Genomic DNA, 144,179 nt, shown 5'->3' with positions numbered 1-144,179 from the left:
GTCCCATTGCCTCTGCTGCTGGTCCTCCTGGCTACACTGCTGGAACATCAATTTAATCTGTTCCAGGAGGATTGCTGTTCTCCCCTCCATCTTGACTCAGGCACACCTTGCTCTCAATGCTTCTTCTAGGAAACTCAATCCCACTTCTAACACCAGTGTTGCATACCTCCCCCAATCTCCAAGCGGTGAGATTTCCGGGGTTCCTGTGCTCCTCCAGGGTTTGGTTTCCTTTGGGAAAGCAGGTCAGCGGAGACTGCGGTGTCTTTATGAAATATGGTTTGTTTATTTACACACATTCCAACCTGAGCTTCAGAATGGAAGGGTTCAAGGTATCAGCAGTGCAATATCCAATTTTTCCAGCTGGGTTGAGGAGGCACCCCAAAGGCCATGGCGCAGAGAGCCAGTCTCTCTGCCTGCCTTCCAGTTCCCAGCAATTCTCTAGACACAACTCAAAACTACAAGCCTCTGCTGGGCTCCAGGAATGGCAGGGATACTCTCCTGAAGAGTTTCAGTGATAAAAGGTTCTTCCTGGCCCATTCACCCTTGCTGGGCAACTGATTGGCCCATTATCTTATCTGGCCAATCTATTTGGTGAAAGGAGAGACTCATCTGACCAGCAGAGTGAGTTTCTGTTCCCAAGGCATAGGATTCCAATTCAGAGGTTGGAAGGGCACCCACAGGAATCATCCATCCCAACTCCCATGCTCATAACGCTACACCCTTCTCTTGAAAAGGTCTATCCCAGACCTTCAAACAAACAGAATAACAGCTTTTCCTACAAAGAAATAACAGGTACAGGTTAGTAAGGCATTGAAATATACATCATCAAAAGCATAGTCATAGTACAGTCTCATTTCCACACAAGTACAAAAAACAGTCAATTCCCTTACAGCACTTTTTCAATTAACTGCTCTCTCTTTAGCCTTCCTCCTCTTTCTTGGAGCTCCCAGTCACAGTTCTGCATCCAAACAGCTTACCCATCCTCATAACTTGGCAGTGGCCAAGATACTGAGTTCCTGACATGTTTAAGCATGCCCTCAACCACATGCACATTTTTCCTTGCTCCCCCAGACAGTTGTACACACACCCACAATCCAACAGTCACAGACTAGTAAATCTTAACATTAAAACCTTATTGCAAAAACCTATCAACATAATTCCTAAGAAATCATTAAGCAGCTCATATCCCCATACGCATGCAAAAAAGCACAAATCAACAGCATTTCAAAAGACAATACTAAAATCATCAGAAAAATTCCTACAACAAATCAGTACACAGTCCCATATGCATAACCCCCACCCCCAAGCCATGCGGTTGCCAACATGGCCCTTTGTCTTGGGGCTTCATGGAGTTCCCAGTCCAAGCTGATCCCTGCTGCTGCCTGCAGCGGGTTGGGACTCCTCTCCAGGAGCAGATTTGTTTCCTCATCAGCACATGGCAGGCTGTAGCCATTTTCTTCCCACTCTCTGCCCTGGGAAAAGTCTGTAAGCCAGTCCACTTCGTCTGCCTCAAACTCCAAATCAAAGGCCTGCCACAAGTCTTTATCTGGGGGCATCGTCTTCAGGATTAGCTGGCCTAGCCCATCCAGGTTGGCAGAAAGAAATCTTCTCTGTCCTCCCTCACAATCTCCAGTGTAAACAGAGACAGGTAACCCTCCCAGTGTCTCTTGCCCTCTAAACTCACAGGGCGCTGGGTGCCTCTCACTGCTGGAATTTGTCCAGGGACTGCACCCATTATAGGAGCTGCATCCCACCCTACAAGACCATTATGGGGCACCCAAGGAGCAAAGTCAATTGGGGATTTTATCTCACCCATCTCTCCAGGCACTGGCAGCAACTCTTGCACATACGCCTCCAACTTTTCCTCCTGCACTTTCTCTTCCACAGCTGGCACACACGGGGTGAAGAAATCTATCAACTGCTGCTCTTCTCCAGCCTCTAGTTCACCTTTCTCCAAGGCTTTTTCTTCCTCCTCCACTATTTCTTTAACAGCAGGCACACAGGAAGCAGAGAAATCTATCAGCAGCATCTCTTCTCCAGCCTCTATCTCACTTTCTTCCCAGGTATCTTCCTCTTCCTTTTCCAGCCTGTCCTCCTTCAACTCTTGAGGCTTCACTTCCAGTTTTCTGCTACCTTCTCCCCTGGCAGGCTCCTGGACAATCAAAGCTTCTTCCTTCTCTGCTACTGACTGCAACTACTCATAGTCCAATCCCTCCAGCTGCCCATCCACTTTCTGGATCTCTTTAGACACCCCCGTCTGGGTGCTCTGCAGCTGGACTCTTGGGTCACGCTCAAACCTTTGTAGAGGCTGATCAGGCAGGGCACTCACCTCCTCACGTGGGGTCTCCTTTTCCTCTTCAAAGGTACTTCCCAATATCTCCCTCATTTGTTGCCAGTGCTCCTCTTGCTCTCTTTGTCTTTGCTGCTGGTCCTCCTGGCGCTCTCGTTGCCTTTGTTGCCATTCCTCTTGGCGCTCACGTTGCCTTTGCTCCCGGTCCCATTGCCTCTGCTGCTGGTCCTCCTGGCTACACTGCTGGAACATCAATTTAATCTGTTCCAGGAGGATTGCTGTTCTCCCCTCCATCTTGACTCAGGCACACCTTGCTCTCAATGCTTCTTCTAGGAAACTCAATCCCACTTCTAACACCAGTGTTGCATACCTCCCCCAATCTCCAAGCGGTGAGATTTCCGGGGTTCCTGTGCTCCTCCAGGGTTTGGTTTCCTTTGGGAAAGCAGGTCAGCGGAGACTGCGGTGTCTTTATGAAATATGGTTTGTTTATTTACACACATTCTAACCTGAGCGTCAGAATGGAGGGGTTCAAGGCATCATCCATCCCAACCCCCATGCTCATAACAGTATTTAGTTACATGCAATCATGCTTAAGATAGGTAAAACTGACCATGGGGAGGAGGAAGGGGAGGGGGAGAAGGAGGAAGGGGAGGGGGAGAAGGAAGAAGGGGAAGAAGGGGGTTGGAAGTGGATGTGGAGGGTGGGGCAAAGGAAGGGGGAAGGAAGGGGCAAGAGGGAGGGGATAGGAGGGAGGAGGGTGGGTGGGTTTGATCTAGGGTTGCCAGGCTCAGGGCCTGAGAATGATTCTGTATCTTTAAGAGAAGAGAAAATTCACCCAAGTGCAGGCTTTCTTGCAACACTGTAATGGGAAAAACCCCAAGGTGAAATTATCCCTTCCCCCTGCACAACTTTTAAAGATATAGCTCTTGGAAGCTGGGCCAGGCAACCCTAGTTTGATCATTTGCATACTTTTTGAGTTCAATGGGATTTATTTCTGTGCAATCATGGTTGAAAATGGAAATGGATTGCCTTCAAGTTGATCAAACTTATGGCTACCCTTTGAATAGGGTTTTCATGGTAAATGGTATTCAGAGGTTATTTTACCATTGCCTTCCTCTGAGGCTGAGAGGCAGTGACTGGCCCATGGTCACCCAGTCAACTTCATGGCTGTGTGGGGATTCGAACCCTGGTCTCCCAGGTCCTAGTCCAACACTGACCCAGGGGAGGGGCAGGAGAGGAGATTGGGTGGTTGGGCACTGGGCAGAGGGGAAGCCCCTGTCCTCTCCAAAAGGAAAACATTGTGAACAGTATAATTGCTTTTCAGCATTTCCCTCACCTTTTTATTCTACAGCAGGCACATGTAGCCTCCCACCCAAATTTAAACCAAATCTGTCCCAGGCCACATCCATACCAGGCCTTTATTTCACTTTGGACAGTCATGGCTTCTCTCAAAGAATCCTGGAAAGTGTAGCTAGTGAAGGGTGCTGAGAGTTGCTAGGAGATGCCCTGTTCCCCTCACAGACATTCAGTCAGAGTGATTGACTGTTAAACCAGTCTAGCCACTGGAGCTCTGTCAGTGAAATAGGAGTCTCCTCTCAGCACCCTTCACAAACTACACTTCCCAGGATTCTCTGAGGGAAGCCATGACTGTCTCACGTGAAATCAAAGTCTGGTGTGGGTGGGGCCCCCTGATTAGCCAAGCCCAGCAGCTGTGAGGCTTTCAGAACACTGACAGTTGGTTCTTACTGAGCATGCCCGCCCTTATCATTGGCTTCCAGCCAAAATTTGTTAAATTAATTAAAAATCAGCCAAGCATTTTTTTTAACTTTTAAACTGCAGAAGATGAAGGTCAGAGTATGGGGCAAGGTCAGTATTAGGATTACAGGTACTCTGTGAACATGGCTGATTTTTAATGAATTTCAACAGATTATGAGAACTCTCAGAAAAAACGGTTCTGGGGTTTCTCTCTCTCTTTTTAGACTTTGAACTCTCTGTTCTCTCTGACTGTTTTGTGTATCACCATGAAAATTGAGAGGGTTGTTAAGCAAGTTCAGGACTATAAGTTTTGTAAGATTTTGTTTTGAAATGAGCTTATGGGAAGCATCAGAATGGCATGGGGGGCATTTTCAATGTAACATTGCGGAATGTGAAAAATCCACACTGGCTATAGTATACAGCCACTCTCGTGGCTATATAATACTGAACCAATAGCTCAGTGGAAGAGCATCTGCTTTGCATGCACAAGGTCTCAGGTTCAATCCCCGGCATCTCCAGGAAGAGCTGGGAGAGAACTCTGCCTGAAGCCCTAGAGAGCCACTGCCAGTGAAAGTAGACAAGGGATAGCCAATGTGGTGCCTTCCAAATGTTGTTTGTCTCCCCTTGGCGTGGCCAATGGTCAGGGAATGATGGGAGTTGAAATCCAGCAACATCTGGAGGGCACCATGTTGGCTACCCCTGGGTTAAGCAATACTGAGCTAGATAGACTGATGGTCAGACTCAGTATATGGCAGCTTCCTATGTTTAAACCAGTATCTTCTTCCTATTCCTGAGAAAGTACAATCTCCAAATGTGCAAATAGTACTAGTACATGTACAAGTACTGGAATTCTGCCTGAGCTAGGGATGGAGGGAAATTTCATATTTAAGTGAACTGACTTAATTCACAGCTCCAGGTCTAATCCACAGATTGGGACTTAATTATTCATGGATTTCATATTAGACAGGCACCATCTGTTATCTTTTCGGCGCCTACTGAAGACCTTCCTTTTTCAACAAGCCTTTTAGGTAGAGACCTTATCCCAGTCTGCATCTGTGTTGTAATGGCTTTTTAAGATGTTTTAAAAGCTTTTTTAAAAAGATGTTTTGTTTTAATATGTTTTTAAATATGTTTTTTTTAAATATATTTTAAAGTTTGTTTTCATGATGTCTTAGATGCTTTTAGTATTGTTGTTTGACACCCTGGGCTCCTACTGGGAAGAAAGGCGGAATATAAATGTATTTAATGAACAAATAAATAAATAACTGTTTCTCCAAATTTTGTGCAGCAGTTCTCGGCTCAAAAAAATGTACCAGAATGTGTTATTTTTAAATGTGCTAAAATATTTTAGGATACAATGTGTTTTAAAATGTATATATTGAGATAAAATAGTATTTAAATTTATACTTTTGATAGAATAGTAATTAAATGTGAATTTTCATACAGATATTTTTTCAAGCACTGCTTAATGTAGAAAAGGGATGGAAGTGATTCATGAATGAACATGAGTAAAATTGACTCAGGCAAGAAATTAAGTGATCTGACATCCCTAGCCTGAGCCACCCTGCAAGACTGACAGCAATGGTATTATTCAGATTATCACTGGGTCAAGCTGAGTTATTTGGAAGCCTTTGAAATTTAGAAAGGTCTGATGGAATACCTGAACTGCAGGTGTTAGAACAGTGCTGGTTTATTTTACTGTTGTTTCTTTAAGCAATAATGGGGTTGAAATGTGTGGATAGTGCCATTATAAGGTTTAGTCATTAGGTGGAAAGTTTGTTTGTTTTTAAAATACTCTCCTCTTTATCTTTCCTGACTGTACAACAGCCAAAAAAAATTCAGTAATCCCAGCAGAAGAATGTAAATAACTTAAGTGCAAAACTGAACTACAAACTCTGCCTTACAGCTATTCAAAACATTAAATTTAAAAATGCACTTGCTTCCCCAAAATATTATGCATTCAGTTGCAAAATGCACAGGCACTTTTCCTATTTTTGCAAGGAGCACAAGTCTCCCTCTCTGCTGAGACGTTTCCCCCCTCTGTTTTGAACTTCTTTATTTATTTATTTTTATTTATTATTTAATTTGTATCCCGCCCTTCCTCCCAGCAGGAGCCCAGGGTGGCAAACAAAGTGCTAAAAACACTTTAAAACATCATAAAAACAAATCTTAAAATACGTTAAAACAAAACAGCATTAAATACATTTAAAAAAAACTTTAAAAAGGGTTAAAAACATTATTAAAAACATATTAAGCACTTCTAACACAGATGCAGACTGGGATAGGTCTCAACCTAAAAGCCTTGTTGAAAGAGGAAAGTCTTCAAAAGGCACCGAAAAGATAGCAGAGATGGCGTCTAATATTCAAGGGGAGGGAATTCCACAGGGTAGGTGCCGCCACACTAAAGGTCCATTTCCTATATTGTGCAAAACGAACCTCCTGATAAGATGGTATCTACAGGAGGCCCTCACCTGCAGAGCACAGTGATCGACTGGTTATATAAGGGGTAAGACGATCTTTCAGGTATCCTGGTCCAGAGCTGTATAGGGCTTTGTACACCAAAACCAGAACCTTGAACTTGGCCCGGTAGCAAAAGGGCAGCCAGTGCAATTCTTTCAGCAGTGGGGTGACATGTTGGTGATACCCTGCCCCAGTGAGCAGTCTCGCTGCCACATTTTGCACCAGCTGCAGCTTCTGGACCAACCTCAAGGACAGCCCCACATAGAGCGCATTACAGTAATCCAACCTGGAGGTTACCAGTACATGGACAACAGTGCTCAGGCTATCCCAGTCCAGAAATGGCCGCAGCTGTCTCAAAAGCTGAAGCTGGTAAAAGGCACTGCTAGCCACTGAGGTCACCTGAGCTTCTAGCGACAAAGATGGATCCAGGGGCACCCCTAGACTACGGACCTGCTCTTTCAGAGGGAGTACAACCCCATCCAAAGAAGGCAACTGACCAATTAACCAAACTTGGGAACCACCAACCCACAGTGCCTCTGTCTTGCTAGGATTAAGACTCAGTTTATTGGCCTTCATTCAGCCCACCACCAAGTCCAGGCAGCGGTCAAGGGCTTGCACGGCCTCTCCCGATTCAGATGTTACAGAGAAATAGAGCTGGGTATCATCAGCGTACTGTTGACACCTCGCCCCAAAGCTCCGGATGACTGCTCCCAAGGGCTTCATATAGATGTTAAACCACATGGGGGACAAGATGGTACCCTGCGGCACCCCACAGCACAACTGCCAGGAGGCTGAAAGACAGTCATCCAATGCCATTCTCTGACAGCAACCTTAGAGATAGGATTGGAACCACTGTAAAACAGTGCCTCCAATACCCAACTCACCAGAAGGATACCATGGGCAATTTTATCAAAAGCCGCTGAGAGATCAAGTAAGAATAACAGGGTCACACTCCCCCTGTCCTTCTCCAGATAAAGGCCATCCATTAGGACAACCAAGGCCGATTCAGTCCCATAACCAGGCCTCAACCCAGACTGGGATGGGTCAGAATTATCTATTTCATCCAAGAGTACTTGCAGTTGCTGCGCCACAACCCTCTCAATCACCTTCCCTAAGAAGGGGTTATTTGCAACCAGTTGGTAGTTGTCACAAACCAATGGGTCCAGGGTGGGCTTTTTCAGGAGTGGTCAGATCACCGCCTCTTTCAAGTCAGCTGGAACCACTCCCTCCCACAATGATGCATTGACCACACCCTGGATCTACTTGGTCAGACCCCCTCGGCAAGCTTTAATAATCCAAGAAGGGCAAGGGTTGAGAGGACACATTGCTGGCCACATCATCGCAAGCACCTTGTCCACGTCATCAGGCCACATCAACTGAAACCATTCCCAAGAAGTTGCAGCAGACGTTGCACTGGACACCTCATTGGAGACTACAGTAGATGTGATGGGGCAACAAGACTACTACGGAGGCGAGCAACTTTACCCTCAAAGTGCCTTGCAAACAATTCACAGTGGGCCTCCAAAGGGCCTAAGACTCCATTTCCTGGAGTTGATGTCAACAGACCCCTGACAATATGGAAAAGCTCCACTGGACGGCTACTTGAGGATGCGATGGAGGCAGAGAAGTGGGCCTTCTTCGCCACCCTCACCGCCACACAGTAGGCACGGTTATGATGTTTTACTTGTGCCCGATCAGCCTCAAAGCACGTCTTTCACCATTTGCACTCTAGCCGTTTTCCAGCCTGTTTCATTGCCCTTAGCTCACTGGTGTACCAAGGTGCAAGCGAGGCTCCACAGCACTGGAGAGGGCGCTGAGGGGCAACGAGAGCCCGACGCGCCTCGCTGTTCCACAGTGTGACAAGGGCTTCAACAGGGTCACCTGCTCTATCTACTGGGAACTCCGCTAGGGCATTCAGAAATCCTGTGGATTCCATGAGGCTCCAGGGTTGGACCATCTTAATCTGTCCACCACCCCTGCAGGGAAGGATCCGAGCCATAAGTCTAAATTTCACCAGGAAGTGATCTGACCATGACAATGGGGTGACATCCACCCCCCTATCTCCGGAAGGTTGGGAGATATTGACTTGATGTTCGATGGGGTGAAACTGCCCCTAAAGGATCAGGTCTGCAGCCTTGGGGTTGTTCTGGATTCCAAGCTGTCCATGGAGGCTCAGATCTCGGCAGTGAGCCGGGCAGCTTGGTATCAATTACACCTCATACGTAGACTGCAACCCTACCTTCCTGTTCATCAGCTCCCATCGGTGGTACATGCCCTGGTCACCTCTCGTTTGGATTACTGTAATGTGCTCTACGTGGGGCTACCCTTGAAAACGGTCCGGAAACTACAACTTATACAAAATGCGGCGGCTCGACTACTTACAAATTGTCGTCGCCGGGAGCACATCACTCCAGTGTTGTTCGATCTGCACTGGCTTCCAGTTGTTTTCCGGGCCCAATTCAAGGTGTTGGTATTAACCTTTAAATCCCTACACAGTCTCGGCCCAGTTTATCTGATGGAGCGCCTCCAACGCCACCAATTATGCTGCCCGACAAGATCAGCCACACAGGGCCTTCTCTCAGTCCCGCCAACTAAAACAGCTAGGTTGGTGGGGACTAGAGAGAGGGCATTCTCAGTGGCGGCCCCCACTCTCTGGAACTCCCTCCAGTATGATCTCCGGCATGCCCCTTCCCTGAATGTATTCCACCAGGCCTTAAAGACCTGGCTTTTCAGACAGGCCTTCGGGACTTCCGGGGAGGGTTAATCCTTATGACTAATTGCCTATTACTCTGAACTGTCATTGTTTTATAATTTTATCGTTTGTATTGTATTATTATGATGTATTTTATTGTAACTGAGTTGTACGTCGCCTAAAGTGGCCACCGGCCAGATAGGCGACACATAAATTAAATTATTATTATTATTATTATTATTATTATTATTATTATTATTATTATTATTATTATTATTATTATTACTATTATTATTATTATTCCTCCATCTGGAGCAAAAACCAAATCGAGGGTGTGCCCTGCCCTATGTGTTGGGCCAATAACAACTTGAGACAGCCCCATGGTCATCATGGAGGCCATGAAGTCCCGAGCCAGAACACTGGAGGCAGCCTCAGCATGAATATTGAAATCACCCAGCACTACCATTCTGGGCTCCTCCAACACCACACCCGAGATGACCTCCACCAGCTCGGTCAGAGAAACTGCCGGGCAGCAGGGTGGACGGTACACCAGCAGCAACCCTAGTTTACTGTCTCCTCTGCCCAACACCAGATGCAGGCCCTCACAGCCAGTTCTAAGACAGAGTGGTTTCCTGGTGACAGAAATGGAAGTTCTGTAGACCACAGCAACTCCTCCCCCCTGTCCCTGCAGCCTGTGCTGGTGCTGCACCGATTATCCAGGTGGGCAAAGTTGGGTCAAATCAACTTCTCCAAGCTCACCCATCCAGGTCTCAGTAATGCACACCAAATTGGCACCTTCATCCACAATCAGGTCATGGATGAGAGTGGTCTTATGTATCGATCTGGCATTAAACAACACACAGGCCAGTGGGCACAGCAGATGAGCAACGAGGAACCCATCCATGAAAGGAGTGGCAGCAAGGAACAAGGCGCAGATAGCCTTGCCTTCACCTTCTATGGTAATTCACCACATCCCCATGGCTATACTTCCCTCTGCCCGTAATCACTGAAATTGGGGTGGCATCACCCATGTTCCTCTGTACTAAGACTCCTCCTAAACACCTAATATGGGCCCAACGCGAGCCCACCAACAAAGCCTGCTGGAGCAAATTATGCCAGTAGGCCTCTGCAAGGATTGGGAACAGTCACATCCATTCAAACCTTTTCACACAGTGCACATCTACTCCCCCCCATCTCACACCCAGCAAGGGCCACCTTCTGCCAGTTACAGACTCTCACTCTGAAGGCATCTGGTGACTTTCTCCTATCATTCAATTCACTGCACAGGCTCCCACCCTGTGCAGGAACTACACATGCACCACAAGCCCCCGCCCCCGCCCCCACCCCCACCTGGGCGTTATGCCTCCAACTTAGCTAGTTAGTTAGAACTAGGTATGCCTATCTACTATGTATTTCTATAAAGTAGCTTTTCTTATTTTGCTAAGTCTCCAGTCTCAGTGATGCTGATGCAGGGTAAAAGCCTGCTTTCTTAGGCAAATGCACGCACATGCTGGCACACTCGCATTTCAGCATTTGCTGTTACTCTCTGCTGCTGTGGTGCTGCTTTTAAATGAAATTAAGCAACACAACTACACACAGCGCGACACAGCTTGCCCACCCCCCCGGGACTCTCATGGGGGAAGTGGGGAGTGATGTAACTGCCTGTCCCCAATAAAGTATATGCAGCAAGGTTGCTCTGGGAGTTGTGATTCTTTTCCCACAGTAAGAGGGAACACTGGGCCTTTTGACGTTCCCCTATCCATGGATGCCCAATATGGAGGAAGTGGGGAAATGTCAGTTGTGATCTCTGCAAATCACCTGAGCTATCAAGATCTGCACCATAGGAAGGTTGTCACTGAAACCACAGCAACAGTAACTCAAAACTCCCTGCAATAGGAAGTATCTCTTTAATGAAGCATTTTGTCTTGCTATGGTTGCTACTATCTATGACACTGGGAAACACCTGCAGCTAATCATCAAGGCAAGAAGATAAATTAAGTATATAACAGACTCACACAATGGAAAGGAATCAGTGATGAACAAGAATCAGCTTCTCTTTGCATGGAAGAACTTCAGAACAAAAGCAATGACAACATCTCCAGAACAACAACCTTTCTCATTGTTTCCCCTATTGTAGCTTTCCTTAAGGACGCATGTCACTGCAATCAATTCCAAAAAAGCCTTGCATCTGGCTTCCTGAGAACTTTCAATCAAGTCAGCATTTGCATTATAAAGTGTTCTTTGTGCAAGCATTCCAGGGCACTGAACAAAGTCACAGTAAAAATAAATGGAATCAAATATTAATAAGCCAAGCAAAACAAATACGTTTTTCAATGGTGTGTGTTTTTAAAGGAACAGCATTCTGCATTTCTAATAACAATTGGGAATTGTGTCCCACAGCCATGGATCAGAGTAAATACAAATGTGCTCTCCTGATACATCCATAAAGTAAGTGGCAAGCTGAAAGAGCAACCTGGTAAACAGAGCAACAGAATATTGTTTGAATCTAAGGCTAGTCTAAAGACCCTCCGTGGCGCAGAGTGGTAAGTGGCAGTAACATAATATAATAATATATAATATATTTTATTTCTGTGTCGCCTATCTGTCCGAGTTAACGGACACTCTAGGCGACGTACAACAATATAAAACACAATATACATATTAAAACAACAATCAGAACAAACTAAAACCAACCTTCTGTTTAACATCATAAAACTAATCCACCCCAATCCCATAGGCCTGCCTGAATAGCCAGGTCTTTAAGGCTCGGCAGAACCCCATCAGGGAGGGGATGTGCCGAAGGTCAAAGGGGGTCAAAGGGCCAAAGCTCTGCTCACGTCCGGAGTTCGATTCCAATGGAAGGAGGAAGTCGAATCTCTGGTAAAAGGGGTCGAGGTCCACTCAGCCTTCCATCCATCCGTGGTCCGTAAAATGAGTACCCGGCATACACTGGGGGGTAAAGAAAGGCCAGGGAAGAAACTGGCAAACCCACCCCATATATATGGTCTGCCTAGTAAACGTCACAAGACGTCACCCTAAGAGTCAGAAATGACTCGCACTATAAGTGCGGGGACACCTTTACCTTTTTAAGGCTAGTCTGTTGTGAAGCTGTTAAAATAACATGGAATGCCTTGCCAATTTATTTGCCATTGCTAACAGCCAATAGCTTATAAAAAGCAAATTCAAGGTGTTTAAAAATAATTTCTAAATGTACATATGAAAATATTTAAAGGCCAATTCTATGGGCTAGCAGGCTACCCAATAAGCAATTTGGATGGATTTTATGGTCAGTGCACCAATATCATGTTATGGCCTATGGAGTTACACCAATATGGTAAGATGAGTAGCATGTTGTGATCTGTACCATAATTGCCATTGTAAAAAGCTGCAGGGTGCAATGCTATGGTGCAAAGGTGAGCAGAAATGGAGAATGGTTGAGGGCAAGATGGGAGATGACCCACCTACACTTTGTTCTAAAGGTGTACATCAAGGCAATAGAGGAGGCGTCTTACTGTGGGCGTCCCTGTGGAAATGCAGAGCTCGTTGGCTTCATTAAAGGAATTTCAGACACAACAGGATCATCATTTTATCCTGACATGGTCTAATACACCTTGATGCATGCCATCTTTTGATATGGGATAGCAACTGCCTGGAAGCATAGTTGGATAGCCTTTCCTCACACTGGATATACTTGTAAGTACATCGACATAAGCCATTCCCTAATAATTGCCCAGATCGTTAGGTCTTGGATGTCTATTAGATAAGGGTCAAGTGCTTTAGAGGATGACCCCAAAGGGATGACCCCTAAGGAGTTTGTTCATTTGGGCCATCCCTTGGGAGTCGAGCAGGTAACATTATTTTTGTTGTATTAGTTACTGATCCCCATCTCTTGGTGACAGCTAGAGAAGGGAAGGGAGAAGTGTTGGATGGGGTCTCCCCATGTGAGAGGCAGGTTGGTTTCATATATACACTCTTGAGTTTCTGTCATTATCTGATGGTTTTAATGGGAGTCTGGGGTGAAAGGCCAGAGTGAAGGAGGCGACTGGTGCCATCTATTGTCAAAAGAAGAGTGTTCCCCTACAAGGATTAATGAGAGGTAATTTTTGTACATTTCATAATATATGACCAAGCTGCTAGGAACTGTATGCACTTTTAATTTTTAACCTCTATGGTGAAAAATATTATACTCTTCCTTTGTTAGTACTGCCCTGTACTGGCTGCTAATTTTATCATTCTTACTATCTGATTGCACTGGAAGTGTATGTCATATCTGATTCTGGTTTACATATGTTATCTTACTGAAATCAATGTATATATTTTAATGGGGGATAGTTTCTTTTATAATGAATTTAAAATGATATAATATCCATACTATCAAAGTGAATTAATTTATTTGGATTGCCATATTATGTTTTGAAATGAATTAGCATTTTTACTTTTATTGTAATGATGGATTGATTTGTATTTTTGCTGCCATGTTGTGAAATGCTTTGGGCACATTTACATGGAAAAGTGGCATGCAAATTGAAATGATGATGATCATGATGATGTATGCAACTGGAAATGACCTAATAAAATGTATCCATTCCAATCCAACAGTTCCTATGGTTTCAGGAACTCTGATGCACCCGTAACCACTCTCCTATTGACCTCAGTGGAGAGTCTGTGCTCTGCACGTTCCTAGGGAATATACAGAGGGAGCTAACTCTCCACTGGCATGTTGACACAGAGTTCTGGATCTGCTGCACTGTCTTTGCTATTCCATTTTCTTATTCTGCGGAGACCAACAAAGAACTGATAAAAAAATTAGCCAGAAGGCACGTCAGAACTTTCAGTCCTCTGTACATTGATCTGTACAGGATTTGGGAAACATACAGATATACACTACACTCCCACTTGCATTGGAGATTGCTTCACTAGAGCAGAACTGGGTAGTGCCCCACCAACGTCAGTCTGTCCTCAGCTAGCTCCCACTTACCTGCCTTCTTACTTACAACCATTTCAGGGGGGGTGGCCTTAGCTGTCATCTTCCTCAGCCTTAGTCTCAGAGCTGCCCCATGTAGAAATGAGTGGGGAAGAGGATGGGGACAAAAGGAGAATTAGTTGGCTCTGTCTATCATTGGCTCTGGTCCCTCCTGCAGTTGGTCTCCTTGCCTTCCACCCTACCAGTCCTATGGGCACTAGCCACTACTGCCCACTTGATATTGCTGATCAAGCTACCCTGTGTCAGGGACAGATTTTTCCTCTTGCCACTGCAGAGCCACCAAGTGCAGCACTTTCATTTCACCCCAATGAATGGGAACATTGTTAAGGTAGGAGATAAACCTTCTCTCTGTCTCTAGCAGTCCAACTGATCATTCAGCCCCTTCCATCTGCATAGTCTCATCCCCAGTTTCATTCATTGGTCACACTCCCTATGTTACTACAAACAGCAAGATGTAATGCAATGCAACTTGGTTAACATCATTTGCCACCTGGATGCTATGCATTTCATTCATCATATCTTTACATAGTGCCCAGATTAGGTTTATTTAAACAGTTTAAACATTGTGGGTTGTACCCAATGAAGACATCCCATTATTCTGCCTGTGCAATGGAACTTTCCCTGTGCACCCTCCCAAACTGTTCTGGGGTTCCCCCCCAACCCTCCAGAACAGGTTTGATGGGTAAGGGCATTCGGAGAGAGGAAGTGCTGTCGCACAGGCAGAAGTCTTTGCGCTAACTGACTTCACTGAATACAACCCTGAATTTTGTACCCAAATGTATCCACTTGTCATTTCATGAAAAAAACCTGAGATTAAAAATGCAAGGCTTCAATACTGCGCAACCAAACACCTAACAAAATAAACAGCAATAGGCAGAAACATACATCTTTTACATAACTTTGACACCTGGCCAAAGTTGGCACCAGGTAGGCCTTCTGGGGAGAGCATTCCATAAATAGGGAGCTGCTACAGTGAAGGCCTGTTCTTGCATCGCTACCCTCTAGATCTCCTTCGGAGGTGGAAACTTGAGAAGAGCCTCAGATGATGATCTCAATATGTGGGCAGGTACTTAATTTGCATTGTGTACATATAATCCATCTCTAGATGCCTTCCCCTTCAGAAGTTTGTCAAACTGATACAAAGAGTGGACCTTCTCAGCGGAGATGCCCAAACCTGGACCTTACTGCCCAGACATGCTTGCCTGGCACCATCACTGCCATATGCCTTGGGCACCAGGTGAAGTCTGCCCTGTTCTCCCAAGCTTTTAATAGTAGTGAAGGCTTGCCTCACTGTTTCTTTTATCCACTATGATGCTATTTTCAAATGTTTTGATCTGCTCTTTTATTCTTGGCGGGGTTGTTTTGTGAGTTTCATGGCTGTTTTTACTATTAGATTGTCCTTTTATTCTGTTTCATGTGATTTTTAAATCTTTTTATGTGCAATCCTCTACCCTCTTACTTCTGGGTAGACATGTATAGTTTGTACTGTAGGGGTTTTTCAAATGTAACAAATTCAGAGCATAGGAAGCTCCTTTATACCAACTCATACCTTTGGTCCATATAGACCAGCATTAGCAACACTGTCTGGCAATAGCTTTCCGGGGTATCGGGCTAGGGGTCTCTCCCAGCCCTGGAGATGCCGAGGATTGAACCAGGGACCTTTTGCATGCAAAGCATGTACTCTGCCACTGAGCCATGGGCCTTCCCTGCTGAACTACAGCCATTTACCTGAAACTTAAACGATCAGGTGGCTTTTCAGCTTAAAAATGGGCACCGTCTTGCCAAAGTTAAACATTGTAAAATCCTGTCACTCTCAGCTGAGGAGTTATGACCACCCAGGTCCTGCTTGTGGGGTTTCCCACATGCATCTGGTTGGCCACTGTGAGAACAGGATGCCGGACTAGATGGGTTACTAGTCTGATCCAGCAGGTTCTTTGTATGTTCTTATGTGAACACACTCAAATCTCTCCCACTGAAATCAGTGAAACTTGAAAGTCGGAGATGCAGTTGCGTATGCGTGTTGGAAAGGTAAAATATAGCAAGATGCCATTATACCTAACCAGAGAGCATGAAGCAAAAGCATACAACTTTTAACACAAACTTTGGCACTCTAATGAGAAATTGGTGAACAGTTAACAGCTTCAGTGCTACCACCTGACTGAATGAATAGCCTCTGCACTCTGCAGAAACTTCAGAGGAGACCACTGCTGCCAAAGTAGCTTGGCACAAAGAGAAGGAATCCCCTAGTGTGGCGCTACAGAACTGTGAGAGAAATCCTGCCTTGCAACTTCCTGCCAGACAAAGAACTTTGCACAGCAGTTCTAATCTTACAGGGAAGGAAACTTTGTTTTCATTCAGGGTGCCCTCAGGGAACATTATAAAGACCAGGAACGACAACAACAAAAATGGTGCACACTGTTTTATTTGTTTTTGCTTATTCCCCGCTCCATCCTTTCCCCACTATCGCTGCCACCACCACATTTTCTTTTTCATGCTTAGGAACGTGCATTGACTTAAGCAAAGGCAAGCCATTCAACAATGTAGAAGACGCAATCTCCCTCTTCAGGGACACTGTCCAGTGAGAATAAATCAGGATAGGTCATTGTGTCTCTGCTGGGAACAAGAAAACAAGAATGGACAATATAGAGGGTTGCAAGCTTCCAAGCATTCTCCAGAGCCCCCATTTTAGTTAGACATGTTTTGAAAAGGGTTTTCAATGAAAAGGGTATATTGAAAAGGGGACATTTCCATTTCCCTTACTGTTTTGGACAATGCTGTAGTATTAGTGTGAACAGAGGACCAAAAGAGAACACAGATTGGCATAAAAAGTTCATATGTTAATTGATATGTAGTGATGCAAATTTAGAAAGTACTGCTGGAATTTAAATAGAAGCACAATACATCTCACCACAGTGGGGAAGACTGTGGCCAGGTGATCTGTGCACCTGCTTAGTCTGTTGTCCTGGTGCTAATTGTGGAGGAGCAACTTCAAGGCCCCCCTCCTTATGGATCTTTATCATTAAACCAGACTTAGACCAGGCAGCCTTTCAGATAGAGGTTGTCCTGAAGCTGACAGCTCTCCAGACAGATATCCTAGGTGTCATTCTTCTTCTAGACACATTGAACTTGGAAATAAATCTTATTGGGTGGGCCATGAGCTTCCTTGCCAAGGTTTTCCAGAGAAATCCCAATAGTACTTCATAGAAGTGACTTCCCCCCACTCAGTGTACAGCTGCAGGTGCAGGTACTGGTGGGACCTCCAGTATGCCCAGTTAATGGGAGGACTATACAGACTTCCCATTGGCTCAGCCAGGTTTTCTCCCCAACACTTAGTTAAGTAACACATGCTATGGAGAACAGTCTCCCTGCTCCCCTACCTGCCCTGGATCATGCTGCCTGCACATGCAACTATGAGCATGTACTGAGGTGGGAGGGCTGTATGAATCAGGCATGGTGAACCTGAAGCCCTCCAGACAATGAAGACTGGTGGCTATGCTGTCAGTGGGGCAGCGAATCTGCTCTGGGCTTTAGTCTGAACTTTCAAGGAACTGTCCAAGTTGCTGATCCTATTTTGGGAATAGGTTTCAGCTCCTTGAACAACTCCTTGAAAGTTGAGATTAAAACCTGGAGTAGACTCATTGCCCCACTGACATCACAGCCACCAGTCTCCACTGTCTTCAGTTATTGGGCTGCATCTCCCATCATCCCTGTCCATTGGCCATATCAGCTGGGACTGATGGGAGTTGGAGTCCAACAACATCTGGAGAGTCCTAAGTTCCCCATCCCCGCACTGAGTGGAACAATACAGGCATTAGGTCTGTGTCTTAGGATTCCTCTTTCAATTACTCCCATCTGTTGCAGGGTGGCTTATCTTGTACTGCTGCTTGCCAACATAGATCCAGCAGCAGCCACAACCCTAGGCTGTGCTAAACAGGAAGTCCTCCAAGTTATACAGAGACATGGAAAATATTTGGAACAGAGCAGAGCCAATGCATTAGATCAGAAACAATGCTCTTGGGTTGTTGTTTTTTCACACCTTTATGCAGGGCTGGCCCAAGACATTTTGCCATCTGAGGTAAAGCACAAGATGGCAACCTCCCTATTCTACATACACAGGCCAAGCGGACTGGCAGCTGAATCTTAGTTCAACATTAGTGATGGCCCAACTTCCTACACCATGCCTGAGGGCAGCAGGCTAGCTTAGGAGGTGCAGGCTAACTGAAGGAACTCAGAGGGAATGGTGGAAGGGCTTCTGCTGCCCCTCAGCACCTGCTGCCTGAGGCATCTGCCTCACTCTGCCTAATAGCAGGGCCAGCCCAATGTTTATACCATGAGAGAACCCTGAGTATTCAAAGAAGCTTTTCAACAATCATTAACAGTGATTGTTGTGCCCCAGGATCAGGGGAGTGCTTTAGAGGAGGGAGACACTGACGGAGGACTGGGGCAACGAGTTGAGGGAGGAGAGTGTACAGCGTGCTCAGCCCCCTGCCGCCCCCTTTGGACTCACAGTATGAGCTGTCAGAGATTGCTACCATGGACACACACCCTTCGCCTGCATCGGAGGAGCCGCCTTGTCAGGTTGCAGATCCCCAGTTGAGCACCCAGTGGTTTCCCATACCTGAACAGCCTGCTAGCCCCCACCACTCAGAGGAGGAAGCTGAGATCCAGCCCCCTTCACCCCATTCTCGAAGGCTTCTGAGGCACAAAGAGGAACAGTCGGGCTTGAGGAGAAGCCAGAGACTTCGCGCAAAAGGCAAGCCCTCTTAAGGAGTCGTGCGAAGGGGGGTTTCTTGCTGCATCAACATCTGTGGCTCGAAGACAAGCTTAGTCAGAGTTAGTTAGGGAATTTAGTTCTTAGAAAGCATAGTTAGCTGGGTGAGTCAAAAAGCTTTTGAAGTTGCTGTAACTTTAATAAAAAGAGAAAAATTCACAAAACTGAGTGCACCTGGATTTCTTGGCTTTGGGTGGGACAGTAATAACAGAAACACTTCCCAGAATGACCTGGATGCTGGTCCCTCACTACCAGTCATCTGCCACCGTGTGAAGCCCCAGGATAGCATTCAATGGGTTCGAGGTCACTTTGTCAGGTCAACTGAGGTAACGCTGAGAATGTGCATGGACCAAGCATTCAGTCTAAAACATTCCCTAGAACTTCTAAAAGGCATGAGGGTTTCATCAGCAGTCACATCAGTGCAGAGTTACCACAAAGATGGAAAGTGTGAAGAGCACTGCTTTACATGTACCGGTTATAAAAACAGGCCATGTTCAGACCAAAGTTAAGATACTGTGACGTTCCATATTTCTGTCTAAATAATTCTTGTGGATTGATTTCAATGTTTATGGTAAGTGAGGTTTGAATAGTTTGAGTGTGGTAAGTAGTGAGAGAGTTGGGAGAGGGGAATGAGAGTATGGAACGTTGGTGAATGCTGTGTCTGATTGGCAGGGTGAATGTGGAATGACTGATATATACTTGAAAGGTTTGACAGTTGACAGTTGGATAGGGATTGAAGTTGGAGAGGGATAGGATTTGACATTTGGAGGGAGAGGGCTAGAGGAAGTGGGTGGGGGTGATAGGGTTGTAGAGGGGTATATAGGCAGGTTAATATTAATTAACGATGCAGTAAAGACTGTTGGAACTGTATAAGTAAAGAAATGTTGAGAAATCACATGCTTGAATACTTGACATGTAAACAATCTTGCTCAAGAAACATCTGTTAAACAAATAAACTTATTTATTCTTTTAAAACTCGGCCAGCTTTTACAAGAATACAGCGGTGGAAAAAGATAAACAGAAAGGGAGAAACAGTATCAATTGTGGCAGCGAAGTACCTGAGAAAGTAACTGTAACAGATTACACAGGACCAGCCCAGGGACAGTATCTTTGAGAGTCATAAAGGTACACAAGGGGGTTGAGGCTTGACTGGAAACCTGGATGTTTGTAACATGGGCTGGGGGAAATAGGCAGAGTCCCTAATAGCAGCTTTGTCATAAAGGGTGGTGGAAGAAAAGGGAAACCACGTCTCTCTCTGCTAAAGATGGAGTGTTGGCAGGGTGGTGACGTGACAGAGACATTTATTTGAAAGCAGAGTTAAGCATTTGCTTACATTTCTCCCATTGAAATCAGGGGAGCAGGTAAGGTGCGGAACGTGTTTCAGCCCTAGGGCTGCATGACCTTCTGGGCAACCTTGCGGGGGGGCACATTCCAATAGCAGGCAGGGCCAGAGGCAGACTGTAGGTGGTAAATTTGTAGAGGGGGCTCTTTTCTACACATATCCACATACCCCCCTCAGTCCTCCATTCAGGGAAGCGAGAGGCATCGTCAGGGCTCAATACATTCCAGCCAGGAAGAAACATTAATGGAGAATGCAATGCAGGGCCAGTAGGGGACATGCCCTGAGGAGAGGACCAGAAAAAAAGGCTTGGAGGTCCATATTCAGCCCCCAGGCTTGAAGGCCTGTAACCCTGACATAAATCCATATTTTGGTTAGATAATATCCATAGATGCTCTCCCCCCGTTACTAGCTCCCTTCTAAGAAAATACTACAATTTATGTCAGCAATTGCAGGTTTTTCTGTTTCTGCATGTTCTGAGGTAAGGCAGTATCATTTGTCTTACACTTGTTTTCCTTATTCTGTTTTAACTCTATAGCATTCTAAGATCTGTTGGAATCTAGGGAAAAGCCTACCTGTCAATCCGACCAGCCTATAATGCTTCTTCCTGGTAGATTAAAAAAAAATGAGATGGTTTTTGTCAGAATTCCTTGCCACAAATAAACAAAAGCTGCTAAGGAAAAAAAAGCAACAGGAGTTTAGAAAGGCAATATTGTGGGATAGATGCAATGAGTCAAACTATCCCTTAAAGTATAAGGAACCTGCAGGGATCAGGACTCAAAATGCCTTCTGAGCTGAGTAATTACGTTCCATTGTGGAACATAATAGAGAAGCAATTTGCAGCCCCAAATGTACTAAATATTGACTTGAATTTTTTGTCCACACACACAGATCTTTATGGATGTTCCATGCGTTTGTGCATTGAATGTGCAATGTTGTCAAAGCTATCCGGTTAGCTCTCAACAAATTGAGATTGTCTACCAGTTAGGTCTCCTTCAGACTTATACTGCAGCCTGCAAGGACAATTTGTCCTTGTCTAATTGTCCCTGACACAGGTCAAATGTCTTCCAACACTAACATCAGGCTGCCCAATTGCTATGGAAGCGTTGCAAAATGTTCAGGATCTTGATGTATAAACTGATGTGCCTGTGGGCTGTGCATCAGAGATGGGGGAAAATTCAATTTTGTTTGGATTTTAATTAGAAACTATGCAACTCACATATTTTGAACCAATATGCAAACTGAAACATCTTTATCTTTCAAAAGTCACACATCTCCACATTTTGTAGTTCTTTTATCAACAATTGCATCCAAAAATGCATATATTAAGGCATGCATACATTAATGAAATTGACCCACAAAATGCATTATATTAGGTGAAATTGCTTGGGGAAAGTGTGTATATTAGGAGAAATTAGCACTTTTCATGAGGATTATTTTTTAAAAAAACACCACAAGTTGCTGCAGAAATGTGGAGAAAAGAATTTAAGATTGGAAAAATGAGAAAGTGAGAGAAACTGAAAATGACAGATTCATCCATTCTTACTGTTAGATAACATTGGTTATAGGCAGGAAGTAGGAAGTTTTCAGGAAATTAAAGGAACACAAAGAACATTTTCATCCATGACAAATCATTATAGCCCTACCCACAGTGGTTCTTCCCCTACCCCATTATACATTTACATTCAGCAGTTATAAACTGACATGTTCGTTTAATTTTGTTATTAAAAATTTATTGATTTTTTTTACAAGAAGTAAAATACTATGACGGAGGTAGCCAGTGTGGTGCCCAGCAGATGCTGTTGCTGGACTTCAGCTCACGTCATCTCTGATCATTGGCCATGGTGGCTGAGACTGATGGGAGTTGGGAGTCCAACAATATCTGGAGGACACCACATTAGCTACTCCTGTACTAAGAGGGCATGTACATGAAAAGCATGACTGGCATGTCCTCAAAACAAATGTGTCCCCTTGCATCCTCATTCCACCTCAACCCCCACTGATGGACACACAAAATGAGAGGCTGGATCACAGCCATTGATGCTCATGAAGATCACTCTATGGTAATTGGTCTGACTTGCAAGTCTGGGCTTCAATTCTGTACACAATTAAAACTGAGTCCCACTTGCTGCAAGATAGCAAAGCAGCACAGGGTCATTTCTTTGGCATATGAAATACATTCAATTTGGTCCAATTCTTCATATGTTTTGACGTGTCACAAGCAACACTATATTTAAAGTTAGAACAGCAAATTATCATTTATTATTTCTATGTAGTGACTGACAAGCCCACATACCAAACCTTCCTGGCTCACCTCTGCTGTATGAAGTGCCAGCTCTGAGCTCAGAGCAATTTCGTCTCTTTATCAAGCAGGCCCTTTTTACAACAGTGAACATAATAAAGGAAATAATCATCACCTCCCATATGTGATGCTCTGACAAAAGAAACCTGTTCCCTGTCAGTGTCTGCAATTGACTTAGCGAGCTTCGGGATTGTTGCCATGGCAGGGCTGAATCACATAGGTAATGCTGAAGTCAGTTCAGGGTTTCAGTGGTGCCATTGGAGAAGGACTTTGGAGCAGAAATCCAGGGACACCACACAGCAAAACGTGTAGGAGGGCAATCATATTTTTACCACATTTTGAAGTACATGCAGTAATACACTACACATTACTATTTTAAAAGTACCACCCCCTTCCCCCATGAGGCTATTAAGTCCAGAGTCTACAACCACCTAACAGCACCACTACAGGAGCCCTGTTCCAAGATATGGATTGGTTAGTCTGTGAACAATTTGCTTCAGATCTGTGGTTCAATTGGCTTTAGTTTAGAGAAAAGGCAAGCAAAGGGGGGGCATGAGAGAGGTGTATAAAATTATGTGTGGTGTGAAGAAAAGTCAGCAGGGAGATGCTTTTTTCACTCTCTCATAACACTAGAACACCAAGCCATCCAGTGAAGCTGAATATTGGAAGATTCAGGACAGACAAAAGAAAGTACTTCTTCACATAGCACACAGTTAAATACCGTGTATGGGTACTGATAGCCACCAACATGGATGGCTTTAAAAGAGGATTAGACAAATTCAAGGGCATCTCTGAATACCAGTTGCTGGGAATCACAAGTGGGAAGAACACTCTTGCACTCCGGTCTTATTTGCAGACTTCCCATAAGCATCTGTTGGCCACTGTGAGAACAGGATGATGGACTAGATGGGGTTTTGCCCTGATCCAATCGGTCTCTTGTTATGTTCTTTACCAAGCCCAATGTAAATATTTCAGAGTAGCAGATGATGGGAGCCTCTTCCACAGAGATCTGGTCCCACCTGGTCACTCTGCTAGGTCAGTAGAGAGAAACCACAGAGGTTGACTAAATTACATAGTTCTTTTCCATCCTACAAAAAGAGCGCTGAACCTCAGTAGGTGCTTTCATTAAAGATTCTTTTCAATAAGAGAAGCACTTCAGAAAATTTGCCATGCCTGATACCTACAGTGCACAGGCAATGATTTTTATTAATCTGTTAGATTCACTTCTGTCCTGCTCTTCCAATGACCACAGAAGCATTCAAGATGGCTAACAACATCCAAAGAGCAATAAAATAATAATCAACAATTAAACAGTTATGGAAAAAACAGCATGGCAGATAATGAAACCATCCGAGTCAGAGTCAAGGTTAAAAAGTTCACCTGAACAAAATTGTCCTCACCTGTTGGCAGAAGCAAAAATGGAGAGGTCTAATGAGCTATGGGAGAGGGTTCCATAGCTGGGATGGAGCCACAGAAGAGGACTTCTCACACCTAGCATCCCCCCATGTTAGGATGCACAGGTGGGCTTCTCCATCTGATCTTATGGTGCAAACCCAATATTATGAGACGCAGTCTCTTAGGTTTCCTGAACTCACATCATTTGTTATATTTTCTTGGATCGATTTACTTGGTGGAAGGGCTGTGGGTCAGTGGTAGAGCACACACTTTGCATGCAAAAGTCCCCAAGTTCAGTTTCTAGCATCTCTAGGTAGAGCTGAGAGAGATCACAACTGAAAGCCTGGGAAGCTCCTGCCCATCTGTGTAAGAACATAAGAAGAGCCTGCTGGATCAGGCCAATGGCCCATCTGCAATAGACCAGCATTCTGTTCTCACAGTGGCCAACCAGTTCCTCATGGGAAACGGCAAGCAGGACCTGAGTGCAAGAGCACTCTCCCTTCCTGGGGTTTCTAGCAACTGCTTTTCAGAGGCATCTTTGAATTTGTCTAATCCTCTTTTAAAGCTATCCAAGTTGGTGGCTATCACTGCATCTTGTGGGAGTGAATTTCATAGTAATTATGCACTGTGTGAAGAAGCACTTTCTTCCAACATTCAGTTTCACTGGATGTCTGTGAGTTCTAGTGTTATGAGAGAGGAGGAAAAACTTTTCTCTATCCATTTTCGCCATGCCATGCATAATTTTATAAACTTCCATCATGTCACCTCTTACTCTCCTTTTCTCTAAACTAAAAAGCCCCAAATGCTGCAACCTTTCCTCATAGAAGAGTCACTCCACCCCATTGTGGTTGCCCTTTTCTGAATCTTTTCATGCTCTACAATATTCTTTTTGAAGTGAGATGACCAGAACTGTACACAGTATTCCAAATGCAGCCACACCATAGATTTATGTAATGACATTATGATATCAGCATTTATTTTCAATATTTTTCCTAATGATCCCTAGCATGGAATTCATCGTTTTTACAGCTGATGCACACTGGGTCGACATCTTCATCAAGCTATCCACTATAACACCAAGGTCTCATTCCTGGTCAGTCACTGTCAGTTCTGAATCTTTGAGCACATATGTAAAATGAAGGGGTTTTTTTGCTCTAATATGCAAAACTTTAAACTTCTTTACATTGAATTGCATCTGTCATTTTACTGCCCATGCACACAGTTCAGAGGGGTCTTTTTGGAGACCTTCGCAATTCTTTTTTGTTTTAACAACCCTGAACAATTGTAGTATCACTTGGTCACCTCACTGCTCACTCGTAACTCTAAATCATTTATGAACAAGTTAAAAAACACAAGTCCCAATACTGATCCTTGGGGAACTCCACTTTCTACATCCCTCCATCGGGAGAACTGTCCATTTATTCCTCTTCTCTACTTTCTGTTTCCTAGCCAGTTTCTGATCAACAAGAGGACCTCTCCTCTGCATTGATTCCTGCATTCAGCAGGGAGTTGGACTCGATAGCCATATAGGCCCCTGTTACTATTCTATGATTCTTATTCCATGACTGCTAAGCTTACTCTTTGGTGAGGTACCCTGTCAAAAGTACACTATGACCGCTGGATTATCTCTGTCTATATTTACACTCTCAAAGAACTGCAATAGGTTAGTGAAACAAGACTTACCCTCTGTAAGCCATACTGAGCTGGATGGATCAATGGTCTGATTCAATATAAGGCAGCTTCCTGTGTAGTAAATGATGAGATGCCCCACAGCTACCACTCTCTGAACGTCGTAGAAAATATATATATTAAAACAAAACAAAATCACAACAACCAACAATATGAAAGCAGTATTAAACAATTGTAAAAGGAAGGGATCCCCAGCACATCAAAGAGCAAAATGCAACCTTAAAATACCGAAGAAGGGAAGACACATTCATAGAAATAGAATAGTAGAGTTGGAAGGGGCCTATAAGGCCATCAAGTCTAACCCCCTGCTCAATGCAAAAATCCAAACCAAAGCATTCCTGACCAATGGCTGTCCAGCTGCCTCTTGAATGCCTCCAGTGTCGGAGAGCCCACTACCTCTCTAGGTAATTGATTCCATTGTTGTATGGCTCTAACAGTTAGGAAGTTTTTCCTGATGTCCAGTTGAAATCTGGCTTCCTGCAACTTGAGCCCATTATTCTGTGTCCTGCACTCTGGGACGATCGAGAAGAGATCCAGGCCCTCCTCTATCTGACAACATTTCATGTACTTGAAGAGTGCTATCATATCTCCCCTCAGTCTGCTCTTCTCCAGGCTAAACATGCCCAGTTCTTTCAGTCTCTCCTCACAGGGCTTTGTTTCCAGTCCCCTGATCATCCTTGTTGCCCTCCTCTGAACCTGTTCCAGTTTGTCTGCATCCTTCTTGAAGTGCGGAGACCAGAACTGGATGCAGTACTCAAGATGAGGCCTAACCAGTTCTTGAACAGAGGGAAACTAATGCTTCACACGATCTGGAAACTATACTTCTGTTAATGCAGCCTAAAATAGCATTTGCCTTTTTTGCAGCCACATCACACTGTTGGCTCATATTCAGCTTGTGATCAATGACAATTCCAAGATCCTTCTCACATGTCATATTGCTGAGCGAAGTATCCCCCATCTTATAACTGTGCATTTGGTTTCTTTTTCCTAAGCGTAGAACTTAGCATTTATACCTGTTGAATTGCATTCTGTTGTTTTCAGCCCAATGCTCCAGCCTATCAAGGTCCCTTTGAATTTTGTTTCTGTCTTCCATGGTATTAGCTATGCCCCTCAATTTTGTATCATCTGTAAATTTGATAAGCATGTTCTGTACCTCCTCATTAAAAATTGGCAGGCAGAGAATTTAAAGGTAAGAAATTTAAATGTCTGGGAGAACAGAAATGTTTTTGCCCTGTGCTGAAAGGACACTGAAGTGGATGCTAGACTGTCCTCTCTGGGAAGGGTGTTCTATTGATGAGGAGCCATCACTGAGAAGACCATCCTTTCTCTTGTAGCGCCCACTGTATCTCAACTGGTGACAACATCATTCAGCTCGCCCATTTGATTTCTATCTACAGAAACTAGTACAGATACGGGACCAGACCATGAGAACATGACTCCCACAATGCTCTGGTGATGTATTGTATAAATCTGGCCAAAGAATGAGTGGGAGGTGGTACAACCTGGTGGGAAGGACACTTGTCTTGGGGTTTAACCAGGTGTTCATTTCAAAGCATGTTCCTTCATCCCACGTTATTATTATTATTATTATTATTATTATTATTATTATTATTATTATTATTATTATTATTATTATTAAAATTTATATCCCTCCCAGGGCAGCAAACAAGAACACTAAAACACTGTAAAACATCATAAAACCAGACATTAAAATATATTAAAACAAAACATCTTTAAAAACATCCTTTTAAAAAAGCTTTAAAAACATCTTAAAAAGCAATTCCAACACAGACACAGACTGGGATAAGGTTTGTTGAAACAGGAAGGTCTTCAGTAGGACCAAAAAGATCACAGAGATGGTGCCTGTCTAATATTTAAGGGGAGGGAATTCCAAAGGGTAGGTGCCACTCTGTGACGTCCTTCCCTGGTTGTTCCTGTCAGGTTCCCACCCGCTTGTGGCTACTGCCTTTCATTAGGCACCACCAGGGATACCACCAGTCAGGACCATCCTTTATATGGTTTCTCACTCTGCTATAGCACAGATCTCACTAGATCCCACTGCTAGGCAGCACTACCAGTCACTTTCTGTAACCCAAACTCCCAGAGACTTTGCCTAAGTCTCTCTATAGCTTGTTACTTTGTGACTGTGTGCCTATGCTGTTCCCAACCCCCTTGTATCTTTATTTTTAAAGCATACAACTCTGGGTTGCTCTGGATACGTGACTTGTTACAATCTCTCCCTTCACCGCTGCCACCATTAGATACAGTTTCTGTTCAGCCTTGGTAATTACCTTGCCCTCCCTTCTGGTCTGTATATTCCCCCAGCCAAGGATCAGGCCTTTGGTAAACCAAATAAGTATTTATTAAATATCAGAAATAACCAGATTACTTAAGGAATGTTTCACAAGCATATGGTTTCATCTATATTCTGTTAGGTACTTGACTTTTTACTAATTGCCTCAGAACTCCGACTCACTCTCAACACCACCACCTCCAAACCTCCAACCTCTCTCTCAACCTCTCAAAGACACCACCTCAACCACAACCTCCTAGATTCAACTGTCATTCTTCCATTTATACCCCCAGCCATTCAAATGCTCAGCCAATCATCCAGCATTCTACTGCTCATGTACTCCCCCCTCCTCTTTCACTCCACTTACCATATGTCTTCTATATAAACAGCACTTACCATATTTACAATATAAGCAGGAACATCACACACTCCACTAAAGGTCCGCTTCCTATGTTGTGCAGAATGGACCTTCTGATAAGATGGTATCTGCAGGAGACCCTCACCTGCAGAGCATAGTGACCCTTGTAACCTTTTGATGGACAGTCCTGCAACAAGGCAGGGAGCCTTTCTATTGTTTCCTTTTTTTTTTTTTTTTTTTTTTCCAATAATTTTTATTCAAATTTTCATAAAACATACAAGACGAAATCATAAAACATTCAAAGACAAAAAACAAAATCAAAAATAGTTAAACAAAAAAAATAAAAAAAAAAAAAATAAAAATAAAAATAAAAATAAAAAATAAAGAGTAAAATATTGACTTCCCATTTGTCAAAGATCAGATCAGTTATAAGTCTATAATATATAACAATCCTGTCTCTTAAGTCATATTATAAAATCACTTTCCTCCAATAGTTATCTTACTTAATCATCAAATCTCATAAACATTACTTTATTCTTTCCACAAAAAGTCAAAGAGAGGTTTCAATTCTTTAAGAAATATATCTATCAATTTTTTTTTTCCAGATAAGCATATCAATTAATCCATCTCATTACTAATTATGATAATCTTATTGTCATAACCATAGTCAAAATAAACATTTCAATTAATCCATCACATCAGAATCTGTTAGGTTCAGTAATTTCAGTAGCCATTGTTCTATTATCCCTATTAGTTCCATTTTCCATCTTCCATCTTCAGTAGTCTTGTTAAGTCCAGTAATTTCAGTATCCAATCTTCCATTATCAGTATTCCATAATAATCTTGCTGTCAAAGCCATAGTCATATAGTAAGAGTCTGATGGGAATTACCTCTATCCCAAATATTTTCTTGCCATCCATTCTGAATAGGTTGCTGAAATACTGCTGTAAAATCATATCTCTGTTCTTTTTTTCAAAATACACTGGGTCATCTCTTGAAAGTTTTTCCATTGTTACATGGCTGCAGTTAATTCCATAGATTTTCTCTATATTGGGCTCCATCACATCATTCCAGTCCAGAAGATTATCCATGCCATTGATAACTTTATCTCTAGAATCTTCATTAATTTCTTCAGAGATAACATTGAGTTCCAAACAATAGATTTTATTTCTAAAGTCCATAGACTCCAAATCTTTTTCCTGTTCCACGTTTGTTCCAATCTCCGGGGTCTCCTCTCTCACAGGGACCCCTGTTCCAGTCTCCAGGGTCTCCTCTCTCACAGGGACCCCTGTTCCAGTCTCCAGGGTCTCCTCTCTCACAAGGACCCCTATGTCTTTAATCTCCTGTGTCTCCAAACAATAGATTTTATTTCTAAAGTCCATAGACTCCAAATCTTTTTCCTGTTCCACGTTTGTTCCAATCTCCGGGGTCTCCTCTCTCACAGGGACCCCTTCCAGGGTCACCTCTCTCACAGGGACCCCTATATCTTTAATCTCCTGCGTCATTTTACTCAATTCAATTTTCAGCTCCTTACAACCCTGTCGCAGGTTTTGTTTCGTTATCTCAATCTCATCCATTATTTTCTGAAACATAGTTATTTCCAGATTCTCAGCCACTTTCTTAATTGCCATTTTAAAAGAAAAATATAGGAAAACCACTTCTTATTTCAGCAACAATTGGGTTAATACTCCAAACTTGGTGACATCACAGTATAAACAGAGCAGACAGCCTTATCTCTCCATAGTTAAGTAAACAAAATGCAGTTCCCAGGATCGAAACAATTAATGGCAGTCGTCAAGAAACAGATTCGTCAAAATAAAATAGACCAAAAAGAGAGTAGTCTCAGACAGTATAATATTCTTCAAAATAAAAATCTGGAATAGAAATCCCTCTTCTGTGTATATCTTTAGAATGCAAATCCAGGACAGCTTTTTGCAACAAAAACAGAGATAAGCTATTAATTAGTGCGTAGCAGAGAGAAGTTATGGCTCCCCAGTGAGATGTCAAAAACCGATCAATCTGGCAAATCTCTTTTAAACAGCAACAATTTAAGTCAAGTAAAAGAAAAATATAGAAAGAAGGGTGCTTGCCTGTTAGTGCGTTCTCTCTTAGAAGATAAGATGAACGTTCGCTTTAACAGATAGAGCTTGCTGTTGAAAATCCGTCCCACCTTCGTCGGCTGGACCTCGTCCCATAAATTAATGAGATCTGGTCGTCCCAACAAAAATAGGCTTTGAGGTTAATCTCTTCGTTTCTCCCTACCCGGGAGAAGTTTAATCAGTCAAAAAAAAAAGAAAAAACTGACTGATATATCTGAATAGGCTTCTTCTGAGGCAGGAGCCCGTCTCAAAAGCAGGCACAGGCTAAGCCACCCTTCCCGGAAGTCGCCTTTCTATTGTTTCCAATTCTACCCAATGCCTCTGGTATTATGGAACAGAGCACTCTTAAAACATTGCATATGCATGCACAAACACACACACACACATTTGAATGACAGTTAATTTTGTATTATAATTCAAAATTAGGATCCACATCCCATTGTGATGCCGTTCAAGTCTTGGATTTCAGAACCAGAGTTGAATAAGTTTGTTCCCAAGAATATATCTCCTCTTTATTTGTGGATCTGTTTCACACCACATTCCAAAGGAATTGAGGTCATAAAGAACAAGTTTTGGCTGCAGTTCAAGGGGCACTTTCCCTGCTCCTTTCATCATAGATCACTCAGCAGCCAGTCCAGCAGCTCTGTAGAATTGATTACTCTCCCCCTCAGCACAAAAGCTCAGAACAAACATGTAATTTTGGTGTTATGAAAAGCTACTCAGGCTGGGCACATATTTCTTCCTCATTAAACTGCAATGGCAAAGTGACAATGGTCCATAAACACCAGAGGCATCTTAGACTATGTGCAGATGTAACATTTTTAGAATTAAATATTTGACAGGTGCCATCTCTGTTATCTTTTCAGCCCCTATTGAAAACCTTCCTCTTTCAACAAGCCTTTTAAGTTGAGACTTTATCCCAGTCTGAGTCTGTGCTGAAATTGCTTTTTAATATGTTTTTAAAACTTTTTTTTAAAAAAACCAATATATTTTTAACCATTTTTTTAAAGATGTCTTGAAAGTTTTTTTTAAAAAAAATGTTTTTAAAGTTGTTTTGTTTTAATGTATTTTAAAGTCTGTTTTCATGATGTTTCAAAGTCTTTTTAGTGCTTTTGTATGTGCCCTGGGCTCCTGGTGGGAGGAAGAACTGGATATAAATCAAATAATTAATAAATAAATAATTGTCCCTCATCCTGCAACTGCCTTTAGCCTGTTTCAGCTGCTGGATGACCATGCATGTAGCAATGCTTTAGCGGTAGGAAGGGGGGGGTAACTTTGTTTCAGAGCATAACGTCTATTTTAAGGGGTTTTTGAAATACAAGGTCAAAAGTGTCAAAATCTCCAGAGAGCATCAAAATGTAGCCCCAGAGAGAGGAAAGCACTCTGTTTAGTGGAAACGGCTTCTACAAGGCATAAGACAATGATCTTGGATGCATGCAGCCAGTGTGGTATAGTGGTTATTGTGTCAGACTGAGATCTGGAAGAGCAGGGTTCAAATCCCCCCTTGGTCATGAAGCTCACTGGGTGACTGTGAGCCAGTCACTGTCTGTCAGCCTAACCTACCTCACAGGGTTGTTGTGAGGATAACACTGGGAGGGGGAGAACTATGTTTGTATGCCACCTTAAGTTCCTTGGAGGAAAGGTGGGATATAAATGTAATAATAAATAAATAAATAAAAATACATTAAAAAATAAATAATTAAGCCAAGATATGTGTGTCCTTTGTGCCCATACCCTCCACCCTCATGCTGCCCCTTCTCTCCTCCGGCTTTAAATTGCGGTTTAAGATCCTGGCAAACATCACTTACTGGTTGAGACATAACAAGAAAACTATGGTGAACAGAAGGCTTCCTGGGTTAATTGTGGCATGCGAAGAAGGGAAGAAGAAAGGGCAGAGCACACAAGCACAACACTTAATAAGCTGAATACGTACATCCAAAAAAATGTTCACTGTTGACAAAAACAATGGCTTGAATCCAATTGTGCCCCTCCGGTTGCTGAAAGGCTTTTAATCCAGTCATTGCTTTCATTAACGGAAGAGGAAGGAAGGCAATTTTGGCCAGTTCCCCATTGCACCTCTCTCCTAGAGGGTTCAGAGCAGAGCTTGGAAAAGTTACTTTTTTGAACTACAACTCCCATCAGCCCCAGCCAGCATGCGCTGGCTAGGGCTGATGGGAGTTGTAGTTCAAAAAAGTAACTTTTCCAAGCTCTGGTTCAGAGGCCCCCCAGATAGCATGGGAAATGGAGGAGAAGTTGAAGGGGAAATTAGTGAAAATCACCTCCCCTCACCTTCTGTAAGCAGAGATCAAAGGGTCTTCCATGAACAGAAAGACTTTTTCTATCTGCACAAGGACACCATTGGATGCAACCCAAAGGAAGCTTCTTCTTTTGCTTTAGAACACACAGGCTAGTCTCATATGCAAATTTATGCAGATTGGGCTATTACATTAATGGAAAAACCAACTCATGCCATTGACTAAGATTCCTTTAATTGCCCCAGTTATTAGCTTACTTTTACATTACAGTAACATCTGGACATCTAGGTGACCAAAATGCCACAAGGAAGCCATCATTTTTAGAGTCCCTCTGAATGGCTCCATCCCATGTACAATGCAGAACTGTTCTGCATAGTAAGAAAACCATATCTATGCAGCTGGGCTGGAGGGAAAAAATGAACATATTTTCAAGATTACCCTTTGGAATGTCTCCTGAAAGTATCTTGACAGCTGGCTGTAATTTATGAGCTGAATTCAGAAGTGTGAGAGCACAACATATTTCACTCACACCTCACTGAGTCCCTGAGTTATGGGGCTTTCATTCTTTTTAAAAGTAACTTCCACAATCCACTGCTATCTGCAAAGAGTCTCCTGACTTTGCACTCTTGATAAAGCAAAGGGAAAACAAGAGGGCACAGTAATCATACAGTCTGGGGGCAGTTGTGGCAGCCCCCTCTGAGTGCAGCTGAACATGCGCGCGAACACATACACACACATATTCTCTGCTTTGTATTCTGTACAGGAGCTGTTGGCTAGTAACGGAAATGTTGTTTTTCCAATTATGCTTCTGGGGGAAAAGGAAAAAAGAAGAAAAGATGGCTTAAACAAGCACCCCATGCCAGCAAGGGAGATCCTTGTGTAAAAGCTGCTGCTTTACACAAATTCCCTTGCTAGATTGGGAACTACATCTGTAGATTACATCCCACTGAGATACACATACCAACTGAGATCCAAAGACCTACTTTAGATGCATCCAAGGATTTGGGCACGCTCAGAAGGATTTTTTTTCTTTGAAAAGCAGACTCCCAATTAGGATTGCTGTTGTTATGATATCCCATTTTCAGCCAAAACTTCACTCCCAGTGTGGCTCACAGCAATTAAAGTCTAACATAAATAACAATTACAGCGCAATACAAAACACTGCTAGAAAGAGGGGGTTCTCAGCTAAATCTGGGTCCAGACACAATGGCTGAATGCCAATCAATAGTATCCCTTCCAGCAAAGGGACTTGCTAAATGCAGGGGAGACAGTTCTCAACTGGAAGTTAAAATAGGCACATGGTGTTTGGGGCGAGGTGCCTGGCTTTAGCCTCTCCTCCAACAACCAAAGCAATCATAAGGTGCTTTTGAAAGTCAGCTATAAAGAGGTTTGCCATTTGACAGAGATGGGGAACCTGTGGCCCTCCAGTTATTGTTGAACACCCAACTCTAATTAGCCCCAGCCATCATGGCCAATAGGGAGGGATGATGGGAATTGTAGTCCGACCACACCTGGAGGGCCATAGCTTTCTCATCACTACCATATGACATAAAGGATCGCTATTTGAGAAACACAAGCCACATTTATTTGTAAATGCCCTCCTTGGTCTTACAACTAATTGATTAGATCACGGACACAGATTAAAGGCAAACACCAGGTTATGCCCTTACACAGGAGTTACAGTGATGTCACTTTTTAAAAAAAAAAAATCAGCTTTGCAGTGAAAGCTGGTCCATTAGGGTGAATAGGGCACTGTGTCACCAACCTCTGCCCTCAGCTAGCCCCCGCCTACATACCTTCTTTTTTTACAAGCAGCCCAGGGATGGCCCTGGATGACAGCTTTCTCCTCCTTAGTCTCAGAGTTGCCTTTATAGAACTCAACAGGGAGAAGGAAGGGGACAAAACTAGATGGAGTTGGCTCCAACTATCATTGCCTCTAGCTCCACCTACTGTTGTCCTCCCTGCTTCCCACCCTACTAGATCCAATGGGTGCCAACCATCACTGCTGCTTTGTAATTGAAGTGGTTTAAAATGGAGAAACGTGGGGAGAAGAGGTCCTAACTGTCATTTTCCCTCTCCAGCCCATGCCCTCGCAAGCACCTTTCCACCCTCTTGTCCCTTGGGATTTCATATGCACCCCAAGGTTGGCAGAAATATTTATCACAAACGACTGCTAGAAATGTAGCCTGGGTACTGTTCACCCAGCAACAATGACAAAATCCTTCCTCGGATTTAGCATTCTGTTCCAGTACAATAATAAACTTGTTTAAGATGGCGCTACATAATTCAAAAGCAGTGAAAAGTGACTGTGCCGTGGAAGGCAAATTGTATAATGTTGCTGCTTAATGTATTAGAAGTCAGCATTATCTGCTTCTGTCTAATCATAATTCCAGCCGTTAAAGCACCAGGAATACTATCAGCATAGGCACTATTTTCTGACTCAATTACATTATGCATTAAAAGGGGGTGGTGTACAGCATCTATTAGACTGGTTATTACCCTTGTGCCATACTCAATTGACCAAAAGAAGGAAGGAGGGGGGAAAACACCCAGCCTTGTCTACAGAAGGAGCGGAAACAGAAAAAGAATAGTCCATGTAACGCATAAATAGATACTCACAGAGAGAAGACTCTGGGTTTCAGTTCATTTCATCCCAAGATGAGTATTCTTATAAAATGTATCAAAAGTAAACATCCTGCCTCGTTACCCAGCTCTGTTGTTCTTGCCACTCACATATAGAATTACTCTAAATATTCCAGATGCTTTAGACCAGTGGTTCTCAACCTGGGGGCTGTGACCCCCAGGGGGGCCACAAAGTAATCTGGGGGGGTGCGAACAGTAAAGAAATGATTTTTTAAAAAGTCTTCCCTCCCTGGATGTTGTCTGCTTTCCACTGCTGCTGCATATGACACCTCCCCCTTGCTCCAAACAAGAGGGGAGGACTTTTGCTGAAGTAGCAGAGTGTCTGTCAGGTACGTCGAGGGCAGGTGTCTGCCTGTAAAACACGTGGCAGACACTGAAGGAGGCTGAGGGTGGAGCTACGAGGAAGAAGAGGGGATCACTATTACCAACTCCCATCTTCTCGCACTGCCACTGCTGACAGTACCCTTGCTCAGAACAAGAGGAGAGGGCTTTTCGTAAAGTAAAAAGAAGCAAGGCTGCAAAGAAAGGCTGTTTTCCCCCTTCCTTCCTGGCAGCTGGCCAGGCTGCCTTTCCTGGCTCCTGTTTCATCGCCACCTCCTCTAAAAAATTATTTTTTAATAAATATTAAGAGCAGCCACCAGCAGACAAGTGTTATTGGCTTTCATGGTTCACACATGAATCTACCTTATCTCACTAGATTTGTCATCACATTGGATCCCATTCAGAACTTATCCACATGATGGTGAGATTCATGGTGGAGGGGAGAGGGGGGAGCAGATATGTTCTCATTTCCAGCCCACCACACATCTAATGTAACATGCAAGTCAAGTACTCTACACAGAGGCCTGTACCAATTTGTATTATCTTCCATTCTCTTATTCATAGGTGAAAGAGCATGTATAGGCCAACCCCTCTTTTCTTGATTCAGAATTGAGCTCAGTTAATGAGCTGGGGGGGAGGTTCAACCCAGGAGATTTAGCCCAGTTGCAATATTTGGAAAATGCATGGCACTCCTGGTGACTTCACTCAGAGTCCACGAAGGCCTGAATGTCTTGCCAACACATTCTGTTCACCCCAAACTTACCTAGCAGCAGCAGCACTAGTGGAAGCTCTCTCTACAAGACTTCCATTCCTCCTTGGCATCTGGAATGCTGAAAGAGCAGTACTGTAGGCACCAGGAAGTCTGGGAAATGTTCCAGGGTTCCTGAATACACCATATGTTCACATGAGTTCTTCATTTGAGGCCCTTGTCTGCGCACGCCCTCCAAGGGAGGTGCAGAGGGTAGCAACATGAAAACGGGCCTTCTCAGTGGAGGCTCCCTGCTTGTGGCATGCTCTCCCCAGAGAGGTATACCTGGTGCCATCATTATCTATTTTTAGGCACCAGGTGAAAGCCTTTCTTTTTACCCAGGCTTTTGGCCCTTAATTTGATGGGTTTTAGGTATCAGTGGCCTCTTTTAATATGGCAGGTCTTGCAAGACCTCTCTTTATTTGTTCTGATCTGTTTTTAGGTTGAGTTGTGGTTGTTTTAATGGGTTTGTTATAATTCATCTTAATCTTATTGTTGTAAATTGCTTTGGGTTGCTTTGCAAGGAAAGTGATTAATTAATAACAGTAACAATAATGGTGTCAAGCATCTTGTGAACCACATGTCGTAGGGCTCCTTGCAACTGGGATAACAGGGTCATCACATGCATGTTCAATGTGTCCTCAGCACTGGGTGCCCTAGAACACATAGCTTACAGAACACCTGATGCCTTTCAGAAATTACATTTTCCATGTCTTCTTATTTACTGAGTTGGCTAAACCACAGTGAATACTCAGGGAGGCCAACTGAGGGAAAAAACCCCACATACCTTTAATAGTTGTGAATATGTCATACAAACTATACCTGCTGAAATTCTCTTTTCTACACAACTATGAAAGGTGCAGGAGCCCTGCTTTCTTTTCCTCATTGGTCACTGTACCTGTGCATTGTCAAAAGCCTGATTTACATTCCAATATGGATGCAAGAAGGCAGCGATTTCCATTTTGGCCTGTATTTGTTACAATCAGTGCTGTTTGTTTCTGCTGCAGTTCGGTTTCTGCCAAATACTGTGTTATTCATGTTGCTGTCTGCTATTGAGCATAAGTTAGATAAGTTATGTAAATATTTAGGTAATTTAGGTAACTTATTTGGGAAATTCCTTACCCAGGGGCACATACTCGCAATCTTCAAGCCAAGTACCCACAAAGCACTAGGGTAGATTAAGTGTCACCTTTTTTTTACCACCGCAAAACTATAACAGCTGCCCTTGCAGGAAAACCACTACAGCTATCCTTTTGAAATTTGGCAGGATTCATGCTTTTAGAAAGAGGTAATATTATCTGCAAATTTCATCATATTCTGCCCCCCCCAAAAAAAAGTTATAGAAATTTGCTTAAAAAAAAAAAAGTTAAAGGTGTCCAGCACAAAAGGCCCTGGGCCTTTTTGATTATAATTTGAAAGGCTTTATCCAATCCAGAGGTGGGGGAGGATGTCTGGAGATTTCAACAACTTCTGTCAAAAAGACCAATGGTTATAGTTATTTTTGTTTTCTGAAATGCCTTATCAGATTCCAGAAAGACAAAAAAAAAGTACTTCTTAGCAGCACATAGTTAAGCTATGGAACTCACTTCCACAGGAGGCATGATGCCCACCAACCTGGATGGTTTTCAAAGAGGAGTAAACAAATTCATGGAGGGTAAGTTTATGGAGGATAAGTTTATGGAGGATAAATGGCAACTAGCCATGATGGTTATGCTCTACCTCCATGGTTGAAGGCAATATGCTTCTGAATACCAGTTGCTGGAAACTGTAGGAAGGGAAAGTGCTGTTGTGTTCAGGTGTTGCTTTCAGGTTTCCCACAGGCATCAGGTTGGCCACTGTGAGAACCAGGTAATGGATTACATGGGCCATTGGGCCTGATCCTGCAGGCTCTTAGGTTCTTAAGTTCAAATCTTGTGGTCAGTGGTGCTGAGGCAAATAATAAGGAATGGTTGTTGCCATCATTTGTAGGTTGCTCAGGGGGGTAGAGGCACCAGTATGCCAGCCGGACAAAATGAATCAGGAAGTCTGTTGTCTCCCTGGGGCACGCATCTGGGACGTCGCTGACAACCTGCCGAGGCTCATTGGGAAACAAGATAGGTACCCCTTTCTCCTCATCCATGTGGGCACGAACAACACAGCCAGAAACACCTTGGAACAGATCACCTCGGACTATGAGGCTCTGGGTAGGAAGGTCAAGGATTTGGCGGCGCAGGTGGTCTTCTCGTCAATTCTTTCCGTGAAGGATAGAGGACTACAAAGGGAAAGGAAGATACTGCAGGTCAACGACTGGTTACGCAGATGGTGTCGACGGAAGAGGTTTGGATTTTGGGACCATGGTCTAAGCTTCTTGGAGGGGGGACTGTTGGCAAGAGATGGGCTGCACCTCACGAGGACTGGGAAGAATCTCTTTGGTGGAAGTATGGCAAAACTCATCAAGAGGGCTTTAAACTAAAGCCTCTGGGGGATGAAGATGATAGCTTAACTACCGATCCAAAGACAGCGGGTTGTAAATGCAATGATTTGAAGGGTACAGCAGACACTAGGAGAGAGAAAGGGATGCACGGCAAAGCTCACGGTATATTAATGGAGGAATCCAATCAGGACAAAAGAGACTTCTGGTGTCTATATACCAACGCGCGGAGCTTGGGAAACAAGCAAGGGGAGCTTGAAGTCTTAGTGCATCAAGGCAAATATGACATGATAGGGATAACAGAAACTTGGTGGGATGACTCCCATGATTGGAATATAGCCATTCAAGGATATAAACTACAGAAAGAATAGAAGCAACAGAAAAGGAGGGGGAGTAGCGTTATACGTCAAAGACAAATACACCTCTATGGAAATCCAAGAGAGCGAACAAAGGGGTCCGGTAGAGACCATTTGGGTAAAAATAAATGGAGAAACAAATAAAACCGACATGGTAGTAGGTGTCTACTACAGACCCCCTGGCAAAGAAGAGGTGGTAGACGAGGCCTTTCTCAAACAAATCTCGGAAATCTCAAGGAGGCAAGAAGTAGTAGTGATGGGGGACTTCAACTACCCTGATATCTGCCGGGAGACAAACTCTGCGAAGCACAAAGCCTCCAACAAATTCCTGATGGGCCTTGCTGATAATTTCCTCTTTCAAAAAGTAGAAGAAGGAACAAGGGGATCGGCAATCCTGGACCTGATCTTAACTAACACGGACAAATTGGTCACAGGAATTAAAGCGGTCGGTACCTTGGGGGAAAGTGACCACGTAATGCTGGAATTCGGGATTCTGGGGAAAGCCAAAGAAGAAGATATTCAAACATGGACCTTGGATTTCAGGAAAGCCGATTTTAGCAAGCTCAGGGAAATTATGGGTAGGATCCTGTGGCTAGATAGACTAAAGAAAAAAGGAGCCCAAGAAGCGTGGGAGTTCATGAAGAACGTATTACAAAAAGCGCAATCGCAAACAATTCCAAAGAGGAAGAAAAATGGAAGACATCGGAAAAAGCCAATGTGGCTACACGGAAGACTGGTGGAGGAGGTAAAAGTATAAAAGAGCATGTATAAAGAATGGAAGGAAGGACGCATCACCAAGGAAGAGTACCAACGAGCGGCTTGGGCTTGCAGGAATAGCGTAAGGAAAGCTAAAACCCAGAATGAGCTGAGGCTGGCGAGGGAAGCGAGGAACAACAAAAAGGGGTTTTTCAGATATGTTCGAAGCAAGAGAAAGACCAAGGAAACGGTGGGACTGCTGCTCAATGAGGATGGCAAAATGTTGACAGATAACGAGGAAAAAGCAGAATTGCTCAACGCCTATTTTGCATCCGTTTTCTCCCAAAAAGGGAACAGTGTGCAACCTTGCATCGGTAGCAATCTCAGTAAGGGGTCGGGATTGCAGTTCGAGATTGATAAGGAGATAGTCAGGAAATACCTAGTTAACCTAAATGAGTTCAAATCTCCAGGGCCTGATGAACTGCATCCCAGTTTATTGAAGGAACTTGCGGATGTACTCTCAGAACCTCTTGCCATCATCTTTGAGAAATCATGGAGAATGGGAGAGGTGCCGGAGGATTGGAGACGGGCAAACGTCATCCCACTCTTTAAAAAGGGTAAAAAAGAAGATCCGGGGAATTACAGGCCGGTCAGTCTGACTTCAATACCGGGAAAGATATTAGAACGGATAATAAAAGAGTCCATTAGCAACTATCTAGATGACAATGCTGTGATTAGAAGGAGCCAGCATGGGTTTGTCAAGAAAAAATCCTGTCAAGCTAATCTTATCTCTTTTTTTGATAGGGTCACTAGCTTAGTAGATGACGGAAATGCTGTAGATGTCATCTATCTAGATTTCAGCAAGGCGTTTGACAAAGTCCCCCACGACCTTTTGATTAGCAAACTAGTCAAATGCGGACTACATGGAAATACTGTCAGGTGGATTCACAACTGGTTGGAAAACCGTACTCATAGAGTGGTTGTCGGTGGCTCTGCTTCGGACTGGAAGGAGGTCTCGAGTGGAGTGCCACAGGGTTCTGTCCTGGGGCCGATACTCTTCAACATTTTTATCAATGACTTAGATGATGGAGTGGAGGGAAGCCTTATGAAGTTTGCGGATGATACGAAACTGGGAGGGATAGCTAACATGATGGAAGACAGGAATAAAATCCAAAGGGACCTGGATAGACTAGAAAATTGGGCTGAAATTAATAAAATGACATTCAATAAAGACAAATGCAGGATTCTGCATTTAGGCCACAAAAACAAAATGCATGGGTACAAGATGGGAAATACCCGGCTTAGCAGTAGTGCGTGTGAGAAGGACCTTGGAATTGTAGTGGATCGCAAGTTGAACATGACCCAGCAGTGTGATGCTGCGGCAAAAAAGGCAAACGCGGTTTTGGGATGCATAAACAGAGCTATAGTTTCCAGGTCGAGGGAAGTAATAGTCCCACTATATTCTGCATTAGTCAGGCCTCATCTGGAATACTGCGTTCTGTTCTGGGTGCCTCATTTTAAGAAAGATATAGACAAGTTAGAGCGGGTTCAGAAGAGGGCGATGAGGATGATAGCCGGTATGGAGAACAAGTCTTATGAGGAAAGGTTGAAAGTACCTGAAGGGCTGTCACATAGAGGAGGGTACAGATTTGTTCACTGCTGCCCCCGAGGGTAGGACTAGGTCTAATGGTTTTAAGTTGCAGGAGCATAGATTCAGATTGGACATTAGAAGGAACTTCTTGACAGTAAGGGCAGTTCGGCAATGGAACCGACTGCCTAGGGAGGTGGTGGGATCCCCTTCGCTGGATGTCTTCAAGCAGAGGCTGGACAGCTATCTGCGGGAGATGCTCTAGCTGTGGATTTCCTGCTGTGAGCAGGGGGTTGGACTCGATGACCTACAAGGCCCCTTCCAACTCTATGATTCTATGAGGTTTTTACATTATTTTGTTTGTGAATGAAGTATGAACAAAACGGAATGATATAGTAATGGAGCATTACTTTTTTTCCCATTTATCACACATTTTATTCACACCAGCCAACATTTCTACTGCAGGGCATCTGCCAGGCCACAGCTGACTTTTGGTATGATGGATGTTAGGTGTGATCTAGTGCGGCAGCTCTTATGCTCTGATGAAAATTTTCATTTAGCACTTGCCTAAATCTTTGTCTGCTAAAATATTGGCTGGTGTGAATGAAAAGGATGATAAATGAAAATAGTAACGTTTCATTACCATCTTTCCATTCTGTGTACACTTCATTCAGAGTCCTAATTTAAGACCCTACAAATTGTCTTGCTGGAACCAGACTGAAGAAAGGGTCCATCTAGTCCAGCACTCTTTCTGAAACAGCAGCCAGCCACAGATATCTCTGGCAGGCCATACATAGGGTTGAGGAGTGTTCTCCCCCATCTGTGCCTGAACCATAGCTGCCAGGGTCAGCAAAAACCTTTCCAGAACAAGCACAGGAGTTATTTACTTTCCAGAAAGTTCTGAACCCGTTCCAGGAATACCAGGAGGCTTCTGAGAGAGGGAAAAAGATATATTTTCCCTCTGGCTTGTTCACTCAGAGGCCTCAATGGGGGTATGCGAGGTGGAGATCTAGTACAGGTCTCTGCACTCCAATAGTCCCCTACTTTGTGACTGCATCCCAGGTTAGGACAGACAACACACACCCAAAGTTCTCATCCAGCAAGGGGGGTGTTGTTGTTGTTGCCTTATTTCCCCTGGATGCGAGTGTGAATTTTCACAGATATTCAGTCTGCTTTCTTCCAAAAAGTCAGTGACACACAACCGGGCAGGGCGCCTGTCTATCAGAACTGGCATCATAAGCAGGGCATCTTTCCACTCTGACTGGCAGGAGCTCTCCAGATTGCTCCCTGCTTTCTCCAAGATCCTTAGAATGGTGATGCCAAAGTCTGAACCTTGGACCTCTTCAGTGCAAAGGACTAAATAGCTAAAGCCACTCCCCATGAGCTATACCTTATCCACACATTTTTGGACTAGTTATAACCCAGTTTTTGCTCAGGTAAGCAATGGCATAATAGCTGGCAGGTTGAGTCAATGTAACAGGACAATGGAGAAATGAATCTAAGAGAAATACAATGGTGTCTATTGCTTTTTGCCACCCACTCATATACCCTCTCTCTTTCATTGCCTCGGGCTGCCTATTATGGTGCTGTTCCCCTTACCAAGTTTGGGCCATCTGTTTCCTTGTTGCTCGCTTTCCTTTCAGAAGCACATTACACAGTGTATAGAATTTCTCTTGCTTAGTTTGTTCATGAGAAAAATGTCTGGTTGATAAATGCCCCTACCTTAAAAAAAAAAAAAGCTGAATGCCATTTACAAATGGCAACTACTTCTAAGCACAAGAGTTTTATAATGAATTGGTTCCTTGTGAATATCCATCGATCAACACCCCTGTGCAGGGACCCGACAGCTTGCTTAAGTGGAAAGCTATTGCAAAATTCCTATGGTGCTGGGAGGGCTTTCAACAGGAATCCTTCATCAAGTTATCCACAGTTGGGTTCGAGTTCTATTACATGTGGAAATTGCATGTATCTTCATGGAGCACATTTGTCCCTGTGCTCCATGCTTGGCAGGCAATTCCTAAATAGTCATATAAAAATCTGTGACCCATCGCCAACCTGAATCCTTGAAATGACCACACTTGCCCAGAGCATTATCAGGCCATGCTGGTGTCCTTTCAGTCACAGCAGTGCAAACTTTAATCAGTTTTAAGTAGGAAACCATTCAAGTATCATTTAGGTGATAAGGGTCGATTTTAATTGGTGAGGGTACGTTATAATCAATGGGGCGTGTAAGTTAAGCACATTCCCCCAATATATAACAGGGAAAGAGACCCTATCATTCTCCAGATATTGTTGAACACCAATTCCCATCAGCCCAGCTAGCATAGCCAATGCTCAGGGATGATGGGCATTATAGTCCAGCAACATCTGGAGTTCTACAGGTGTTCTCTCCCCATCCCCCAGCATACAGAATGTCTATTTCTGGTATGTTAATCTGGTCAGTAAATGCTAGACACACACACTAAGGGATGTCATTCACTTACTGGCGCCAGTTCAATCTCATTCTGCTGAACTGGCAGGCAGTTCCATTCCATGTTCACTTGTTTTCCGCCATCTTCTGCTTTTACCATTTTGATTTTTCCCTGCGGTGAAAATATTATTGTTCATGTTCTTTCTGCTGATGTTTGTCCTTCTTTCTATATACGGGATATGCAGAAACAAGGACAACATTGGTAGAAAAAAACATTAACACCCAATATAGAGAAAGTTAGGGGGCTGCAAACAGGAGCAAGGGGGATGGGAGGGAGACAGAATCAATCATTTTCTCTGGTTGTTTGGTTGCAGTTTGCTCAAGTTGGCCCCTGCCTGTGCCACAGCAGACTCTGTGGCTGGCTCTCACCCACTGGCTCCCTCCTTTGCTCCTTCCCTTCTTCAATCCTGTTTTACATGAGTAGAGGGGAGGGTGGCAGAGAGAGAGAGAAACCAGGCACGAGTGGTGTGGGAGGGAGTGAAACAAGCAGAAGGAGAGAGTTGACATTGACAACAATATTGTTATCAACATTGTTATATTCAGTGTGTTTTTAAAAAAACTGTGGAGAAAAGCCACGGAAGCTCGTGGCATACAAGGTCAGTTCACAAAGATAACAAATATATAGACAGAGAAGTCAGGTGCCAAATTCATTTGTGCTGCGTATCACTTCATCAATTTAAAAAGGCAGGCGGTTAATCAACTAGCTTTAAAACAAAACAAAACAAAAACAGGTGAAAGCCCTACAATTTGGGGACATATGTAGATTCATTATTTGATGAAGCTCAGCTGCCTGCACATGGAGAAAATACCAAAAGAACTGGCTGTTTAATTTAAAAGTGCTTTCACTACTTCTGCTCTGCAAGCTGACAGCTGCCTATTAATGTTAGGGAGAAGCAGGGTGCAGAGATTAGAGTTGGTGGCATGACATCATCTCCTTACCTTGTCATACACTTCTAGCTTAGCATAATAAGGCCCACTCAAGGCAGTTCCTGATAAGCAATTTGAGACAAGAGGTAAACGACAGGACACGCATACCTTCACAATAATAACATATGGCAAAGCGAATGACAAAGGCACCTGGAGTCTATTGTTGCATTTTTGACAACCTCATTTTCTTATGCAACAGATTGGCTGCCGGTGTAGCACAGTAATTGCACCATGCTTGTAGCAGCAAACATTTTTGTTACTTCCTTGATCAGTCTTCTCCCTTCCGGTCTTCCTGCAGGCAATGACTTTATCCCATACTGAATACCATAGCATAGCCAAAAGGAATATCACAGTGCTTTTGGTCTGCTGACCGCTTGCGTTATAAACAAGATGAATGTCAGGTAAGAAGATAATGGTGTTAGGAAAGAGATAGACTCAGTGAGTCCAATTTATGGTTATATTCATTCACTTAAAGGGCACCAGGAAACCCTAGTCAACCACAGCCTGTAAAAATAAAAACTTGGGGTAAACGTGTCTGAATTCTTTCCTTATACATATACCAGCCTGTAGCTTGGGTGACATAATCCATAGCTGCTACCAAAGCATCTGCTGTAATCATGCCCTGTTCTGCTGATGTGGGTCAGCAATTCTCTGTTACATGAATGCTGTGACAAACACACAAAAATACAAGATTTATTCAACTAACTTTTACTCAGAGCAGGTCCATTGAAATGAATGGACCTACATTAGTCATGGCCATTCATTTCAATGAGTCAACTCTAAGTAAAAGTTAGTTGAATCCAGCCAATACTTTAGATGTGCTTGGAGCAGACCCACATTTGGAGACATAGGTAGAGATGGGGGGGGGAGAGATTTGAGACAGTTTACATTTCAAAACGAACCTACCTCATTTGCACTTTCTGAAACAATATGGGAACTGAAACATAGCCATCTGTAGAAATTTGTAGTTCTCAAAATTTTGCAATGCAATTGTCCAGCCAAGTCACAAGTTAACAAAAATGTATATTCTAGGGGAAAATGTGCATCAAGGTGCATATATTAGTGAAAATAATACATCAAAAGCATTATATTAGGGGAAATTCCATATAAAAATGTGTATGTTAAGAGAAACTCACACTAAAATGCTGAATTGGATGACTTTTTTTTTTAAAAAAATACAAACTGATGCAGACATTTATTCCACTTTAAACAGGCATGGTTTCCCCCTCTATGTTCTCCTCACAGAGCTCAAATCCCCAGAATTTTCTGAGAAGAGGGGCTGAAATGTTAAACCACTCTGGCCATGGAAGCTCTGTCAGGGGAATAGGGCATCTCCCAACAACTCTTAACACCCTTTGTTGCAAAAGTGCTGTTCGTTTCCCTGGTAGGCTATCTCTGAATTACCACCAAGAACGAGAAGTTAGCCAGTCAAGGGTTCAACTAAGTTTTATTCTCAAGAATAGAGACACTCTTACTATGCTCATGCATCAAAGTAAGTTGTCTGGCCATTAGTGTGGCCAGCTTCCTTTTATATTCTATTTCACTATGTATTTTGCATACTATGCTTTTTGGAAGATTTCAGTATTAGCAACAAAATGAAACTTATCATGGGCTATTGCCTTTTGGTTGTATGTCATTCTCAACTATATCAATAACATTTACGTCAATAACATCTACCATCCACATCAATAACATCTAACATCTATGTCAATAACATCTACCATCCATGTCAATAACATCTAACATCTACCTCAATAAGATAAGTTGAACAAGATACATATATTCAAGCTAACATTGTTCTCCTAACAAGATACATGTATCCAAGCTAACCTTCTGTTTTCCTTTGCCAGTTTGTCAGCATATTTCGTTCCAAGTTTTCTATAAGGCCTTGAGACCTCTAGCACAGCTGTACTTTGGTTCAGCATTACATATCAATACATATTCTAAATATAATTATATTCTAAGCATAATTATAATCTGGATTTTCTCAAAACCTTGACAAACTACACTTCCCAGGATTCTTTGGGGGAAGCCATGACTGTTTAAAGTGGAATAAATGTCTGGTGTGAATGTGGCCTGAGAGTATCTAAACCTAAGAAATTTGCCCATACCAAGACACAGATCTGCCATCATTGCATGTACTTTGTCCCTTACTTTCCTGTTACAATCAAAACAAAGTCGCCAGATATCCCCGGGCCACAAACTTTCCTGAGTATACTTAATCCATCTCAACCAAACAGGGGTCAGGGGCCAGTGAATGAGACGAACATCCAGGTGGCGCACCAGCCCCTAAGTCCCCACTGGAGTCTGACACTGAGCACAGATAGGGTGGTTCTAATAAACTACCCAGGGAGCAAGGCTCCACAAAATCCTCAGTGGAGGAAAAGTCAGTTAAAGAAATTGCTGGATAGTAGATTACCAAGCCAAATCCTGAGCGATTACATAAAAAGCATCGAAGTTCTCCCTTCACCCCATGCCCCCCTTAGGACCATAGTCTCCTTTGAAAACTACACTACGGTACAGACTATTTTGGCAAATCGATCTGCCTTTGAAGAGATGGGAATTTTGGTTTCAAGACATTTTACCAACACAGCCGCACCACATCCCCTGATTCAACCTACTACATTGCCAGCAGGAAAAACCCCATCTCTAGTAAAGCCCGTCCATACAAATAACTGAATTGAGTCCCCCTCCATTGGCTCAATGAATGCGTTGCATGGTGCGGCCCATGTGCCATTTTCCCCAGATTCCCAATCTGGAAAATACTTCACATCGGAAGAACTACAACTCATCAAGTCCTTTGAAGAGCTTCCATTCCTAGAGCGGGGCCAAATAATAGAAAGATTGACTAGACTTACAGCTTTATTAGAAGATCTCCAAGTGGCTAAACCATCCCCCCGGCAGGAGAAGGAAGCTTCTGCATATGAAACAATTGGCCACCTCCCCCATAATTCGTTAACTTTGGCATCAGATATTCAAAATTTACCCTTTTCACCAACAAGGGATCTTGTTTGCCTTCAGCCCAAGGTCAGCCACTATGTCGAAACTCAAGTCCAAATGCATATTCCTAAGTCGAACGCAAGTGTAAATAAGTCCTGGGCGGAATGCAACCGGTGGCCAAACAAGAAGCAGAATCAACTAAGCCCTTCGTGGCTACAAATTCGCTACTTGGCCCCCGAGGAACTAGGCTCCCCAGGGAAACCATCTCTTCCAATGGACCTAACGAGAGTTGGCTCAGGCCCCTGTTTCTCAAATGTTTGCACAATAATTCCAGACGAAATCATACCATTTCCTGACTTGACCAACTGACAGAACCATTTATTACACCCACGAAAGCCTAGTGTTGGTTCCACGCGCGAGGGTAGTCCCTACCTGCGCACGAAACAGTCCGATCTCCCGCACCCGGATCTAACCTACCTTTCCTGGAATATTGCAGGATGGAACAACAAGGCTAGAGACAGTGACTTTATAAACTTTATACAAACATTCGATATTCTCTGTCTCCAGGAGACATGGATCACTGACCAGGAAGTACTTTCTCTACAAGGCTACAAATCTTGGGCTAAGCCGGCAACCAAGACAGCTGTGAGAGGTCGAGCCTGTGGGGGTATCGCAACCTTAATAGCCACCACGCTGGACGTTCAGATAACTGTTCCGCCTGAACATTCTCCTGATTTTTGTTTGGCATTAATAATTTCATTTACTGACAGTTACTCCATTATATGTTTAAATGTCTATTTCCCCCTGTCGCTTTCTCAGACGCGTGCTTATGGTTGGTTGCTCCTAGGGAAGTATTTGGACAAGCTCACATGCGCTTACCCAGCGCACCTGCTAGTAATTTGCGGTGACCTAAACGCAAGATTGGGACAATCCTACCCATTAATAGACAAACTAGCAGGAGTTCCTCTCGATGAGTATCCAATTCTTCCTAGAGAATCAAGGGACAAATCAATTAACCAAAATGGGAAATTCTTGTTCCGCCTCTTGATCAGCTATCAGCTGATTTGCATAAATGGAACATATTTAGACTTGTCAAACGGCTACTATACTTTTATCTCCAATAGAGGCGCAAGTCTGGTAGATCACTTCCTAGGTTCCCCTCTCCTAATGCCTCTAGTAAAAGATCTGATGATAATAAGCAGAGTGGACAGCGATCATCTTCCCTTGTGCTTAAAATTACATGACCCCAGTTTATACACATGCCCACGTACTTTCAAACCATTCCTTGATAGCCTTTTTGGCTCAAGACATATTAAATGGTCACCTGACATTGAGAAGTCAGTTAAGCAATCCTTAGAATCAGCCCCTGCCCTTGAACTACGCGACCGGGCCATTTCAGCCACAGGGGATATCGTGGATCTATATGATAAAGTGATTTTCATCTTAAAACCTCAGGTTTCCACCGCTAGCCTTAAAACTCCGAGGGGGTCCACCAATGGTTGGTTCGATCGGGAGTGTAGAGCCATGAAGAGAGAGTTGTCCACCCAAATTAAATTAACTAGACGTAACCACTCAAACGATGCTATTTATCGTCTACTTCAAACAAAGAGGGGCTACAAGAAACTTTTAAAGGATAAGAAACAGCAATTTTATGTAAATAATTGGAGGGAGCTAGAACAGGCGCTTAGCTAAGGTAATGACATAGTTTTCTGGAAACTTGTCCAACGTGATAATGCTCACTGGGAAAACATACCAATCCCCCCAATTTTGCCGGAATCTTGGGTGACCCATTTTAGCACCATATTTGGCTCTTCGTCGCTAACCCCTTCACCATCAACTGCAATTCCAACAGATCTGCCCCGCTGGCCACCAGTTACAAGTGCAGAGATTGGTGATCTAATCTTGACCCTCCGTAAAAATAAAGCACCCGGGGAAGACTTGATGCCCCCGGAGATCTTCCTGACAGAAATGGCATGGTCGTGTCCAATTCTAGCGGTCCTTTTCACTCATATCAACACCACGGGCGATTTCCCACAAGGTTGGCGTACCAGCATAATAGTTCCCATTTTCAAGAGAGGGGACCCTGCAGACCCCTGAAATTATAGGCCCATTAGCCTACTTGACATTACTGCTAAGCTATACGGGCAAAACTAGTGGAATGGGATCTAAAATACTCGATTATTCACCAAGAACAGGCCGGATTTAGAAAGTGCAAGTCCATTAGGGACCAAGCATTTATTTTACAACATCTAATAAATAAAGCCATAAAAGGGCCGAGAACATCACTTTATATAGCCTTCATAGACTTCGCGGTGGCATTTGACTCAGTGGACAGGGAAATTCTCTGGCACAAGCTGGAGCAGTCAAATGCAGATAAGCGACTGGTGTGGCTTATCAAAGCCCTTCATCAATCCAATTATTCAAGAGTTCGATTAGGAAGAAACGGGGCCCTATCTCGCAATATTCCAACTTTGAAAGGCGTGAAGCAAGGGTGCATATTGGCTCCTTTCCTTTTTAATTTTTTTTATAAATGATATAATTCCTTCATTATCCTCACCAAAGTTTTCCCCCCCTCCGTAGGTACTAAAAAAAATTCCGCACTATTATATGCCGATGACCTGGTCTTATTTTCCATGACCAAAATTGGCCTAAAAAAAATGTTGGTTCACTTAGAAGAATATTGTAAAGAACAGCACCTCCTGGTAAACCATTCAAAATCAAAAATCATGGTCTGTGGCAGGTATAGGAAGGCCAAAAACCATTGGACTCTGAACGGAGTCTGTTTGGGTCAAGTGCAGTCCTTTAAGTACCTTGGAATTTCTTTTACAAACACACTTACATGGAAAACTCAGGCGGAAGCCATTAAACTAGCTACTGCCAGATCCTTGGGGCAATTAAAAAGGTTTTACTACACTAGAGGAGGCCAATTAATTCCCCCTTTGCTAAAAATCTATAGAGCCATAGCAATATCCAAAATTCTCTTTGGGGTGGAAATCTGGGGACACTCCCTTAAACGCTTAGTAGAGCCCCTCCAAAATTCCTTCCTAAAACAGCTCTTGGGCCTCCCTCGTGGCACTCCTTCGGCACACGTCAGAGCCGAGCTGGGTATATATTCATTAACTGCCAAAATTGACTTAGCAGCCTTAAGATTTTGGAGGAAAATCCAATTGATGGATGACTCCTCAATAGTCAAATGCTGTTGGCACAAACAACTACATAAAGGGGGGTGGGCCCAATCCACGAAACTGACAATTGATCATTACAATTTATCATCTTATGACTTTAAACTATTCTCCCCAAGGGAATTGCGCAACTGGGTCTTTAACTTTGACGAAGTCCAAGACAGATCTCACATCATGATCACTCCGTACTCGAAATGGTTTCCCTTTTTCAAAACAAATCACTCTGTAGCCTCTTACTTGACTACCCTTTGCTGCCCTCAAAAACGCAGAGCCTTTATGGAGTTAAGGTTCCAGACAATGCCCTCGGCGTTTTTAGAGGGTAGATATAAGGACCTCCCAAAAAACAAACGTTTCTGTATTTGTGGAAATAAGGTGATTGAGGACCTTGCCCATTATATACTTTATTGTCCTCTTTATAACAGCCCTCGACGCAAATTTTTAGCCCATTTTATCAAGCCTAGGATGGGCCTACGCCCAGAATCTATAATCACGGATCTTTTGGCAGATAACCATAAAGATGTCACCTTTGCGATTACCGACTTTGCCATGGCAGCGAAGCATATTAGAGCCCAACTTGTCAAAGCAAATTGCACAAAATCTCTAACTTTTAGGGCTAGGCTATGATTGTTTAAAATGTCGTTTTATTGAAATATTTTTCCTTGTGTTTTTAAATTGAAATGTAATTGGCCAACGGCTAGAAACATTAAAAACTTACTACTACTTTCCTAGGAGAAAATATCTGCAAACCAATCAGCATCCTGAACAGTGCAGTTTCAGATTAGAATAGTATGCAGCCTTGCCTCCAAGCCCTAAAAAGTTAAAGGTGTCCCTGCACTTATAGTGCGAGTCGTTTCCGACTCTTAGGGTGACGTCTTGCGACGTTTACTAGGCAGACCGTATATATGGGGTAGGATTGCCAGTTCCTTCCCCGGCCTTTCTTTACCCCCCAGCATATGCCGGGTACTTGCATGGAAACTACCAGACCTTTGAAGAGTTCTCTTCCCTCCATACCTTTCCAGCAGTTTAAAAAATAACAACAGAGGATCTGCAGCCTGCTGTTCTGTTACAGACTCATTCCATATCTTCTGATAAATATGGCCAGAATTCGAGAATGCACTTAGCAAATGTGAAACAGTTATGTACATAATGGTCCCTTGACTTTCTCTCGCAAAAGAAGTACATTGGTAAAAGATTACAACTTTCGCACTGAACTTTCAGCAGAACAGCTGATTCATTCAGCAAAGGCCAAAAGGCAAACTCTTAATGCTACGAGTGCTGAAATACCATTACAGATCTATAACGTTTTGGACACTTTTCATCAGAGTACAAGAAACCCAAGCAGTGTAAGTAAAGTTCAGAAGATGCCTCATTGCATTTTGACAGAGAACTGGTCATAAATAAATTATGCTCAATAGCATCCTACTTATTTTTTTTTTTAAGTCTGTGATCAAAGCTCTCAAAGCTGCTGCAAAATAAATATCATGACAAAAACCACAGTTAAAAGAAACAGGATAATCAAAACCAGTTATATGAGAAATGAGTGAGCAGCCTTGATTTGGCCCTTTTGAGCAAATTCTCAAATGCCAATACTCAAAAACTTTTGGGAGGGTCTGTCACGCCTCTGTTCCCTACCAACTGACTTCTGTTAGCAGAGAGGGGGGACACTAGTTTTTATCTACTCTTCATACCACCCAATAGAGTAACGCTATTCAGGGATTCCCTTCTATATTTCTTTAGAATCATCACTCTATGGTTCAGGTATAAAGGCAAACGTCCACTCCCCTGTGACACTGTCCCTTTCAAGCTCACAGCTCTGAGTTTGGCCTCTTAACCTGATACTAAACTCTTCTTCAAGGATTTGCTGCCACCACAGATACTAAGGGTAGAAACAGACTCATTGTTGTGTCAGTTCCAGTGCGTCTCCACCTCTATCTTCTGAAAACAAGGGCACACAACACTAGTCAAATCCCACCCCTTTTTACTGTAAAACACCATGGGAGCAGCTTGGGTGCTTTTTTTAAAAGTTCAGCTTCAAAGCAATTTCGCAGCTGATCAGCAGATCAACCATTCCCCCTCCAGGTGTGGCTATTGGAAACGCTTTGATCTGGCGACTAGTGTGTTTACAGCCGAAGTAGCTGACTCAAACTCTGGCATAGCCAATGAAGAGGTGCTCGTTTGTGAGAACAAAACAATATTTATTTTATAACAGATTTATTTGAAAGGAAGCAAGTTCACTTGTTGTCCATAAGCATGTGGTTTCATGAATTGCCTCAAGGTCTTAAACTTAAGTTACTGTATGTTCTTTCAATGTTTTAAAACCCTCTCACCAACTAATCCAAAAATAATAAACACTGACCCTACACTCTCTAACACTAAAAACACCCAAACCTCTCCATTCCTCCTAACTGCCAAAACAGTCACACACTCAAATATAAACCTTTGAGAGTGAAAGTGAGTGTCACTCAGCCAATCACAATCCAGTACACTCCAACATTCTACTCACTCATTCCACCCTTCCAACACTTATCTTAACTACTCTAATATAACTGATTTTCCATACATTTTATATTATACAAGCATCAAACATTTGCAAAAAAGTGTGGAACGTCACAGGGTCACTGGGTGATCTTGGGCCAGCAGGGCAAATCCACAACATACATTTAAAACACCTCCAATTCACATTTAAAGCATGTGCCTTCTCCCAAAGAATCTTGGGAAGTGTACTTTATGAAGGGTGCTGGGAATTTGTAGCTCTGTGAGGGGGAAGCCACAGTTCCCAGAATTCTCTGGGGAAAATGCTTTAAATGTGCACTGGTTGTGCTTTAAATGTATGGTGTTGATCTGCCTACAGTCTCTCAGTCTAATCTACCTCACTGGGTTGTTCTGAGGATAAACAGGGAAGTGGAGAGCCAGGTATGCCATCTTGAGCTCAGGGAGGAAAGGTGGGATATAAAGGTAATAATAAATAAATAAACACATTTTGAAAAATGCTTAAAAGCTACAATTCCTTTCACTGCTTGCTACCCATTCCTGTCCCCAAAGGGGAGAAAACCCACCTTTGGGGTCCAAGATGAGTTAACAGGCAATAGAGACAGCTTCACCAGAGATCACAGGGGTGGTACTTCAATGCCCATCATGAAACATGATGCTGCCAGCCTCACAATGTGCCAAAGTCTTCCAAACAGAGAGGGCCAGTGGGACGGGAGCCTTCTGCACCCACTACCTAACTCCTGATCCTTAAGGTGAATTCTTGGGGAATGTGTAGCAGACAGTGGTGGGAACAGGATGTGAGCAAAATCAAGACAGGCACAGCATGCTTGCAGCTGTGGAAGAATTTGTGGATTTGAGCATGGTCAGGCACCCCTTGTCAAATCTGTGCAATGCCCCTAGTTATCTTCAGTACATTTTAAAAGTACTCTACATAGGGAAAAAATGTCTAAAAAGCCATTGTCCTCATCACCATATTCCTAAAGCTCAGCAGAGAGAAGAATCAGTGGACCCCTTAAGGACATGGCTCTGCAAAGAACCAATCACTGAGAAGACCCTGTTCCTCATCGCTGAAGAAGTCACTTCAGGAAAAAGGAGCACTCTAAGTAGGGCCTCTTCAGATAATCAGCAGGGATGTACCCCTGAGGTTGGCCGGGGAGCTGCAGCTAGTGCAAAACGCAGCACCTTGCCTCATCTTCGTCATCATGTTACACTGTTGCTGAAAGCCTTACACTGACTGCAAACTAGCTACCAGTCTAAACGCAAGGTGCTAGCACTGGTGTACAAACCATTATACAGCTCAGGACCAGGATTCCTAAAAAGAGTGTCTTACCCCTTATATATCCAATCAATCACTGTGCTCTGCAGCAGAGGGTCTCTTGCGGATTCCAGCTCATCAGGACGATGTACCAATATGACTTTTAACAGAGCAATGCAAACTCCCTTTGCACTGGGCTGGGGGAGGGCTGGATTGGGCAGAGCTGTTCCTCCATTCAGATTTCCCAGTTAAGCTGGTTTCCTACCATTGGTACAGCAATCCCCCTTCATTTTTAGATTCCCTATAAGAGTGAATGCGCAACACACAGCTTCATCTTATAGGGAGTGGGTCAGAACCTGAATCACTGATCAAAGCAGAGAAAGCACAGAACAGCTAAAAAACAGATCAAAATTAAAACACACACACACATACACACACATACAGTACAAAGTGAATTGTGAAGCCCAAGCACACACACCCATCTGTGGAATGCACTCCCCAGTGAGGTCCACCTGGTGCCTTCATTGACATCTTTTCAGCGCCACGTGAAGTCTTATCTTTGTTTCCCCCAGGCATTTGATAGGATGATGTCATTTGTATTAGTGTGCTTCCAAAGCTGTATGTGACTATATAGGGGTCATTTTGTTTTATTATTTTGTTTTATGCTATGAAATATTTATTTTGGTTTTCAACAATGTTGTAAGTTGCTTGGAGACCTTCAGGTAATAAGCGATGAATGAGTCTAATAAATAATAATAAAATAATAATGATAGTATTGATTTGATGTAGCACATTTCATATCCTGCTTTTCCTTCAAGGATCTCAAGGCAGCATATATGGTTCTTCCTCCTGTCACCACCATTTTATCCTCACAATAACCCTGTGAAGTAGGTTAGGCTGAGAAATGTTGTCTAGCCCAATGTCATCCAGCAAGCATCATGGCTGACTCTCCCCAATCCTAGTCTGATACTCTAACTACTATACCACACTGGCTCTTATCTTAGAGCCCGCTCAGATGAGAACTTAGAAATATCAGAGAGTGCATTCCTATGCAATCATTCTGGCTTGGCCTCCAGCCTTATCCCCCACTTCATATCAGATTCATTCATAGCAGCCCAGGAATACAAGCCTTATCAAGTGGCAATTATAATCCTATAATTAAGTCCAATGGGGGGGTACAGATAGGAAAATGTGAGGGGGTTTTTAAAGGCCAGAAAAAATGCTCAGGTTAATACAAACAGTTCATCTGCAAAGAAATAAGCAAATACAAGCAGAGCTTTAATGTTGTCAATTACAGTTTGGCCCTGTGTCCCTCCCTCCCGCTGCCACCTCCATCAAAGCCCAGCTTCTAGCATCAAGTGGTCCATGTCTCTGACAGGTAATTACAGCCTGCTGTCCATCAATCTGGATAAAACTATTCATTGGCAGTAACGTTGGAATTAATACGAGTGAAGGTGGGGGTCGGGGGGAATAGAAAAGAGAGCCCATCTTGTCTAGTCACTTTAAACACGCGCCTATAAATCCCATCATAGGAAATCACTTATGGGAGTAACAATGCAATAAATGAGCTCATGAAAGTGTCATTTGTGACAATGCAGCCATGGACCAAAGGCCAGTACTGAGTGGCATCCATCCAGCCAATCTTGACAGAATCCTTCAGGCTACACCACAGTATTAATTATACAGCAGTGAGTGGCCATCTACCCACGGAGGGCAGACAGGTTGGGGCAATGGATGGCAGAAAATATATTTGACTTTTCAAATAAGATTCCCCTCAGGGTTTTTCCCCCCTTATATCTCTCAGCCCCCATTTTCACTGGCCCCATTTGCTCCTCTGTAAAGTAAATGCAGGTCTCCTTTCAAATCCACAGGCTAAACTTTCTTTTTATTACTTTATTTCACCAGTTAGGTGAAATATTAGTTTGTTTCACCAGTTGGGGACCTGGTCATGAGCTACAAGTTCCCCTCCATCCTACCAAAGTTAAGTTCAGACTGAATGTTGGTTCTGTTTCTCACAAACACAACTCTGATCAGCTTTGTTCTGGTGGTTAATTTTGCAGTGGATTTATTTTGTTTATTTATTACTTTGACATCCCATCCTTCTTCCAAGGAGTCCAGGGCAGCATACATAACTTCCCAAACCACCATCACAATTTTATCCACACAACAGCCCTGTCAGGTAGGTTACAAAGAAACAGTAGTGACTACGCCAAGGTGCCTACCCCCCAGAGACCCTGGATGACTACACCCATGCCCCCCATGCCCCTTCCTCAAAGTGAGGTACTGAGGCAGGAGGTGGTGATGGAGTGGGTGTTGCCAGCACTGCCTCAGCTAATGCAGCAGAAGCAGCAGCAAAATGAAATAACGAAAGGTGAGGGACAGAAGAGAAGAGATAAGGGACAGCAAGCAGGGGGGGGGGAGATGTCAACGGCACCTTGAAGTGGAAGATGGGGCAGTGACAGCAGGAAGATGTGGAATGAAGCCACCTCAGGTGGAGCAATTCTTTGCAGGGGCCCTGGTGAGCAAGGGTGATCCCAAAGTGAAACTTGGCTGTTTTCTATCTTGTTTTGTGCTTGCTAACGTTAAAGGACACCAAAATGGCTCTAGTTGGCCTACACATTGGACCAATTCTATGATGTGAGAAAGCATGACTATGAACCAGTGGAGAGTTAAATGCTTTGAAAATAACAGGGTTTGAAAATCTAGCCCAATACACTCAGTGGGAAAATGGTTCCAATAAATGTTTCAGTTTATTCTGAATCCCACAATTCCACACATACTGATTATTGATAATCTTGCATAGTCTTCACCAAACAGCCTTTAGAATTCAGTGAAAAGGCAAAGGGTTTTTAAAAAAAGTTTTAATGACAGCTGGGAATGCTTTTAGTGACTATTTGTAATATACCATCATAAAAGTATAACACAGGCTGGTGGAGGGAATGGATTTTTGCACCTTTACCCATCCTTCTACACAGATTTCAAACCCTCCTTGAAGTAGGTTAGACTATCAGCACCTGTTCTTGTCCGTGAGTTCTTAAACTGTAGAACAAATTATGCATGCTGGCATATGGATTCTTGCTCTTTATTTAAGGCAGGTGTGGGAAACCATTGGCCCTCCAGATGTTGCTAAACTACAACTTCCATCAGCCCCAGCAAGCACAGCCAGTGGCCAGAGATGATGGGAGTTGTAGTCCAACAACATCTGGTGAGCCATAGGTTCCCCAGACCTGATTTAATGGGTCATATTAGATATTGTAATCATAGCAAAGCAACCAGGGTTAAATATACCTGGGCCATGTTTACATTTATTTTATTTATTTATTTCAATCATTCATATCCCACCTTCTTTCCCTCATGTAACCCAACACACTGTACATGAAGTCCCCAGAAAGACACCCATCCAGGTCCTGACCAGAACCAGACCTTCTTAGCTTCAGCAAGGTGTGGCCTCATGTGCATCGAGATCATACCCTGGTTTCTTTCACATTTATAACCCTGTAATATGGTTTAACTGCCATCGTTACAGTGGCCACTTATGCATCAGCAAAAAAGAGGAAATGCATCATCAAAAAAAAGGGACAAAGGGGAACACATATTTGCATAAAATATGCATAATTGAGTGTAGACAGACAGACAGACAGACAGACAGACAGATAGATAGATAGATAGATAGATAGATAGATAGATAGATAGATAGATAGATAGATAGATAGATAGATAGATAGATAGATAGATAGATAGATAGATGCAAATTTAGAAATAATTGAAATATATTAAATAGAAATGTCTCTCCCCATATTGGGATAGACTGACCGGGAGATCAGTGAGCATGCTCTGTCTGCAAGAGGAGACATGATATATAAAGGGCTGTATTGAATATGGCGCTAAATAGTTAATTCCGGGACATTCTCCCCCTCTCTTCCCCCCATGCTCCTCACATATGTTATTGGGGTTCCTATAAATATTGGAAATAAATAGAATAAAAGTAAATATGTCTCAAAGCAGGAAGAGGGCTGTCTCATGCCTTGGGAGGGTGCCTCTAAAGGGGTGCATTTGTTTCTAAACTGAATGAAAAACTAAGTCAATGTGCCCCATTGAGTTCCAATTTGTTTCTATGAGCAGAAATCTAGAAATGAATGAGAGATCCTAATGACAACTCTTTGGTGTTGTTCCTCCCATTCATTTCTATCACTTTGATTTGTTTCTCATGGGAAGCATTTCTGTAGCTGACAAACGGCATTGCATTGCACTGCTTAGCAAATTGTTGGATTCAAAGAACATTCTGTAGAGAAGGGGAAATTGTGGAGGACTTTGAAAGTGGCAAGACCTGAGAACTGCCAATTTTATATTTGTGTAAAAAAATGGCAGTGGTGCATCCCCCGATTAAGTAAACAGGGCACATTTTCCAACAAACCAACAACTGAAGAAGCAAAGGGCTCATGAGGCAAAAAATTATCAAAGTGATGGTTTTAGGGGAGTGAAAATGAAAGACACCCACAGAACTAAAGGCCTAGTTGTTTGGCTGTTTATGATGGCCACGTAGCAGCTCACATAGCAAATTACTGTTGACATCACTTATCATTGCACACCTGGTGGGCAGAAGCAACCTGGGAAAACATGAAGCAGATCCTAATCTGGTGGCGTTCACTTGCAGTAGATATGTATACTCTTTGAAGAAGACTCCATGCTCCTGATGCCCTCTCACCTAAATTCCTCTCCAAGAACAATGGGGGTGGGTATTAAGTAACTCAGTTATTTCTTCCAACCCTGATGTTGGCTCTGAAATCTGCAGCAGTAAAGCTGCCTTTATTATAGTCATTCTCTTTTGTTTTTCATCCCTGAAACACATCAGTTGTTCCAGAGAGGTATTCCATATTTTCCCCCATGTAGTATGGCTTGTGCGAGTTGAAAAGTGTATTGCCAATGGCCCTCTTGTCATTTCCCCCAGTTCTCAAGAATCAAAATGGATGAGCAAAGAGTTCCTGTATTTTCCAGACAGGCTACTAAATCTCACATTTGGAAGGAGACAGTCATTTAGCTTATGTTTTATTGCAAATATTTGGAATCTCACAGACAGAAAATAAACCCTCTGTGTTTTTTTAAGCATGTGTCAGAAGGTTGCACACTTTTGCCTCCTTAACAGCTTTACCTACTAGAAAGCAAAACATTCAATTGCAATCCTTTTTTTTAATGTCTGCAGCGGCTTGATAAGTGAATATTAGTTGCAGGGTGTGTGCATTAAGACCCTCATATTCATTTACAGATGGGACTCCCAAAGGACGTTGCTACCAATGTACCTTTGAAGAATCGTCACTCAGAGTCAGTCTAGAATCTAGATCAATGTGGCACCCTCCAGATGTTGTTGGACCACAGCTCCCATCATCCTTGACCACTGGCAACGCTGACTGGGGCTGATGAGAATTGTAGTCCAGCAACATCTGGAGGACTAGCCCTGCTCTAGATTTTATTCTGCTACAGAGATCAGATGCCCCACAATGAATTTCCTGCACTTGGCCATATTGTTTTGTGCAGGGATGGCCAATTGGTAGCCCATGGGTCAGATTCAGGAGGAGAGGCAAGGCAGTGGTGAGGCTGGGGATACACGGCACACCACTGGAGCTAATCTGGCCCTCCTGCCAGTGTGCCTGCACAGCCCTGACTTTGCCACCGCTTTGTCCCTCACCTCCCAGTAAGCGGCAGGCAGTGACTATGCTGCCGAAAGGCTATAACTGTTGCTTTGACCCACTGGGTGAGATGCTTCTCTTTGTTTGCTCTATACCAGGACAGGAGAACTTTTGGCCCTCCAGATGTTACTAAACTATTATTTATTTATTTATTTATTTATTTGATTTATTATTTTATTTATATCCTGCCCTTCCTCCCAGTAGGAGCCCAGGGCGGCAACAGAAATGCCAAAAACACTTTAAAACATTATAAAAAGACCTTAAAATACATTAAAACAAAACAACGTTAAAAACATTTTTAAAAAAAGCTTCAAAAGCATCTTTTTTTAAAAGGGTTAAAAGCATATTATTAAAGAAAACATATTAAAAGCAATTCTAACACAGATGCAGAGTGGGATAGGTCTCAACTTGAAAGGCTTGTTGAAAGAGGAAACTACAACTCCTTGATGTCCAGGGATGATGGCGATGATGCAGTTCAGCACCATCTGGAGGGCCAAAGGTTCCCCACACCTGCTCTGTCCCATTGTAACATACAGGTATCTCCTATTACTCAATAGGTGTGCACCAATGACTGTGGAGAGTGGCTGAAATGACCTTAGAAGAAGTTGTTTTTCTGGCGACAAGAAAATCCCACTGATTAACAATGGCACTTAGCATGCTGATCTGTTTTGCTTGGGCCTGCAGTCTGCTTGGGCTATATATCTTAATTAATATAGGCTAAACATGGGATAAGGAAGATCTTACTAAAACAAGATAATGCATATGGGCTTACTGTGCATGACATCTATGGCATAACATATTATGCATATCCCACTAGAGTACCACCAGCAGCTTTAGTGTTATTTCTCCTAATTTAATATCGCTGTGGCTAAATACTGAGTTACATTTCCTGTAATATTTTGGCACATTGAGAAAATATTGATATTTGCTCCACATGTGATACTTTCATCTTGTTGCTGGCCGATGTGCTGCAGTATCCTGATAGTATCCAGCTGATTCTCTCCTGCACGTCCCCCCTTTTTTTGGCAATGCACAGCACATATCTCAGTCTGCTGCACAAAAACAGGCAATTGGTATTTGCATGAAAGGAAGCAACATTTGAGCCAGATGCTTTTTTGGCCGCAAAAAAGGCATCACAGCTGGGGCATCTGAAAAGGAAAGTGGGTAAAAAGCCTGTAGTTTATGCCCAGTTTTCTGAAGCCTACAATATACGATCAGTTCCTATACATCAACTGGGCCAGGGGACACACTATCTATATTTCTGCATCAATCTACAGAGCAATAATGCAATTTAGAAGCATTTCTATTGGTTTACATCAAGCTTTTACCATGTATATATCCTCTAACACAAGAATCATCCAGTCAGCCCAATTTCAAATAGGGAGCAACATCCTTTGCCTTTTTTTGTTACTAACCAACACAATCTATTTCCTACATAGAAACCCCTACTGGGTTCAAAAAGGCATGTGTAGATTGTGTTGTCTCATGAAATGTAACTATTGATTCAGACTTTGTACAGGAGTTGGTAACATCACAGGTTTACTAACCTGGTAACATATACCTTCCTGGGAGGATTCTTAGCATAGGCCTTCAGGAGGGTCTCTCCTACATTGTGTGAAGTAGAGTTACCAGATCTCCGGTTTTCAACCGGAGTCTCCAGCTTTGAGGGTGTTTTCTGGCTCCCCGGCCAGACCACACACCCTGTCCCTGGATCTCCGGTTTTTGGCATGGTGTGGCATGGCCACCCAGCAGGGCTGGCCACAGGGCAGGAGATCCCAAGCCCCCCGCCATTCCCCCACTCTACTTACCTTTCTCTTTGCTGTTTTTTGCAGCACGCACAGGTTTGCCATCAATCAAGATGGTGGCTGAAGTTTCCCTAAGGGGCTGAAGCCTCTGCCGCCATCTTGGTTGATGGCATGCATGTGTGCTACACACTCGTATTGCTCCCATCAACCAAGATGGTGGCAGAGGCTTCAGCTCGTTAGGGAAACCTCAGCCGCCATCTTAATTGATGGCAAACCTGCGTGCGCTGCAAAAAACAGCAGAGAGAAAGGTAGGTAAAGTGGGAGAATGGTGGGCAGCTCTGAAGCTTCTGCCTTGCTATCCTGCCGCAGATTGCGGAAGGGGAGCGCAGGGGCCCCACAGCTGGTCAGCCACTGTGAGAAGAAGATGTGCTCTTCTTAGGTTCTTAACCCACCATCCTCCATGAGGACTAGAGAGCTACCCTTGATCACTGATGCTGCTCCCTCCCCAGGACTGATAGGGCGCTGCTTGGATTAACCACCCTCTAATAGTCTCCTGCCCCCCCATCCCAAAAAACAAAACTGAACCAAACCCTCCTCGCACACTTGGGTCAATGCAGGTGGACACCCCCTCATGCCACACCTTCTTGCAGGTTGACTTCAGTTTGGGCTCCTGCCAAAAGAGCCCCCCTTCCCCCAGTTTCCCTTCTCCCTCAAACATATCTTGAGCCACCCCTGGCATACTCTCCCCCCTCCAGAACTCCCCACACTCCCTGGGGAAGGACTGTGGCTGAGTGGGCAGAGCACCTGCTTCACATGTAGAAGGTCCCAGGTGGGGCTTGGGAAGACTCCCTGCCTGAAATGCAGGACAGCTGCTGCCAGTTAGTGTAGGCCGTACAGAGATAGATGTACCCAATGGTTTGACTTGGTGGCAGGCAGCTCCCTATGCCCCCCTTCATTGACTGCACCTCATACACTGAGGCTCAGGTACATGGCCCTTCCTTTTGCCTTAAGATGCCACTGGTGATGTGCACACACCATGCACTAATTAATGCATGGCATATCTATAATTATTATAGGTTTGTAGACTCTGTGAAACAACTGCCCTGGTGTGCTTTCCGGTGCTAGACTAGAAGAGATGTGTTCCATACTTGGGTTTAGGCCTCTAGTGCTTGGAGCACTCCAGGACAACACATTTTAAAATAAGAAGCATGTGTGGGAGAGTGAATAAACCTAGAAAATGTAAAAAGTGGAGGGATTTTTAAATGAGACTAACTAGTGCTTCCAGCATAAGGAAAATATATTTCAGAAGTTCTGTAATTAATCTATAATATATCATTTAGAAAATGTAAAATTTTATAGGAGAGCTTTAGATTTTAACATCACAGGATTTAGAAAAATGTTATTGGCTTAAGCAGAGGGAAATGGGAATGTACAACATGGTGTGTATAGTGGAAGAACTATTTCTCCTAAGGATTATCATAGTTACCTAAAATAATTCCTGCAGTACTTTGATCTTCATTAAATCTGAACGTCTAGGTATTTGTGCAAGAGATTGGATTTATTATCTGGATAGACCATATTTCATGCTCCTGTATTCCTCTAAGATGCAATGAGTGATTTAAATAATTCATTAATTTATATTATTTGGTGGAGCTAGTGTTAATGTTCATTTATTATTATTATTATTATTATATCCCGCCCTTCCTCCCAGCAGGAGCCCAGGACACCAAGTAAACAGGACAGATCTGTCCTTGAGAGAACCTCTCTCTCTCTCTCTCCACACACCCCTCCCAATATCCCTATGTGTCCATCTCTTGAAGTTTGCAAAGAATTTACTGGGTTCTTGCACAGAAGTTGAGAGATGTTTTGGACAGGAAAGGCATTTTTTTTGTTTGAATGGTATGCTCCAAGCAACTGTGGTTGATAATTAATGTATCATGCTTTATGATGTCACTAGGGCCCACCCCATGATGTCACTAGGGCCCACCCCATGACATCACTAGGTCCCACCCCATGACATATCATGTTTTGGGATGCTTCTGACCTGGCATCCCTAGTGGGAAGGGTGGGGTAGTCTGGAGACTGGGTTGCAGCAAGAACTGGACCTCAGGCATGAAGATCATTTATTTGTTTGTTTGTTTGTCTGTTTGTTTGTTTGTTTGTGTACATTCTTTCCTCCCAGAAGGAGCCCAGAATGGCAAACAAGCAGCAAAATACAAAAAACATCTATAAAACATCTTAAAATACAAAAAACATCTATAAAACAAAACATTTTTAAAATTATTATTATTATTATTGATTAAATTTATATCATAGAATCATAGACTAGTAGAGTTGGAAGGGGTCTATAAGGCCATCAAGTCGAACCCCCTGTTCAATGGAGGAATCCAAATCAAAGCATTCCCGACAGATGGCTGTCTAGCTGCCTCTTGAATGTCTCCAGTGTCAGAGAGCCCACTACCTCTCTAGGTAATTGGTTCCACTGTCATATGGCTCTATCAGCTAGGAAGTTTTTCCTGAAATCCAGTCGAAATCTGACTTCCTGAAACTTGAGCCCATTATTCCGTGTCCTGAACTCTGGGATGATCGAGAAGAAATCCCAGCCCTCCTCTATGTGACAACCTTTCATGTACTTCCTCCTAGAAGGAGCCCAGGGAGGCAAACGAAAACACTAAAAACACTAAAACATCTTAAAAACAAAAGACTTTAAAACATATTAAAACAAAACTTCTTTTTTTAAAAAAAAAGCTTTACAAAAATCTAAAAAATTAATTCCAACACAGATGCAGACTGGGATAAGGTCTCTACTTAAAAGGCTTGTTGAAAGAGGAAGGTGTTTAGTAGGCACAAGAAAGATAACAAAGATGGTGCCTATCTAATATTTAAGGGAAGGGAATTCCACACGGTCGGTGCCACAATACTGAAGGTCTGCTTCCTATGTTGTGCAGAATAGACCTTCTGATAAGGCCCTCACCTGCAGAGTGCAGTAATTGACTGGGTATATAAGGGGTAAGACGATCTTTCAGGTATCCTGGTCCCAAGCTGCATAGGGCTTTATACACCAAAACCAACACCTTGAACTTAGCCCAGTAGCTAATGGGCAGCCAGTACAATTCCTTCAGCAGTGGGGTAATATGTTGGCAATGTCCTGCTCCAGTGAGCAGTTGCACTACTGCATTTTGCACCAGCTGCAGCTTCCAGAACAACTCCAAGGGCAGCCCCACATAGAGAGCATTACAGTAGTCCAGCCTGGAGGTTACCAGCACATGGACAACAGTGGTCAGGCTATCTCAGACCAAAAATGGCCACAGCTTTCTTACCAGCCACTGAGGTCACCTAAGCCTCTAGTGACAAAGATAGATCCAGGTGCACACCCACACTATGAACCTGCTCTTTCAGAGAGAATACAACCCCATCCAAAGCACACAATTGGCCAATTATCCGGACTCAGAAACCACCTATCAACAACGCATCTGCCTTGCTAGGATTCAGAGTCAATTTATTGGCCCTCAAGCCATCCCGCCCCCAGTAGCTCACTCCCCTCACCAACCTTCCCTTGCAATACCCCCCAATGCCTGGAGGCGTTGGTGTGCCTCTGCTGCCATGGGCCCAGTTGTACTCCTTGCCCATTTGCCTTGCCTGTACGTATGCCGCTGCAGTCCCCCACCGCTGTCCCATGTGGCTGCCCCTGACAAACCCCACTGCCACCACCTTGCCTAGGCTACTTAAAGCCGCCTGCTTGCCTGGCCACCCAGGCTGACACCACCACTGATGCTCACTTAGGTGGTTTCCCAGCCTCCCTCCTGCACCCATGGCCTGGTCCATGGGTCATCCAGGCCACTGCTTGCATGGTCTCCCACTGCCTGCTTGGTCTTGTCCACCTTCCTTCCTCCTCCCCTTGCCTTGAGTCCAGTGTGGCTTAGTCACGCTGTGCAGTTCACTGTAACACTGCGAACTGTGCAGTGTGATAGCGCGATGCTAACATTATTATTGTTGTTGTTATTATTCCCAAATAAATGTGTTCAGTATCAAGCTGCTCCACTTTCTGGAGCAAACTCCATTTTATTCCTGTAGTCGTGATGAGGGATGGAAGGATCTGTCTATTGCAGTTCCCTGAGTTTCTTATCTTTCCGTTTTGTCTGCAGTTTTGACTAATGGACACATGTTTGCAAACAACGTCTTCTAATATAATGCATTTTTGTAATTTTCACTAATATATTCATTTCTATTCACATTTCCCCCAATATATGCATTTTTAAAAACATTGGTTGGTTGGAGAACTACATCGCAGAATTCAGGTCACTGCAAATGTTGAAGGATGGCTGTGTTTCAGCTCTCATATTGTTTCAGAAAATGCAGATTTGATAAATTTGGCTTTAAATGAGAACTGAATTGAATTTCTCTCTCATCCCTAGTCATGATGGGTTTAAAATACAAAACTGCATACAGTCACTTTTTTTTCTCAGAGTTGGCAAGCTATATTTTGCTTCTTTTTTTCCTCCCACCTATCAGGAAAGTAGAAGCAGTTGTAAAGCATAGAATGGCGGTAGTGGGGAGAGAAGAATGTTAACTTTGTGTTTCAGAATATGACAAATGGATCTCTCGATTTCAGTTTCTCTGATTCTCATTTTTTCCTCCTTACGCTCAGTTTTCCACATTTCCACATCAGTTTGTGATTTTTTTAAAAGTCCTCATGAAAATTCATCAGCATTTTAGTTTGCATTTTGCCTAATATCCACATTTTTCCGTGCAATATTGCATAATATCCACATTTCTGCAAGTAATTTTCACTAATATAATGCATTTTGGTATGTTATTTTTGTTAATATTTGCATTTTTATGTACACCTTCCATTAATATATGCATTTATGTACACTTTCCACTAGTATATGCATTTTTGTACACATTGTTTAGTTGGATAACTGCACTGCAAAACTGAAACAAGTGTGAATTTCAAAGGACAGCTGTATTTCAGTTTGTGTATTGTAAAGTGCAAATTAGGTAGGCTCACATTAAAAGCAAACCGAACCAAATTTCTCCCCAATGCCTATTCACCAATGCACATGGCTGTCTAACAAAGGGCCCCCTAAGACCACTAAGTCCAGGTCTAAAAATATTTAGCTGCACCACTTGTACTAAAGGGGACAGTGTGCCATTCATTCATTGTGTCTGAATACATCCTTTTCTTTCCCATTATGCACTATGACAAAAAGGACACATGCACTGGTGACCTGACAATAGGCAAACATATAAAATTTGATTATATAGTTAATGAACGTAAGGGCAGCCAATTAATCCATTTTTTTTTAAAAAAAATTAAATGGTTCGCAGCACTAACTATAGACTTTTTTACATCAATCAACAAGCACTTTCCCATAAAGACAGAGTAAAAGCTGTGTGCTGGTATGCCGCTCTGTAAGCAGCTTTAAGAGGACTTTAGGGAATATAAACCAGTTTAAAGAGCCAAAGAAAGGGCATCATCATTCACATCAATTTGCATTCCCTCTGAACCGAAGCTTGCCTCAGCCCACTGGTGAATTGGCCACTAAGTTTACTCACACCTGCAAAATATTCTAAAGACCGCAGCGTATTCCATTGATAAAGCAGCCAGCTGATATATATTCAGCTCCACAAATAGCTGATGCCAGGTGCTGTGCAACTTTCTTAATTTCTTGTTCACAAATTATCTGTAACATCTCATTGTACACAACTGGATCTCTGTAATGTAAAGCTGCACCCTGGGGCTGAAAATGATCAAGCTGAACATCCCAGTTGTTGGCACTTCGCTGTGCTTGTACTGATTACATTTCCAATGTTGCCAGCAAATGTGCTGGCCATGAATGAGCAGTAGGTATTTCCAACAGAGAATCATTATACACATCAATACAAAGGGCTATCAGGTGATTTACTACATTTGCTTGATGCTGCTTCAGAGTTTTTCCCTAAGGATGCTTGTCTGATTATTGTTTCCACAGTCTTGCAGCTTCACTTACTTCCTGTGCAGCTCAGTTTGCAGATGATCAGTTAGTTTTTCAAGTTTCTGCTTACTTTCAACACAGATCCCATTGTCAATATTGTTCTTTAGAAGCAGAATGCACTTTTAACATCACAAGCTATGGCCACCTGGTAGATTTTTGGGAAGAAAGGGATGTTTGTCCTAGAGAGGGAGACACAGGAATCCAAAGAGAAGAGGCAATACCTCTTTCATCCATAGGAGCAGACTAGAGGCAAAATCCCCCATTGTACAGCACAATAGAGCTACTAGTGCCATTTTTCAGCCACAAGGGGGCTGCTCAGTGGACAGGAGACTTAACTAGCTGGTTGAACAGCAGCAAATTGGGCCTATAACTCTCTTATGGCAGTGGTTCTCTTGGTCAGATGTCTCTTTGATGGTGAACCTCCCAAGACGTAAGGTATGGTTTGTTTGACTAATGAGTGATTAACTGATCTCAGAAAAGTGGGCTGCAAAAAAACTATTCCACTCCACTCCCTGTATTGTTGCTTTTTTTTCCTTTTTGGTTACGATTACTTTCTATGATATGGGAATTCTATATATGCTCAGAGGCCCGGCCTTAATTCCTAAGAAAAGTGGGGGACTCAAAAGTTTCAAGCTGCCTGGAGACCATACCACCTGCTTGGAAATGCTGCTGCTTAATTTGATGTAATGTACAGATCTATGGCTATTTACTGGGGAGGGCAAGCTGTCCCTCCGAATATGCTTAGAGGATCCAGGGGGATTTTATTATTAGTCACTTGTTTGGTATTGAAGTCATCCTGCTTCAGGACTGAAATCCAGCACAAATTAAGTCCATACAAGTTCTGAGAAAAATGATATACTCTCTCTGTGTGTGTGCATGGGTGTACGAGCATGCACGTGTCCATCAGTCAGCCCGTCCAGCTTCAGCTGCAAAGCCTTGCTTTTTTAAATAGATGTTGAGGGCCGGGGTGGAATCTCCTTTACAGAAAGGTAAAAAAATTACTCTTTTACTATAAAATGAAATAACAGATATTTTCTTTTCAGTCCTGCTAACTCAAAAAGAACAATTCTTCTGAGATCTTAAAGCTGTGGCTTTAGAGAAGTCAAGTGTTTTTTCATTTTTATTGTGTGCTATGCAGTTTTCTTAATAACTTCTATAAGTTACTACAAAACAAAAATAAAAATAATCCCCAGATATATTTTTGTAATTGTACTGGGGGAGGGGGCTGAAGCCACAATTGGGGCTGCCAGTCTTGATCACACACTACCTCAGGCTCCTCCCTCTGGATTTCTTCTCTTTGTTCATATGACCCGCTCTCTGTTAGTCTTTTTTTAACCACTGCTTCCTTTGCCCCTCTTTTTCCTCTTTTCTGTGTAAATATTTTTTGCATTGTCTCTATCCTAGGCCTCTTGCTTGTCTTGGTCAGAGCTTGGAAGATTACTTTTAAAAAGTAATAAATTACAGTTACAGTTACATGACCCCAAAAGTAGTAATTACCGTTACAATTACAATTGCTCTGAAAGTAACTGATTACTTTACTTTTCCTCCAGAGTAATCACTACAATTACATTTCAGTTACTTAAAAATGCCTACAAGGCGCTGGCCTTGGCTGCTGCACATCTAAGTAGCCTGAAACAACATTAAAAATAAACAAACACATACAGAGGTAGTAGAATAATTATTTTTATTCATAAGATAGCAATGGTGGTCTCTCCGCTGGTAAGGGTGGTGGGGAGGGAGGCTGAGGCCACTACTCAGATCTTTGCACGTCAAACCAAGCGCAACACCCCCCCCACTCAGCCAGCCAGCATAATCTCTCTCACTTAACCACCTCCCAGACCCTGCCCTGCCACCAACTAAGGGACACTCACTCAAGCAAACATTTTCCCCTGAGATGCAAAAAAGTTAAAATACTGCAAATGCAGCACAGTAGCCAGAGAGGGTAGTGGAGGCCACTTTGTGTGCCAAGTGCAAACACAGTATTCTCTCTCTCTCTTTCTCTCTCTCTCACTCACTCACTCACTCAATCACTCACTCACTCACTCACACACTCACACACTCACTCACACACTCACTCTCACTCTCTCTCTCTCTCTCTCTCTCTCTCTCTCTCTCTCTCTCACACACACACACACACACACACACACACACACACACACACACACACACACACACACACACACACAGAGTCATCTTTCACCTCCACAGTTCTTTATCTTCACTCTGCTGCTGCCTCCATCTCCTCCTTTATCCATGTTCTTGACCTCCGGATCCTTTTTCCCTCCGCTCCATTCTTCACCACCACTATCTGTTTTTTTAAAATAATTGTTTTCTCCACTCCACCCTGTCTCACTCTCTGCCTCCTCCCTTGTCGCCTCCTACCCATCCACAGAGCATGAAGAATGAGCGACACTGCACAGAAGCCCAGTTTGAGGCACATGATTTTCATCCACAAATCAGAGGAGCAGAAAACTTCCCCTGCTCCCCCCCAAAAGTAATGCCCAAAAGTAATTCTGGAAACGTTACAATTACTCCACAAATGTAGTAAAATTACTCCTAGTTCTATTACAATCAAAATGTAAAGGAATTACCCACTCGTTAATCAAAAAAGTAATGAATTACAAGTAATTCGTTACTTGTAACTAGTTACTTCCAAGCTCTGGATTAGCTCTATATATGCATGCTGATTTGACCATGTGGGGGAAAGAGACACATCAGAATGGGAAGCAAAATGGCCCTCTGGAAAACCTGAGCTGATGAAAGGGCAGCTGGTCATGTTAGCTGACATCTTTAAGCCTTTTGCTGACCTGCAGAGTGAGTTCAGCTTTCCCAATGTACCCAACAGCTTACCCATGTTTACAATTGTGCCACAGCATCATAGTTGCATTTGTCTCAGACTCCTTGGGGACATGGCTTGCAGGGGGCAAAAAGGGGGAAAGAATGTTTCACATTCTCCCTCCTAAAAATGTTCCCTAGTGTTGTCAGATCTCAGCAATGATCAGGCGCTATGCTGTCCAGTTGAAACTCAGGAAAGGTGGCTTTCAGTCCAAGTGATCTTAGAAGCAGGTGCATGGTTGAGTTCCAGAGCAACAAACAAGGATCATTCAGAGGATTAGTCAAAGGCTTTAAAGCAGTAGCTGTCAAGAATGGGCACAATCCTCACATCAGAGGCTAGTTATTTATGCTGAGGATTAAGAGCAGAGGCTAAAGCTGTGTGGGGCCCGGTGGGGAGAAATGCTGTTCTTTGGGGTCAGTGGACAATTCTCAGGAATGCTATTTCTGCAGCCAAGACATCTGGACAGGTTCAGTCAGCCAGGCTTGCAGTGAAGCCAGAGCACTGGTGGTTCAGGAGGTGGGAGCCTGTCGGAACTAAAGTACTATGGAAATGGAAATGGACTGCCTTCAAGTCGATTCCAGCTTATGGCAACTCTATGTATAGGGCTTTCATGGTATGCAGTATTCAGAGGCCACGTTGCCTTCCTCTGAGGCGAAGAGGCAGTGATTGGACATAGCACTATATATAGTAGGGAAGCTTCTTTGAGAGTGGGGAAGGGGAAAATATGTCTAACACCCACACTCGCACTTCCTTATATGAAGAAGGGAGATTCTAAACCATATGCTTCACATTCCCCTGACCATCTGCAGCAAAGAATCACCTGTTAGAAGCCCAAGCCGGCCAGGTCCCTATCTCACCTATTCTATTGTCATTCATCTGGCATCCCCTGAAAGCTGTTGATCATGCTCAGATCTTATTGGGCTGATGGGGGAAGGATCTGGAGACCTGCACAAGAATACAAAACCAGTAGCTTCTTGTCTGTGGGTGACTCTACCTTACTGCCCTACTGGCCAGCTTATGGGGCCAGTAAGGTTGCTATCAAAGGCAACAATAAGGGTCTAGAGCATGGTGTATAGGGGTAAGACCAGAGCTTGGAAAAGTTACTTTTTTGAACTACAACTCCCATCAGCCCCAGCCAGCATGGCCACTGGATTGGGCTGATGGGAGTTGTAGTTCAAAAAAGTAACTTTTCCAAGCGCTGGGTAAGACAAGGGGGGTTATTTCTAGACAAAGAAGGAAGGCAATTAGTTCTTTATAGTCCTTCTGGAAGATTGCATTGTGACCTACCACTGCAACCGTTCACTGGAACAAATGATGAGGCTTAGGCTCTTATCTTTCTCCAATATGATTCACTGTACTTCACCACCATGTACCACTTTATAGCCTTCTTTCATCTCTGCGTAACAAATATGAATATACTAAATGACCACAAAATAAACAAACATGAAACCATAAAAATAATATCTTGTCAGGAAATGTCCACAGGCATTGTAAGAATATGTAGTAAGAACATATCAGTAGGCACTGCATTTCTTATCAGGTCATTATTTATTTGCATGGTGTATTCAGCAGCGGGAACAGTATCCCCTAGCCCTGGGAACTGAATGTCCAACCTGGCATCTGCCTATTTTTATTTCTCATTCAAGAAATGGGCTTTACCAATCCTTTCAGAGTCAAGGATGACCAACTGCAAACATTCAGCAAGTCAGGCAATGCAAAGCTGCTTTCATACATTAAGCAGGCGTCCTGAATCTACTGATCTAAAGCTAACATTACTTGGCTGTTAAGCACTTACAGAGGTGATTGTTTGTGTTTGGCAGTAGACTTTTGGACTTTCCCAACTCTACACAATTGTGTATTTTAATCTCTTGCCAGTTTTGGCAGGGTGTCCATCACATTTGCATTCAGTGTCTACAGCTGACTCAAGTTCCATCTAAGACAGCCAACTGACGAATATGGTCAGGTCAGCAATAGCCATAGCTTATCTCCATAAGTCAGAGCATTCTAAAACAGCATCCTTGAAATCGATTCCAAACTAGGGATGGGCAAGAAATTCAATTCAGTTCACATTTCAAACCAGATCTATCAAGAATGGAGAATTTTCATGAAGTTTTTTTTTAAAAAAATCGCAAATTGCTATAGAAGTGAGGAGAACTGAATGTATGATTGGAAAAACAAGAAACTGGGAGAACCAAAATTGCCACATCTTTCCATTCCTATTCCAAACATCTGCCAATTGACAAATCTGGTCAGTTCAGATCTCCATAAGTTAGAGCATTCTAAACCAGCATTCTTGAAATTGATTAAATCAATAGCCTGCATTTTATTTGATTAATAATCAGTCAACTGATCTACTAAATATAAATATTTTAGATTCCATGTAATTACAGGTTGCATTCTCTGCTTTATTTGAACAATCTTTTAAGATTTCCTTCCACATGGAGGATAAGAATCAGTTCACTACAGTTGCAAAAGGCAGTTCTGTCTTTCAAGAACTTTGTTTAAATGACACACTTTCTTAGGAAAGTCATTGCCTTGGACTCCCAGGCTCCTTTGTCACTTAGTGGAGTGGGCCATGTGTTTTCAACAGGACTTTTGCCTTTCCCCAGATTTTCCCTTGCAGAGGGAGAGAAGGAGAAGGCGGTGAACACCTGCACATCTCCACAATGGTTCTGTTGAAAACAAGCTGACAGGACCATGGAGAGTCACCAGGGAATTCACATAGTTAAGAAAGTGTAAATTACTCATGTTTTAAATACAACATAGTATTTTGTTCATGTAAATGATTTTGTGAAGTTGACAAGGATTTTTTATTCTGCTCTTTAGATGAAAGACAATGGCGATAGTCCTACTGTTCACATTAACTCCATGGCAAATTTGAATAGATTTGTCTAGAAAGACCCTACAGAAAACCTCAATGAGATAAAGACATGCAAGATGATATGAAGTCAGGACAGAGGGGCATTGTTGATTTCAGCAAGCTCTTCTATACTACTCTATCAAGGAAATGAAGGAGCACTTGTCTACAGTATATAGCCAGCCACAAATAGCTGAGACAGATAACAGGAAAACAGTGGCAGTGTTTGGGCAGTGAGGATCAACAAAAAGGAAAGATGTGATTCACTTGGATAAATGGGAGGTGAGATCCATTCAGAATTTTTTGATTTTCTGGCTGAAGAGCCAGCATCTACCACCACCCAGAATCCACCATGTCTGCCCATAGACTTTTGCAATCCATGACTCCCTAAGTGAGCCTACACATAAGCATTGAGGTATTTTTTCTTTCCTGAATGCACAGTTATTATTCTTTTCACATGGAAAGAAGTGGCCTCTTTTGTTACCTGTGGAAAGATGGCTCTGTGCTCCTCTCTTTCTCAAACTGTGGAGAATCATCTAGATTTGACTGTTCGTTTTTGAGCACCCATCCATCCCCAAATTTTTGTTTTAAACTCAGTTTTAATAGTGTCCTTGTCCTACTCCCATCCTACCCCCCATTGCTAGAATGAGGGAACTGGAAAAGGATGTTTATATTAGTGGGGTGAGGGAGGCTGCAATCCTTACCCTACTTACTTCTGAGTAGTCATGCTTAGAATTGCAGCCATAGATGGCTTTGTGATGGACTATTAGCCACTTCATTAACTTTGAATTTAACATTAACAAAAAGTCAACAAAGACTGTGGATTTTGCTGCAACAGGGCTACTCCTCTGGAAATTCATTAACTTTGAAAGGGAACACACAGGGAAGGTAATTCATTTGTACAATATCTGTTGATGGCTGAGATATACATGTCTATTTCGTGCTATGATGCGTTAAAATATGTATAAAATATGCATTAGCAAACTATGCAATGGAAGAAAGACTTGTGCATAATAAACCAATTGCAGCAGAATGGGGAGAAACCCAGATGAAAAGTACAAAGGAATGTCAGAATGGACTGAGACATGTTTGTACAACTCTACTATGGACAGCAGCTGGCAGTTAGTATCAACAGTACTAAACTAGACAGATCAATGGTCTGATCTGATATAAGGCAGTTTCCTAGTTTTCAAGTATGACAGAGTGGAGAAGGCAGACTCCTGGGATAAAGTACACATGATAGTGTGATAACTTAATTTTTAAGAAGTAGTTAACTGAAATGTAGCCACAGAGGGCAGTCAACTTGTTTGACCGGGGGATACATTCTTAACCCCTTCTCCCATGGATTTTTCCAATCTACATTGCACACACCCCAGACTTCTGTTAATTCTGGGTGGAAGGGTGGGAGATCCAGAGCATGGATCTTCTATGTAACCTTTCATTTTGCACAAATATATAGAACTACAACCTAGAGGTGGGTAGGGTGTCTTTAGTCAAATTACACCAAGGCACTCACACCTCAAGATCATGGGTTCATTGCTATACCATTTTTATCAAATGTCATTGTTGTAACCCTCATTCATGTCTTTGTCTTCTTAGGTAGACATCTGCAGTGTAATCTGTGTGTGATATCATACACATATCATGCCCTTGAAGACATAAGAAACTTTTAAGTAGTGCAGATTGTCTGGTCATGACTGAATAATGTGATGGGATACAAATTTAAAAATTTGAGAGCCATTGTGGTATAGTGGTTAGAGTGTGGGATTAGGACGTGGGAGACCAGGGTTTGAATCCTCACTCAGGCATGAAGATCACTAGGTGATCTTGGGTCAGTCAGTGCCTCACATCATAACCTACCTCACAGAGTTGTTGTGAGGATTAAATGAGGAGAGGGAGAACCATGTACACCACTTTGAGCTCCTTGGATAAAAGTTGGGGAAATGCAACGAATAAATACATTGCAAATAAACTGACTGTGAAATCTTATACATGTCTACCCAGCAGTAAGTCCCATTTAGTTCAATTAGGCTTATAAGTCTATTGTCTAAATAAGCAAATCTGTTTGCCTATCAAGAAACCAAATGTTCCAAACACCAGTTTTCCAGGTTCCTACTATCTTCCAGGCATAATCATCGGAAAATAAAATCAGTCTGAAATTTACCCCACCATCTACAGATTTGTTCATAATGCCTAAGAAGAGGCAGGGACCTCTCCTTAAAGTCCTTTAAGGATCACACACATTTGCCAAGCTCCCACACAACTCCAGCTGCATCACAGCAAAGCTCCATTTCCCTCCTAGCTCAGGATGTTTAGGACAGGTTATCTAGTTTCTCACATTATATTATAATTCTGTTACCTGTAGAAATCTATGGACATATATGTCCTGGAACGCTTTTTTAACTGTATAGTTTCATTATCATGTTATTGTTTTTATTATGCTGTATAAGCCACCCTGGGAAAGCATTTTGAAGGGTGGAATATAATCCTTAAAACATAATTGTGCTGATGTAGAGGGTGTGTGTATGTGTCCATGTTTGTGTGTCTTGTAGAAGTGCTCATTTACAAAGCAGGAAATGTTCCTACTACATATATACTTCAGTGCAATGTAGATGTAACTCCTGCAATCCTGCCAACAACTCAGAAAGGACCACACTGTGAAAGGTAATGTAGAAAAAAATTCTTATTTAGATCAGGGGGTGGAGAACCTGTGGCCCTCCAGAAGTTGTTGGATCGCAGCCCCCATCAGCCCTAGCACTAGGGTTGCCAGGTTCAATCCCTGAGACTGATCCTGTATCTTTAGGAGAAGAGAAAGTCAGCCAAGTGCAGGTGTTCTGGCAACCCTGTAATGGGAAAAACCACAAGGTGGAATTCTCCCTTCCCTCTGCACAGCTTGTAAAGATACAAAAGACCTCTTGGAGGCTGGGCCTGGCAACCAAGAGGTCTTTTGTATCTTTAAAAGTGTGCAGGGGAAAGGGAGGATTCCACCTTGTGGTTTTTCCCATTATAGTGTTGCCAGAACACCTGCACTTGGCTGAGTTTCTCTTCTCCTAAAAGTACAAGATCAGTCTCAGGGACTGAACCTGGCAACCCTACCTAGCAAGCATGTCCAATAGTCATGGATGAACAGTTTGCTTCCAAATTTACTAATAAATATTTCACAATAAATCATCCTTTCATTTTACTGTAAAGGGGAAATTTAATCAACAGATCATGCTATTAGTGGGAGATTAGGTGGGCATCTACTGGAGAGGGAACTTTTTCTATGGTGGCACCAATACTCTAGAAACCCTCTCCCCACAAATTTGTTTGGGTTCTCCTTTACTATCTTTTGCTATGACATCTTCGGAGGCTTGCTCAGATTCGGACAGAGTTGGATACCACAGTTAGAGCAAAGCCAATGGAGGCATTCAGAGTACTACCTGTTCTACTGCACTGGATTAATTTCAATTATTGTGGCCTGAGAATGCAGACAAGCTTCTTGAAGATGTGCAGCTGACCATCTGCCCCCCACCCGACCCTTGTCCATCTTGGCTTCTTAGAATTAGCCCTAGGGAAATGACAGTTCCAGGGAGTGATTAATACCTCACTATAAGAGTGGGAGGTGCCATCTGCCTTGAAGGCGGCAGTGGTATGTCCCCACCTTGAGAAGCCTTCCCTGGACCTAGAAGTGTTAAAGTTGTGCTTAGGAAGGTGATGGCGGTCCAGCTTCACGCATGCTTGCAGGAAACTGATCTGGATCCATTCCAGTCTGGCTTCAGGCCTGGCCATGGCACTGAAATGGGAATTTCCTTGGTTGCCCTGGTTGACATTTATCGGGAGAGAGACAGGGGAGTGTGACCCTGTTCGTGCTCCTTGATTTCTCAGTGGTTTTCAATAGTATTGACCACAATATCCTTCTGAGGTGCCTCAGGGAGGCGAGGATTGGGGTCACCGTATTTGGGGTCAATATGCAGATGACACCAAGCTCTATTTCTCTGTTCCATCTGAATCAGGAGAGGCAGTTGAAGTGTTAGATTGGAACTTGGAAACAGTGAAGGGCTAGATGTGGGCCAGTTACTGAGTTCTCACGTTAGGGGGTGGGGAGACAGCCTCTTCTGGACAGGGTTGCACTCTCTTAGAATGAGCAGGCCCGCAGCTTGGGGATACTTCTGGAGGCTCAGGTGGCTTTGGTGGCTAGGAGTGCCTTTTTCCAGCTCTAGCTGGTTCACCATCTATGGGCCTTTTCGGATAGAAATGAAATGGCCACTGTACTCCATACTCTAGAATGTGCTCTATGTGGGGATGCCCTTCAAGATGACTTGGAATTTCAACTGGCTCAAAATACAATGGCCAGATTATTGGCTGGGTTTCCATTTAGATCTCATATGTACTGCCTTCAAGTCGATTCCGACTTATGGTGACCCTATGGATAGGGCTTTCGTGGTAAGCGGTATTCAGAGGTGGTTTACCATTGCCTTCCTCTGAGGTTGAGAGGCAGTGACTGGCCCAAGGTCACCCAGTGAACTTCATGGCTGTGTGGGGATTCGACTCCTGGTCTCCCAGGTCATAGTCCAACACTCTAATCACTAAGCCACACTGGCTCTAGATCTCATATAACCCCCCTGCTGCACTGGTTGATTTGGCATTTGATTTCCAGGCCCAATTCAAGGTGCTCACATTAGTGTTTAAAACCCTAAACTACTTAGGCCCCAAATCTCTGAAAGACTGCCTCCTTCACTACAGAGCAGTGATTCTCAAATGGTGCGCCACAGCACACTGGTGCGCCTCAAGAGGTGACTAGGTGTGCCGCAAATATTATGAAAGTATATTTTAAAAATGAGAAGAAACCCATTTGTATAGTTATTTTTATTCATAGTTTAAAATATATCAATATATTTTAAATTTTATACACAAAGTGCGCCAGAAAATTTTTTATATGTTTTACAGTGCGCCGTGAACCAAAGAAATTTGAGAACCACTGCTACAGACCCTCTTGGATGTTAAGATCAGCAGAGGCAGCCATTTTGGCAGTTCTGCCACCCTCAGAAACTTTGGGGAAGGGTGGCCTGACATTCTCTGTGGTAGCCCCTAAGTTGTGGAACTCCCGCCCCACAGAGGTGTGTCTTGCAACTTCACTATACAGTTTTCTGTGAATGCTGAAGATCCTGGCCTTTGACACCTGAGATGTATATTGTTGCACGCCATCCCAATCTCTGAGCGGTGAGAGATCTCCAGGGATCCCTGTGCTTGGTTTCCTTGGAAAGGGGGTCAAGAGAGACTATGGTGACTTTATGAAACATGGTTTGTTTATTTACATTCATTCCAACCTGAGGTTAAGTTGGAGGGGTTCAAAGCATCAGCAGTCCAATAGAGCTTTCTTTTCCAACAGCCTTATAGGAGGCATCCTAAAACCATGGTGCAGGGAGCCAGCCTCTCTGCCTGTCTTTCGTTTCCAGCTTTTCGTCAGACTCAACTAATGACACCAGCCTCTCTGAGTCCCGAAGGGGGGAAGGCTAATTCCTAAAAAATCATTAAACAGTTAATATCCCCACAAACATGCAAAAAGCACAAATCAAAAGTATTTCAAAAGGCAATGCTAAAACCATCAGGATGAATCCCTACAGGAAATCAGTACACAGTCCCATAAGCACAATCCCCACCCCCAAACCATGCATTTGCCCACATAGCTGGCACACAGGGGGTGAAGAAATCCATCAACAGCTGCTCTTCTCCAGCCTGTAGCGCACCTTTCTCTAAAGGCCCTTCCTTTCTCCTGCACTACTTCTTCAACAGCAGACCCACAAGGAGCAGAGAAATCTATGGGCAGCATCTCTTCTCCAGCCTATCCTCCACTTTCTTCCAAGGGAACTTCCTCTTCATTTTCCAGCCTGTCCTCCATCAATTCTTGGGGCTTTACTTCCAGCTCTCTGATGTCTTCCCCCCTGGCAGGCTCCTGGACAATCAAGGCCTCTTCTTCATCCTCCACTGACTGCAATTCCTCGCAGTCCAAGACCTCCAGCTGCCCATCCACTTTCTGGATCTTTTCAGGCACCCCAGTCTTGGTGCTCTGCAGCTGGGCTCCCAGGTCGCTCTCAACCCCTTGCAGTGGCTGATCAGTCATGGCTCTCACCTCCTCACATGGGGTCTCCTGCTTCTCTCCAAAGAGGCTTTCCATTATCTCTCCAAATGACTGGTGCTCTCGTTGCCTTTGCTGCTGGTCTTTCTCAATCTGTTCTGCTTGCTATTGAGCACCTATTTTATCTCTTCCAGGAGGCTTGCTGTTTCTCCCTCCATTGTGACTCAGGCACACCTTGCTCCCAGCGCTTCTTCCTTTTTTTTTTTTGCAATAATTTTTATTATTCAAATTTTTATAAAACAAACACAACAAAATCAAACAACAAAAACAACACAACAAAAATAAAATGAAAAAAAACCTTGACTTCCGATTTGTCACAGATCAGCTATAGGTACATAATATATATCAAACTTGACCCCTAAAACATACAAAGTTCACTTTTTTCCATAGTCTATCTTGATTAATCGTCAAATCCCATTATCATCATTTCATTTTTTTCTTTCAACAAAAAGTCCAAAAGAGGCTTCCATTCCTTAAGAAATGTATCTATCGTTTTTTCTCTGAGAAGGCATGTCAATTTGTCCATCTCGACTAAGTCCATTAATTTCAATAGCCATTCTTCCATTGTTGGTACTGATTCCATTTTCCACTTTTGTGCATATAATAATCTTGCTGCCGCTTCTTCTCCCAGCGCTTCTTCCAAGAAACGCAACCCATTTCTGAAACCAGTGTTGTGTGCCATCCCAGTCTCTGACCAGTGAGAGATCTCTAGGGGTCCCTATGCTTACCCGGGGGGTTGTTTCCTTGGAAAGAGGATCAGCGGGAGACTGTGGTGTCTTTATGAAATACGTGTTTTTTATTTACACACATTCTAAACTGAGTTTAAGATGGAGGGGTTCAAAGCATCAGCAGTCTTTCTTTTCTCCATCAGACTTATAGGAGGCATCCTAAATCCATGGTGTAGGGAGCCAGCCTCTCTGCCTTGTTTTCTGTTCACAGCTTTTTCTCAGACTCAACTAACAATACAAGCCTCTCTTAGGGCTGGGGGGGGGCTCTCTCCTGAAGAGTTTCAATAACAATGGGATCTCCGTGGTCCAGTTAATGGGCACTTGACAGACCCATTAACTCACCTGGCCACTCTATTAGACTAGTTAAAGAGACTCACCTGACCTGTGGAGCAGGTTTCTCCATTGCAGAGCCCACCTCCAGGTGCAGGGTTCCAAGTCAGAACCTAGAAGGGTACTCACAGAAATCATCTATCTCAATCCCCAAACCCATAAAAATATTTGTAGGACCCACCCTACTTTTGTGATTGTAAGTTATTTTAAATGGTGTATTAATGATGTATTTTAGATTGTTGCCACCTGACCTGGGACCTCAGGGTGAAGGGTGTGTGATCTTCCTATATCATAAAATTGTAAGCCCTCACACCAGCAGGATGTTGTGTGACGTTGGAGTGGGGCATGGTGGTAAAGACCAGTGGGCAAGCAGGCAGGGTATGCAGCGGTGGTGGAGGTAGCACAGGCTGCAAGCCACACTGGCCCTGGCACCAGTGCAAGAGGAGGCTGCACTGGCCACCACGGCAACAGAGAGGACAGAGGAGGAGCAGGAGGAGCCCTTCACGTGGTGGTGGTGGTGGAAGCCACGCAGACTGCAGTGAAGCTGCAGCAGTTGAGGAGGCTATGTAGGCCATGGCACTGGCACTGGGGGAGGCTGTGGTGATGCTGGAGACCACACACATATCACGGCAGGTGGGAGGGCCAGGGCTTGGGCCTGGGCAGGTAGGAGGGTGATGGCAACATCAGCAAAGCCTCAGCGGTCAAGGCAAGTGGGTGGTGTTAGGAAGTGTGGGTGCCAGGGGTGAGGGGGGGGAGAAAGAGAGAGAGAGTCCCTCTATATGTTTGTGTGTATCCATGTGTGCTTAGGAGTGCCAGGAGGTGCCTGTGAGGGGTTGTATCTTTGGGGGTGTATGGGATGTGTGTCTGTGTGTTTGGGGGTGGGGGTTTGGCAAGGAAAGCAAGCAGGGAAGGCTCTGCCCCCAGGATATTAAAATAATGATGATGGTGATGGTTATATCATCATTAGCAGTAGCAGCAAAAGTGTAAGCGAATTTCTTTTGTCTCGATCCACAAACAGTGCAATCCTAACACTATTAGGGATGAGGGAGAAATTTGCTGAGGTTGAACTGGGCATCATACTCTCCCTCAGTTCACACACTTGTTGTCTTTGTGGACTGGTCTTGTTTGCTACAAGCTTCTCCAGCTTTTCCCGCTACCAGATCAAAAAACAAACAAACAGAAACAAATATAACAACATTCATATTGTTGTGACATTATTCTGACATCTTTGATCTAAACTCACTGAGCCACAAAAACTGTATCTGCCTGATGTTGGGAGGAAACCACAATTTTTTAAAGAGCAGAGGATGAGGAGCATAATCCACCCCCAAACTAAGCACCTTTAAGGAGTAAAGATGCTGCATTGTCACCGTTGCAATCTTAAGCATATTTACTACAGTGTAAGTCTCACTACATACTTACTTCTGAGTGAACACATGCAGGCAGGCTTGCACTGTGGATAGTGCAACCCCTCTACATGCCTACTCAGAGGCAAGGAAGCCCCATTCACTTGCATGGGACTTACTCCCAGGTAAAGTGTGCATGTATAGGATCACAATAGATCCCACACGTGTGACCCAAGCATGTGCAAGGCACGTTGAGGGTGTGTGTGTGAAGAAATCCCAGTCACACCTAAGGGTGAGGTTGGACAAGGACATGGAGGAAACTCTCTTGGCTCTGGACTCTCCCCTCTCATCGTGCAAGGCAGGCAACAAGCAAACATACAGAGACAACCTGCCATTTCTCCTCCCAACAGTCTCCCCCATTCACATAAAGAAAAGTAAATAAAATAAAAAATAGTCTCAACTCTTAAGAAAGACTCAGACTCACAATGTGGCCACCTTTTCTCATTCTTTCTCCAACTGTCAGTTCAGTCTCCAACTGGGTATCTAGTATTTTTAACTTTTTATTTCTGCATCTCTGTATTTTTTAATTTTTTTAAAAATGCCCAGTAAATACAGCACACATAGAATCATAGAATCATAGTAGAGTTGGAAGGGTCCCATAAGGCCATCAAGTCCACCCCCCTGCTCCATGCAGGAATCCAAATCAAAGCATTCCCGACAGATGGCTGTCCAGCTGCCTCTTGAATGCCTCCAGTGTCAGAGAGCCCACTACCTCTCTAGGTAATTGGTTCCATTGTTGTATGACTCTAACAGGAAGTTTTTCCTGATGTCCAGTCGAAATCTGGCTTCCTGCAACTTGAGCCCATTATTCCGTGTCCTGCATTCTGGGATGATCGAGAAGAGATCCTGGTCCTCCTCTGTGTGACAACCTTTCATGTACTTGAAGAGTGCTATCATATCTCCCCTCAGTCTTCTCTTCTCCAGGCTAAACATGCCCAGTTCTTTCAGTCTCTCCTCATAGGGCTTGGTTTCCAGTCCCCTGATCGTCCTTGCTGCCCTCCTCTGAACCCGTTCCAGTTTGTCTGCATCCTTCTTGAAGTGCAGAGACCAGAACTGGATGCAGTATTCAAGATGAGGCCTAACCAATGCTGAATAGAGGGGAACTACACTTCTGTTAATGCAGCCTAATATAGCATTTGCCCTTTTTGCAGCCACTTCACACTGTTGGCTCATATTCAGCTTGTGATCAATGACAATTCCAAGATCCTTCTCACATGTTGTATTGCTGAGCCAAGTATCCCCCATCTTATAACCCTGCATTTGGTTTCTTTTTCCTAAGTGTAGAACTTTGCATTTATCCCTGTTGAATTTCATTCTCTTGTTTTCACCCAATGCTCCAGCCTATCAAGGTCCTTTTGAATTTTGTTTCTGTCTTCCACAGTATTAGCTGTGCCCCCTAATGCCCAATGCAGACATAGGCTACCTCAATAGATCACTTTCAAAAGTAAATTCCTGCCAAATTTTAGTATTCTGAAGGTTTATTCAGGGCCCAATTGAAATGCAATTTCTATTCTACAGAGAACAGGAAAGTGTGACACGTCCAAAAGAGATTCACTTTTTGCACCTGGATAAATTCCTCACGTCTTCAATTCCCATTGATCAGCTGCAGAAAGTGGAGTGCATATTAGGAACAGGGATAGGATCCATTGGCTAGTGCTGGCTCGAAAGCATTCCATTGACCTAACAGGATGGTATTGATTTGAGTTGGTTCTTTGTCTGCCAGCCACAACTTTTACAGATCCGTTTTTCCCCTTGCAAAAAATATTGATATTAATATTAATATTTTAAAAGGATATATTGATCAATTTAAAGGAAATACATATTTTGAAAGGAAATACTGTATCAATAAATTACCATTCTTATTATAGAGGCAGAATTTTTAAAAAATCTATTTTCAAAAACAGCTGCAGAAAATCACTACATAAAAATCTGATCTGTACCAATAGAGAATCATCCAGCATCATCAACGTTGCCGCCCAACAAGATCAGCCTCAAAAGACCTCTCCGTCCCACCAGTTAAAACAGCTAGACTGGTGAGAACTAGGGAGAGGGCTTTTTCAATCGTGGCACACACTCTGTGGAACTCCCTCCCAAATGACATACGCCATGTCCCCTCCATGATGAGCTTCTGCCAGACCTTGAAAACCTGGCTGTTCAGGCAGGCTTTTGGGGCGGGTTAGGTTTTAGTCTTATTGTTGGAATGTTAAGGTTTTAATGTGAATTATATGTTTTTATGTTGTACGTCGCCCAGAGTGGTTGGTAAACCAGCCAAATGGGCAACTAAAAAATTTAATTTATTACATATGATATATTATATATTATTACATATGTTATATAATATATTATTGCATATGATATATTATATATCATTGCATATGATATATTATATATTATTGCATATGATATATTATATATTATTACATATCACATATCATCGCATATTACATATCGCATCTCACCACATCCCACATCCCACCACATCTCACATCTTCTCACATCTTCTCACATTTTTTAATTTTTTAATTTTTATTTTTATTTTTATTAATTTTTATTTTTATTTTTATTTTTATTTTTTATTTTTATTTTTATTTTTACTTTATTTTTTATTTTTATTTTTATTTTTTATTTTTTATTTTTTAATTTATTTTAATTTTTTTAATATTAATTTTTTTAATTTTTATTTTCTATTTTTTAATGCTTAATTTTTAATTTTTAATATTAATTTTAATTTTTATTTATTTATTTAATTTTATTTTTATTTTTTATTTTTTTATTTTTATTTTTTTATTTTTATTTTTTATTTTTATTTTTTATTTTATTTTAATTTTAATTTTAATTTTTTTTTAATTTTTAATTTTTTAATTTTTATTTTTTTATTTTCTTATTTTTTATTTTTTTAATTTTTATTTTTTTAATTTTAATTTTCTTTTTAATGCTTAATTTTTAATTTTAATTTTAATTTATTTATTTATTTTTATTTTTATTTTTATTTTTTATTTTTTTATTTTTATTTTTATTTTTTATTTTTATTTTTTATTTTATTTTCATTTTCATTTTTAATTTTTAATTTTTTTTAATTTTTAATTTTTAATTTTTTAATTTTTATTTATTTTCATTTTTTATTTTTATTTTTTTATTTTTTTATTTTTTTAATTTTAATTTTTTTAAATTTTATTTTTAATTTTTTTTAATTTTTATTTTTTAATTTTTTTAATTTTAATTTTTTTAATTTTTAATTTTTATAATTTTTAATTTTTTTATATATTACATATAAATTATATATATATATATACATATATGTATATATGTATATGTATATATATACATATATATTATATAAGATATATTATATATTATTGCATATCATGTATTATATATTATTGCATATGATATATTATATATTATTGCATATGATATATTATATATTATTACATATGATATATTATATATTATTGCATACGATAAATTATATATTATTGCATACGATAAATTATATATTATTGCATATGATATATTATATATTATTACATATCACATATCACCACATATTACATATCACATCTCACCACATCCCACATACCACCACATCTCACATCTTCTCCCATTTTTTAATTTTTAATTTTTTTATTTTTATTTTTATTTTTATTTATTTTTATTTTTATTTTTATTTTTTATTTTTATTTTTATTAATTTTTTTACTTTTATTTTTTTTTAATTTTAATTTTTTAATTTTTATTTTTTTAATTTTATTTTTTTAATTTTTATTTATTATTTTTTTATTTTTAATTTCCTAATTTTGATATGTTATATATTATTGCATATGATATATTATATATTATTACATATCACATATCATCGCATATTACATCACACATCCCACCACATCTCACATTTTCTCACATTTTTTAATTTTTAATTTTATTATTTTTATATTTTAAATTAAAATGAAAAGTATCCAAAGGGTCTCAAACTCGCGTCATATGATGCCCGAGATCCGAAAGGGCAGAAAAAGTTTGCGGAACCTGTTTCCCTGCTCTAGATTCTGAACAAGCTGCAGAAACCTGAGTGCAGCTCAGGAGAGAAAAAGAAGGCAAAAAATGTGACACGCGGGTCAGGATTTTTTCAAAAAAATGAAAAGTATCCAATGCGTCTCAAACTCACGTCATATGATGCCCGAGATCCGAAAGGGCAGAAAAAGTTTGCGGAACCTGTTTCCCTGCTCTAGATTCTGAACAAGCTACAGAAACCTGAGTGCAGCTCAGGAGAGAAAAAGAAGGCAAAAACTGCACAGGTCAGGATTTTTTCAAAAAAATGAAAAGTATCCAAAGCGTCTCAAACTCACGTCATATGATCCCCGAGATCCGAAAGGGCAGAAAAAGTTTGCGGAACCTGTTTCCCTGCTCTAGATTCTGAACAAGCTGCAGAAACCTGAGTGCAGCTCAGGAGAGAAAAAGAAGGCAAAAAATGTGACACGCGGGTCAGGATTTTTTCAAAAAAATGAAAAGTATCCAATGCGTCTCAAACTCACGTCATATGATGCCCGAGATCCGAAAGGGCAGAAAAAGTTTGCGGAACCTGTTTCCCTGCTCTAGATTCTGAACAAGCTACAGAAACCTGAGTGCAGCTCAGGAGAGAAAAAGAAGGCAAAAACTGCACAGGTCAGGATTTTTTCAAAAAAATGAAAAGTATCCAAAGCGTCTCAAACTCACGTCATATGATCCCCGAGATCCGAAAGGGCAGAAAAAGTTTGCGGAACCTGTTTCCCTGCTCTAGATTCTGAACAAGCTGCAGAAACCTGAGTGCAGCTCAGGAGAGAAAAAGAAGGCAAAAACTGTGACCCGCGAGTCAGGATTTTTTCAAAAAAATGAAAAGTATCCAAAGCGTCTCAAACTCGCGTCATATGATGCCCGAGATCCAAAAGGGCAGAAAAAGTTTGCGGAACCTGTTTCCCTGCTCTAGATTCTGAACAAGCTACAGAAACCTGAGTGCAGCTCAGGAGAGAAAAAGAAGGCAAAAACTGCACGGGTCAGGATTTTTTCAAAAAATGAAAAGGATCCAAAGCGTCTCGAACTCGCGTCATATGATCCCCGAGATCCGAAAGGGCAGAAAAAGTTTGCGGAACCTGTTTCCCTGCTCTAGATTCTGAAGAAGCTGCAGAAGCCTGAGTGACACCAGAGATCCGAAAGGGCAGAAAAAGTTTGCGGAATGTGTTTCCCTGCTCTAGATTCTGAACAAGCTGCAGAAACCTGAGTGCAGATAAGGAGAGAAAAATAAGGCAAAAACTGTGACCCGCACGTCAGGATTTTTTCAGAAAAATGAAAAGCATGCAAAGCGTCTCAAACTCGCGTCATATGATGCCCGAGATCCGAAAGGGCAGAAAAAGTTTGCGGAACCTGTTTCCCTGCTCTAGATTCTGAACAAGCTGCAGAAACCTGAGTGACGTCAGAGATCCGAAAGGGCAGAAAAAGTTTGCAGAACCTGTTTCCCTACTCTAGATTCTGAACAAGCTGCAGAAACCTGAGTGCAGCTCAGGAGAGAAAAAGAAGGCAAAAACTGTGACACGCGGGTCAGGATTTTTTCTGAAAAATGAAAAGTATCCAAAGCGTCTCAAACTCACGTCATATGATGCCCGAGATCCGAAAGGGCAGAAAAAGTTTGCGGAACCTGTTTCCCTGCTCTAGATTCTGAACAAGCTACAGAAACCTGAGTGCAGCTCAGGAGAGAAAAAGAAGGCAAAAAGTGTGCGGGTCAGGATTTTTTCAAAAAAATGAAAAGTATCCAAAGCATCTCAAACTCGCGTCATATGATCCCCGAGATCCAAAAGGGCAGAAAAAGTTTGCGGAACCTGTTTCCCTGCTCTAGATTCTGAAAAAGCTACAGAAACCTGAGTGCAGCTCAGGAGAGAAAAAGAAGGCAAAAACAGGAAGGGTCAGGATTTTTTCAAAAAAATGAAAAGTATACAAAGCGTCTCAAAAACACATCATATGATCCCCGAGATCCGAAAGGGCAGAAAAAGTTTGCGGAACCTGTTTCCCTGCGCTAGATTCTGAACAAGCTGCAGAAACCTGAGTGCAACTCAGGAGAGAAAAAGAAGGCAAAAACTGTGACACGCGGGTCAGGATTTTTTCTGAAAAATGAAAAGTATCCAAAGCGTCTCAAACTCACGTCATATGATGCCCGAGATCCGAAAGGGCAGAAAAAGTTTGCGGAACCTGTTTCCCTGCTCTAGATTCTGAACAAGCTACAGAAACCTGAGTGCAGCTCAGGAGAGAAAAAGAAGGCAAAAAGTGTGCGGGTCAGGATTTTTTCAAAAAAATGAAAAGTATCCAAAGCATCTCAAACTCGCGTCATATGATCCCCGAGATCCAAAAGGGCAGAAAAAGTTTGCGGAACCTGTTTCCCTGCTCTAGATTCTGAAAAAGCTACAGAAACCTGAGTGCAGCTCAGGAGAGAAAAAGAAGGCAAAAACAGCAAGGGTCAGGATTTTTTCAAAAAAATGAAAAGTATACAAAGCGTCTCAAAAACACATCATATGATCCCCGAGATCCGAAAGGGCAGAAAAAGTTTGCAGAACCTGTTTCCCTGCTCTAGATTCTGAACAAGCTACAGAAACATGAGTGCAGCTCAGGAGAGAAAAAGAAGGCAAAAAGTGTGACCCGCGGGTCAGGATTTTTTCTGAAAAATGAAAAGTATCCAAAATGTCTCAAACTCACGTCATATGATCCCCGAGATCCGAAAGGGCAGAAAAAGTTTGCGGAACCTGTTTCCCTTCTCTAGATTCTGAACAAGCTGCAGAAACCTGAGTGCAGCTCAGGAGAGAAAAAGAAGGCAAAAACTGTGCGGGTCAGGATTTTTTCAAAAAAATGAAAAGTATCCAAAGCGTCTCAAACTTGCATCATATGATCCCCGAGATCCGAAAGGGCAGAAAAAGTTTGCAGAACCTGTTTCCCTGCTCTAGATTCTGAACAAGCTGCAGAAACCTGAGTGCAGCTCAGGAGAGAAAAAGAAGGCAAAAAGTGTGACCCGCGGGTCAGGATTTTTTCAGAAAAATGAAAAGTATCCAAAGCGTCTGAAACTCGCATCATATGATCCCCGAGATCCGAAAGGGCAGAAAAAGTTTGCGGAACCTGTTTCCCTGCGCTAGATTCTGAACAAGCTGCAGAAACCTGAGTGCAGCTCAGGAGAGAAAAAGAAGGCAAAAACTGTGACCCGCGAGTTAGGATTTTTTCAAAAAAATGAAAAGTATCCAAAGCGTCTCAAACTTGCGTCATATGATCCCCGAGATCCGAAAGGGCAGAAAAAGTTTGCGGAACCTGTTTCCCTGCTCTAGATTCTGAACAAGCTGCAGAAACCTGAGTGCAGCTCAGGAGAGAAAAAGAAGGCAAAAAGTGTGCGGGTCAGGATTTTTTCAAAAAAATGAAAAGTATCCAAAGCATCTCAAACTCGCGTCATATGATCCCCGAGATCCAAAAGGGCAGAAAAAGTTTGCGGAACCTGTTTCCCTGCTCTAGATTCTGAAAAAGCTACAGAAACCTGAGTGCAGCTCAGGAGAGAAAAAGAAGGCAAAAACAGCAAGGGTCAGGATTTTTTCAAAAAAATGAAAAGTATACAAAGCGTCTCAAAAACACATCATATGATCCCCGAGATCCGAAAGGGCAGAAAAAGTTTGCAGAACCTGTTTCCCTGCTCTAGATTCTGAACAAGCTGCAGAAACCTGAGTGCAGCTCAGGAGAGAAAAAGAAGGCAAAAACTGCAAGGGTCAGGATTTTTTCAAAAAAATAAAAAGTATCCAAAGCGTCTCAAACTCGCGTCATATGATCCCCGAGATCCAAAAGGGCAGAAAAAGTTTGCGGAACCTGTTTCCCTGCTCTAGATTCTGAACAAGCTGCAGAAACCTGAGTGCAGCTCAGGAGAGAAAAAGAAGGCAAAAACTGTGACCCGCGGGTCAGGATTTTTTCTGAAAAATGAAAGTATCCAAAGCGTCTCAAACTCACGTCATATGATGCCCGAGATACGGAAGGGCAGAAAAAGTTTGCGGAACCTGTTTCCCTGCTCTAGATTCTGAACAAGCTACAGAAACCTGAGTGCAGCTCAGGAGAGAAAAAGAAGGCAAAAAGTGTGACCCGCGGGTCAGGATTTTTTCAGAAAAATGAAAAGTATCCAAAGCGTCTGAAACTCGCATCATATGATCCCCGAGATCCGAAAGGGCAGAAAAAGTTTGCGGAACCTGTTTCCCTGCTCTAGATTCTGAACAAGCTGCAGAAACCTGAGTGCAGCTCAGGAGAGAAAAAGAAGGCAAACACTGTGACCCGCGAGTCAGGATTTTTTCTGAAAAATGAAAGTATCCAAAGCGTCTCAAACTCGCGTCATATGATCACCGAGATCCGAAAGGGCAGAAAAAGTTTACGGAACCTGTTTCCCTGCTCTAGATTCTGAACAAGCTACAGAAACCTGAGTGCAGCTCAGGAGAGAAAAAGAAGGCAAAAACTGCACGGGTCAGGATTTTTTCAAAAAAATGAAAAGTATCCAAAGCGTCTCAAACTCACGTCATATGATCCCCGAGATCCGAAAGGGCAGAAAAAGTTTGCGGAACCTGTTTCCCTGCTCTAGATTCTGAACAAGCTGCAGAAACCTGAGTGCAGCTCAGGAGAGAAAAAGAAGGCAAAAACTGTGACCCGCGAGTCAGGATTTTTTCAAAAAAATGAAAAGTATCCAAAGCGTCTCAAACTCGCGTCATATGATGCCCGAGATCCAAAAGGGAAGAAAAAGTTTGCGGAACCTGTTTCCCTGCTCTAGATTCTGAACAAGCTACAGAAACTGAGTGCAGCTCAGGAGAGAAAAAGAAGGCAAAAACTGTGACCAATGATTTTTTCAAAAAAATGAAAAGTATCCAAAGCGTCTCAAACTCGCGTCATATGATGCCCGAGATCCAAAAGGGCAGAAAAAGTTTGCGGAACCTGTTTCCCTGCTCTAGATTCTGAACAAGCTGCAGAAACCTGAGTGCAGCTCAGGAGAGAAAAAGAAGGCAAAAACTGTGACGCGCGGGTCAGGATTATTTCAAAATAATGAAAAGTATCCAAAGTGTCTCAAATTCGCGTTATATGATTCCCGAGATCCGAAAGGGCAGAAAAAGTTTGCGGAACCAGTTTCCCTGTTCTAGATTCTTAACTAGCTGCAGAAACCTGAGTGCAGCTCAGGAGAGAAAAAGAAGGCAAAAACTGTGACCCGCGAGTCAGGATTTTTTCTGAAAAATGAAAGTATCCAAAGCGTCTCAAACTCACGTCATATGATCACCGAGATCCGAAAGGGCAGAAAAAGTTTGCGGAACCTGTTTCCCTGCTCTAGATTCTGAAAAAGCTACAGAAACCTGAGTGCACCTCAGGAGAGAACAAGAAGGCAAAAAGTGTGACCCGCGGGGTCAGGATTTTTTCAAAAAAATGAAAAGTATCCAAAACGTCTCAAACTTGCGTCATATGATCCCCGAGATCCGAAAGGGCAGAAAAAGTTTGCGGAACCTATTTCCCTGCTCTAGATTCTGAACAAGCTGCATAAACCTGAGTGCAGCTCAGGAGAGAAAAAGAAGGCAAAAACTGCAAGGGTCAGGATTTTTTCAAAAAAATAAAAAGTATCCAAAGCGTCTCAAACTCGCGTCATATGATCCCCGAGATCCAAAAGGGCAGAAAAAGTTTGCGGAACCTGTTTCCCTGCTCTAGATTCTGAACAAGCTGCAGAAACCTGATTGCAGCTCAGGAGAGAAAAAGAAGGCAAAAACTGTGACCCGCGGGTCAGGATTTTTTCTGAAAAATGAAAGTATCCAAAGCGTCTCAAACTCACGTCATATGATGCCCGAGATACGGAAGGGCAGAAAAAGTTTGCGGAACCTGTTTCCCTGCTCTAGATTCTGAACAAGCTACAGAAAGCTGAGTGCAGCTCAGGAGAGAAAAAGAAGGCAAAAAGTGTGACCCGCGGGTCAGGATTTTTTCAGAAATATGAAAAGTATCCAAAGCGTCTGAAACTCGCATCATATGATCCCCGAGATCCGAAAGGGCAGAAAAAGTTTGCGGAACCTGTTTCCCTGCGCTAGATTCTGAACAAGCTGCAGAAACCTGAGTGCAGCTCAGGAGAGAAAAAGAAGGCAAAAACTGTGACCCGCGAGTCAGGATTTTTTCTGAAAAATGAAAGTATCCAAAGCGTCTCAAACTCGCGTCATATGATCACCGAGATCCGAAAGGGCAGAAAAAGTTTACGAAACCTGTTTCCCTGCTCTAGATTCTGAACAAGCTACAGAAACCTGAGTGCAGCTCTGCACGGGTCAGGATTTTTTCAAAAAAATGAAAAGTATCCAAAGCGTCTCAAACTCACGTCATATGATCCCCGAGATCCGAAAGGGCAGAAAAAGTTTGCAGAACCTGTTTCCCTGCTCTAGATTCTGAACAAGCTGCAGAAACCTGAGTGCAGCTCAGGAGAGAAAAAGAAGGCAAAAACTGCAAGGGTCAGGATTTTTTCAAAAAAATAAAAAGTATCCAAAGTGTCTCAAACTCGCGTCATATGATCCCCGAGATCCAAAAGGGCAGAAAAAGTTTGCGGAACCTGTTTCCCTGCTCTAGATTCTGAACAAGCTGCAGAAACCTGAGTGCAGCTCAGGAGAGAAAAAGAAGGCAAAAACTGTGACCCGCGGGTCAGGATTTTTTCTGAAAAATGAAAGTATCCAAAGCGTCTCAAACTCACGTCATATGATGCCCGAGATACGGAAGGGCAGAAAAAGTTTGCGGAACCTGTTTCCCTGCTCTAGATTCTGAACAAGCTACAGAAAGCTGAGTGCAGCTCAGGAGAGAAAAAGAAGGCAAAAAGTGTGACCCGCGGGTCAGGATTTTTTCAGAAATATGAAAAGTATCCAAAGCGTCTGAAACTCGCATCATATGATCCCCGAGATCCGAAAGGGCAGAAAAAGTTTGCGGAACCTGTTTCCCTGCGCTAGATTCTGAACAAGCTGCAGAAACCTGAGTGCAGCTCAGGAGAGAAAAAGAAGGCAAAAACTGTGACCCGCGAGTCAGGATTTTTTCTGAAAAATGAAAGTATCCAAAGCGTCTCAAACTCGCGTCATATGATCACCGAGATCCGAAAGGGCAGAAAAAGTTTACGGAACCTGTTTCCCTGCTCTAGATTCTGAACAAGCTACAGAAACCTGAGTGCAGCTCTGCACGGGTCAGGATTTTTTCAAAAAAATGAAAAGTATCCAAAGCGTCTCAAACTCACGTCATATGATCCCCGAGATCCGAAAGGGCAGAAAAAGTTTGCAGAACCTGTTTCCCTGCTCTAGATTCTGAACAAGCTGCAGAAACCTGAGTGCAGCTCAGGAGAGAAAAAGAAGGCAAAAACTGTGACCCGCGAGTCAGGATTTTTTCAAAAAAATGAAAAGTATCCAAAGCGTCTCAAACTCGCGTCATATGATGCCCGAGATCCAAAAGGGAAGAAAAAGTTTGCGGAACCTGTTTCCCTGCTCTAGATTCTGAACAAGCTACAGAAACCTGAGTGCAGCTCAGGAGAGAAAAAGAAGGCAAAAACTGTGACCAATGATTTTTTCAAAAAAATGAAAAGTATCCAAAGCGTCTCAAACTCGCGTCATATGATGCCCAATATCCAAAAGGGCAGAAAAAGTTTGCGGAACCTGTTTCCCTGCTCTAGATTCTGAACAAGCTGCAGAAACCTGAGTGACGTCAGAGATCCGAAAGGGCAGAAAAAGTTTGAAGAACCTGTTTCCCTACTCTAGATTCTGAACAAGCTGCAGAAACCTGAGTGCAGCTCAGGAGAGAAAAAGAAAGCAAAAACTGTGACACGCGGGTCAGGATTTTTTCTGAAAAATGAAAAGTATCCAAAGCGTCTCAAACTCACGTCATATGATGCCCGAGATCCGAAAGGGCAGAAAAAGTTTGCGGAACCTGTTTCCCTGCTCTAGATTCTGAACAAGCTACAGAAACCTGAGTGCAGCTCAGGAGAGAAAAAGAAGGCAAAAAGTGTGCGGGTCAGGATTTTTTCAAAAAAATGAAAAGTATCCAAAGCATCTCAAACTCGCGTCATATGATCCCCGAGATCCAAAAGGGCAGAAAAAGTTTGCGGAACCTGTTTCCCTGCTCTAGATTCTGAAAAAGCTACAGAAACCTGAGTGCAGCTCAGGAGAGAAAAAGAAGGCAAAAACAGCAAGGGTCAGGATTTTTTCAAAAAAATGAAAAGTATACAAAGCGTCTCAAAAACACATCATATGATCCCCGAGATCCGAAAGGGCAGAAAAAGTTTGCGGAACCTGTTTCCCTGCTCTAGATTCTTAACAAGCTGCAGAAACCTGAGTGCAGCTCAGGAGAGAAAAAGAAGGCAAAAACTGTGACCCGCGAGTCAGGATTTTTTCAAAAAAATGAAAAGCATCCAAAGCGTCTCAAACTCGCGTCATATGATGCCCGAGATCCAAAAGGGAAGAAAAAGTTTGCGGAACCTGTTTCCCTGCTCTAGATTCTGAACAAGCTACAGAAACCTGAGTGCAGCTCAGGAGAGAAAAAGAAGGCAAAAACTGTGACCAATGATTTTTTCAAAAAAATGAAAAGTATCCAAAGCGTCTCAAACTCGCGTCATATGATGCCCAAGATCCAAAAGGGCAGAAAAAGTTTGCGGAACCTGTTTCCCTGCTCTAGATTCTGAACAAGCTGCAGAAACCTGAGTGCAGCTCAGGAGAGAAAAAGAAGGCAAAAACTGTGACCCGCGGGTCAGGATTATTTCAAAAAAATGAAAAGTATCCAATGTGTCTCAAATTCGCGTTATATGATTCCCGAGATCCGAAAGGGCAGAAAAAGTTTGTGGAACCAGTTTCCCTGTTCTAGATTCTTAACTAGCTGCAGAAACCTGAGTGCAGCTCAGGAGAGAAAAAGAAGGCAAAAACTGTGACCCGGTCAGGATTTTTTCAAAAAAATGAAAAGTATCCAAAGCGTCTCAAACTCGCGTCATATGATCCCTGAGATCCGAAAGGGCAGAAAAAGTTTACGGAACCTGTTTCCCTGCTCTAGATTCTGAACAAGCTGCAGAAACCTGAGTGCAGCTCAGGAGAGAAAAGATCAGGATTTTTTCAAAAAAATGAAAAGTATCCAAAGCGTCTCAAACTCGCGTCATATGATGCCCGAGATCCGAAAGGGCAGAAAATGTTTGCGGAACCTGTTTCCCTGCTCTAGATTCTGAACAAGCTGCAGAAACCTGAGTGCAGCTCAGGAGAGAAAAAGAAGGCAAAAACTGTGCGGGTCAGGATTTTTTCAAAAAAAGGAAAAGTATCCTAATTGTCTCAAACTCACATCATATGATCCCCGAGATCCAAAAGGGCAGAAAAAGTTTTCGGAACCTGTTTCCCTGCTCTAGATTCTGACAAGCTGCAGAAACCTGAGTGCAGCTCAGGAGAGAAAAAGAAGGCAAAAACTGTGCGGGTCAGCATTTTTTCAGAAAAATGAAAAGTATCCAAAGCGTCTCAAACTCACGTCATATGATGCCCGAGATCCGAAAGGGCAGAAAAAGTTTTCGGAACCTGTTTCCCTGCTCTAGATTCTGAACAAGCTACAGAAACCTGAGTGCAGCTCAGGAGAGAAAAAGAAGGCAAAAACTGCACGGGTCAGGATTTTTTCAAAAAATGAAAAGTATCCAAAGCGTCTCGAACTCGCGTCATATGATCCCCGAGATCCGAAAGGGCAGAAAAAGTTTGTGGAGCCTGTTTCCCTGCTCTAGATTCTGAAGAAGCTGCAGAAACCTGAGTGACACCAGAGATCCGAAAGGGCAGAAAAGGTTTGCGGAATCTGTTTCCCTGCTCTAGATTCTGAACAAGCTGCAGAAACCTGAGTGCAGATAAGGAGAGAAAAATAAGGCAAAAACTGTGACCCGCGAGTCAGGATTTTTTCTGAAAAATGAAAGTATCCAAAGCGTCTCAAACTCGCGTCATATGATCACCGAGATCCGAAAGGGCAGAAAAAGTTTACAGAACCTGTTTCCCTGCTCTAGATTCTGAACAAGCTACAGAAACCTGAGTGCAGCTCTGCACGGGTCAGGATTTTTTCAAAAAAATGAAAAGTATCCAAAGCGTCTCAAACTCACGTCATATGATCCCCGAGATCCGAAAGGGCAGAAAAAGTTTGCAGAACCTGTTTCCCTGCTCTAGATTCTGAACAAGCTGCAGAAACCTGAGTGCAGCTCAGGAGAGAAAAAGAAGGCAAAAACTGCAAGGGTCAGGATTTTTTCAAAAAAATAAAAAGTATCCAAAGTGTCTCAAACTCGCGTCATATGATCCCCGAGATCCAAAAGGGCAGAAAAAGTTTGCGGAACCTGTTTCCCTGCTCTAGATTCTGAACAAGCTGCAGAAACCTGAGTGCAGCTCAGGAGAGAAAAAGAAGGCAAAAACTGTGACCCGCGGGTCAGGATTTTTTCTGAAAAATGAAAGTATCCAAAGCGTCTCAAACTCACGTCATATGATGCCCGAGATACGGAAGGGCAGAAAAAGTTTGCGGAACCTGTTTCCCTGCTCTAGATTCTGAACAAGCTACAGAAAGCTGAGTGCAGCTCAGGAGAGAAAAAGAAGGCAAAAAGTGTGACCCGCGGGTCAGGATTTTTTCAGAAATATGAAAAGTATCCAAAGCGTCTGAAACTCGCATCATATGATCCCCGAGATCCGAAAGGGCAGAAAAAGTTTGCGGAACCTGTTTCCCTGCGCTAGATTCTGAACAAGCTGCAGAAACCTGAGTGCAGCTCAGGAGAGAAAAAGAAGGCAAAAACTGTGACCCGCGAGTCAGGATTTTTTCTGAAAAATGAAAGTATCCAAAGCGTCTCAAACTCGCGTCATATGATCACCGAGATCCGAAAGGGCAGAAAAAGTTTACGGAACCTGTTTCCCTGCTCTAGATTCTGAACAAGCTACAGAAACCTGAGTGCAGCTCTGCACGGGTCAGGATTTTTTCAAAAAAATGAAAAGTATCCAAAGCGTCTCAAACTCACGTCATATGATCCCCGAGATCCGAAAGGGCAGAAAAAGTTTGCAGAACCTGTTTCCCTGCTCTAGATTCTGAACAAGCTGCAGAAACCTGAGTGCAGCTCAGGAGAGAAAAAGAAGGCAAAAACTGTGACCCGCGAGTCAGGATTTTTTCAAAAAAATGAAAAGTATCCAAAGCGTCTCAAACTCGCGTCATATGATGCCCGAGATCCAAAAGGGAAGAAAAAGTTTGCGGAACCTGTTTCCCTGCTCTAGATTCTGAACAAGCTACAGAAACCTGAGTGCAGCTCAGGAGAGAAAAAGAAGGCAAAAACTGTGACCAATGATTTTTTCAAAAAAATGAAAAGTATCCAAAGCGTCTCAAACTCGCGTCATATGATGCCCAATATCCAAAAGGGCAGAAAAAGTTTGCGGAACCTGTTTCCCTGCTCTAGATTCTGAACAAGCTGCAGAAACCTGAGTGACGTCAGAGATCCGAAAGGGCAGAAAAAGTTTGAAGAACCTGTTTCCCTACTCTAGATTCTGAACAAGCTGCAGAAACCTGAGTGCAGCTCAGGAGAGAAAAAGAAAGCAAAAACTGTGACACGCGGGTCAGGATTTTTTCTGAAAAATGAAAAGTATCCAAAGCATCTCAAACTCACGTCATATGATGCCCGAGATCCGAAAGGGCAGAAAAAGTTTGCGGAACCTGTTTCCCTACTCTAGATTCTGAACAAGCTACAGAAACCTGAGTGCAGCTCAGGAGAGAAAAAGAAGGCAAAAAGTGTGCGGGTCAGGATTTTTTCAAAAAAATGAAAAGTATCCAAAGCATCTCAAACTCGCGTCATATGATCCCCGAGATCCAAAAGGGCAGAAAAAGTTTGCGGAACCTGTTTCCCTGCTCTAGATTCTGAAAAAGCTACAGAAACCTGAGTGCAGCTCAGGAGAGAAAAAGAAGGCAAAAACAGCAAGGGTCAGGATTTTTTCAAAAAAATGAAAAGTATACAAAGCGTCTCAAAAACACATCATATGATCCCCGAGATCCGAAAGGGCAGAAAAAGTTTGCGGAACCTGTTTCCCTGCTCTAGATTCTGAACAAGCTGCAGAAACCTGAGTGCAGCTCAGGAGAGAAAAAGAAGGCAAAAAGTGTGACCCGCGGGTCAGGATTTTTTCTGAAAAATGAAAAGTATCCAAAGCGTCTAAAACTCACGTCATATGATGCCCGAGATCCAAAAGGGCAGAAAAAGTTTGCGGAACCTGTTTCCCTGCTCTAGATTCTGAACAAGCTACAGAAACCTGAGTGCAGCTCAGGAGAGAAAAAGAAGGCAAAAAGTGTGCGGGTCAGGATTTTTTCAAAAAAATGAAAAGTATCCAAAGCATCTCAAACTCGCGTCATATGATCCCCGAGATCCAAAAGGGCAGAAAAAGTTTGCGGAACCTGTTTCCCTGCTCTAGATTCTGAAAAAGCTACAGAAACCTGAGTGCAGCTCAGGAGAGAAAAAGAAGGCAAAAACAGCAAGGGTCAGGATTTTTTCAAAAAAATGAAAAGTATACAAAGCGTCTCAAAAACACATCATATGATCCCCGAGATCCGAAAGGGCAGAAAAAGTTTGCGGAACCTGTTTCCCTGCTCTAGATTCTGAACAAGCTACAGAAACATGAGTGCAGCTCAGGAGAGAAAAAGAAGGCAAAAAGTGTGACCCGCGGGTCAGGATTTTTTCTGAAAAATGAAAAGTATCCAAAATGTCTCAAACTCACGTCATATGATCCCCGAGATCCGAAAGGGCAGAAAAAGTTTGCGGAACCTGTTTCCCTTCTCTAGATTCTGAACAAGCTGCAGAAACCTGAGTGCAGCTCAGGAGAGAAAAAGAAGGCAAAAACTGTGCGGGTCAGGATTTTTTCAAAAAAATGAAAAGTATCCAAAGCGTCTCAAACTTGCATCATATGATCCCCGAGATCCGAAAGGGCAGAAAAAGTTTGCAGAACCTGTTTCCCTGCTCTAGATTCTGAACAAGCTGCAGAAACCTGAGTGCAGCTCAGGAGAGAAAAAGAAGGCAAAAAGTGTGACCCGCGGGTCAGGATTTTTTCAGAAAAATGAAAAGTATCCAAAGCGTCTGAAACTCGCATCATATGATCCCCGAGATCCGAAAGGGCAGAAAAAGTTTGCGGAACCTGTTTCCCTGCGCTAGATTCTGAACAAGCTGCAGAAACCTGAGTGCAGCTCAGGAGAGAAAAAGAAGGCAAAAACTGTGACCCGCGAGTTAGGATTTTTTCAAAAAAATGAAAAGTATCCAAAGCGTCTCAAACTTGCGTCATATGATCCCCGAGATCCGAAAGGGCAGAAAAACTTTGCGGAACCTGTTTCCCTGCTCTAGATTCTGAACAAGGTGCAGAAACCTGAGTGCAGCTCAGGAGAGAAAAAGAAGGCAAAAACTGCAAGGGTCAGGAATTTTTCAAAAAAATAAAAAGTATCCAAAGCGTCTCAAACTCGCGTCATATGATCCCCGAGATCCAAAAGGGCAGAAAAAGTTTGCGGAACCTGTTTCCCTGCTCTAGATTCTGAACAAGCTGCAGAAACCTGAGTGCAGCTCAGGAGAGAAAAAGAAGGCAAAAACTGTGACCCGCGGGTCAGGATTTTTACTGAAAAATGAAAGTATCCAAAGCGTCTGAAACTCACGTCATATGATGCCCGAGATCCGAAAGGGCAGAAAAAGTTTGCGGAACCTGTTTCCCTGCTCTAGATTCTGAACAAGCTGCAGAAACCTGAGTGCAGCTCAGGAGAGAAAAAGAAGGCAAACACTGTGACCCGAGAGTCAGGATTTTTTCTGAAAAATGAAAGTATCCAAAGCATCTCAAACTCGCGTCATATGATCACCGAGATCCGAAAGGGCAGAAAAAGTTTACGGAACCTGTTTCCCTGCTCTAGATTCTGAACAAGCTACAGAAACCTGAGTGCAGCTCAGGAGAGAAAAAGAAGGCAAAAACTGCACGGGTCAGGATTTTTTCAAAAAAATGAAAAGTATCCAAAGCGTCTCAAACTCACGTCATATGATCCCCGAGATCCGAAAGGGCAGAAAAAGTTTGCGGAACCTGTTTCCTTGCTCTAGATTCTGAACAAGCTGCAGAAACCTGAGTGCAGCTCAGGAGAGAAAAAGAAGGCAAAAACTGTGACCCGCGAGTCAGGATTTTTTCAAAAAAATGAAAAGTATCCAAAGCGTCTCAAACTCGCGTCATATGATGCCCGAGATCCAAAAGGGAAGAAAAAGTTTGCGGAACCTGTTTCCCTGCTCTAGATTCTGAACAAGCTACAGAAACCTGAGTGCAGCTCAGGAGAGAAAAAGAAGGCAAAAACTGGGACCAATGATTTTTTCAAAAAAATGAAAAGTATCCAAAGCGTCTCAAACTCGCGTCATATGATGCCCGAGATCCAAAAGGGCAGAAAAAGTTTGCGGAACCTGTTTCCCTGCTCTAGATTCTGAACAAGCTGCAGAAACCTGAGTGCAGCTCAGGAGAGAAAAAGAACGCAAAAACTGTGACCCGCGGGTCAGGATTATTTCAAAAAAATGAAAAGTATCCAAAGTGTCTCAAATTCGCGTTATATGATTCCCGAGATCCGAAAGGGCAGAAAAAGTTTGCGGAACCAGTTTCCCTGTTCTAGATTCTTAACTAGCTGCAGAAACCTGAGTGCAGCTCAGGAGAGAAAAAGAAGGCAAAAACTGTGACCCGCGAGTCAGGATTTTTTCTGAAAAATGAAAGTATCCAAAGCGTCTCAAACTCGCGTCATATGATCACCGAGATCCGAAAGGGCAGAAAAAGTTTGCGGAACCTGTTTCCCTGCTCTAGATTCTGAACAAGCTACAGAAACCTGAGTGCACCTCAGGAGAGAAAAAGAAGGCAAAAAGTGTGACCCGCGGGTCAGGATTTTTTCAAAAAAATGAAAAGTATCCAAAGCGTCTCAAACTTGCGTCATATGATCCCCGAGATCCGAAAGGGCAGAAAAAGTTTGCGGAACCTATTTCCCTGCTCTAGATTCTGAACAAGCTGCATAAACCTGAGTGCAGCTCAGGAGAGAAAAAGAAGGCAAAAACTGCAAGGGTCAGGATTTTTTCAAAAAAATAAAAAGTATCCAAAGCGTCTCAAACTCGCGTCATATGATCCCCGAGATCCAAAAGGGCAGAAAAAGTTTGCGGAACCTGTTTCCCTGCTCTAGATTCTGAACAAGCTGCAGAAACCTGAGTGCAGCTCAGGAGAGAAAAAGAAGGCAAAAACTGTGACCCGCGGGTCAGGATTTTTTCTGAAAAATGAAAGTATCCAAAGCGTCTCAAACTCACGTCATATGATGCCCGAGATACGGAAGGGCAGAAAAAGTTTGCGGAACCTGTTTCCCTGCTCTAGATTCTGAAAAAGCTACAGAAAGCTGAGTGCAGCTCAGGAGAGAAAAAGAAGGCAAAAAGTGTGACCCGCGGGTCAGGATTTTTTCAGAAATATGAAAAGTATCCAAAGCGTCTGAAACTCGCATCATATGTTCCCCGAGATCCGAAAGGGCAGAAAAAGTTTGCGGAACCTGTTTCCCTGCTCTAGATTCTGAACAAGCTGCAGAAACCTGAGTGCAGCTCAGGAGAGAAAAAGAAGGCAAAAACTGTGACCCGCGAGTCAGGATTTTTTCTGAAAAATGAAAGTATCCAAAGCGTCTCAAACTCGCGTCATATGATCACCGAGATCCGAAAGGGCAGAAAAAGTTTACGGAACCTGTTTCCCTGCTCTAGATTCTGAACAAGCTACAGAAACCTGAGTGCAGCTCTGCACGGGTCAGGATTTTTTCAAAAAAATGAAAAGTATCCAAAGCGTCTCAAACTCACGTCATATGATCCCCGAGATCCGAAAGGGCAGAAAAAGTTTGCAGAACCTGTTTCCCTGCTCTAGATTCTGAACAAGCTGAAGAAACCTGAGTGCAGCTCAGGAGAGAAAAAGAAGGCAAAAACTGTGACCCGCGAGTCAGGATTTTTTCAAAAAAATGAAAAGCATCCAAAGCGTCTCAAACTCGCGTCATATGATGCCCGAGATCCAAAAGGGAAGAAAAAGTTTGCGGAACCTGTTTCCCTGCTCTAGATTCTGAACAAGCTACAGAAACCTGAGTGCAGCTCAGGAGAGAAAAAGAAGGCAAAAACTGTGACCAATGATTTTTTCAAAAAAATGAAAAGTATCCAAAGCGTCTCAAACTCGCGTCATATGATGCCCAAGATCCAAAAGGGCAGAAAAAGTTTGCGGAACCTGTTTCCCTGCTCTAGATTCTGAACAAGCTGCAGAAACCTGAGTGCAGCTCAGGAGAGAAAAAGAAGGCAAAAACTGTGACCCGCGGGTCAGGATTATTTCAAAAAAATGAAAAGTATCCAATGTGTCTCAAATTCGCGTTATATGATTCCCGAGATCCGAAAGGGCAGAAAAAGTTTGTGGAACCAGTTTCCCTGTTCTAGATTCTTAACTAGCTGCAGAAACCTGAGTGCAGCTCAGGAGAGAAAAAGAAGGCAAAAACTGTGACCCGGTCAGGATTTTTTCAAAAAAATGAAAAGTATCCAAAGCGTCTCAAACTCGCGTCATATGATCCCTGAGATCCGAAAGGGCAGAAAAAGTTTACGGAACCTGTTTCCCTGCTCTAGATTCTGAACAAGCTGCAGAAACCTGAGTGCAGCTCAGGAGAGAAAAGATCAGGATTTTTTCAAAAAAATGAAAAGTATCCAAAGCGTCTCAAACTCGCGTCATATGATGCCCGAGATCCGAAAGGGCAGAAAATGTTTGCGGAACCTGTTTCCCTGCTCTAGATTCTGAACAAGCTGCAGAAACCTGAGTGCAGCTCAGGAGAGAAAAAGAAGGCAAAAACTGTGACCCGCGGGTCAGGATTTTTTCTGAAAAATGAAAAGTATCCAAAGCGTCTCAAACTCACGTCATATGATGCCCGAGATCCGAAAGGGCAGAAAATGTTTGCGGAACCTGTTTCCCTGCTCTAGATTCTGAACAAGCTGCAGAAACCTGAGTGCAGCTCAGGAGAGAAAAAGAAGGCAAAAACTGTGCGGGTCAGGATTTTTTCAAAAAAATGAAAAGTATCCTAATTGTCTCAAACTCACATCATATGATCCCCGAGATCCAAAAGGGCAGAAAAAGTTTTCGGAACCTGTTTCCCTGCTCTAGATTCTGACAAGCTGCAGAAACCTGAGTGCAGCTCAGGAGAGAAAAAGAAGGCAAAAACTGTGCGGGTCAGCATTTTTTCAGAAAAATGAAAAGTATCCAAAGCGTCTCAAACTCACGTCATATGATGCCCGAGATCCGAAAGGGCAGAAAAAGTTTTCGGAACCTGTTTCCCTGCTCTAGATTCTGAACAAGCTACAGAAACCTGAGTGCAGCTCAGGAGAGAAAAAGAAGGCAAAAACTGCACGGGTCAGGATTTTTTCAAAAAATGAAAAGTATCCAAAGCGTCTCGAACTCGCGTCATATGATCCCCGAGATCCGAAAGGGCAGAAAAAGTTTGTGGAGCCTGTTTCCCTGCTCTAGATTCTGAAGAAGCTGCAGAAACCTGAGTGACACCAGAGATCCGAAAGGGCAGAAAAGGTTTGCGGAATCTGTTTCCCTGCTCTAGATTCTGAACAAGCTGCAGAAACCTGAGTGCAGATAAGGAGAGAAAAATAAGGCAAAAACTGTGACCCGCGTGTCAGGATTTTTTCAGAAAAATGGAAAGCATCCAAAGCGTCTCAAACTCGCGTCATATGATGCCCGAGATCCGAAAGGGCAGAAAAAGTTTGCGGAACCTGTTTCCCTGCTCTAGATTCTGAACAAGCTGCAGAAACCTGAGTGACGTCAGAGATCCGAAAGGGCAGAAAAAGTTTGCAGAACCTGTTTCCCTACTCTAGATTCTGAACAAGCTGCAGAAACCTGAGTGCAGCTCAGGAGAGAAAAAGAAGGCAAAAACTGTGACAGGATTTTTTCTGAAAAATGAAAAGTATCCAAAGCGTCTCAAACTCACGTCATATGTTGCCCGAGATCCAAAAGGGCAGAAAAAGTTTGCGGAACCTGTTTCCCTGCTCTAGATTCTGAACAAGCTGCAGAAACCTGAGTGCAGCTCAGGAGAGAAAGAGAAGGCAGAAACTGTGACCCGCGGGTCAGGAGTTTTTCAGAAAAATGAAAAGTATCCAAAATGTCTCAAACTCGCGTCATATGATCCCCGAGATCCGAAAGGGCAGAAAAAGTTCGCAGAACCTGTTTCCCTGCTCTAGATTCTGAACAAGCTGCAGAAACCTGAGTGCAGCTCAGAAGAGAAAAAGAAGGCAAAAACTGTGCGGGTCAGGATTTTTTCAAAAAAATGAAAAGTATCCAAAGCGTCTCAAACTCGCATCATATGATCCCCGAGATCCAAAAGGGCAGAAAAAGTTTGCGGAACCTGTTTCCCTGCTCTAGATTCTGAACAAGCTGCAGAAACCTGAGTGCAGCTCAAGAGAGAAAAAGAAGGCAAAAACTGTGACCGCGGGTCAGGATTTTTTCAGAAAAATTAAAAGTATCCAAAGCGTCTCAAACTCATGTCATATGATGCCCGAGATCCGAAAGGGCAGAAAAAGTTTGCAGAACCTGTTTCCCTGCTCTAGATTCTGAACAAGCTACAGAAACCTGAGTGCAGCTCAGGAGAGAAAAAGAAGGCAAAAACTGCACGGGTCAGGATTTTTTCAAAAAAATGAAAAGTATCCAAAGCGTCTCGAACTCGCGTCATATCATCCCCGAGATCCAAAAGGGCAGAAAAAGTTTGCGGAACCTGTTTCCCTGCTCTAGATTCTGAACAAGCTGCAGAAACCTGAGTGCAGCTCAGGAGAGAAAAAGAAGGCAAAAACTGCAAGGGTCAGGATTTTTTCAAAAAAATGAAAAGTATCCAAAGCGTCTCAAACTCGCGTCATATGATCCCCGAGATCCAAAAGGGCAGAAAAAGTTTGCGGAACCTGTTTCCCTGCTCTAGATTCTGAACAAGCTGCAGAAACCTGAATGCAGCTCAGGAGAGAAAAAGAAGGCAAAAACTGTGACACGCGGGTCAGGATTTTTTCTGAAAAATGAAAAGTATCCAAAGCATCTCAAACTCGCGTCATATGATCCCCGAGATCCAAAAGGGCAGAAAAAGTTTGCGGAACCTGTTTCCCTGCTTTAGATTCTGAACAAGCTACAGAAACCTGAGTGGAGCTCAGGAGAGAAAAAGAAGGCAAAAACAGCAAGGGTCAGGATTTTTTCAAAAAAATGAAAAGTATACAAAGCGTCTCAAACTCACGTCATATGATCCCCGAGATCCGAAAGGGCAGAAAAAGTTTGCGGAACCTGTTTCCCTGCTCTAGATTCGGAACAAGCTACAGAAACCTGAGTGGAGCTCAGAAGAGAAAAAGAAGGCAAAAACTGTGCGGGTCAGGATTTTTTCAAAAAAATGAAAAGTATCCAAAGCGTCTCAAACTCGCATCATATGATCCCCGAGATCCAAAAGGGCAGAAAAAGTTTGCGGAACCTGTTTCCCTGCTCTAGATTCTGAACAAGCTGCAGAAACCTGAGTGCAGCTCAAGAGAGAAAAAGAAGGCAAAAACTGTGACCGCGGGTCAGGATTTTTTCAGAAAAATTAAAAGTATCCAAAGCGTCTCAAACTCATGTCATATGATGCCCGAGATCCGAAAGGGCAGAAAAAGTTTGCAGAACCTGTTTCCCTGCTCTAGATTCTGAACAAGCTACAGAAACCTGAGTGCAGCTCAGGAGAGAAAAAGAAGGCAAAAACTGCACGGGTCAGGATTTTTTCAAAAAAATGAAAAGTATCCAAAGCGTCTCGAACTCGCGTCATATCATCCCCGAGATCCAAAAGGGCAGAAAAAGTTTGCGGAACCTGTTTCCCTGCTCTAGATTCTGAACAAGCTGCAGAAACCTGAGTGCAGCTCAGGAGAGAAAAAGAAGGCAAAAACTGCAAGGGTCAGGATTTTTTCAAAAAAATGAAAAGTATCCAAAGCGTCTCAAACTCGCGTCATATGATCCCCGAGATCCAAAAGGGCAGAAAAAGTTTGCGGAACCTGTTTCCCTGCTCTAGATTCTGAACAAGCTGCAGAAACCTGAATGCAGCTCAGGAGAGAAAAAGAAGGCAAAAACTGTGACACGCGGGTCAGGATTTTTTCTGAAAAATGAAAAGTATCCAAAGCATCTCAAACTCGCGTCATATGATCCCCGAGATCCAAAAGGGCAGAAAAAGTTTGCGGAACCTGTTTCCCTGCTTTAGATTCTGAACAAGCTACAGAAACCTGAGTGGAGCTCAGGAGAGAAAAAGAAGGCAAAAACAGCAAGGGTCAGGATTTTTTCAAAAAAATGAAAAGTATACAAAGCGTCTCAAAATCACGTCATATGATCCCCGAGATCCGAAAGGGCAGAAAAAGTTTGCGGAACCTGTTTCCCTGCTCTAGATTCGGAACAAGCTACAGAAACCTGAGTGGAGCTCAGGAGAGAAAAAGCAGACAAAAAGTGTGACCCGCGGGTCAGGATTTTTTCTGAAAAATGAAAAGTATCCAAAATGTCTCAAACTCACGTCATATGATCCCCGAGATCCGAAAGGGCAGAAAAAGTTTGCGGAACCTGTTTCTCTGCTCTAGATTCTGAACAAGCTGCAGAAACCTGAGTGCAGCTCAGGAGAGAAAAAGAAGGCAAAAACTGTGACCCGCGAGTCAGGATTTTTTCAAAGAAAGGAAAAGTATCCAAAGCGTCTCAAACTCGCGTCATATGATCACCGAGATCCGAACGGGCAGAAAAAGTTTGCGGAACCTGTTTCCCTGCTCTAGATTCTGAACAAGCTACAGAAACCTGAGTGCAGCTCAGGAGAGTAAAAGAAGACAAAAACTGTGCGGGTCAGGATTTTTTCAGAAAAATGAAAAGTATCCAAAGCGTCTCAAACTCACGTCATATGATGCCCGAGATCCGAAAGGGCAGAAAAAGTTTGCGGAACCTGTTTCTCTGCTCTAGATTCTGAACAAGCTGCAGAAACCTGAGTGCAGCTCAGGAGAGAAAAAGAAGGCAAAAACTGTGCGGGTCAGGAGTTTTTCAAAAAAATGAAAAGTATCCAAAGCGTCTCAAACTCGCGTCATATGATCCCCGAGATCCAAAAGGGCAGAAAAAGTTTGCGGAACCTGTTTCTCTGCTCTAGATTCTGAACAAGCTGCAGAAACCTGAGTGCAGCTCAGGAGAGAAAAAGAAGGCAAAAATTGGGCCCGCGGGTCAGGATTTTTTTTAAAAAATGAAAAGTATCCAAAGCGTCTCAAACTCGCATCATATGATCCCCGAGATCCAAAAGGGCAGAAAAAGTTTGCGGAACCTGTTTCCCTGCTCTAGATTCTGAACAAGCTACAGAAAGCTGAATGCAGCTCAGGAGAGAAAAAGAAGGCAAAAACTGTGACCCGCGAGTCAGGATTTTTTCAAAGAAAGGAAAAGTATCCAAAGCGTCTCAAACTCGCGTCATATGATCACCGAGATCCGAACGGGCAGAAAAAGTTTGCGGAACCTGTTTCCCTGCTCTAGATTCTGAACAAGCTACAGAAACCTGAGTGCAGCTCAGGAGAGTAAAAGAAGACAAAAACTGTGCGGGTCAGGATTTTTTCAGAAAAATGAAAAGTATCCAAAGCGTCTCAAACTCACGTCATATGATGCCCGAGATCCGAAAGGGCAGAAAAAGTTTGCGGAACCTGTTTCTCTGCTCTAGATTCTGAACAAGCTGCAGAAACCTGAGTGCAGCTCAGGAGAGAAAAAGAAGGCAAAAACTGTGCGGGTCAGGATTTTTTTTAAAAAATGAAAAGTATCCAAAGCGTCTCAAACTCACGTCATATGATCACCGAGATCCGAAAGGGCAGAAAAAGTTTGCGGAACCTGTTTCCCTGCTCTAGATTCTGAACAAGCTGCAAAAACCTGAGTGCAGCTCAGGAGAGAAAAAGAAGGCAAAAACTGTGACCGGCGAGTCACGATTTTTTCAAAAAAATGAAAAGTATCCAAAGCGTCTCAAACTCGCGTCATATGATCGCCGAGATCCAAAAGGGCAGAAAAAGTTTGCGGAACCTGTTTCCCTGCTCTAGATTCTGAACAAGCTGCAGAAACCTGAATGCAGCTCAGGAGAGAAAAAGAAGGCAAAAACTGTGACCCTCGCGTCAGGATTTTTTCAGTAAAATGAAAAGTATTCAAAGCGTCTCAAACTCGCGTCATATGATGCCCGAGATCCGAAAGGGCAGAAAAAGTTTGCGGAACCTGTTTCCCTGCTCTAGATTCTGAACAAGCTGCAGAAACCTGAGTGCAGCTCAGGAGAGAAAAAGAAGGCAAAAACGGTGACCCGTGGTTCAGGATTTTTACAAAAAAATGAAAAGTATCCAAAGCATCTCAAACTTGCGTCACATGATCCCCGAGATCCGAAAGGACAGAAAAAGTTTGCGGAACCTGTTTCCCTGCTCTAGATTCTGAACAAGCTGCAGAAACCTGAGTGCAGCTCAGGAGAGAAAAAGAAGGCAAAAAATATGACAACCGGGTCAGGATTTTTTCAGAAAAATGAAAAGTATCCAAAATGTCTCAAACTCGCATCATATGAACCCCGATATCCAAAAGGGCATAAAAAGTTTGCGGAACCTGTTTCCCTGCTCTAGATTCTGAACAAGCTGCACAAACCTGAGTGCAGCTCAGGAGAGAAAAAGAAGGCAAAAATTGTGCGGGTCAGGATTTTTTCAAAAAAATGAAAAGTATCCAAAGCGTCTCAAACTCGCGTCATATGATCCCCGAGATCCAAAAGAGCAGAAAGTGTTTGCGGAACCTGTTTCCCTGCTCTAGATTCTGAACAAGCTGCAGAAACCTGAGTGCAGCTCAGGAGAGAAAAAGAAGGCAAAAACTGTGACCTGCGGGTCAGGATTTTTTCAAAAAAATAAAAAGTATCCAAAGCGTCTGAAACTCACGTCATATGATGCCCGAGATCCAAAAGGGCAGAAAAAGTTTGCGGAACCTGTTTTTCTGCTCTAGATTCTGAACAAGCTGCAGAAACCTGAGTGCAGCTCAGGAGAGAAAAAGAAGGCAAAAACTGCAAGGGTCAGGATTTTTTCAAAAAAATGAAAAGTATCCAAAGCGTCTCAAACTCGCGTCATATGATCCCCGAGATCCAAAAGGGCAGAAAAAGTTTGCGGAACCTGTTTCCCTGCTCTAGATTCTGAACAAGCTGCAGAAACCTGAATGCAGCTCAGGAGAGAAAAAGAAGGCAAAAACTGTGACACGCGGGTCAGGATTTTTTCTGGAAAATGAAAAGTATCCAAAGCGTCTCAAACTCACATCATATGATGCCCGAGATCCGAAAGGGCAGAAAAAGTTTGCGGAACCTGTTTCCCTGCTCTAGATTCTGAACAAGCTACAGAAACCTGAGTGCAGCTCAGGAGAGAAAAAGAAGGCAAAAAGTGTGCGGGTCAGGATTTTTTCAAAAAAATGAAAAGTATCCAAAGCATCTCAAACTCGCGTCATATGATCCCCGAGATCCAAAAGGGCAGAAAAAGTTTGCAGAACCTGTTTCCCTGCTCTAGATTCTGAAAAAGCTACAGAAACCTGAGTGCAGCTCAGGAGAGAAAAAGAAGGCAAAAACTGCAAGGGTCAGGATTTTTTCAAAAAAATGAAAAGTATACAAAGCGTCTCAAACTCACGTCATATGATCCCCGAGATCCGAAAGGGCAGAAAAAGTTTGCGGAACCTGTTTCCCTGCTCTAGATTCTGAACAAGCTACAGAAACATGAGTGCAGCTCAGGAGAGAAATAGAAGACAAAAAGTGTGACCCGCGGGTCAGGATTTTTTCTGAAAGATGAAAAGTATCCAAAATGTCTCAAACTCACGTCATATGATCCCCGAGATCCGAAAGGGCAGAAAAAGTTTGCTGAACCTGTTTCCCTGCTCTAGATTCTGAACAAGCTGCCGAAACCTGAGTGCAGCTCAGGAGAGAAAAAGAAGGCAAAAACTGCACGGGTCAGGATTTTTTCAAAAAATGAAAAGGATCCAAACCATCTCGAACTCGCGTCATATGATCCCCGAGATCCGAAAGGGCAGAAAAAGTTTGCGGAACCTGTTTCCCTGCTCTAGATTCTGAAGAAGCTGCAGAAACCTGAGTGACACCAGAGATCCGAAAGGGCAGAAAAAGTTTGCGGAATGTGTTTCCCTGCTCTAGATTCTGAACAAGCTGCAGAAACCTGAGTGCAGATAAGGAGAGAAAAATAAGGCAAAAACTGTGACCCGCGCGTCAGGATTTTTTCAGAAAAATGAAAAGCATCCAAAGCGTCTCAAACTCGCGTCATATGATGCCCGAGATCCGAAAGGGCAGAAAAAGTTTGCGGAACCTGTTTTCCTGCTCTAGATTCTGAACAAGCTGCAGAAACCTGAGTGACGTCAGAGATCCGAAAGGGCAGAAAAAGTTTGCAGAACCTGTTTCCCTACTCTAGATTCTGAACAAGCTGCAGAAACCTGAGTGCAGCTCAGGAGAGAAAAAGAAGGCAAAAACTGTGACACGCGGATCAGGATTTTTTCTGAAAAATGAAAAGTATCCAATGCGTCTCAAACTCACGTCATATGATGCCCGAGATCCGAAAGGGCAGAAAAAGTTTGCGGAACCTGTTTCCCTGCTCTAGATTCTGAACAAGCTACAGAAACCTGAGTGCAGCTCAGGAGAGAAAAAGAAGGCAAAAAGTGTGCGGGTCAGGATTTTTTCAAAAAAATGAAAAGTATCCAAAGCATCTCAAACTCGCGTCATATGATCCCCGAGATCCAAAAGGGCAGAAAAAGTTTGCGGAACCTGTTTCCCTGCTCTAGATTCTGAAAAAGCTACAGAAACCTGAGTGCAGCTCAGGAGAGAAAAAGAAGGCAAAAACAGCAAGGGTCAGGATTTTTTCAAAAAAATGAAAAGTATACAAAGCGTCTCAAAAACACATCATATGATCCCCGAGATCCGAAAGGGCAGAAAAAGTTTGCAGAACCTGTTTCCCTGCTCTAGATTCTGAACAAGCTACAGAAACATGAGTGCAGCTCAGGAGAGAAAAAGAAGGCAAAAAGTGTGACCCGCGGGTCAGGATTTTTTCTGAAAAATGAAAAGTATCCAAAATGTCTCAAACTCACGTCATATGATCCCTGAGATCCGAAAGGGCAGAAAAAGTTTGCGGAACCTGTTTCCCTTCTCTAGATTCTGAACAAGCTGCAGAAACCTGAGTGCAGCTCAGGAGAGAATAAGAAGGCAAAAACTGCGGGTCAAGATTTTTTCAAAAAAATGAAAAGTATCCAAAGCGTCTCAAACTTGCATCATATGATCCCCGAGATCCGAAAGGACAGAAAAAGTTTGCAGAACCTGTTTCCCTGCTCTAGATTCTGAACAAGCTGCAGAAACCTGAGTGCAGCTCAGGAGAGAAAAAGAAGGCAAAAAGTGTGCCCCGCGGGTCAGGATTTTTTCAGAAAAATGAAAAGTATCCAAAGCGTCTGAAACTCGCATCATATGATCCCCGAGATCCGAAAGGGCAGAAAAAGTTTACGGAACCTGTTTCCCTGCGCTAGATTCTGAACAAGCTGCAGAAACCTGAGTGCAGCTCAGGAGAGAAAAAGAAGGCAAAAACTGTGACCCGCGAGTTAGGATTTTTTCAAAAAAATAAAAAGTATCCAAAGCGTCTCAAACTCGCGTCATATGATCCCCGAGATCCAAAAGGGCAGAAAAAGTTTGCGGAACCTGTTTCCCTGCTCTAGATTCTGAACAAGCTGCAGAAACCTGAGTGCAGCTCAGGAGAGAAAAAGAAGGCAAAAACTGTGACCCGCGGGTCAGGATTTTTTCTGAAAAATGAAAGTATCCAAAGCGTCTCAAACTCACGTCATATGATGCCCGAGATACGGAAGGGCAGAAAAAGTTTGCGGAACCTGTTTCCCTGCTCTAGATTCTGAACAAGCTACAGAAACCTGAGTGCAGCTCAGGAGAGAAAAAGAAGGCAAAAAGTGTGACCCGCGAGTCAGGATTTTTTCTGAAAAATGAAAGTATCCAAAGCGTCTCAAACTCGCGTCATATGATCACCGAGATCCGAAAGGGCAGAAAAAGTTTACGGAACCTGTTTCCCTGCTCTAGATTCTGAACAAGCTACAGAAACCTGAGTGCAGCTCAGGAGAGAAAAAGAAGGCAAAAACTGCACGGGTCAGGATTTTTTCAAAAAAATGAAAAGTATCCAAAGCGTCTCAAACTCACGTCATATGATCCCCGAGATCCGAAAGGGCAGAAAAAGTTTGCGGAACCTGTTTCCCTGCTCTAGATTCTGAACAAGCTGCAGAAACCTGAGTGCAGCGCAGGAGAGAAAAAGAAGGCAAAAACTGTGACCCGCGAGTCAGGATTTTTTCAAAAAAATGAAAAGTATCCAAAGCGTCTCAAACTCGCGTCATATGATGCCCGAGATCCAAAAGGGAAGAAAAAGTTTGCGGAACCTGTTTCCCAGCTCTAGATTCTGAACAAGCTGCAGAAACCTGAGTGCAGCTCAGGAGAGAAAAAGAAGGCAAAAACTGTGACCAATGATTTTTTCAAAAAAATGAAAAGTATCCAAAGCGTCTCAAACTCGCGTCATATGATGCCCGAGATCCAAAAGGGAAGAAAAAGTTTGCGGAACCTGTTTCCCTGCTCTAGATTCTGAACAAGCTGCAGAAACCTGAGTGCAGCTCAGGAGAGAAAAAGAAGGCAAAAACTGTGACCCGCGGGTCAGGATTATTTCAAAAAAATGAAAAGTATCCAAAGTGTCTCAAATTCGCGTTATATGATTCCCGAGATCCGAAAGGGCAGAAAAAGTTTGCGGAACCAGTTTCCCTGTTCTAGATTCTTAACTAGCTGCAGAAACCTGAGTGCAGCTCAGGAGAGAAAAAGAAGGCAAAAACTGTGACCCGCGAGTCAGGATTTTTTCTGAAAAATGAAAGTATCCAACGCGTCTCAAACTCGCGTCATATGATCACCGAGATCCGAAAGGGCAGAAAAAGTTTGCGGAACCTGTTTCCCTGCTCTAGATTCTGAAAAAGCTACAGAAACCTGAGTGCACCTCAGGAGAGAAAAAGAAGGCAAAAAGTGTGACCCGCGGGGTCAGGATTTTTTCAAAAAAATGAAAAGTATCCAAAACGTCTCAAACTTCCGTCATATGATCCCCGAGATCCGAAAGGGCAGAAAAAGTTTGCGGAACCTATTTCCCTGCTCTAGATTCTGAACAAGCTGCAGAAACCTGAGTGCAGCTCAGGAGAGAAAAAGAAGGCAAAAACTGTGACCCGCGGGTCAGGATTTTTTCAAAAAAATGAAAGTATCCAAAGCGTCTCAAACTCACGTCATATGATGCCCGAGATACGGAAGGGCAAAAAAATTTGCGGAACCTGTTTCCCTGCTCTAGATTCTGAACAAGCTACAGAAACCTGAGTGCAGCTCAGGAGAGAAAAAGAAGGCAAAAAGTGTGACCCGCGGGTCAGGATTTTTTCAGAAAAATGAAAAGTATCCAAAGCATCTGAAACTCGCATCATATGATCCCCGAGATCCGAAAGGGCAGAAAAAGTCTGCGGAACCTGTTTCCCTGCTCTAGATTCTGAACAAGCTACAGAAACCTGAGTGCAGCTCAGGAGAGAAAAAGAAGGCAAAAACTGTGACCAATGATTTTTTCAAAAAAATGAAAAGTATCCAAAGCGTCTCAAACTCGCGTCATATGATGCCCGAGATCCAAAAGGGCAGAAAAAGTTTGCGGAACCTGTTTCCCTGCTCTAGATTCTGAACAAGCTGCAGAAACCTGAGTGCAGCTCAGGAGAGAAAAAGAAGGCAAAAACTGTGACCCGCGGGTCAGGATTATTTCAAAAAAATGAAAAGTATCCAAAGTGTCTCAAATTCGCGTTATATGATTCCCGAGATCCGAAAGGGCAGAAAAAGTTTGCGGAACCAGTTTCCCTGTTCTAGATTCTTAACTAGCTGCAGAAACCTGAGTGCAGCTCAGGAGAGAAAAAGAAGGCAAAAACTGTGACCCGCGAGTCAGGATTTTTTCTGAAAAATGAAAGTATCCAAAGCGTCTCAAACTCGCGTCGTATGATCACCGAGATCCGAAAGGGCAGAAAAAGTTTGCGGAACCTGTTTCCCTGCTCTAGATTCTGAAAAAGCTACAGAAACCTGAGTGCACCTCAGGAGAGAAAAAGAAGGCAAAAAGTGTGACCCGCGCGGTCAGGAATTTTTCAAAAAAATGAAAAGTATCCAAAGCATCTCAAACTCGCGTCATATGATGCCCGAGATCTAAAAGGGCAGAAAAAGTTTGCGGAACCTGTTTCCCTGCTCTAGATTCTGAACAAGCTACAGAAACCTGAGTGCAGATCTGCACGGGTCAGGATTTTTTCTGAAAAATGAAAAGTATCCAAAGCGTCTCAAACTCACGTCATATGATGCCCGAGATCCAAAAGGGCAGAAAAAGTTTGCGGAACCTGTTTCCCTGCTCTAGATTCTGAACAAGCTACAGAAACCTGAGTGCAGCTCAGGAGAGAAAAAGAAGGCAAAAAGTGTGCGGGTCAGGATTTTTTCAAAAAAATGAAAAGTATCCAAAGCATCTCAAACTCGCGTCATATGATCCCCGAGATCCAAAAGGGCAGAAAAAGTTTGCGGAACCTGTTTCCCTGCTCTAGATTCTGAAAAAGCTACAGAAACCTGAGTGCAGCTCAGGAGAGAAAAAGAAGGCAAAAACAGCAAGGGTCAGGATTTTTTCAAAAAAATGAAAAGTATACAAAGCGTCTCAAAAACACATCATATGATCCCCGAGATCCGAAAGGGCAGAAAAAGTTTGCGGAACCTGTTTCCCTGCTCTAGATTCTGAACAAGCTACAGAAACATGAGTGCAGCTCAGGAGAGAAAAAGAAGGCAAAAAGTGTGACCCGCGGGTCAGGATTTTTTCTGAAAAATGAAAAGTATCCAAAATGTCTCAAACTCACGTCATATGATCCCTGAGATCCGAAAGGGCAGAAAAAGTTTGCGGAACCTGTTTCCCTTCTCTAGATTCTGAACAAGCTGCAGAAACCTGAGTGCAGCTCAGGAGAGAAAAAGAAGGCAAAAACTGTGCGGGTCAGGATTTTTTCAAAAAAATGAAAAGTATCCAAAGCGTCTCAAACTTGCATCATATGATCCCCGAGATCCGAAAGGGCAGAAAAAGTTTGCAGAACCTGTTTCCCTGCTCTAGATTCTGAACAAGCTGCAGAAACCTGAGTGCAGCTCAGGAGAGAAAAAGAAGGCAAAAAGTGTGACCCGCGGGTCAGGATTTTTTCAGAAAAATGAAAAGTATCCAAAGCGTCTGAAACTCGCATCATATGATCCCCGAGATCCGAAAGGGCAGAAAAAGTTTGCGGAACCTGTTTCCCTGCGCTAGATTCTGAACAAGCTGCAGAAACCTGAGTGCAGCTCAGGAGAGAAAAAGAAGGCAAAAACTGTGACCCGCGAGTTAGGATTTTTTCAAAAAAATGAAAAGTATCCAAAGCGTCTCAAACTTGCGTCATATGATCCCCGAGATCCGAAAGGGCAGAAAAAGTTTGCGGAACCTGTTTCCCTGCTCTAGATTCTGAACAAGCTGCAGAAACCTGAGTGCAGCTCAGGAGAGAAAAAGGCAAAAACTGCAAGGGTCAGGATTTTTTCAAAAAAATAAAAAGTATCCAAAGCGTCTCAAACTCGCGTCATATGATCCCCGAGATCCAAAAGGGCAGAAAAAGTTTGCGGAACCTGTTTCCCTGCTCTAGATTCTGAACAAGCTGCAGAAACCTGAGTGCAGCTCAGGAGAGAAAAAGAAGGCAAAAACTGTGCTCCGCGGGTCAGGATTTTTTCTGAAAAATGAAAGTATCCAAAGCGTCTCAAACTCACGTCATATGATGCCCGAGATACGGAAGGGCAGAAAAAGTTTGCGGAACCTGTTTCCCTGCTCTAGATTCTGAACAAGCTACAGAAAGCTGAGTGCAGCTCAGGAGAGAAAAAGAAGGCAAAAAGTGTGACCCGCGGGTCAGGATTTTTTCAGAAAAATGAAAAGTATCCAAAGCGTCTGAAACTCGCATCATATGATCCCCGAGATCCGAAAGGGCAGAAAAAGTTTGCGGAACCTGTTTCCCTGCTCTAGATTCTGAACAAGCTGCAGAAACCTGAGTGCAGCTCAGGAGAGAAAAAGAAGGCAAACACTGTGACCCGCGAGTCAGGATTTTTTCTGAAAAATGAAAGTATCCAAAGCGTCTCAAACTCGCGTCATATGATCACCGAGATCCGAAAGGGCAGAAAAGTTTACGGAACCTGTTTCCCTGCTCTAGATTCTGAAGAAGCTACAGAAACCTGAGTGCAGCTCAGGAGAGAAAAAGAAGGCAAAAACTGCACGGGTCAGGATTTTTTCAAAAAAATGAAAAGTATCCAAAGCGTCTCAAACTCACGTCATATGATCCCCGAGATCCGAAAGGGCAGAAAAAGTTTGCGGAACCTGTTTCCTTGCTCTAGATTCTGAACAAGCTGCAGAAACCTGAGTGCAGCTCAGGAGAGAAAAAGAAGGCAAAAACTGTGACCCGCGAGTCAGGATTTTTTCAAAAAAATGAAAAGTATCCAAAGCGTCTCAAACTCGCGTCAGATGATGCCCGAGATCCAAAAGGGAAGAAAAAGTTTGCGGAACCTGTTTCCCTGCTCTAGATTCTGAACAAGCTGCAGAAACCTGAGTGCAGCTCAGGAGAGAAAAAGAAGGCAAAAACTGTGACCCGCGGGTCAGGATTTTTTCTGAAAAATGAAAGTATCCAAAGCGTCTCAAACTCACGTCATATGATGCCCGAGATACGGAAGGGCAGAAAAAGTTTGCGGAACCTGTTTCCCTGCTCTAGATTCTGAACAAGCTACAGAAAGCTGAGTGCAGCTCAGGAGAGAAAAAGAAAGCAAAAAGTGTGACCCGCAGGTCAGGATTTTTTCAGAAATATGAAAAGTATCCAAAGCGTCTGAAACTCGCATCATATGATCCCCGAGATCCGAAAGGGCAGAAAAAGTTTGCGGAACCTGTTTCCCTGCGCTAGATTCTGAACAAGCTGCAGAAACCTGAGTGCAGCTCAGGAGAGAAAAAGAAGGCAAAAACTGTGACCCGCGAGTCAGGATTTTTTCTGAAAAATGAAAGTATCCAAAGCGTCTCAAACTCGCGTCATATGATCACCGAGATCCGAAAGGGCAGAAAAAGTTTACGGAACCTGTTTCCCTGCTCTAGATTCTGAACAAGCTACAGAAACCTGAGTGCAGCTCTGCACGGGTCAGGATTTTTTCAAAAAAATGAAAAGTATCCAAAGCGTCTCAAACTCACGTCATATGATCCCCGAGATCCGAAAGGGCAGAAAAAGTTTGCAGAACCTGTCTCCCTGCTCTAGATTCTGAACAAGCTGCAGAAACCTGAGTGCAGCTCAGGAGAGAAAAAGAAGGCAAAAACTGTGACCCGCGAGTCAGGATTTTTTCAAAAAAATGAAAAGTATCCAAAGCGTCTCAAACTCGCGTCATATGATGCCCGAGATCCAAAAGGGAAGAAAAAGTTTGCGGAACCTGTTTCCCTGCTCTAGATTCTGAACAAGCTACAGAAACCTGAGTGCAGCTCAGGAGAGAAAAAGAAGGCAAAAACTGTGACCAATGATTTTTTCAAAAAAATGAAAAGTATCCAAAGCGTCTCAAACTCGCGTCATATGATGCCCGAGATCCGAAAGGGCAGAAAATGTTTGCGGAACCTGTTTCCCTGCTCTAGATTCTGAACAAGCTGCAGAAACCTGAGTGCAGCTCAGGAGAGAAAAAGAAGGCAAAAACTGTGACCCGCGAGTCAGGATTTTTTCAAAAAAATGAAAAGTATCCAAAGCGTCTCAAACTCGCGTCATATGATGCCCGAGATCCAAAAGGGAAGAAAATGTTTGCGGAACCTGTTTCCCTGCTCTAGATTCTGAACAAGCTACAGAAACATAAGTGCAGCTCAGGAGAGAAAAAGAAGGCAAAAAGTGTGACCCGCGGGTCAGGATTTTTTCAAAAAAATGAAAAGTATCCAAAGCGTCTCAAACTTGCATCATATGATCCCCGAGATCCGAAAGGGCAGAAAAAGTTTGCAGAACCTGTTTCCCTGCTCTAGATTCTGAACAAGCTGCAGAAACCTGAGTGCAGCTCAAGAGAGAAAAAGAAGGCAAAAAGTGTGACCCGCGGGTCAGGATTTTTTCAGAAAAATGAAAAGTATCCAAAGCGTCTGAAACTCGCATCATATGATCCCCGAGATCCGAAAGGGCAGAAAAAGTTTGCGGAACCTGTTTCCCTGCGCTAGATTCTGAACAAGCTGCAGAAACCTGAGTGCAGCTCAGGAGAGAAAAAGAAGGCAAAAACTGTGACCCGCGAGTTAGGATTTTTTCAAAAAAATGAAAAGTATCCAAAGCGTCTCAAACTTGCGTCATATGATCCCTGAGATCCGAAAGGGCAGAAAAAGTTTGCGGAACCTGTTTCCCTGCTCTAGATTCTGAACAAGCTGCAGAAACCTGAGTGCAGCTCAGGAGAGAAAAAGAAGGCAAAAACTGCAAGGGTCAGGATTTTTTCAAAAAAATAAAAAGTATCCAAAGCGTCTCAAACTCGCGTCATATGATCCCCGAGATCCAAAAGGGCAGAAAAAGTTTGCGGAACCTGTTTCCCTGCTCTAGATTCTGAACAAGCTGCAGAAACCTGAGTGCAGCTCAGGAGAGAAAAAGAAGGCAAAAACTGTGACCCGCGGGTCAGGATTTTTTCTGAAAAATGAAAGTATCCAAAGCGTCTCAAACTCACGTCATATGATGCCCGAGATACGGAAGGGCAGAAAAAGTTTGCAGAACCTGTTTCCCTGCTCTAGATTCTGAACAAGCTACAGAAACCTGAGTGCAGCTCAGGAGAGAAAAAGAAGGCAAAAAGTGTGACCCGCGGGTCAGGATTTTTTCAGAAAAATGAAAAGTATCCAAAGTGTCTGAAACTCGCATCATATGATCCCCGAGATCCGAAAGGGCAGAAAAAGTTTGCGGAACCTGTTTCCCTGCTCTAGATTCTGAACAAGCTGCAGAAACCTGAGTGCAGCTCAGGAGAGAAAAAGAAGGCAAACACTGTGACCCGCGAGTCAGGATTTTTTCTGAAAAATGAAAGTATCCAAAGCGTCTCAAACTCGCGTCATATGATCACCGAGATCCGAAAGGGCAGAAAAAGTTTACGGAACCTGTTTCCCTGCTCTAGATTCTGAAGAAGCTACAGAAACCTGAGTGCAGCTCAGGAGAGAAAAAGAAGGCAAAAACTGCACGGGTCAGGATTTTTTCAAAAAAATGAAAAGTATCCAAAGCGTCTCAAACTCACGTCATATGATCCCCGAGATCCGAAAGGGCAGAAAAAGTTTGCGGAACCTGTTTCCCTGCTCTAGATTCTGAACAAGCTGCAGAAACCTGAGTGCAGCTCAGGAGAGAAAAAGAAGGCAAAAACTGTGACCCGCGGGTCAGGATTTTTTCTGAAAAATGAAAGTATCCAAAGCGTCTCAAACTCACGTCATATGATGCCCGAGATACGGAAGGGCAGAAAAAGTTTGCGGAACCTGTTTCCCTGCTCTAGATTCTGAACAAGCTACAGAAAGCTGAGTGCAGCTCAGGAGAGAAAAAGAAGGCAAAAAGTGTGACCCGCGGGTCAGGATTTTTTCAGAAATATGAAAAGTATCCAAAGCGTCTGAAACTCGCATCATATGATCCCCGAGATCCGAAAGGGCAGAAAAAGTTTGCGGAACCTGTTTCCCTGCTCTAGATTCTGAACAAGCTGCAGAAACCTGAGTGCAGCTCAGGAGAGAAAAAGAAGGCAAAAACTGTGACCCGCGAGTCAGGATTTTTTCTGAAAAATGAAAGTATCCAAAGCGTCTCAAACTCGCGTCATATGATCACCGAGATCCGAAAGGGCAGAAAAAGTTTACGGAACCTGTTTCCCTGCTCTAGATTCTGAACAAGCTACAGAAACCTGAGTGCAGCTCTGCACGGGTCAGGATTTTTTCAAAAAAATGAAAAGTATCCAAAGCGTCTCAAACTTGCATCATATGATCCCCGAGATCCGAAAGGGCAGAAAAAGTTTGCAGAACCTGTTTCCCTGCTCTAGATTCTGAACAAGCTGCAGAAACCTGAGTGCAGCTCAAGAGAGAAAAAGAAGGCAAAAAGTGTGACCCGCGGGTCAGGATTTTTTCAGAAAAATGAAAAGTATCCAAAGCGTCTGAAACTCGCATCATATGATCCCCGAGATCCGAAAGGGCAGAAAAAGTTTGCGGAACCTGTTTCCCTGCGCTAGATTCTGAACAAGCTGCAGAAACCTGAGTGCAGCTCAGGAGAGAAAAAGAAGGCAAAAACTGTGACCCGCGAGTTAGGATTTTTTCAAAAAAATGAAAAGTATCCAAAGCGTCTCAAACTTGCGTCATATGATCCCTGAGATCCGAAAGGGCAGAAAAAGTTTGCGGAACCTGTTTCCCTGCTCTAGATTCTGAACAAGCTGCAGAAACCTGAGTGCAGCTCAGGAGAGAAAAAGAAGGCAAAAACTGCAAGGGTCAGGATTTTTTCAAAAAAATAAAAAGTATCCAAAGCGTCTCAAACTCGCGTCATATGATCCCCGAGATCCAAAAGGGCAGAAAAAGTTTGCGGAACCTGTTTCCCTGCTCTAGATTCTGAACAAGCTGCAGAAACCTGAGTGCAGCTCAGGAGAGAAAAAGAAGGCAAAAACTGTGACCCGCGGGTCAGGATTTTTTCTGAAAAATGAAAGTATCCAAAGCGTCTCAAACTCACGTCATATGATGCCCGAGATACGGAAGGGCAGAAAAAGTTTGCAGAACCTGTTTCCCTGCTCTAGATTCTGAACAAGCTACAGAAACCTGAGTGCAGCTCAGGAGAGAAAAAGAAGGCAAAAAGTGTGACCCGCGGGTCAGGATTTTTTCAGAAAAATGAAAAGTATCCAAAGTGTCTGAAACTCGCATCATATGATCCCCGAGATCCGAAAGGGCAGAAAAAGTTTGCGGAACCTGTTTCCCTGCTCTAGATTCTGAACAAGCTGCAGAAACCTGAGTGCAGCTCAGGAGAGAAAAAGAAGGCAAACACTGTGACCCGCGAGTCAGGATTTTTTCTGAAAAATGAAAGTATCCAAAGCGTCTCAAACTCGCGTCATATGATCACCGAGATCCGAAAGGGCAGAAAAAGTTTACGGAACCTGTTTCCCTGCTCTAGATTCTGAAGAAGCTACAGAAACCTGAGTGCAGCTCAGGAGAGAAAAAGAAGGCAAAAACTGCACGGGTCAGGATTTTTTCAAAAAAATGAAAAGTATCCAAAGCGTCTCAAACTCACGTCATATGATCCCCGAGATCCGAAAGGGCAGAAAAAGTTTGCGGAACCTGTTTCCCTGCTCTAGATTCTGAACAAGCTGCAGAAACCTGAGTGCAGCTCAGGAGAGAAAAAGAAGGCAAAAACTGTGACCCGCGGGTCAGGATTTTTTCTGAAAAATGAAAGTATCCAAAGCGTCTCAAACTCACGTCATATGATGCCCGAGATACGGAAGGGCAGAAAAAGTTTGCGGAACCTGTTTCCCTGCTCTAGATTCTGAACAAGCTACAGAAAGCTGAGTGCAGCTCAGGAGAGAAAAAGAAGGCAAAAAGTGTGACCCGCGGGTCAGGATTTTTTCAGAAATATGAAAAGTATCCAAAGCGTCTGAAACTCGCATCATATGATCCCCGAGATCCGAAAGGGCAGAAAAAGTTTGCGGAACCTGTTTCCCTGCTCTAGATTCTGAACAAGCTGCAGAAACCTGAGTGCAGCTCAGGAGAGAAAAAGAAGGCAAAAACTGTGACCCGCGAGTCAGGATTTTTTCTGAAAAATGAAAGTATCCAAAGCGTCTCAAACTCGCGTCATATGATCACCGAGATCCGAAAGGGCAGAAAAAGTTTACGGAACCTGTTTCCCTGCTCTAGATTCTGAACAAGCTACAGAAACCTGAGTGCAGCTCTGCACGGGTCAGGATTTTTTCAAAAAAATGAAAAGTATCCAAAGCGTCTCAAACTCACGTCATATGATCCCCGAGATCCGAAAGGGCAGAAAAAGTTTGCAGAACCTGTTTCCCTGCTCTAGATTCTGAACAAGCTGCAGAAACCTGAGTGCAGCTCAGGAGAGAAAAAGAAGGCAAAAACTGTGACCCGCGAGTCAGGATTTTTTCAAAAAAATGAAAAGTATCCAAAGCGTCTCAAACTCGCGTCATATGATGCCCGAGATCCAAAAGGGAAGAAAAAGTTTGCGGAACCTGTTTCCCTGCTCTAGATTCTGAACAAGCTACAGAAACCTGAGTGCAGCTCAGGAGAGAAAAAGAAGGCAAAAACTGTGACCAATGATTTTTTCAAAAAAATGAAAAGTATCCAAAGCGTCTCAAACTCGCGTCATATGATGCCCGAGATCCAAAAGGGCAGAAAAAGTTTGCGGAACCTGTTTCCCTGCTCTAGATTCTGAACAAGCTGCAGAAACCTGAGTGCAGCTCAGGAGAGAAAAAGAAGGCAAAAACTGTGACCCGCGGGTCAGGATTATTTCAAAAAAATGAAAAGTATCCAAAGTGTCTCAAATTCGCGTTATATGATTCCCGAGATCCGAAAGGGCAGAAAAAGTTTGTGGAACCAGTTTCCCTGCTCTAGATTCTGAACAAGCTGCAGAAACCTGAGTGCAGCTCAGGAGAGAAAAGATCAGGATTTTTTCAAAAAAATGAAAAGTATCCAAAGCGTCTCAAACTCGCGTCATATGATGCCCGAGATCCGAAAGGGCAGAAAATGTTTGCGGAACCTGTTTCCCTGCTCTAGATTCTGAACAAGCTGCAGAAACCTGAGTGCAGCTCAGGAGAGAAAAAGAAGGCAAAAACTGTGACCCGCGAGTCAGGATTTTTTCAAAAAAATGAAAAGTATCCAAAGCGTCTCAAACTCGCGTCATATGATGCCCGAGATCCAAAAGGGAAGAAAAAGTTTGCGGAACCTGTTTCCCTGCTCTAGATTCTGAACAAGCTACAGAAACCTGAGTGCAGCTCAGGAGAGAAAAAGAAGGCAAAAACTGGGACCAATGATTTTTTCAAAAAAATGAAAAGTATCCAAAGCGTCTCAAACTCGCGTCATATGATGCCCGAGATCCAAAAGGGCAGAAAAAGTTTGCGGAACCTGTTTCCCTGCTCTAGATTCTGAACAAGCTGCAGAAACCTGAGTGCAGCTCAGGAGAGAAAAAGAAGGCAAAAACTGTGACCCGCGGGTCAGGATTATTTCAAAAAAATGAAAAGTATCCAAAGTGTCTCAAATTCGCGTTATATGATTCCCGAGATCCGAAAGGGCAGAAAAAGTTTGTGGAACCAGTTTCCCTGTTCTAGATTCTTAACTAGCTGCAGAAACCTGAGTGCAGCTCAGGAGAGAAAAAGAAGGCAAAAACTGTGACCCGGTCAGGATTTTTTCAAAAAAATGAAAAGTATCCAAAGCGTCTCAAACTCGCGTCATATGATCCCTGAGATCCGAAAGGGCAGAAAATGTTTGCGGAACCTGTTTCCCTGCTCTAGATTCTGAACAAGCTGCAGAAACCTGAGTGCAGCTCAGGAGAGAAAAAGAAGGCAAAAACTGTGACCCGCGGGTCAGGATTTTTTCTGAAAAATGAAAAGTATCCAAAGCGTCTCAAACTCACGTCATATGATGCCCGAGATCCGAAAGGGCAGAAAATGTTTGCGGAATCTGTTTCCCTGCTCTAGATTCTAAACAAGCTGCAGAAACCTGAGTGCAGCTCAGGAGAGAAAAAGAAGGCAAAAACTGTGCGGGTCAGGATTTTTTCAAAAAAATGAAAAGTATCCAAACTGTCTCAAACTCACATCATATGATCCCCGAGATCCGAAAGGGCAGAAAAAGTTTGTGGAGCCTGTTTCCCTGCTCTAGATTCTGAAGAAGCTGCAGAAACCTGAGTGACACCAGAGATCCGAAAGGGCAGAAAAGGTTTGCGGAATCTGTTTCCCTGCTCTAGATTCTGAACAAGCTGCAGAAACCTGAGTGCAGATAAGGAGAGAAAAATAAGGCAAAAACTGTGACCCGCGTGTCAGGATTTTTTCAGAAAAATGGAAAGCATCCAAAGCGTCTCAAACTCGCGTCATATGATGCCCGAGATCCGAAAGGGCAGAAAAAGTTTGCGGAACCTGTTTCCCTGCTCTAGATTCTGAACAAGCTGCAGAAACCTGAGTGACGTCAGAGATTCGAAAGGGCAGAAAAAGTTTGCAGAACCTGTTTCCCTACTCTAGATTCTGAACAAGCTGCAGAAACCTGAGTGCAGCTCAGGAGAGAAAAAGAAGGCAAAAACTGTGACAGGATTTTTTCTGAAAAATGAAAAGTATCCAAAGCGTCTCAAACTCACGTCATATGTTGCCCGAAATCCAAAAGGGCAGAAAAAGTTTGCGGAACCTGTTTCCCTGCTCTAGATTCTGAACAAGCTGCAGAAACCTGAGTGCAGCTCAGGAGAGAAAAAGAAGGGAGAAACTGTGACCAGCGGGTCAGGAGTTTTTCAGAAAAATGAAAAGTATCCAAAATGTCTCAAACTCGCGTCATATGATCCCCGAGATCCGAAAGGGCAGAAAAAGTTTGCAGAACCTGTTTCCCTGCTCTAGATTCTGAACAAGCTGCAGAAACCTGAGTGCAGCTCAGGAGAGAAAAAGAAGGCAAAAACTGTGCGGGTCAGGATTTTTTCAAAAAAATGAAAAGTATCCAAAGCGTCTCAAACTCGCATCATATGATCCCCGAGATCCAAAAGGGCAGAAAAAGTTTGCGGAACCTGTTTCCCTGCTCTAGATTCTGACAAGCTGCAGAAACCTGAGTGCAGCTCAGGAGAGAAAAAGAAGGCAAAAACTGCACGGGTCAGGATTTTTTCAAAAAAATGAAAAGTATCCAAAGCGCCTCAAACTTGTGTCATATGATCCCCGAGATCCGAAAGGGCAGAAAAAGTTTGCGGAACCTGTTTCCCTGCTCTAGATTCTGAACAAGCTGCAGAAACCTGAGTGCAGCTCAGGAGAGAAAAAGAAGGCAAAAACTGTGACCGCGGGTCAGGATTTTTTCAGAAAAATTAAAAGTATCCAAAGCGTCTCAAACTCATGTCATATGATGCCCGAGATCCGAAAGGGCAGAAAAAGTTTGCGGAACCTGTTTCCCTGCTCTAGATTCTGAACAAGCTACAGAAACCTGAGTGCAGCTCAGGAGAGAAAAAGAAGGCAAAAACTGCACGGGTCAGGATTTTTTCAAAAAAATGAAAAGTATCCAAAGCGTCTCGAACTCGCGTCATATCATCCCCGAGATCCAAAAGGGCAGAAAAAGTTTGCGGAACCTGTTTCCCTGCTCTAGATTCTGAACAAGCTGCAGAAACCTGAGTGCAGCTGAGGAGAGAAAAAGAAGGCAAAAACTGCAAGGGTCAGGATTTTTTCAAAAAAATGAAAAGTATCCAAAGCGTCTCAAACTCGCGTCATATGATCCCCGAGATCCAAAAGGGCAGAAAAAGTTTGCGGAACCTGTTTCCCTGCTCTAGATTCTGAACAAGCTGCAGAAACCTGAGTGCAGCTCAGGAGAGAAAAAGAAGGCAAAAACTGTGACAGGATTTTTTCTGAAAAATGAAAAGTATCCAAAGCGTCTCAAACTCACGTCATATGTTGCCCGAAATCCAAAAGGGCAGAAAAAGTTTGCGGAAACTGTTTCCCTGCTCTAGATTCTGAACAAGCTGCAGAAACCTGAGTGCAGCTCAGGAGAGAAAAAGAAGGCAGAAACTGTGACCAGCGGGTCAGGAGTTTTTCAGAAAAATGAAAAGTATCCAAAATGTCTCAAACTCGCGTCATATGATCCCCGAGATCCGAAAGGGCAGAAAAAGTTTGCAGAACCTGTTTCCCTGCTCTAGATTCTGAACAAGCTGCAGAAACCTGAGTGCAGCTCAGGAGAGAAAAAGAAGGCAAAAACTGCACGGGTCAGGATTTTTTCAAAAAAATGAAAAGTATCCAAAGCGCCTCAAACTTGTGTCATATGATCCCCGAGATCCGAAAGGGCAGAAAAAGTTTGCGGAACCTGTTTCCCTGCTCTAGATTCTGAACAAGCTGCAGAAACCTGAGTGCAGCTCAGGAGAGAAAAAGAAGGCAAAAACTGTGACCGCGGGTCAGGATTTTTTCAGAAAAATTAAAAGTATCCAAAGCGTCTCAAACTCATGTCATATGATGCCCGAGATCCGAAAGGGCAGAAAAAGTTTGCGGAACCTGTTTCCCTGCTCTAGATTCTGAACAAGCTGCAGAAACCTGAGTGCAGCTCAGGAGAGAAAAAGAAGGCAAAAACTGTGACCGCGGGTCAGGATTTTTTCAGAAAAATTAAAAGTATCCAAAGCGTCTCAAACTCATGTCATATGATGCCCGAGATCCGAAAGGGCAGAAAAAGTTTGCGGAACCTGTTTCCCTGCTCTAGATTCTGAACAAGCTGCAGAAACCTGAGTGCAGCTCAGGAGAGAAAAAGAAGGCAAAAACTGCAAGGGTCAGGATTTTTTCAAAAAAATGAAAAGTATCCAAAGCGTCTCAAACTCGCGTCATATGATCCCCGAGATCCAAAAGGGCAGAAAAAGTTTGCGGAACCTGTTTCCCTGCTCTAGATTCTGAACAAGCTGCAGAAACCTGAATGCAGCTTAGGAGAGAAAAAGAAGGCAAAAACTGTGACACGCGGGTCAGGATTTTTTCTGAAAAATGAAAAGTATCCAAAGCGTCTCAAACTCACGTCATATGATGCCCGAGATCCGAGAGGGCAGAAAAAGTTTGCGGAACCTGTTTCCCTGCTCTAGATTCTGAACAAGCTACAGAAACCTGAGTGAAGCTCAGGAGAGTAAAAGAAGACAAAAACTGTGCGGGTCAGGATTTTTTCAGAAAAATGAAAAGTATCCAAAGCGTCTCAAACTCATGTCATATGATGCCCGAGATCCGAAAGGGCAGAAAAAGTTTGCGGAACCTGTTTCCCTGCTCTAGATTCTGAACAAGCTGCAGAAACCTGAGTGCAGCTCAGGAGAGAAAAAGAAGGCAAAAACTGTGCGGGTCAGGAGTTTTTCAAAAAAATGAAAAGTATCCAAAGCGTCTCAAACTCGCGTCATATGATCCCCGAGATCCAAAAGGGCAGAAAAAGTTTGCGGAACCTGTTTTCCTGCTCTAGATTCTGAACAAGCTGCGGAAACCTGAGTGCAGCTCAGGAGAGAAAAAGAAGGCAAAAACTGTGACCGGCGAGTCACGATTTTTTCAAAAAAATGAAAAGTATCCAAAGCGTCTCAAACTCGCGTCATATGATCGCCGAGATCCAAAAGGGCAGAAAAAGTTTGCGGAACCTGTTTCCCTGCTCTAGATTCTGAACAAGCTGCAGAAACCTGAGTGCAGCTCAGGAGAGAAAAAGGAGGCAAAAACTGTGACCCTCGCGTCAGGATTTTTTCAGTAAAATGAAAAGTATTCAAAGCGTCTCAAACTCGCGTCATATGATGCCCGAGATCCGAAAGGGCAGAAAAAGTTTGCGGAACCTGTTTCCCTGCTCTAGATTCTGAACAAGCTGCAGAAACCTGAATGCAGCTTAGGAGAGAAAAAGAAGGCAAAAACTGTGACACGCGGGTCAGGATTTTTTCTGAAAAATGAAAAGTATCCAAAGCGTCTCAAACTCACGTCATATGATGCCCGAGATCCGAGAGGGCAGAAAAAGTTTGCGGAACCTGTTTCCCTGCTCTAGATTCTGAACAAGCTACAGAAACCTGAGTGAAGCTCAGGAGAGTAAAAGAAGACAAAAACTGTGCGGGTCAGGATTTTTTCAGAAAAATGAAAAGTATCCAAAGCGTCTCAAACTCACGTCATATGATGCCCGAGATCCAAAAGGGCAGAAAAAGTTTGCGGAACCTGTTTCCCTGCTCTAGATTCTGAACAAGCTGCAGAAACCTGAGTGCAGCTCAGGAGAGAAAAAGAAGGCAAAAACTGTGCGGGTCAGGAGTTTTTCAAAAAAATGAAAAGTATCCAAAGCGTCTCAAACTCGCGTCATATGATCCCCGAGATCCAAAAGGGCAGAAAAAGTTTGCGGAACCTGTTTTCCTGCTCTAGATTCTGAACAAGCTGCGGAAACCTGAGTGCAGCTCAGGAGAGAAAAAGAAGGCAAAAACTGTGACCGGCGAGTCACGATTTTTTCAAAAAAATGAAAAGTATCCAAAGCGTCTCAAACTCGCGTCATATGATCCCCGAGATCCAAAAGGGCAGAAAAAGTTTGCGGAACCTGTTTCCCTGCTCTAGATTCTGAACAAGCTGCAGAAACCTGAGTGCAGCTCAGGAGAGAAAAAGAAGGCAAAAACTGTGCGGGTCAGGATTTTTTCAAAAAAATGAAAAGTATCCAAAGCGTCTCAAACTCGCATCATATGATCCCTGAGATCCAAAAGGGCAGAAAAAGTTTGCGGAACCTGTTTCCCTGCTCTAGATTCTGACAAGCTGCAGAAACCTGAGTGCAGCTCAGGAGAGAAAAAGAAGGCAAAAACTGTGACAGGATTTTTTCTGAAAAATGAAAAGTATCCAAAGCGTCTCAAACTCACGTCATATGTTGCCCGAAATCCAAAAGGGCAGAAAAAGTTTGCGGAAACTGTTTCCCTGCTCTAGATTCTGAACAAGCTGCAGAAACCTGAGTGCAGCTCAGGAGAGAAAAAGAAGGCAGAAACTGTGACCAGCGGGTCAGGAGTTTTTCAGAAAAATGAAAAGTATCCAAAATGTCTCAAACTCGCGTCATATGATCCCCGAGATCCGAAAGGGCAGAAAAAGTTTGCAGAACCTGTTTCCCTGCTCTAGATTCTGAACAAGCTGCAGAAACCTGAGTGCAGCTCAGGAGAGAAAAAGAAGGCAAAAACTGCACGGGTCAGGATTTTTTCAAAAAAATGAAAAGTATCCAAAGCGCCTCAAACTTGTGTCATATGATCCCCGAGATCCGAAAGGGCAGAAAAAGTTTGCGGAACCTGTTTCCCTGCTCTAGATTCTGAACAAGCTGCAGAAACCTGAGTGCAGCTCAGGAGAGAAAAAGAAGGCAAAAACTGTGACCGCGGGTCAGGATTTTTTCAGAAAAATTAAAAGTATCCAAAGCGTCTCAAACTCATGTCATATGATGCCCGAGATCCGAAAGGGCAGAAAAAGTTTGCGGAACCTGTTTCCCTGCTCTAGATTCTGAACAAGCTACAGAAACCTGAGTGCAGCTCAGGAGAGAAAAAGAAGGCAAAAACTGCACGGGTCAGGATTTTTTCAAAAAAATGAAAAGTATCCAAAGCGTCTCGAACTCGCGTCATATCATCCCCGAGATCCAAAAGGGCAGAAAAAGTTTGCGGAACCTGTTTCCCTGCTCTAGATTCTGAACAAGCTGCAGAAACCTGAGTGCAGCTCAGGAGAGAAAAAGAAGGCAAAAACTGCAAGGGTCAGGATTTTTTCAAAAAAATGAAAAGTATCCAAAGCGTCTCAAACTCGCGTCATATGATCCCCGAGATCCAAAAGGGCAGAAAAAGTTTGCGGAACCTGTTTCCCTGCTCTAGATTCTGAACAAGCTGCAGAAACCTGAATGCAGCTTAGGAGAGAAAAAGAAGGCAAAAACTGTGACACGCGGGTCAGGATTTTTTCTGAAAAATGAAAAGTATCCAAAGCGTCTCAAACTCACGTCATATGATGCCCGAGATCCGAGAGGGCAGAAAAAGTTTGCGGAACCTGTTTCCCTGCTCTAGATTCTGAACAAGCTACAGAAACCTGAGTGAAGCTCAGGAGAGTAAAAGAAGACAAAAACTGTGCGGGTCAGGATTTTTTCAGAAAAATGAAAAGTATCCAAAGCGTCTCAAACTCATGTCATATGATGCCCGAGATCCGAAAGGGCAGAAAAAGTTTGCGGAACCTGTTTCCCTGCTCTAGATTCTGAACAAGCTGCAGAAACCTGAGTGCAGCTCAGGAGAGAAAAAGAAGGCAAAAACTGTGCGGGTCAGGAGTTTTTCAAAAAAATGAAAAGTATCCAAAGCGTCTCAAACTCGCGTCATATGATCCCCGAGATCCAAAAGGGCAGAAAAAGTTTGCGGAACCTGTTTTCCTGCTCTAGATTCTGAACAAGCTGCGGAAACCTGAGTGCAGCTCAGGAGAGAAAAAGAAGGCAAAAACTGTGACCGGCGAGTCACGATTTTTTCAAAAAAATGAAAAGTATCCAAAGCGTCTCAAACTCGCGTCATATGATCGCCGAGATCCAAAAGGGCAGAAAAAGTTTGCGGAACCTGTTTCCCTGCTCTAGATTCTGAACAAGCTGCAGAAACCTGAGTGCAGCTCAGGAGAGAAAAAGAAGGCAAAAACTGTGACCCTCGCGTCAGGATTTTTTCAGTAAAATGAAAAGTATTCAAAGCGTCTCAAACTCGCGTCATATGATGCCCGAGATCCGAAAGGGCAGAAAAAGTTTGCGGAACCTGTTTCCCTGCTCTAGATTCTGAACAAGCTGCAGAAACCTGAATGCAGCTTAGGAGAGAAAAAGAAGGCAAAAACTGTGACACGCGGGTCAGGATTTTTTCTGAAAAATGAAAAGTATCCAAAGCGTCTCAAACTCACGTCATATGATGCCCGAGATCCGAGAGGGCAGAAAAAGTTTGCGGAACCTGTTTCCCTGCTCTAGATTCTGAACAAGCTACAGAAACCTGAGTGAAGCTCAGGAGAGTAAAAGAAGACAAAAACTGTGCGGGTCAGGATTTTTTCAGAAAAATGAAAAGTATCCAAAGCGTCTCAAACTCACGTCATATGATGCCCGAGATCCGAAAGGGCAGAAAAAGTTTGCGGAACCTGTTTCCCTGCTCTAGATTCTGAACAAGCTGCAGAAACCTGAGTGCAGCTCAGGAGAGAAAAAGAAGGCAAAAACTGTGCGGGTCAGGAGTTTTTCAAAAAAATGAAAAGTATCCAAAGCGTCTCAAACTCGCGTCATATGATCCCCGAGATCCAAAAGGGCAGAAAAAGTTTGCGGAACCTGTTTTCCTGCTCTAGATTCTGAACAAGCTGCGGAAACCTGAGTGCAGCTCAGGAGAGAAAAAGAAGGCAAAAACTGTGACCGGCGAGTCACGATTTTTTCAAAAAAATGAAAAGTATCCAAAGCGTCTCAAACTCGCGTCATATGATCCCCGAGATCCAAAAGGGCAGAAAAAGTTTGCGGAACCTGTTTCCCTGCTCTAGATTCTGAACAAGCTGCAGAAACCTGAGTGCAGCTCAGGAGAGAAAAAGAAGGCAAAAACTGTGCGGGTCAGGATTTTTTCAAAAAAATGAAAAGTATCCAAAGCGTCTCAAACTCGCATCATATGATCCCCGAGATCCAAAAGGGCAGAAAAAGTTTGCGGAACCTGTTTCCCTGCTCTAGATTCTGACAAGCTGCAGAAACCTGAGTGCAGCTCAGGAGAGAAAAAGAAGGCAAAAACTGCACGGGTCAGGATTTTTTCAAAAAAATGAAAAGTATCCAAAGCGCCTCAAACTTGTGTCATATGATCCCCGAGATCCGAAAGGGCAGAAAAAGTTTGCGGAACCTGTTTCCCTGCTCTAGATTCTGAACAAGCTGCAGAAACCTGAGTGCAGCTCAGGAGAGAAAAAGAAGGCAAAAACTGTGACCGCGGGTCAGGATTTTTTCAGAAAAATTAAAAGTATCCAAAGCGTCTCAAACTCATGTCATATGATGCCCGAGATCCGAAAGGGCAGAAAAAGTTTGCGGAACCTGTTTCCCTGCTCTAGATTCTGAACAAGCTACAGAAACCTGAGTGCAGCTCAGGAGAGAAAAAGAAGGCAAAAACTGCACGGGTCAGGATTTTTTCAAAAAAATGAAAAGTATCCAAAGCGTCTCGAACTCGCGTCATATCATCCCCGAGATCCAAAAGGGCAGAAAAAGTTTGCGGAACCTGTTTCCCTGCTCTAGATTCTGAACAAGCTGCAGAAACCTGAGTGCAGCTCAGGAGAGAAAAAGAAGGCAAAAACTGCAAGGGTCAGGATTTTTTCAAAAAAATGAAAAGTATCCAAAGCGTCTCAAACTCGCGTCATATGATCCCCGAGATCCAAAAGGGCAGAAAAAGTTTGCGGAACCTGTTTCCCTGCTCTAGATTCTGAACAAGCTGCAGAAACCTGAGTGCAGCTCAGGAGAGAAAAAGAAGGCAAAAACTGTGACAGGATTTTTTCTGAAAAATGAAAAGTATCCAAAGCGTCTCAAACTCACGTCATATGTTGCCCGAAATCCAAAAGGGCAGAAAAAGTTTGCGGAACCTGTTTCCCTGCTCTAGATTCTGAACAAGCTGCAGAAACCTGAGTGCAGCTCAGGAGAGAAAAAGAAGGCAGAAACTGTGACCAGCGGGTCAGGAGTTTTTCAGAAAAATGAAAAGTATCCAAAATGTCTCAAACTCGCGTCATATGATCCCCGAGATCCGAAAGGGCAGAAAAAGTTTGCAGAACCTGTTTCCCTGCTCTAGATTCTGAACAAGCTGCAGAAACCTGAGTGCAGCTCAGGAGAGAAAAAGAAGGCAAAAACTGCACGGGTCAGGATTTTTTCAAAAAAATGAAAAGTATCCAAAGCGCCTCAAACTTGTGTCATATGATCCCCGAGATCCGAAAGGGCAGAAAAAGTTTGCGGAACCTGTTTCCCTGCTCTAGATTCTGAACAAGCTGCAGAAACCTGAGTGCAGCTCAGGAGAGAAAAAGAAGGCAAAAACTGTGACCGCGGGTCAGGATTTTTTCAGAAAAATTAAAAGTATCCAAAGCATCTCAAACTCATGTCATATGATGCCCGAGATCCGAAAGGGCAGAAAAAGTTTGCGGAACCTGTTTCCCTGCTCTAGATTCTGAACAAGCTACAGAAACCTGAGTGCAGCTCAGGAGAGAAAAAGAAGGCAAAAACTGCACGGGTCAGGATTTTTTCAAAAAAATGAAAAGTATCCAAAGCGTCTCGAACTCGCGTCATATCATCCCCGAGATCCAAAAGGGCAGAAAAAGTTTGCGGAACCTGTTTCCCTGCTCTAGATTCTGAACAAGCTGCAGAAACCTGAGTGCAGCTCAGGAGAGAAAAAGAAGGCAAAAACTGCAAGGGTCAGGATTTTTTCAAAAAAATGAAAAGTATCCAAAGCGTCTCAAACTCGCGTCATATGATCCCCGAGATCCAAAAGGGCAGAAAAAGTTTGCGGAACCTGTTTCCCTGCTCTAGATTCTGAACAAGCTGCAGAAACCTGAGTGCAGCTCAGGAGAGAAAAAGAAGGCAAAAACTGTGACCCTCGCGTCAGGATTTTTTCAGTAAAATGAAAAGTATTCAAAGCGTCTCAAACTCGCGTCATATGATGCCCGAGATCCGAAAGGGCAGAAAAAGTTTGCGGAACCTGTTTCCCTGCTCTAGATTCTGAACAAGCTGCAGAAACCTGAATGCAGCTTAGGAGAGAAAAAGAAGGCAAAAACTGTGACACGCGGGTCAGGATTTTTTCTGAAAAATGAAAAGTATCCAAAGCGTCTCAAACTCACGTCATATGATGCCCGAGATCCGAGAGGGCAGAAAAAGTTTGCGGAACCTGTTTCCCTGCTCTAGATTCTGAACAAGCTACAGAAACCTGAGTGAAGCTCAGGAGAGTAAAAGAAGACAAAAACTGTGCGGGTCAGGATTTTTTCAGAAAAATGAAAAGTATCCAAAGCGTCTCAAACTCACGTCATATGATGCCCGAGATCCGAAAGGGCAGAAAAAGTTTGCGGAACCTGTTTCCCTGCTCTAGATTCTGAACAAGCTGCAGAAACCTGAGTGCAGCTCAGGAGAGAAAAAGAAGGCAAAAACTGTGCGGGTCAGGAGTTTTTCAAAAAAATGAAAAGTATCCAAAGCGTCTCAAACTCGCGTCATATGATCCCCGAGATCCAAAAGGGCAGAAAAAGTTTGCGGAACCTGTTTTCCTGCTCTAGATTCTGAACAAGCTGCGGAAACCTGAGTGCAGCTCAGGAGAGAAAAAGAAGGCAAAAACTGTGACCGGCGAGTCACGATTTTTTCAAAAAAATGAAAAGTATCCAAAGCGTCTCAAACTCGCGTCATATGATCGCCGAGATCCAAAAGGGCAGTAAAAGTTTGCGTAACCTGTTTCCCTGCTCTAGATTCTGAACAAGCTGCAGAAACCTGAGTGCAGCTCAGGAGAGAAAAAGAAGGCAAAAACTGTGACCCTCGCGTCAGGATTTTTTCAGTAAAATGAAAAGTATTCAAAGCGTCTCAAACTCGCGTCATATGATGCCCGAGATCCGAAAGGGCAGAAAAAGTTTGCGGAACCTGTTTCCCTGCTCTAGATTCTGAACAAGCTGCAGAAACCTGAGTGCACCTCAGGAGAGAAAAAGAAGGCAAAAACGGTGACCCGTGGTTCAGGATTTTTACAAAAAAATGAAAAGTATCCAAAGCGTCTCAAACTTGCGTCACATGATCGCCGAGATCCGAAAGGACAGAAAAAGTTTGCGGAACCTGTTTCCCTGCTCTAGATGCTGAACAAGCTGCAGAAACCTGAGTGCAGCTCAGGAGAGAAAAAGAAGGCAAAAAATATGACAACCGGGTCAGGATTTTTTCAGAAAAATGAAAAGTATCCAAAATGTCTCAAACTCGCGTCATATGAACCCCGATATAAAAAAGGGCAGAAAAAGTTTGCGGAACCTGTTTCCCTGCTGTAGATTCTGAACAAGCTGCAGAAACCTGAGGGCAGCTCAGGAGAGAAAAAGAAGGCAAAAACTGTGCGGGTCAGGATTTTTTCAAAAAAATGAAAAGTATCCAAAGCGTCTCAAACTCGCGTCATATGATGCCCGAGATTCAAAAGAGCAGAAAGTGTTTGCGGAACCTGTTTCCCTGCTCTAGATTCTGAACAAGCTGCAGAAACCTGAGTGCAGCTCAGGAGAGAAAAAGAAGGCAAAAACTGTGACCTGCGGGTCAGGATTTTTTCAAAAAAATGAAAAGTATCCAAAGCGTCTCAAACTTGCGTCATATGATCCCCGAGATCCGAAAGGGCAGAAAAAGTTTGCGGAACCTGTTTCCCTGCTCTAGATTCTGAACAAGCTGCAGAAACCTGAGTGCAGCTCAGGAGAGAAAAAGAAGGCAAAAACTGCAAGGGGCAGGATTTTTTCAAAAAAATAAAAAGTATCCAAAGCGTCTCAAACTCGCGTCATATGATACCCGAGATCCAAAAGGGCAGAAAAAGTTTGCGGAACCTGTTTCCCTGCTCTAGATTCTGAACAAGCTGCAGAAACCTGAGTGCAGCTCAGGAGAGAAAAAGAAGGCAAAAACTGTGACCGGCGAGTCACGATTTTTTCAAAAAAATGAAAAGTATCCAAAGCGTCTCAAACTCGCGTCATATGATCGCCGAGATCCAAAAGGGCAGAAAAAGTTTGCGGAACCTGTTTCCCTGCTCTAGATTCTGAACAAGCTGCAGAAACCTGAGTGCAGCTCAGGAGAGAAAAAGAAGGCAAAAACTGTGCGGCTCAGTATTTTTTCTGAAAAATGAAAAGTATCCAAAGCGTCTCAAACTCACGTCATATGATGCCCGAGATCCGAAAGGGCAGAAAAAGTTTGCGGAACCTGTTTCCCTGCTCTAGATTCTGAACAAGCTGCAGAAACCTGAGTGCAGCTCAGGAGAGAAAAAGAAGGCAAAAAATTTGACCCGCGGGTCAGGAGTTTTTCAGAAAAATGAAAAGAATCCAAGATGTCTCAAACTCGCGTCATATGAACCCCGAGATCCAAAAGGGCAGAAAAAGTTTGCGGAACCTGTTTCCCTGCTCTAGATTCTGAACAAGCTGCAGAAACCTGAGTGCAGCTCAGGAGAGAAAAAGAAGGCAAAAACTGTGACCAGCGAGTCACGATTTTTTCAAAAAATGAAAAGTATCCAAAGCGTCTCAAACTCGCGTCATATGATCGCCAAGATGCAAAAGGGCAGAAAAAGTTTGCGGAACCTGTTTCCCTGCTCTAGATTCTGAACAAGCTGCAGAAACCTGAGTGCAGCTCAGGAGAGAAAAAGAAGGCAAAAACTGTGACCCTCGCGTCAGGATTTCTTCAGTAAAATGAAAAGTATCCAAAGCGTCTCAAACTCGCGTCATATGATTCCCGAGATCCGAAAGGGCAGAAAAAGTTTGCGGAACCTGTTTCCCTGCTCTAGATTCTGAACAAGCTGCAGAAACCTGAGTGCAGCTCAGGAGAGAAAAAGAAGGCAAAAACTGTGACAACCGGGTCAGGATTTTTTCAGAAAAATGAAAAGTATCCAAAGCGTCTCAAACTCACGTCATATGATGCCCGAGATCCGAAAGGGCAGAAAAAGTTTGCGGAACCTGTTTCCCTGCTCCAGATTCTGAAAAAGCTACAGAAACCTGAGTGCAGCTCAGGAGAGAAAAAGAAGGCAAAAACAGCAAGGGTCAGGATTTTTTCAAAAAAATGGAAAGTAAACAAAGCGTCTCAAACTCACGTCATATGATCCCCGAGATCCGAAAGGGCAGAAAAAGTTTGCGGAACCTGTTTCCCTGCTCTAGATTCTGAACAAGCTACAGAAACATGAGTGCAGCTCAGGAGAGAAAAAGAAGGGGAAAAGTGTGACCCGCGGGTCAGGATTTTTTCAAAAAAATGAAAAGTATCCAAAGCGTCTCAAACTTGCGTCATATGATCCCCGAGATCCGAAAGGGCAGAAAAAGTTTGCGGAACCTGTTTCCCTGCTCTAGATTCTGAACAAGCTGCAGAAACCTGAGTGCAGCTCAGGAGAGAAAAAGAAGGCAAAAACTGTGACCCTCGCGTCAGGATTTTTTCAGTAAAATGAAAAGTATCCAAAGCGTCTCAAACTCACGTCATATGATGCCCGAGATCCGAAAGGGCAGAAAAAGTTTGCGGAACCTGTTTCCCTGCTCTAGATTCTGAACAAGCTGCACAAACATGAGTGCAGCTCAGGAGAGAAAAAGAAGGCAAAAACTGTGACCCTCGCGTCAGGATTTTTTCAGTAAAATGAAAAGTATCCAAAGCGTCTCAAACTCACGTCATATGATGCCCGAGATCCGAAAGGGCAGAAAAAGTTTGCGGAACCTGTTTCCCTGCTCTAGATTCTGAACAAGCTGCAGAAACCTGAGTGCAGCTCAGGAGAGAAAAAGAAGGCAAAAACTGTGACCCTCGCGTCAGGATTTTTTCAGTAAAATGAAAAGTATCCAAAGCGTCTCAAACTCGCGTCATATGATGCCCGAGATCCGAAAGGGCAGAAAAAGTTTGCGGAACCTGTTTCCCTGCTCTAGATTCTGAACAAGCTGCAGAAACCTGAGTGCAGCTCAGGAGAGCAAAAGAAGGCAAAAACTGTGCGGGTCAGGATTTTTTCAAAAAAATGAAAAGTATCCAAAGCGTCTCAAACTCACGTCATATGATGCCCGAGATCCGAAAGGGCAGAAAAAGTTTGCGGAACCTGTTTCCCTGCTCTAGATTCTGAACAAGCTGCAGAAACCTGAGTGCAGCTCAGGAGAGAAAAAGAAGGCAAAAACTGTGACCAATGATTTTTTCAAAAAAATGAAAAGTATCCAAAGCGTCTCAAACTCGCGTCATATGATGCCCGAGATCCAAAAGGGCAGAAAAAGTTTGCGGAACCTGTTTCCCTGCTCTAGATTCTGAACAAGCTGCAGAAACCTGAGTGCAGCTCAGGAAAGAAAAAGCAGGCAAAAAGTGTGACCCACGGGTCAGGATTTTTTCAAAAAAATGAAAAGTATCCAAAGCGTCTCAAACTCGCGTCATATGATGCCGGAGATCCGAAAGAGCAGAAAAAGTTTACGGAACCTGTTTCCCTGCTCTAGATTCTGAACAAGCTACAGAAATCTGAGTGCACCTCAGTAGAGAAAAAGCAGGCAAAAAGTGTGACCCGCGGGTCAGGATTTTTTCAAAAAAATGAAAAGTATCCAAAGCGTCTCAAACTCACGTCATATGATGTCCGAGATCCGAAAGGGCAGAAAAAGTTTACGGAACCTGTTTCCCTGCTCTAGATTCTGAACAAGCTGCAGAAACCTGAGTGCACTTCAGGAGAGAAAAAGCAGGCAAAAAGTGTGACCCGCGGGTCAGGATTTTTTCAAAAAAATGAAAAGTATCCAAAGCGTCTCAAACTCACATCATATGATGCCCGAGATCCGAAAGGGCAGAAAAAGTTTGCAGAACCTGTTTCCCTGCTCTAGATTCTGAACAAGCTGCAGAAACCTGAGTGCAGCTCAGGAAAGAAAAAGCAGGCAAAAAGTGTGACCCGCGGGTCAGGATTTTTTCAAAAAAATGAAAAGTATCCAAAGCGTCTCAAATTCGCGTTATATGATTCCCGAGATCCGAAAGGGCAGAAAAAGTTTGCGGAACCAGTTTCCCTGTTCTAGATTCTTAACTAGCTGCAGAAACCTGAGTGCAGCTCAGGAGAGAAAAAGAAGGCAAAAACTGTGACCCGCGAGTCAGGATTTTTTCTGAAAAATGAAAGTATCCAAAGCGTCTCAAACTTGCGTCATATGATCCCCGAGATCCGAAAGGGCAGAAAAAGTTTGCGGAACCTATTTCCCTGCTCTAGATTCTGAACAAGCTGCAGAAACCTGAGTGCAGCTCAGGAGAGAAAAAGAAGGCAAAAACTGCAAGGGTCAGGATTTTTTCAAAAAAATAAAAAGTATCCAAAGCGTCTGAAACTCGCATCATATGATCCCCGAGATCCGAAAGGGCAGAAAAAGTTTGCGGAACCTGTTTCCCTGCGCTAGATTCTGAACAAGCTGCACAAACCTGAGTGCAGCTCAGGAGAGAAAAAGAAGGCAAAAACTGTGACCCGCGAGTCAGGATTTTTTCTGAAAAATGAAAGTATCCAAAGCGTCTCAAACTCGCGTCATATGATCACCGAGATCCGAAAGGGCAGAAAAAGTTTACGGAACCTGTTTCCCTGCTCTAGATTCTGAACAAGCTACAGAAACCTGAGTGCAGCTCTGCACGGGTCAGGATTTTTTCAAAAAAATGAAAAGTATCCAAAGCGTCTCAAACTCACGTCATATGATCCCCGAGATCCGAAAGGGCAGAAAAAGTTTGCAGAACCTGTTTCCCTGCTCTAGATTCTGAACAAGCTGCAGAAACCTGAGTGCAGCTCAGGAGAGAAAAAGAAGGCAAAACTGTGACCCGCGAGTCAGGATTTTTTCAAAAAAATGAAAAGTATCCAAAGCGTCTCAAACTCACGTCATATGATCCCCGAGATCCGAAAGGGCAGAAAAAGTTTGCGGAACCTGTTTCCCTGCTCTAGATTCTGAACAAGCTACAGAAACATGAGTGCAGCTCCGGAGAGAAATAGAAGACAAAAAGTGTGACCCGCGGGTCAGGATTTTTTCTGAAAGATGAAAAGTATCCAAAATGTCTCAAACTCACGTCATATGATCCCCGAGATCCGAAAGGGCAGAAAAAGTTTGCTGAACCTGTTTCCCTGCTCTAGATTCTGAACAAGCTGCAGAAACCTGAGTGCAGCTCAGGAGAGAAAAAGAAGGCAAAAACTGTGCGGGTCAGGAGTTTTTCAAAAAAATGAAAAGTATCCAAAGCATCTCAAACTCGCGTCATATGATCCCCGAGATCCAAAAGGGCAGAAAAAGTTTGCGGAACCTGTTTCCCTGCTCTAGATTCTGAACAAGCTGCAGAAACCTGAGTGCAGCTCAGGAGAGAAAAAGAAGGCAAACACTGTGACCCTCGCGTCAGGATTTTTCAGTAAAATGAAAAGTATTCAAAGCGTCTCAAACTCGCGTCATATGATGCCCGAGATCCGAAAGGGCAGAAAAAGTTTGCGGAACCTGTTTCCCTGCTCTAGATTCTGAACAAGCTGCAGAAACCTGAGTGCAGCTCAGGAGAGAAAAAGAAGGCAAAAACAGCAAGGGTCAGGATTTTTTCAAAAAAATGAAAAGTATACAAAGCGTCTCAAAAACACATCATATGATCCCCGAGATCCGAAAGGGCAGAAAAAGTTTGCGGAACCTGTTTCCCTGCTCTAGATTCTGAACAAGCTACAGAAACATGAGTGCAGCTCAGGAGAGAAATAGAAGACAAAAAGTGTGACCCGCGGGTCAGGATTTTTTCTGAAAGATGAAAAGTATCCAAAATGTCTCAAACTCACGTCATATGATCCCCGAGATCCGAAAGGGCAGAAAAAGTTTGCTGAACCTGTTTCCCTGCTCTAGATTCTGAACAAGCTGCAGAAACCTGAGTGCAGCTCAGGAGAGAAAAAGAAGGCAAAAACTGTGCGGGTCAGGAGTTTTTCAGTAAAATGAAAAGTATTCAAAGCGTCTCAAACTCGCGTCATATGATGCCCGAGATCCGAAAGGGCAGAAAAAGTTTGCGGAACCTGTTTCCCTGCTCTAGATTCTGAACAAGCTGCAGAAACCTGAGTGCAGCTCAGGAGAGAAAAAGAAGGCAAAAACGGTGACCCGTGGTTCAGGATTTTTACAAAAAAATGAAAAGTATCCAAAGCGTCTCAAACTTGCGTCACATGATCGCCGAGATCCGAAAGGACAGAAAAAGTTTGCGGAACCTGTTTCCCTGCTCTAGATTCTGAACAAGCTGCAGAAACCTGAGTGCAGCTCAGGAGAGAAAAAGAAGGCAAAAAATATGACAACCGGGTCAGGATTTTTTCAGAAAAATGAAAAGTATCCAAAATGTCTCAAACTCGCGTCATATGAACCCCGAGATCCAAAAGGGCAGAAAAAGTTTGCGGAACCTGTTTCCCTGCTGTAGATTCTGAACAAGCTGCAGAAACCTGAGTGCAGCTCAGGAGAGAAAAAGAAGGCAAAAACTGTGCGGGTCAGGATTTTTTCAAAAAAATGAAAAGTATCCAAAGCGTCTCAAACTCGCGTCATATGATGCCCGAGATTCAAAAGAGCAGAAAGTGTTTGCGGAACCTGTTTCCCTGCTCTAGATTCTGAACAAGCTGCAGAAACCTGAGTGCAGCTCAGGAGAGAAAAAGAAGGCAAAAACTGTGACCTGCGGGTCAGGATTTTTTCAAAAAAATGAAAAGTATCCAAAGCGTCTGAAACTCACGTCATATGATGCCCGAGATCCAGAAGGGCAGAAAAAGTTTGCGGAACCTGTTTCCCTGCTCTAGATTCTGAACAAGCTATAGAAACCTGAGTGAAGCTTAGGAGAGAAAAAGAAGGCAAAAACTGCAAGGGTCAGGATTTTTTCAAAAAACTGAAAAGTATTTAAAGCGTCTCAAACTCACGTCATATGATGCCCGAGATCCGAAAGGGCAGAAAAAGTTTGCGGAACCTGTTTCCCTGCTCCAGATTCTGAAAAAGCTACAGAAACCTGAGTGCAGCTCAGGAGAGAAAAAGAAGGCAAAAACAGCAAGGGTCAGGATTTTTTCAAAAAAATGGAAAGTAAACAAAGCGTCTCAAACTCACGTCATATGATCCCCGAGATCCGAAAGGGCAGAAAAAGTTTGCGGAACCTGTTTCCCTGCTCTAGATTCTGAACAAGCTACAGAAACATGAGTGCAGCTCAGGAGAGAAAAAGAAGGGGAAAAGTGTGACCCGCGGGTCAGGATTTTTTCAAAAAAATGAAAAGTATCCAAAGCGTCTCAAACTTGCGTCATATGATCCCCGAGATCCGAAAGGGCAGAAAAAGTTTGCGGAACCTGTTTCCCTGCTCTAGATTCTGAACAAGCTGCAGAAACCTGAGTGCAGCTCAGGAGAGAAAAAGAAGGCAAAAACTGTGACCCTCGCGTCAGGATTTTTTCAGTAAAATGAAAAGTATCCAAAGCGTCTCAAACTCACGTCATATGATGCCCGAGATCCGAAAGGGCAGAAAAAGTTTGCGGAACCTGTTTCCCTGCTCTAGATTCTGAACAAGCTGCACAAACATGAGTGCAGCTCAGGAGAGAAAAAGAAGGCAAAAACTGTGACCCTCGCGTCAGGATTTTTTCAGTAAAATGAAAAGTATCCAAAGCGTCTCAAACTCACGTCATATGATGCCCGAGATCCGAAAGGGCAGAAAAAGTTTGCGGAACCTGTTTCCCTGCTCTAGATTCTGAACAAGCTGCAGAAACCTGAGTGCAGCTCAGGAGAGAAAAAGAAGGCAAAAACTGTGACCCTCGCGTCAGGATTTTTTCAGTAAAATGAAAAGTATCCAAAGCGTCTCAAACTCGCGTCATATGATGCCCGAGATCCGAAAGGGCAGAAAAAGTTTGCGGAACCTGTTTCCCTGCTCTAGATTCTGAACAAGCTGCAGAAACCTGAGTGCAGCTCAGGAGAGCAAAAGAAGGCAAAAACTGTGCGGGTCAGGATTTTTTCAAAAAAATGAAAAGTATCCAAAGCGTCTCAAACTCACGTCATATGATGCCCGAGATCCAAAAGGGCAGAAAAAGTTTGCGGAACCTGTTTCCCTGCTCTAGATTCTGAACAAGCTGCAGAAACCTGAGTGCAGCTCAGGAGAGAAAAAGAAGGCAAAAACTGTGACCAATGATTTTTTCAAAAAAATGAAAAGTATCCAAAGCGTCTCAAACTCGCGTCATATGATGCCGGAGATCCGAAAGAGCAGAAAAAGTTTACGGAACCTGTTTCCCTGCTCTAGATTCTGAACAAGCTACAGAAATCTGAGTGCACCTCAGTAGAGAAAAAGCAGGCAAAAAGTGTGACCCGCGGGTCAGGATTTTTTCAAAAAAATGAAAAGTATCCAAAGCGTCTCAAACTCACGTCATATGATGTCCGAGATCCGAAAGGGCAGAAAAAGTTTACGGAACCTGTTTCCCTGCTCTAGATTCTGAACAAGCTGCAGAAACCTGAGTGCACTTCAGGAGAGAAAAAGCAGGCAAAAAGTGTGACCCGCGGGTCAGGATTTTTTCAAAAAAATGAAAAGTATCCAAAGCGTCTCAAACTCACATCATATGATGCCCGAGATCCGAAAGGGCAGAAAAAGTTTGCAGAACCTGTTTCCCTGCTCTAGATTCTGAACAAGCTGCAGAAACCTGAGTGCAGCTCAGGAAAGAAAAAGCAGGCAAAAAGTGTGACCCGCGGGTCAGGATTTTTTCAAAAAAATGAAAAGTATCCAAAGCGTCTCAAATTCGCGTTATATGATTCCCGAGATCCGAAAGGGCAGAAAAAGTTTGCGGAACCAGTTTCCCTGTTCTAGATTCTTAACTAGCTGCAGAAACCTGAGTGCAGCTCAGGAGAGAAAAAGAAGGCAAAAACTGTGACCCGCGAGTCAGGATTTTTTCTGAAAAATGAAAGTATCCAAAGCGTCTCAAACTCACGTCATATGATCACCGAGATCCGAAAGGGCAGAAAAAGTTTGCGGAACCTGTTTCCCTGCTCTAGATTCTGAACAAGCTACAGAAACCTGAGTGCACCTCAGGAGAGAAAAAGAAGGCAAAAAGTGTGACCCGCGGGTCAGGATTTTTTCAAAAAAATGAAAAGTCTCCAAAGCGTCTCAAACTTGCGTCATATGATCCCCGAGATCCGAAAGGGCAGAAAAAGTTTGCGGAACCTATTTCCCTGCTCTAGATTCTGAACAAGCTGCAGAAACCTGAGTGCAGCTCAGGAGAGAAAAAGAAGGCAAAAACTGCAAGGGTCAGGATTTTTTCAAAAAAATAAAAAGTATCCAAAGCGTCTGAAACTCGCATCATATGATCCCCGAGATCCGAAAGGGCAGAAAAAGTTTGCGGAACCTGTTTCCCTGCGCTAGATTCTGAACAAGCTGCACAAACCTGAGTGCAGCTCAGGAGAGAAAAAGAAGG

The sequence above is a fragment of the Rhineura floridana genome, chromosome 6, assembly GCF_030035675.1.
Source record: "Rhineura floridana isolate rRhiFlo1 chromosome 6, rRhiFlo1.hap2, whole genome shotgun sequence".
NCBI classification, from domain to species: domain Eukaryota; kingdom Metazoa; phylum Chordata; class Lepidosauria; order Squamata; family Rhineuridae; genus Rhineura; species Rhineura floridana.
Note: the sequence above shows the minus strand (reverse complement) of the source record.